We start from the raw sequence: 139,907 nt of genomic DNA on the forward strand, positions 1-139,907 counted from the left end.
GCTGGCATGATTTTTTTAAAGAGATAGTTGTTTTTATTACTGCTATAAACTGGGCAATAAGCACTTTAATGGATCATCTCAAGTCCTTACACCTCTGCAAGATAATCATTAATATTTCCTTTTTGCCAGGGAGTCGATGGGAATTAAATAGATTGAAGTCACTCTGCTAGTGAGTAACACTAGTCATTGCTGAAATCCAAATCTACCACACTTCAGTGTCTGTGATTTCCACAGAAGTGGAAAGCTGCCTAATTTAATGCTGGGCATGTTTTATTGCTAGTTACCAGTGTCACCACCATGGTAGGTGGTGGTTGATTCTATATGGACAAGGCACTAAAATTCCATTTCTCCTTCTGTCTCCTGTGCTAAGGATATGAGCATCCTCTGGTAGCCCTGGCCACAAGCGGATCTCTTCCATGGAGTTTGGAGGTGAAAAAAAAAGTGATAAGGATTTATTCAACTGGAAGTGAAAATTTTATTTATTGCTTTTTCTTACTATAAAAGTAATACATATGCATCATGCCATGATTTTTTTTTCTTTTTAAATGAGGCAATATATGTCTCGAAAGCAGCAAACAGGGGAGACGGTGGGACAAGGTGGAAGTCCATCCTTTATTCAGCTCATACTTAATGATGTCTTACCCTGGGTACTCACTGGGCTGACCAGACTCTGAACTGGAGTCACAGGGATACAGAGTCTGACCTCATTTGTCCCCTTGTAAACTGGACCAACAATTTCCAGGGAGCAGAGGGGAAAGGCAATAATTGTTTAGCGAAAAAGGACAACCCTGTAGCAAATGACTGAAATTTTCAGTTTGATGCAAAACAGAGAACTCAAAGTTAAGGGATGAAAAGGCTATTGTAGTCTATGAAGAAAATACGGCAGAAGCCGAATCTGGGCTCTTTTCCAGCTTATTGCACTTACACGCTACCTACACTCCTTGTGACCACGAGTCTTTATCTATCTGGTTTTTAAATGTCTCTCCACTGGTACAGGCTGTCAGCTCGCTTCATTTCACCACCCACTTCTCCCAATCTTAACCGCACCTCCCGGTTCATGCGGCATAGTGTGACCGACGAGGTTTCGTCTACGCAGCCCCAAACTGGGTTTCCGTCAGTGGATCACACATGTTTATTGGTTCTTTTGCAGAGAAAGCTTGTGAGCCGATTCTGCAGGCGGCGCAGGCCGGGCAGCTCCGCCCATCCCGAAGGAGTCGGTCCCGCGAGCCCAGGTGTGTGAGAGCCGAGCGGCGAGAGGGAGCCGCGTACTTTCCGCCCCGACCAGCTCAGCTTCGGCATTCCGCCATCCGCTGCGGTTGGGTGGAGACGCCGGCCCCGCCCACCCATGCAGTTCCGGTCACGTGCCAGCGCGCCACCCAATCAGCGCTCGGAACCTGCAGGCTCAAGATTCAAACTGCGGCGCGGCAGGCGCCGGGGGATCTGCGCCGGCCCGGCCGCAGCCTCGGTTTTGTGCGTGCCATGGAGCACCGCATCGTGGGGCCTGGGCCGTATCGGGCCACCAAGCTGGTAAGTCAGTGTGCGGGGCCCTGGGCGAAGCCTCTGGTGCCGGTCAGCCCACGGACAGCCCTCGTTTCTGCGGGACCGGAGGGGCCGCGGTGTGGAGGTGGGAGGTGGGCGCGTACCCACTGGGGTTGCGGGCTCCAGGTTAGCAGGGCTAACGGGGCCCTGAGCATCGCCATTCGGGGGTGGGTGCAGGTTCGTCCCCAAGACCATGGTGGGGTTCTTGGCCTGAAACGGCGCTCCGAAGCCCCGGCCGATCCCCTGCTTCTTTGTCCTCTGGAACCTGACGCCGGCGTCAGGCCAAAGATGCTGCCGGCAACCTAGGGCCACCCCACCCACGTACCGCTACCGTTTGCAGATCCCCTCAGGGCGAGTCTCCTTCCTCAGTGCCACTGCTTGACACTTGACGAAGTGTCTTTCTAACGGTGCCCAGGACGAAGGTGGACCGACCCCTGGAGTTTCTGTTTCTGTCAGAACCGACTCAACTGAGGGGTCAGCCGGGATGGGTGGTTGAAAGGGGCTTTGCAGAACCCGATGGCCCGGGGTGATGCCTTTTCTCAAGAGAAGGTAGGTTTTGGTATTCAGGGGTGCACTTGAGCTGCTTTAGGACCCGGAGCAAGTAACTTTACTGATTTCTATTACCATCTTGGTAAAGCTGGTAAGTTTTTGGAGGACTTTCTATGGATGGTAATTTGTGATGAGGGTACTTGACATCTCCGTCCATCAGCCATTTTTGGCCACATCTAACTTGGAATTGAGTCTTACTGCTTTATATACTACAAGGAATTTCCAGGAAAAGGTGAAAAGTAAGACTCAAACTCTAGCTCAGTTAGACTCATCTGTGGAAGAGGTGCGAACACTAGGAAATAGTACTATAAATAGGGTTTCCTTTTCTTTCAAGAGACAGTCACACTGTTGTTGTCCATTGGGTCAAGCCAGAGTTAAGAAGGCTACTTTCTGGAAAGAGAAGTGGTTGGGGCTGATCTTTACTTTTTTTTATTAGTCTCAGACCAGCTTGAGAATTAGATAAAAATTACTGAGCCTCTTCACAGAAAACCGCACTTGCCACATACTGATGAAATTTTGGAAATTATGACATTGTTCACTTGACTTAAACCAACAACCAAATATTTGCTTATGAGTCTCTGGGTCAGCAATCTGGACTGGACTTATGTTAGTGGTTCCTCTGAGCGTGTTCACTCATGTGTCACAATCCAGGTGACTTGACTAGGACTGGACCATGTAGCCTGGCCCCTTGACTTGTTCCTGGCTGTTAGCTGGGCCACGTATCTCTAACAGGTTAGCTCAGGCAGCTTTACACAGTAGTCTATGGTTCCAGCATAGCTAAATGGTGGTTTCTCCTTGTGACTTTTTGTTCAGACTTAATCGGCTAATGCAGGTAAATCAGCTAAGTGTAGATTTTAGAAACTCAACTCCGCTTCTTAATGGACAGGGTGGCAAAACTATGTTACTGAGGTGCATGTGAAGTGGATAGGAAGAATTACTGTATTGATCTTTGCAAACAATCTACTACAGATACCCAGAATGATTCATGTATTTAAAAAAATAACTCAAGAAATATAAATTTAGTGGCTGGGTGGTAATCCCAGCTCCTCTGGAGGTGGAGATAGGAGGATCCTGGTTCAAGGCCAGCTGGGGCAAAAAGCTGGTGAGACTCTATCTTAAAAACAACCTAGGTGTAGTGGCACATGCCATAATTCCTGCTACTTGGGAAGCAGAGGTAGAAGGATTGAGGTCTAAGGCTGGTCTGGTAAAAAACATGAGACCTTTTTTGAAAAACAAGCTAAAAAACATAAAAGGACTGGGGTGTGGCTCAAGTGGTAGAGTGCTTGCCTAGTAAGAGTGAGGGCCTGAGTTCAGTCTCCAGTACTGTCCTCCTTATCCCCCAGTAATAAATTACGATTTTCCTTTGGGCTAGCCTCTGAGAGATATGGAAGGTGGTAGCAGGAAAACATAGGGTTTTAAAAAATGGTGTTTTCAAAACTGCTTCTTCTCCACAAGTGGCTGTACTACCTAAATTATCAGGACCCTTGACAGGTTTGACTTTAGGGATGAAAATTGTGTCTTATCAGTGTCTTTCAAAAATGTTGACAGTAGTCCCTCATTATCTGTGGGGAATGTGTTATGAAACCCCCCCCTGCCCACAGTGGATGACTGAAGCTACAGATAGTATCAGGAGGTATATATAAACCTATATTAAAAAATATAGAAAAATATGTTTTTTGTACATACATGCCTTGATAAAGTTTAACTTATAAATTAGGTACAGTAGGAGATTAAGAGCAATAATAGCAAAATATAACAATTATAACAATATACTCTCATAAGATTATCAGCCATTACTACTATTGTACTTTGGAGCCATTATTAAGTAAAATAAAGATCACTTGAGCATGACTAGTGTGATACCTCACCAGTTGATCTGGTAACCTTGATGGCTACTAAATGACTAATGGGTGAGTAGCATATACAGTGTAGATACACTGGACAGGAATGGGTCACATCCCTGGTGAGATGGTGAGAGATTTTACTCAGAACTGCATGCAATCCAAAACTTAGGAATTGTTAATTTCAGGAGTTTTCTGTTATTCAGGCCAACATGGTTTACTATGGGTAACAGTATTTTGATAAAGGGAGACCACGGTATTCTTCTTTAGGAAGAGAAAATTGTGATCCTCCCCACAATTTATTCACAACAGTTGTGAGGAGAAACTGTGAGGCTCTGAATCTTGGCATGACTAGTCCTCATTCTGTCTTAGAATAAAAAATAAATGATGTCATAACTGGAACTGTTTTACAATATATTTGCAGGATTATATGAGATTGTTCTTTTCATGGATGTAGAGGGTCTATGTAGAGATGCTGCTAGATTCTAGGTCATGTTAAAATATTATCAGAGGGATTTAAAATCATGACGGTCGTGACTAGTCCTCCCTCTTTTTACTTGTCTGCCCTAGTCAGCCTTCCCTTGTCACCAGCATGCACTCCCCTCCTCCCAACATCACTTTCTCTTCAGGAAAAGCTTGGGAGCATCTATTGACATGTAAAGAGTATCTTATTTTTTTTGCAGTGTGGGGTTTTAATTCATGGTCCGTGGTCTACCACTTGAGCTACTCCTCTAGTCCTTTTTTGCTTTACTTTATTTTTCATATAGGTGCTACTGGTACTGGTTTGCTATGATCCTCCTACCTCTACTTCCTACCTAGCTGGGATTATAGGCATGTACCACCACACCAAGCTTGTTTTTTTGAGATAAGGTCTTGCTAACTTTTCTGGGCTGTCCTTACACTTTGATCTTCCCATCTTCCATTTCTATGAGTTGTGATTACAGGTGTGCACCACTATGCCTGCCCAAGAGGAGACCTTTATTTCCTCCTTTAATGGCTCACTATATTTTCTCGGCGTGTACAACTCCATTTTCTATAGCACTAAAGTCCTGTTTGAAATGAATTTTGTATGGCAAAAATCAAGTGACAGGCTCAATTCATGATGGATATGGAAGCTAATTAGCCACTTACTTATCATCACGGACATAGGCTTTCATTTCGTTGTTGTAACCCATGTATAAATAGTTCACAAATTTTTTTTTTAAGACATTTCCCAGGTTGGAGTCGTGATCCTCCTACCTCTATCTCCAAAGTAGCTGAGACTCCAGGTACATGCTATCATGCCAGACTAATAGTTCACTTTTTTTTCTTTTTGAGACAGAGTCTTATAATATATCCCAAGCTGGTCTTGAGTTTTCTATGTAGCCAAGGCTGTCCTCAAATAGTTCACTATTTTAAAGTAAGACGAAAGAAAATTCTTTTTCTGAAAACTGTTTAAATCTGTTGGTGTTGGCTCTTGCGCTGTGGTGTGCATCTGGAGTTGTAAGGACTCAGGAGGCTGAGTCAGGAGGATTGCACGAGCCCAGGAATTGGAGGCCAACTGGGCAACATAGTGAGATACCCTCTTAACAAAACAAAACAACTTACTGATCTTTTCTTTGAACTTATTCTGAATTGCTTATATGGCCTAAGGCAACTGGTAAAACTTAAAAAGACTTACTGTAGCTCTCAGACTTACTGAATCTGAGAGCCAGGCTGGCAAGGTGACATAGCTTGTGGCGAGTGTGGCAAGTATGGTATATGGCGAGTATGACTACATCTAGAGTTTGGTTGTTTAAAACTCCCAGGCCAGTCCTCTTTACAGCACCACTATTGCAATGTTTTTGATACTAGGAAGGAAGTATAATAAGGATACTGGAGCAAAAAAAAGGAAGCACATTTCAACACCAGATGTAGTATCGTATAGTTTGTCTAATCATGTTAGGAAAATGTTGTGCTGGATGAATTCTTTATTCCTCAGACTATGGGTCTGAAATTAGTTAAGTAGACAGTGGTTTTTAATTACAAAATAAATCCTTGACCCTTACATTTATTGCTTTAAATGTAATGTATCATGGAATAAATAATATTCTCAAGCTGTCTTGTTCTTTGCCAACATAGGGTTATTTTCTTTCTAAATGTAACTAAGAATGGTTTTATTGTTCAGTGATTATTTAGATTATTATTATTTAGATTGTGATGTCTTAATTCTTTTTCTTTCTCTATCCATTTGTCCTTTCTTCCTCCCTCCCTCCCTCCCTCCTTCCCTCCTTCTCTCCCTCCCTCCCTCCCTCCTTCCTTCCTTCTTTCCTTTTTTTTCCTGCAGCATTAGGGATTGAACCTAGGACCTTGCACACATGACCACTCTACCACATGAACCATGTTCCCAGTCCTTTTGTATGTATTTTGCTTTCAGATAGGGTCTCACTAACTTTGTACAGGCTGGCCTTAAACTTGGGATCCTCTTGCCTCACCTCCCAAGTAGGTGAGATTATAGGCTTGTACCACAATGCCTACTAATTCTTTTTGTTTTTGAGCATAGCCAAATAACCACTTGATTATATTTCGAAATAAGTAGGAGTAGAGGTCAAGGTCCTCTCTAGACTTTGAACATCTGAAGTGTTTAGTGGATTAACTGAGTGTAATCCGTAATGGTAAATGCCATTCAAAATCAAAATAAGTGAATTCAAAATTATAAAGAAAAGAAATGTAAGTCTTTAATAAGTATGTCTTGTTAGAAATTTTCTAATATGAAATGAAAGCTGGCTATCAATGGAATAGTTAGGGTCAATCAGATCCTTCTCCTGGAGACTGGGACAGAAAGGAAGATCATGAGTTCCAGGGCAGCTTGGGCTACATAACTAGATCCTATATCCAAAAAAAAAAAAAAAAAAAGAAAAATCCAATCAAAATGCTATTGGGTTATTTATTTGGTGTTGGGGATTGAACCCAGGTCCTTATAGCATGTTCTGTCACTGACCTACATCCCCAGACTGGCCCAGACTGGCCTTTTTATTTTTTTTCCAATGTGGGAATACAGTGAGTTAAAAATTCATAGAGCAGAGTAAAAGTGCAAGAACTGAGCAAAAAATAAAGCAAACCACAGGGGGTCTTGTTCTACCAAGATCTAAACATAGTATTAATGGTAATCACAGTAGCATAGTATTACACGGAAATAGACAGTAGCTCAATGGGATAGAAAAACCATTATTAGAAACAGAATGAAGAAAGATTATATGTAAGGTAATTTAATAGTATTTCAATTCAGTTAGAAAAGAATGACATTAGTTCTCCATTTAGAAGAAGACAAAGTTAAAGATTCCCTCTTTCATACCAGGAAAACAATTCTAGTTAAAGATTCAAATGTTAGGCAGGGTATTAGACTCATGTCTACAATTCCAGCTATTTGGGAGGTGTAGATTGGAAGAATTGTGGTTCTAGGCCAGCTGGGGCAAAATGTTAGTGAGACACCATCTCAACAAAGGATCTAGGCATGGTGTTACACATCTGTAATCCCATCTATGTAGAAGAAGTCTGAGGCCAGCCCCAGGAAAAAATGGGAGATCCTATCTGAAAAAAATAACTAAAGCAAAAAAGGGCTTAGGCGCATGGCTTAAGTGGTAGAGCATCTGCTTAGCAAGTGTGAGGCTGTGAGTTCAAACTCCAGTACTACCAACAAAACAAAATAGTCAAGTATTTGCAAAAGAAGCCTTCTAAAATGCTAAAGAAAATTTTGATAGATACTTTAATTACATTATGATAAACTTTCTTAATTAAAAGTATAAACCCTTAAGCCCTAGAAAAGAAGATATAGTGGTTTCCTTAAAACAACATCACCACCAACAAAATCATTGTGTAACTAGAGGTCACATAAACAAGTTGATAGACTAGGAGAAAATATTTCTAACATATGACAGTGGATTTATACTCCATACTTATTCATTCACTATGTATTATAGACATATATGTAACACACTGTTTTTGGTTGTGAGACTATGAAACTGAGCAAATATGATTAGCTTTCCTGAGTTTGCAGTTAACAGTCTATGTTAGATTTGAACATTTGTTAAAATTGACTAGTGAAAGAGAGTGAGAAAGAGAGAGAGAGAGAGAGAGAGAGAGAGAGAGAGAAAGAAAGAGAGAAACAACCCAATAGAAAAATGACAAGCCTTAGAAGAAATGAAAATGACAAAAGATGAAGACAGAAAAATGCAAAGAGAACATGGGTCTGTCATTTATTTCTTGTACATAGATTGGCTGAAATGCAAATAATGATAACATCTAATGCTGGCCAGAGTTCAAGGTATTAGGCTCATATGTTGTTGGTAGAAGTGTCAATTGCTAAAGCTGATTTAAACATATAATATCAAGAATAAGTAAATAAAGAGAAGCAATGGTATTTTAGTTGCACAACCAAACATTTTGTAATATTTATGAATCAACAAAAATCTTTGTTGTGGAACAACAAACTGGAAACTCCCCCTCCTATTTTTTCCCCACGATACTGGGGTTTGAACTCAGTGCTAGGCACTACCACTTGAGCCACAGACTTGGCCCTTTTCTCTCTCTCTCTCTTTTCTTTTTTTAGATTTGAGTTAGGGTCTTGCTATATAGTCCAGGCTAGACTCAACCTCATGGTCCTCCTGTCTTGGCCTCCTGAGTGCTGTGATTACAGAAATGCACCACCATGCCTGTCTGGAAACCGTTTGAATACTCACTGGTTAGAAAACGAAGTTATGGGGACATTTGTAAGAATGAATTAGATTTGCAGGTTCTGACACAGAATGATATAGATTAAGTACAAAAGCAAGTTGTAGGACAATGTATACAATATAATTGCTGTCATTTCATAAAAAGGAAGCAAACATCAGCAATAAGGACACATACATACAGGGAAAGTTCTATTTATATGTCTGTATGTTCAACAGCCATGCCGAATTGTAGAGAGACATGCAGCTTTTTTATATTTCTTTGGTAACAATGGGTATTATTACATCTGTAATTGAATTAACAAGTAGAAGAACTGTCAACCAGCCTGGGTCAATCACTAAGTATTTGGTCATATTTGGAAATATTGGGTCCCAGAGGGTCACGTCTTCATTGTGTTTATGTGATACACAAAGTGTTATGCGTTGAGTTTAGTTGATAGTGATTATGGTCATTAAGCCAACATAAAATAAATGAAAAGAAAATCTTTTCGTATTCCTCACTTCTGCCCCATCATATTTGATAGGGACTTTTGGGTGAAAAAGTTATGAGAAATGAAAGCTAGGTGTGAGCAGTGCAAAAAAAAAAAATCGATGATTTAAAAAAAGTGAAAATTATTTCACACTGTTACTATGGTTTGAATGTTACTCCCAAGTTCATATTGTGGAAATTTAATCTCCCTTTTCATGTTAATAGTATTTAGAGGTGGGGCCTTTGGGAGATACTTAGAAGTAGGCAAGTCATGAAGGCAGGGTAGGGGGCAGGGTAGGGGGCAGGGTGTGGATAATGGCATTAGTGGCTCTGTAAGAAGTGAGACCTAAGCTAGCATACTTGCTCTGTGTTGGCATGTGATGCTGTCCACCATATAGTGAGAAGACCCTCACCAGTTGTTGGCACCATGGTTTTAGATTTCCCAGCTTCCAGAACCATGAGCTGAATAAACCTCTATTCTTTTTTAAGTTTCCCAGTCTTAGATATTTTGTTATAGCAACAGAAAATGAACTAAGACATTATGTTAATGTTCATCTGTGCTTGGTATACCAAAATGACCACTCGGAGAGAAGTCTGTAGAATAGGATTCCACATCCTATTGTGTATTGCCAAATTGTATATTCTGCAAGGGACTTGATTTTGCCCCAAAGATTCTTTCTAGCTGTAGTGTAAATTGAATTTTATAATTTGTTTTAAGAGATTATTCTGAGAGTTTTATATATTATCCTTATATTTGAGGAACATTTCATCTTTTACAAAGGAATTTCATAGCTGTGATCTTATTTGACCCAAAATAATCTTGTGAGGTAAGTGGGTAGATGGGAAATTAAGTCAACGTTCATGGACTCTTTACAGGCTGTTTTTCCTATTCCTTATGTAGTTTTGACTGCCTCTCCCCACTTTTCATATATATATTCTCTTATCAATCTACTCACTTGGATTTTTGAGATGTAACCCATTGTAAGTTGAGAAACATCTGTACAGATTGGTTCTACTACTTATTGGCGCTATAGTTTGGAGTGGATTTTGCGGCTTGTGAAAAAAGGTTATTATGAGGAAAAGTTTAGAATATACTAGTCTATGGGGATCAAAACTGGCATAATTTATTCATATATTTTAGAAGAAATGACTAGGCAACAACCCATGATGGAATGGAACAATTCTGAGGGATGCCAGGAACTTAGGTTTTGGTACCCTGAGTGTCTATGGCATAGGACTGTGGAAAGGCTGTAGTTGGCTTTGCTCTCTTCCAGTATCTACTCCCTTTGCCCCTTCTTACTGGCTGGTAGGATGCTGAGTATGTCAATACCATGTCCATACAGGTTCCAGTATGAGCCTAATGAATAGCTTCCTTATTGCAGCTTTTCTGCTTTCTGATTTTCTGTCACTGATGTAACTTCATCCGTATATAAGGAGGAAGGAACTGAGTTGTCATGAAGTTATTTGAAAATGACATCTAAGAGAAACATCTGAATTTTGTCTTTACAGATGTCACGGGACATAGCTGCTCATGTGATGCCCGCAGTGGCATCTCGGGGTAGCACAAATCTGGATTTTGTTGATACTTACCAATCCTATGTAGATAGTAAAAGACAGGCAGAACTGGGATTTGAACTTGGGTCTGACCCCTTCCTCATGTTCTCCCATTCTTCAGGGATTGATTCTGTCTTGCTGAAGTGATCTAATGTTATTAGGTTCAAGGTCAGGATCATTGTGCTGTGAGCATTGCCAGCAGGGTATCACAGTGGGTCAATATACACCTGATCTGACAACAGTTTTTTCTAAAGACTCCTGAATAAAATATAAGCAATGGGACATTTATTCCCTGGGTTTGACTGGAACGGATCAAATCAGTATGTGGATACTGTTTCTTGGCAGGCTCATAATGCACAGCATATACCTCCCACTTATAATATTCATGATTTTCAAATTCTGAAATTTTAAATTTTCTGAGCTTCAGGGGCTTTTATATACAGAGTTCTGCAGAAAAACATTAAGTGTGCCAAAGCCATGTCTTTATCAGTATAGACTGGACTAAGCCCTGGTCAGTGGAGATTATCCAGGGTCTTCCCAGTATTCTTGCTTAGCTCTAATGGCCATGCCCACCCTGAAAGTCAATGCAGTAATGATGACATTATGGTGACTGAAGTTTATTTAGGCACCTACAACAGGACAGGCACTGCGATGGGCTTCATGGACAGTCTCTCCAGTCTTTGTAACAGTCTGATTAAGTGGGTAATACTGCTTTGCAGCTGGAGATGGGCAACAGTTTTGAGGCTTGCTGTACTGGTCAGTGGCAGTGCAGACTCAGAACTCAGTACCACTGGACCTCAGAGCCCAGGCTCTGCCTATTCAGTCTACTGTTTGCCTGAGGTGTCTGAAGATGCCACACACACCTAAACTTCTGTGTTCTTCCTGAAGTGCTTTGGAACCAGGAGATGGTTTAATATTAATGCCTGTAGCTATTCTCTCAAACAGCTTTCTTTTGGAAAATAAGGAAAAATACGCTTTTTGCTTTAAAAAGGCTTATGGGCTTAGTTTTAAACAGTTTATTTATTATTATGTTTTTCATTTATATAAAAAGCCATTAATAGGACAAGTTGCTGGCAATATCCTCAGTATTTTTTGAATGGATAATGATGAACTGTCTTGACAAGTTATATTTTCTTTAGATTTCTATAGATAGGTTCTATTTTCACTTCATTCATGATAAAGTGAACATTATATTCAGCTATTCTCAGTGTATGGTTCAGAGGCATGAACTGCCTTCACTGTTTTGCAGCCATCACACCATGCATTCTCCTGAGTTTTTCTTTGGGGCTTGAAGACTGCAAATAAACAATTTCCAAGGCTCCATCTGTTATTCCAACAGCTTTTAATTAAAAATATTTTTATTTATGTATTCACGTATTCATTCATCTAGTGGCGATAGGGATCTCACTCAAAGCCTCACACATTGTAGGCAAGTGCTTTACCATTGTGCTACATCCCCAGCCTTTGTGCAGCTTTTTAATGGAAGACTTGTATTCATTGCTTTAAATATTTGGGATGTGATAACTTTAAAAAACATCCACTGGTACTAAATGCCTTTGTCTCCTTTTTGCCTCAGTGGAATGAAACAGTGGAGCTTTTTCGTGCTAGGATGCCATTGCGGAGACATCGTTGTCGTTTCAAGAGTTATGAGTGCTGCTTCACGGCAGCCGAAGCTGTGGACTGGTTGCATGAGCTGCTGAGGTGCAGTCAGAACTTTGGCCCTGAAGTGACTCGCAAACAAACAGTTCAGCTGCTAAAAAAATTCCTGAAGAACCATGTTATTGAAGACATCAAGGGAAAGTGGGGTCAGGAAGACTTTGAAGACAACAGTCACTTATACAGGTAATGGCACCATGTTAGGCCTGAAGGGAAGGATGCAGGAAGGATGAATAGGTCTCTGGAAACTTGCTGATGTGAAAGAATTTGCCTTGCCCACTGTGATATGTTAAGTGGAAGACTGAAAGTGCTCTTAAAAGAAAACTTTGTGTTGGCCCCTCAGAACACCCTAGAGCAACTGTTTTCTTGCAATGATTTTTTTCAGCAAGGAGATTTTTTTTTTTTTCCATGCCTTTTGCTTGCTTCTAAGTCTGGCTGCAATAAGTTAGTACTTCCAGGGAATCTGAGGGGTGAAAAAGTACCTCTGGGTTTGACTTTGCTGAGCACTGTGGATTGGTGTATTCAGGGGCTTAGTGGCAAAGTGCATCTGATCTTTAAATAGCTCATATAAAGAATTGTGTGAGAATTCCCTAATATCTCTGTTTAAGCCTGATAATACAAGTCTGCTTCTCTCCAAATGTTTTTACTCATATTTCTTTGCTATTTTCTGTTGTGAACACTTACCACCACATAATCTGAGGGAAAGTGGAGGTCACTCTCCTTACACTTCTAGGCTGTTTTATTAATGGAGATGGAGGGGATCTATCTAAGATTCAGGTATGGGAGAAGTCTGAAGAGGAATGAAGTCACATAACTCCTGAAGAGGAACTGTTACTGCATAGGCATTCCAAAGTGCTAAGCACCTAAGAGGAATTAAAAGAAGAAATGGAGAAAACAGTCCCTTAATTTGCTTTCTTTTACTCTAATAGAGAAAAGAAGAATGTAATTACAATACATTTAGTGAGTGTGTGTGGGACACAAGGCTTTGAGTAGAGAAAACCTGGGCCTTTTATACCTAAAGCATTTTTTTTTTTAAATTACCCTCTTTTACTGGATGCTGAGGAGGCAGAGCAGGGGGGGAAGGGAGGAGACATGAACATAGAGGGCCTAGAACAGACATTGCTGTGCATTTATACTGAGACTTCCTGTGGCATTGCTTCATCACTCTCCAGTATCCAGATGTTGCAGTTGTCATCTGGGCACTTAGTTGTGTCTCCATTTGACAGTTATTTGTGGCTTTGCTGACCCAACTTTTAATTAGGAACCTGCATGGTCCCAGCCTGATCCGAGGCCTTAGTGCTTATTAGTATCAAGCAGTGGGAATTCTTGTGCTGGTTCCACATCCCACACTTCACAGGGGATTCTTAAGTGATTATTCTCTTGGGAGACTCTAATTGCCTGTACCCCTCAAGATTTAGCTAGAACGCTTCCGAAAGATTTTCTGGATGAGTAACTTCCAATCTGTTCTAGTGTGATCTTAAATTGGGGCTTTCTCATGAATCCCATGAGACTTCGTGAGTGTTCAGGAGAGTAAAGTAGGAGCATATTCCAGGAGCTGACCACCCAGCACTGACAAGTGGGATGCTTCATTCCAGTATTAAGACTTAATCACGTGTCTTCTTTAAAAAACAAACCAGAGCACACAAGGCAGACTATGTTCCTCGTTAAATACAGCCATCCCTCAGTATCCATGGGACAGTATTGGTTCCAACATCCTTCTATCCTCAACCCCATGGATCAAAAATACACAGATGTTCAGGTCCTTTGTAAGATGTATAGTCTTTGCATATCGCCTTCACACATCTTTCCCTATACTATAAATCGTCTCTGTATTACTTATAATACCTAATAAAATGTAAATGCTATGTAAGCAGTTGTTATACTACGTTGATTAGGAAATAATGACAAAAACAGTGTACATGTTCAGTATAGATACGAGTGCTGGAGAGACTGAGGATCTGTGGGAGGCTGCAGCAGGTTTGCCTACACATCACTTTATCCAGTGTAGTATTAGCATATAAGTTTTGCTTTTTGGAACTTTCTAGGTTTTTTTTTTTTGCTGTGTTTCCTTGAACTCCTAGGCTCAAGTGCTACTCCTCTGCATAGCTGTGACTACTGTAGCATGCCACCGCACTGGGAGTTTTTGATATTTTTGATCCACGTTTGGTTGAATCTGAGAACACAGACCTGTGGATATGAAGTGCCACCTATTATGATTTTTTTTCCCTTAGTTTCTGTAATTTGATACTTGTGAGTCATAAATGGAGCAGTATTTTCTATCCAAAATTTTACTATAGCTTTTTATTTTCCTGAGTGCTTGTGAGTCATAAATGGGGCAGTATTTTCTATGCAAAAATTTACTATAGCTTTTTCTTTTCCTGAGTGGAAGGTCTGTAAGCTAACTGCTGACTTTTGCCAATTATCTAGATTAATCAGGGATGAAGCCTACTTAGACATGTAAATCATTTGTGAAGGTGCCTGTGTCTTGCCTTGAGAACGAGCTAATGAGTGTGCAGCCAGCTGTTGAACACATGCAGGCTTCGTGACTGGTGCTCAAGACTGGCCTTACCTGCCAGTCCCCTGGGGAGAGCTCTATGGAGCTGCCCCACCACCATGTCTCAGCCACTTACCTCACATAAAGAGCACTACTGCCAACTTACCCTGAAGGCCAATGAGGAGAGTTTAAGCTAGAGGCAAGTTCTTAGATCTGAAAATAGCTGAGACTCTATGAGGTGACAAAATTCAGGAACATGCTTTGAAAGATCAAGTTTTGTGGAAGAGGAGACCTTAAGTAATGTTGAGAATGCTGGAAAGGACACAGTAGAAAGGACTTCTTGCTAGGAAGAAAGAGATTAGCATTCGAGAACATGTGTGATATTGCAGACTCCTCACATAATTTGCTATTTAATTCAATACCTGTAGATGTAGGTGGATAGTATCCACCTACTAACATCTCCAAAATCATCTGGTTAGTAGTGGAAGAGTCATGATTTAACTTGAGGTTCGTCTCTGAAACCTGTTTTCTTGTGGTATGCCAGGCTTTGTCAATTTCTACATGATGAGGTTACTTAGCTTAATAGATAAATTAGTGGTGAGTAAACACAGATAATAAACAAGAAATATTTAGTGTAGGAAGTACATATTTATATTTACAGATTTTCTGCAATGAATTACTATGTACTGTGTAATACATATTAAATGAAAGCTGTTGTTTTTAAGAAGTTCTCAAATAAAAGAGGTAAGGGAAATGTGGTATCCTGGGTCTGTGGAGGTGGGAAAAAAACTGTATGAAATATAAATGCTATGATTCTTTTGTTGTTGTTTTGATTTGCACAGCGGGGGATTGAACCTAGGGCCTTGCTTATGCTAAGCAAGTGCTGTACCACTGAGCTATACTGCCAGCCCTTGCTTACATTTTTTAAAGAGAGAAATCAGATATGTGTTGGATAATTTTAAAACAAAGATATGAGTAAAGCCCTTATTTGGAATGGGTCAGACATTATTTCTAGAATAAAAAGGAGTACAAATCATATTTGTTTTGTGAAGGCATTTAAATTTGTTAGTCATCTTTTTTTTATGAATAAATGAGTTAAGTAAGAAAAATAGAGTGAATTTAGTGTGTAAGAAGGTGAGCAATCTCCTGCTATCTGAATGTCTGTAAGAATAAGAGGAGGTGCTGCAGAGAAGTGCCCTGCACTATTGATTGAACCCTTCTTTCCTTAGCCGACACTGATGACGAGAAAGAGTTCTGGATTTGGTGCTGGTGAAGATGATTTTAGATTTCAATAATGGGCACTCATAGTTGGACCAGATAGTTGTTATCATTTGTCTTTAACAACCTCTCAACCCTAGACTTCTAATGGAAGTGGAGAACCAGTTATACTACCTTGTATTTTATGCAAAATTTCAAGACATGTGTGGTGTTACACACCTGTAAAATCCTAGTACTTGGGAAGCTGAGGTGGGAGGATTGCAAGTTCAAACCAGCCTGGCCTATATGGTGAGTTCTGTGTCAGCTATATAGTGAGACTCTATCTGAATCCATCCCCCCCAAGAAAAAAAATCATGGTGCTGAAGATGTAGTTCAGTGATGGTATGGTTGCCTACCATGATGTGTGAAGCCGCCCATTACACACACACACACACACACACACACACACACACACACACACACACACACACACAAAACAAAGAAAGCAGTTATGAGACAGTTCTACTTCCATGATCTCATTTGATTGTCATGAAGGGGGTAGACAAGGTGGGTATTTTATCCTCAGAGCACCAATTTTCTTTTTAAAATGTTTAAGCAAAGCACAGGAATGTCTGGTTAAAGAAATTTAATACTTATCATTGTGTCTGATCATCTGTATCAAATGATAATTATGTGGTATTAATGAAGGCTAATTAAATGGGTTCTATAAAAATGAAAGCACACATTATGATGATTGTTTGTTGTGGAGTATTTAGTAAGAAAAGTGTTTGGCTAGTTATAGATCTTTAGCAAGATGGGGTCTTGCTGGCCCTTGACTTGCTCTCATTACTGATCCTAACTCTGATGGGTAGCTGTAAGTGAGAAGGGCTCATGGTTTTAGATAGGGATTTGTTGGCTCAAGTGGTTGTGTTCCCCACTGTGTGGAGGACCTGCCTCTGTTTCTGTATTTCTTTTATCCTCTTTTTGCTTCTTTCTTCCTTCCTTTATGATATCCTTCTCATATTCCCATTTTTTTCCCTTTTCTTTTTTCTCTCACTTCAGATCTCCTTCTTTTTCTATTTTAATTCCTGTTCCCTCAGATATCCTATGTTCTTTTCCTTTTTTTTCTGATCTGTTTCCAAACTATCGCTTTTTTTTTTGAGAAAAGATCTAGCAGTGTAGCTTAGCTTGCAGTCCTTCTCAGTCCTTCTGCTTCCACCTCCTGAGCACTAAGATTATAGAGCTGTGTGCTACCACCTGTGACTCCACATTATTGATTTTAAATTGGAACTAAAGTTTGCTGTGTTAACTATTGCCAGATTCATTGAAAATGTTACTCTCACAATTCTTAGTTTAAATAGCAGGCGAATCATACTATCAAGTTAAAGACAAAGAAGTGAAGACTGTAGTACAGGTTGAATATCCCTAATCTGAACCAATGTGATGCTCAAAACATTTCAGAGCCTAGCACAGTGGTGAGTGCCTTCAGTACCAGCTACTTCACTGGCTATGGAGTCCTACTTGAATGCTCAAGTGATCTCTTGCCTCTGTTTCAAGAGTAGCTGGATTGACAGAATTAATATTGTTAATATGGGTATACTACCAAAAGCAATTTCCATCAAAATCCTAATGTCATTCACAGAAAATCTATCCTAAAATTCATATGGAAGTATAAAAGACTCAGAATAACAAAAGCAAGCCTGTGCAAAAAAAAAAAAAGGCTAAAAAATCCCGTGATACTTCCCTGGCAGAAGTATCACAACACCAGACTTCAAATTATATGCAGAGCAGTAGTAATAAAAAACACTGTACTGGCACAAAAACAGACATGAAGACCAATGGCACGGAATGGAAGACCCAGAAATAAACCCACACAGCAATAGCCATTTGATTTTTGACAAAAGAGTCAAAAGTCAACAAATGGTGATGGGAAAACTGCATATCACAAATAGAGCCTATCTCTCCCTGTACAAAAACCGGTTCCAAGTCTTAAAGGAAGACATACAACTTTGAAACTACTACAGGAAACTGTAGGGAAAATACTGGAAAATAGAGGAATAGGCAGGCAATTATTTTCTGACTAGCACTCCAGTTGCCCATGAATTCAGAACAAGAACTGACAAATGCTATTACATCAAATTAAAAAGCTTCTGCACACCAAAGGAAGCAATAACTCAAGTGAAGAGAACTCTTGGGATGGGAGAAAAATTTTGGTAGCTATTTATCAGGGTAAGGTTTAATATTCCTGAATATATAAAGAACTCAACAACAGCAACACCAAAGAACAAACAATCTTGTTAATAAATGGGCAACTGAATTGAATACAGTTCTCAGAAGGAAGAATTCAAATGTCTAAAATAAACAAAGAAATGTCTGACATCTTTAGCCATTAAGGAAATGCAAATCAAAATGATACTGAGATACCATCTCACTCTAGCCAGAATGGTTACCATCAAGGAAACAAACAATAACATATGCTGGTGAGGATGCAGGGAAAAAGGAACCTTCCACACACTGTTGGTAAGAATGTAAACTGTAACCACTATGGAAATCAGTATGGAGTCCTCAAAAAATGAAAAATATTCCTACCTTATGACCCTGAGATGCCATTCTTTGACATATATCTGAAGGAGTGTAAATCAACCTACAGGAGAGATAACTGTACACTCATAATTATAGTAGCGCTATTCACAATAGCCAAGCTTTGGAGTCAGCGTAGGTGCCCAGGAATTGATGCATGGATAAAAAAATGTGGGATATATCCACAATGGAGTATTAGTTAGCCATAGAAAAGAATGAAGTTACATCATTTGCAGGAAAATTGATGGAACTGGGAATCACAACGTTAAGTAAACCCATGCTCATAAAGCCAGATATTCGATGGTCCTGATGACTCAGAAGGTGGAGATTGGGAGGACCACAGTTTGAGAACAGCCTAGGTAAACTCTGAGACCCCATTTCAACCTACAAAAACTGGGTGTGGGGACACACGTATGTCATCCCAGCTACATGGGAAGCATAAGTAGGAAGACCACAGTCCACTCCAGCCAAGACATAAAAAGCAAGATGCTATTCAAAAAATAACTAAATCAAAAAGGACTGGGGACATGGCTCAAGTGATAGAATGTCCGCTGAGCAAATGCAAGGCTGAGTTCATACCCCAATTACACAACCCCCTCCCTGCCCCCAAAGACTCAAATATCAGATGTTTTCACTTGTATGCAGGTAGCATAATGAAACCTGCCAAATACTCTTTGAAAAAGGGGGAGGGGAAAGGTGTATAATAGAGGTGATGAACTTTTTCAAAGCACATTGTACACATCTATGGAATTAATCACAATGAAACCCCCTTGTATAATTAATGTATACTAATAAAATAAAGCTTTGCATTTCAGAGCATTTTGGATTTTGGTTTTCAGATTTCAGTGTTTTGGAGTAGGGATATTCATCCAGTAAAGTTTATGTAAATTAAATCTAAAATCTGGAAAACTCTGAAATCTGAAACATTTCTGGGCCTAAGCATTTTGAGCAATCTGAATTGGGGAATGGATACACACCTAGACCTGTGGAGCAGAACAGAGTCCAGAAACCAACATATGCTGATATGGCCAATTGATTTTTGACAAAGATATAAAATCAATTTAATGGAAAAAGGTTTGTCTTTTCAGTAAATGATTTCAGAACAGTTGGCTATCCAGCCGTGTGGATGAGTAAAAATGAATCTCAATCTGAATCTCATAATCTATGTAAAGTTTAATTCAAAATAGATCATAGATTTAAATGTAACATTATAAGATTCTTATAAAATCTGGAGAAAACTCTTTGTCCTGAAGTTAAGCTAAGAGTTCTTAAAACATGACCACAAAAACAACAATCATAAGAGAAAATTCATAATAATTGGACTTCATCAATATGAAAAAGTTTTTCTGTGAGACACTATTGAGAGGATAAGAAGACAAACTACAGATAGAAAATATTTGCAATCCTTATACATGACAAGGGACTGATGTCAAAAATTCATAAAGAATACATAAACCCATCAGTAATAGGACAATCCAGTTTAAAAATGAACAAAAGCTTGAACAGATACCTCAAATAAATACAGATTGCATACAGATGAGCACTCAAGATGTTTCATGGAACAAACCTTAGGGAAATGTAAATTAAAGCTGTTATGAGATGCCACATGTCTGTTATAATGGCTAAAATAGAAGTACTGTGGTATCAAGTGGTAGGGAGGAAGCAGAGCAGCTGGAATCTCATCCACTGAAGGCGAGAAATCTGGCTTGGTGGTCAGTTTGGGAAACAGTTGTGTATAGAGTTGATTAGTACATGGATTTATCCCTCGGTATTCCTGCTCTTGGATATTTACCCAAGAGCAATAAAAACTTGTAAGTGAATATTTATGGAAGCTTCATTAATAATTGCCAGTAACTGGAAACAACCTAACTATCATTTTGTTGAATGGTAACTTTTGTCTTTTGTACATCTATAAAATGCAGTACTGCTGGGTTGGGGAAGGTGTGACCCTATGAAGAAGGAGTGTTTGGGAAATAATGAAACTCTTTTTTTCTTTTAAAAGACAGAGTCTCCTATGTAGTCCAGGCTGATCTTGAAACTTGCAATTCTCCTACTTCAGCCTCCCGAGTGCTGGGATTACAGGCATGTACCATTGTGGCGGTAGTTATACAAATGTGTACATGTGTTATAATTGATAGGACTATATACCCCTACACAACCAATTTTTCTGTATGTTAATAAGCTGGAGATTTGAAAAGTTTCATTTGAATCTCTAGTGAAAGAACTCTGAATGTAGATTGTTTGAGGTATATGACCTTGCATTCAATTTTTGTGACTCTGGTAAAAATTCTTCCACCACTATTCTGTAGGTCTTTTGGAGGGATCTGTTGTAGTTACCTCACCTTCAAATTAATGGATGACTCACTCCCTCTAGTGGACATCTTTTTTTTTTTAATAGGAAAGCACAAAATGTATGATTTTTCTTTTGCTATTCCTCAACTTTTTTTAAACATTTAAAATTGATTTTCAGTATATATGAAAAAGAACAATAGAAATTATTCATCAAAGACTGTGTGTTGACATTGTAAGTTGTCTTGGTTCAGTTGGTGTTACCATTGGCACTTGGGTAATATCAGCACATCTTGACCAGGATGGACATTTCCTCAGGCTCTAGCCTTAAATGTCTGAGTTACTAAGGCAAGCAAGGTACTGAGTCTCCCTGGAGACTCAAGGAGTCCTTTTTATTTCTTAAATGAGCAGGAAGAAGAATTTTCCAATATTTAGTTGTTCAGTTGAATTTGGAATATAGCTGGGGATTGGAGGTACTGTCTTTTTCTGAAATTGTTGCATTTCATGAGCATTTGCTAGAGATTTCTTCACTTCAGCATCTGGCTTGCTTTTAGTGCTGGAAATAGTAATTTTAAGGAACACAAATAAATTCACCTGAGACAGTATCTTGTTGATGCTGACCTTTGGTTTTCTTTTTAGATACACTGTTATTTTAAACTGATACATAGTAGCACATATCTGTGGGGTACAAGTGACATCACAATACAGGTATAAATGTATAATGATCAGATCAGAGTAATTGGTACTTTTATCACCTCAGACATGTATCTTTTTTTTTTATTCTTTTTTTTAATTGGGAACATTCAAAATCCCCTCTCCTGTCTATTTTGAAATACTCAGTTAATTGTTGTCACCCATAGTTGCTGTACTGTGCTGTAGAATGTTAGAAGTGATTCTTCTATCCAGCTGTATTGTCTGTCCTTTCTCTACCCTGTGATTAGCTGGAGGAGTTCTTGTCTTTCTCGATATGTTTTTTTTCCCAAATAGAAAATGACAGGATGGATGGATTTGATCTTTTTTCTTTCTTCCTTTTTATTTTTTGTGGTACTGGGGTTTTAACCCAGGGCTTCATGCTCATGCACTCTATTATTGAGCTGTATCCCCAGCTGATGTACTAGATCTTTAAGGTCCTTTTAAATATATATATATTTGAGATTGTATATCACTATGTAGTCTTTGCTGGCCTCAAACTTGCTAAATAGCTCAAACTGGAGTTGAACTTGGAGTCTTCTACCTCAACATCCCCAGTGTTGGGATTACAGATGTGCATCTAGGCCAATGTCTCTCTCTCTCTCTCTCTCTCTCTCTCTCTCTCTCTCCCTCTCTCTCTTTCTCTCTTTCTCTTGATTCCAAATATTGAATATCTGTCTCATGGTTTCCATTCCAAAGCAAGGAAGGAAATGTAACATAATTATTTTTCTCTGTGATTTTGCAATCTCCACTGCTTGTTAAGAGTATACATATGATAAAAGATAAGTAGAGGAGTTGAGGCATATTTAATCAATTACAGAAAATAACCCATAGTAAACAGTTAATTAGAGTTGCTGCTACACTGGTAGTCCATGGATTAATGTATCTATTTAGTGTGGTCAGCATAGTAGTTTTAGTTATTAAACTTTATTCGATCTCACTTTTTAGGTTTTGTATATTTTGTGAAGGTAATGTTTTCACATGGGTCACATTTTACAAACTTTTAAAAGGTATGTACAATGAAAAGCTTTATTCCCATTTTTCTCCCAGCCACCCAGTTCCCTTCCCCAGAAGCACCTAATGTTATTAGCTTTATTATAGTATCTTAAAAAATTGTAATCCTGACAGCCAGGTGTGATGTATACTGTAGTCCCAGCCTCTCAGAAGGCTGTGGAAGGAGGATTGTTTGAGCCCAGGAGTTAAAAGGTCAGCTTAGGTAACATAGTGAAATCCTGTCTCAAAGAAAAGAAAAAGAAAAAAAAAAAAAAAAAGAAAACCTGAAAGGCTCCAGGTGGGGCACACTCCAGAGGCCAGTCTCTTCCATTTCCCTATACCATTACACCAGACTGTATTTCCTGGCCAATGTAGGAATTGCATCTGTGACCCAGTCAATATAGATGAAGTGCTTGGGACCTCTTGGAGGAGAGAGGAGGAAGAGGATGACTTCAACCTGGGTCCCAAGAATGGGGTAGGATCTGGATAATAAGAAGGGATGGGAAGGGAAAGAATATTTAAGGTGACAAGAATGGCAAGACCAAGGCTGTCAGTCAGAAACACATCAGTAAACTTTACTAGGAGAAGATGGAAGAGACTGACCTGGCTAGAGGAGAAGTCTTAGGAACTCAGAAGAATAAATTTGATGGAGTTTCTTAAATTTTTGACTTTAAAGTAAATTTTTATTTTATAAGGAAAAGCAGCCAAGGCTAGCGTTCTGAGTAGGGATGGGTGTCTGTGTTCTAGAATAGAAGTAATCTAACAGTAGTGTCAAAATAGACTATATGGCAGAACTGGTGAGGTGTTTAAGGTGTTGGCTGGATGAGAATGCTAGTGTGGAAGAAAGGGCCTCATTTTCTAGCCAAGTTCCAGGCTAGACCCATAACTGCTCTATATGTAGCTTTGTCTGAAATCTGACTTTAAAAAATTATTGTTTGTGTATTGTTCATTAATCTGAAAATGCTATTTTCATTTTGAATCTTTGTTAATGTTTAGCATTTCCTTATTCAGGCCTGGAATATACCCTTAGTTGTTTTCAAGCTAACAATCCATGTCTTTCAGTTCTTTAAACACATTGTAGTGCTTACTGGGTGTGTAAATCTTGTGATGGCTTTTTTTCTGTTTAATGTCTCAAGGGGTTTGGAGCTCTGAGTAGGGGGTGAATGTCACAAGGTCTCTGTTCTATACCTCCCACAAGGGTCAGGAATGAATGGAGCTCTGGGATACTGATGAAAAAATTATAGAGGAGATAATTAACATTTTTTTGCTGCCAAACATTCTAAACTTCCTTTCTGTTTTTTGGGAGTCCCTATTTGTGTGGGTCTTGGTGGGAGGTGAGGCCTGGTGTCCCCAGTGGAAGCCTAGATGGTGGGACACTCTGTCCTCCTACCCCTTGTAGGGAGAGTTGTAGGCATGTGGCCTACCCTTGGCTGTGTGGGTGTCCCTGTCTAGGACTGTGAATCTTGAATAGAAGATGCAAAGGGAAGGACAGAGCAGCTAGGGTGAAGGTGGTAGTTGAACAGCCACGCAGCACTGGGAGGGCTCTCTTAGCCTAGCAATTGCACACATCCCTTCACCCCCACCCCCACCCCTTCCTATGCTGCCAGGATACTCAAGAGGAAGTTCAGATCATTTTGTTCAAAGAGGCGGGGGAGGAAGAGGCCAAGAGATTGACCAGGTTATCAGCTAAGCCTGTTCCTACAAAAGTGGAAAGGAAGCCCCAAAAGGTAGTGGGGAAGGGTAAATCTTTCAACAAGGAAGTGAAAACAAAAAAGAAAAAGGGGAGCAAAGGGAAAATGAGCTGAAGTGGCTAACTAAGAAACTAAAGACAGAAAATGAAGAAACTAAAAACAAGGAGAGTGTGACCTCTGATGAAGCAGAAGAAAAGAAGCTGCATCAGACTAATCATGAGCCACATCTTCCATGTACAACCCAGAGAGATATTTTATCAACTGTTTTATAAATGCAAAATTTTTAGTAGTTCTCGAAACCTTTTTAAAAAGGAGAGAATTCCACTTCATCCCATTTGTGTGTGTGTGTGTATGTGTGTGGTACTGGGGTTTGAACTCAGGGCCTACATCTTGAGCTGTTCCAACAGCCCTTTTTTATGAAGGGTTTTTTTGATATAGGGTCTTGTGAACTGTTTGCCTGGGCTGGCTTCAAACTGCATTCCTCCTAATCTGTGCCTCCTGAGTAGCTAGGATTATAGGCATGAGCCACCCATGCATGGCTCATCCCACTTTTTAAGTGCAAATGATTTTCTTTTAAGAAGTGAAATCATTTGCTGGTTGTTTATTTTTTGGTACAGTCAGAAAATAGTGGAATATTGAATTATGGAGACTGGCTGTCTGGATTTAACATTCCATAGGTGGGATTAGTTTTATATCCTACAATATAAAAAATACTACAAGGCAATTTGGGTCATAATTGTGCACTTAATGTGTCTTGAATGCTTTAAATTCTAGTCATGTCTTGTTTCCTAGTAGAACTGTTTCCTAAAGAAAACCACTCCTTGATCTTTGCTGTCAGAATTGTGTGTACTCTGTAACATTTCTGGTCAAGGTAGTCTAATTTTCCTAATTTGTTATTGTGCTGTGAAAGATGGAAAACTTGAGTATGTGGTGTTTATGAAATTGTGAATTGGTAGAAGTTAAGTAGTTGATGATCAGTGTTAGAAGGTATTGGTTCACAATGTCCTCTGAAGGAAAATTTGTCTTCAAGTTTGAAGCTGGAATGTGACTGGAATAACTTTAAAAAAGAAACACAATACATGGCTTTAGACTTTTGGTACATGTATGATAAGTTGTATACAAATTGAGATGTCTGTATGCTGATCCTCAACACAATAAAATCTCAATTGTGAAAAAAAGAAAAGAAAGGAAAGACATCTTAGAGTTTCTTGTGACAGAGTTTCTTGTCCTATAGGAGCAAAGACAGAAGTGCACAGAGTCAGGGGCATCCATGGGATTTGGCTGTCTGAGGACCATTCTTAGGGCAGGGTCTCATTTGTGTTTCTGCTTTGTGTGCTGCGTGGCCTCTCCCCTTTTGTCAAAATTCTTTTTCTTCCCTCATCCAGGTTCTATGGCTCTCCTATTGATTTTGTGACTTACTTAATATTCTCGAATTCCTTTCTAGTTTAATTCTCCAGGATTGGTTTCTGTTGTTTACAACTGCAACTAAGAATTCAGATCGATGCCTGTTGAGTGAGCAACTTTTGGTGAGGAAATAGTGCAATGATTGTTCTGTCTGTGTGGACTGGACTGCTTGAAAGCAAAGCAATGAATCAGACTGGTATATAGCAATCAGGTATATGGAGAATCTTTGTAGCTGAGGATCCTCATAGGACCTGAGGCACAGAGATAGGTCTACCAAGAACAGATAGTAGGCCAGTATAACTGACCTGGGCTGAAAGACATACAGGGAGCTATTAAATCAGACTGACTCATGGTCACGCTATCATCTCCAGATGCAAAAGATGCATCTGGTGTTAGTAGGTAAGTTAACAGTATGTAGAAATAGTCCTGTGTCACAAAAGGTAACTCCTGATTATTGATATGCTTTTGTAACATCCCTTTTAAGATGCTTTGGTAATTAATTCATGTTAATTTCGAACCCATGATTTGTCTTTCTGTTCTTTCACTTGTGGCGTTTCATGTTCTCTTTATTTCTTCTCTTCATATTTATTTGTTTTATCCATTTGACTATCACCATCTTGCCCTTGAAATTTTCTTTTTCTTTGATCCTTACTCAGGTTTCTTTTCTATGATGCCAACTTCTTATCCATGAGCTCCATTAAATAGAGAATAGAGGTAGAATCCAGAAATATCAAAGAAGCAGCATGCTTCAATGCTCCCAGTTTAGACAGCAGAGAAAGCTCTGTTGGCCAGGGAAAGTAGACTGAACAAGAGTACTTGTCAGATAGTATTGATATAGAAATAAAATAATAAAGAATATAGGCATTAATCAGTTCTTATCAGGTAATGCCAAGTCATAACTTTGTGAAAAGAGTGGGAAGTTGCCTTGAGATGCAGGTTGTAAGATTAGTTCTATAAATGTTGCTCAAAGGTGGGGCATATCATTCTCCGTGAACGTGTGGAGTTGATAAGCTCGTAAACTAGGAATGGGAGAGGCCAGGCAGATGTTTCATGTGAGCCTCAGTAGACAAAGTCTATGTAAGCTTTTTTTTTTTTACAATTAGTATCCAGTCAGTATTTCATCAGTTGCTTGATTAACACCTATGTTCTGTATTTTGTTGACGCTATTTTGTGGTTTTGGGTCTCTGTTAATTAGATCCTCACATATGCTATTTTTCTCCCTTCCCCTGTTTTCTTCTCAATCTCTCTCAAAGCATTAGGGAGTGGCACTGTATGCTATACAGTGCCAAACACTTTAGATGTGTAACCCTATCTCTAGTAAAGTTAGGAAGACACACAGATAAATTAGAATCCATTGTTCAGAAGGCTGTAGTAAGAAGTGACTTCAGTGCTGTAGGAGCACTGAATAAGTCAGACAATGATTTGCTCTTCAGGTGACATTTGAGTGTGCCAGGTGAGGAAGGGAGAGAGAGCTCCATCAGTGTAGTGTAATCAAGGTGGAGGGAAGCAAGTAAACAGTAAGTTAGGTGTCACTACACAGGGAGTGTAGAATTTGCTTTTCTTTTTCATTGCTGGGGATCCAACATACGGCCTTGCCCATGCTAGGCAAGTGCTCTTCCACTGAGCTACACCCCCCAGCCAGAATTTGCTTTTTATCTCTGTGTCCCCATCACCTAGCACAATTCCTAATATTCACTGGGAAAGAAGTTCAAAGGTTAGTCAGTGAGGAGTGAGTTCCCTTTTTTTACTGTGTAACAAATAAGTAGTAATCACCCCACCGCCAATCCCTAGCTAGGGTGGCTCAGCCTTTCTCACATCATGTGAGCCTTAGATAAGTATACTGTGAGTTCAGTCATGGAAGGACTGTAATAAACACAGGGTTTAGAGTTCTAAGCCTAGCTCTCAGCTATTTGTATCCACATGATCTTACCCAAATAGCTTATACTTTCTGCTTACCAACTTTCCTGAGACTTGTAGTGTTCAATTAGAATGTGCCAGGTGTTGGTAATACAGCAGGGACCAGGTGGACATGTTCCTGCTGTCATCTGTGTAACAAACAAATAAATGCTGTTCTAGCTCTCTTTCCGTTAGACCAGTGCTCAGCAAATTTGTTCTGTAGAAGGCCAGAAATATCTGTGGGTCGTACAACCTCTGTTGGAACTGCTTAACTGTGGTTGGATGGTGAAAGCAGTCCATAAGCAATGTATAAATGTATTGGTATGGCTGTTTTCCAGTAGAAGTTTATTTAATAAAGCAAGTGGTGGGATGTGGCCTGCAGGCCATAGGTGCTAGATTCTAAGTTTCTTTTTTTCTTTTCTTCTTCTTTTTTTGTTTTTGTTTTTACTGAGCGTGAACTCAGCCTCATACTTGCTAGGCCAGGTGCTCTACTGCTTGAGCTACACCCCCAGCTAAACTCTTAAGTTTCTTGAGGGCAAAGTCTGTTACTGATTCTTGTATTTCTGCTACCTAGTAGTGTCTGAAACAGGGCAGACACTTACATTTCTTGCATTCATCTTAAGTCATTATATGTGGCTGAGTATAAATGAATAGAAGATTCTGATGGCTTAGGTTTTCTGAGTAGAGAGGGAGATGCCAAGATGGCTCTAGACATGTAAGAAGCTTAATGCCAAGGGTAGGGGCACCTGGAAAGATACCTGGGAAGGGAACAGGAGTTGATGGCATGGGCCTTCCCACTGTGATGCTAGTCTGACCTCAGTGAAAATAGGGAGGGAAAGAATTGGGACCACACAGTGCAGTTCTGAGAAAGTCTTGGCTAGGCTGGTAGAGAGTCCCCAAGCAAAGTTTGCTGCTAGAGGAATCCTGAATCATGTAGTAGGAATGATCTGGCTCCATTACTATGCTGTGCTTCCTGATAGGTCAGGAGTAGCCTGGAGAAATGAAAAGGTACAGCAACTGGGGGCTGTCAGCCTCTTGAAGGGAGACATGAGCCTGCACCTCTGTAGCCAGCACAGTCCCTTTCTTCTGCTGCACATAGATCCACTTCCCCATTTGTGCTTGTGGGGCTTTCTTCCTGATGGGATACTTAGAGGATGGAAATTACTAGGAAGACTACAGCTCCGGTCTCTGCAGTTTGTGCTTATCCCCTCCCTCCTGTCTTCATTGTGAGTTCCCTCACTCATCACCTTGGCAGACTTTGGGTGCCTTACCTGGTAGAGTGTGCCAGAAGTTTATTCCTGAGAATCTGGACCATTGATCATTATACACTTCTCAGTCTCATGTTTTTGCACTGGCCCATTTGTAGTTACAGTGGAAAAAGGAATTATGAAGAGGTGTCATGTAGTCATCCTGGGTGCACAGGTGTTCCCTCCCTGCCCCCACAATGTAAGCACAGGCCTCCCTCCTGATGACCAGGTTCGGTTATCCTTGCTGTGATAGTTATTACTCTTCTTGCCTGCTGTTCCCTGGCCATAAAGACTCCAGAGTGGCCCTGCTATGTCTCCTGTCAAGGGCGTATCCTTTTCTGTGACAGGGATACTAACTGCTGAGCCCAGAGTTGTGGGAATGGGAAGCACAGGTGTCTCAGAGAGTCACTGGGAGGGTCTGTGTTGCTTCCGTCTCTTGGCCCCTGGTATACTGTATTCTTCCTAGGGGATCACAGTACCCTTGAAAGTCCTCTGACTTAATTCACATGTTATTCTATTGCTCTGCATGCCCAATTTGTCTCCAATACAGCACTGTATTGATTACTGTAGGTTTATAATAAATCTTTAAATCAGGGAGTGTGAGTTCTCCACCTTTGTTCTTCATCAAGATTATTTTGGTTATTCCAGGTCTTTTGCCTTTATATACATATCTGTAATGTTTATTTCTATAAAAATTCCTGCTGGGATTTTGAATGTAATTATATGGAATCGGTTTGGGAAGATTTAACTTCTTAACAAAGCAGAGTCTTCCAAATCATGAACATGATATGTATCTTTCTACTATTCAGATTTTTAACCTCTCAGTAGTGTTTTGTGTTAAATTTTGAATTAGATTTTAGATTTAGATCTAAGCAGTTCATGTTCTTTGATGTTCCCACAAATGTTTGTAATTTCCCTAATAAATTGTGTACATTTCTTCTTTTCTTTCTTTCTTTTTTTTTGAGACAAGGTCTTGCTGGTCTCAAACTTGTGATCCTCTTGCCTCCCAGGTGCTGAAATTACAGGTGTGCATAGCCACGTCAACTTGCATTTCTTAAGACATAAATGTTTTATATATTTTTCTTCTGTTGCAAATGGAATTCACTTCTAAATAGTTATATTTAATCTAAAGTAGAAGTGTCTTTCACTCTTCTTTATTAAAAGTACTCATTAGATCCTTTACTCATAATGAAATGTTTATTCAGACAGGATAAGGAAACATTTCAGAGCTTGGAGTTCAAAGCCTTCTTTAGTTGGCAATTATTTTTCTAGCTTAACTTCCTATTTTCTTTTCCTCAAACACTATTGTTGATATACTATCAAAACAGTGTTATGTGCAGAGAAACTAAAGCAGATACTTTAAAGCAACTGAGGCCAATAGGAGAAGGGGACCAGGAACTAGAGAAAAGGTTAGTTCGAGAAGAATTAACCTAGAAGGTAACACACATGCACAGGAAATCAATGCGAGTCAACTCCCTGTATAGCTATCCTTATCTCAACTAGCAAAAACCCTTGTTCCTTCCTATTATTGCTTATACTCTCTCTTCAACAAAATTAGAGATAAGGGCAGAATAGTTTTTTTTCTGCCGGGTAGCGAGGGGTAAGAGGGGGGTAAGGGGGGAGGGTAAGGGAGGGGGCAGGGGAAGGGGCAGAAATAACCCAAACATTGTATGCACATATGAATAAAATAAAAATTATAAAAAGAAGTAGAAGAAAAAAAAGAAACAGTGTTATGAAATTTAATCATTAGCAGTTCTCCCTATTTAGGTGATATGATACCATATACCATTAGGTATGTTGAGTGGATTTAGCAGAGCACAGCTATAGCTTTGCCTAATGCATGTGTTTCTGAGAAACAATAGCCTCAGATAGATCAGTGCACAGAATAATTGATATCTGGCTAGCTTTTGTTGTCGTTGGGTTTTGTTTTTGGTTTTTGGTACAAAAGCTTTAGGTTACTGAGGCAGAGACAGGTTGACAAAAGCTTTTGATGTTGCAATTTTCTGCTCATCCTAAAGAAGAGTGTTAGCATATATTGTGGATATGATTTTAAGCCATTGTGAGATATTTATTTATCAGTCGGGTTTGCCAAGATTTAGAAACTGTTTTCCTAGAGGCCTAGAAGCCCTAAAATATTTTTATTAATTGATAAATAATGAAATTTAATTTGTTTCAAGTAAATTCAGCAAATGATAGTAGTTCTGATATGTACTTTCTTCAACCAGTATTTGGCAATGTAGGTGGCACTAGGAGTTCAGGGTTGCTTTGGGACAGGGTTATCTGTGGCTGATTACTTTTCTGCTGTTAATTTCTTAAGAGCAGAATTCTAGCTGATTTCAAAGAGTGGAATTCTAGATGATTTCAAAGGGTCTTTATAATTCTGAAGTTCACGATCATAATGTTAGAATTAAATTTACAATTATTTAAAGCAAAAGCAAAGGTAGTCCAGTAGAGGGAGCTCTGCCCTTTTTTTTAATAGCTTTAATTTCATTGAGAAATGTATCTTTCATACAAGAGCATATAGACTGTATCCAAGCAATGTTGATAATAACAATAAAGCAGATGTCTGTTATCTACAGTTTCGTCATCTTCTCTCTGAGGTCATCAGTATCGTGACATTGGTGTTACTCCACTTCCTCTGTTTTTGTAATCACTTATGCATATACTTTTAAACATTGTATTGTTTTTCTTTTTCAAGTATTTTCTGTTTTAAGCTTTTATATACAGCATATCAGAGCATGTGTTCTCTGATTTGTTCTTTTGTTTCTTGTTATTTTTGAGAATTACTCGTATTGATGTGTGTAATTGTAGCTCATTGAATTCTCATGGCTCTTTGTATTCTATTCTGGGTTGCTTCCAGCTTTTTTGCTACTATAAACACTGATGCCATGAAGATTTATAGACATGTTTCTTTTTGCATACAGAAGAATTGTTTTACCATACACAGTTACCTAGGAGTGCATTGCCTTTAGAGGAAATGTGCTTGCTCAACTTCTCTAAGTAATGACAAACCATTTTCCATTAAGAATATTCTAATTTTATTCCACTATAGAAACTATTTGATGTTGACTGACTTAAATTCTTTGCCAGTCTATTGTTTATGAAATGCTATCTCATTGTGATGTTATTTTGAATTTCCTTGATTACTGATAAGATCATCATTTTATATGTTTATTTGTTTTGTGTGTTTATATGCTTTTTCCATGTCTGGAAATGCTGGGTTCATGGCTTTTGCCTTTTTCTATAGAAATTTTCCTTATAGCTGCTTAGTAGTTTAAAAGATACATTCTGCATATTAATCTGTTGCCAGTTGTATGTATTACAAAGATCTCTCATTTTCTTTTTTTCTTTTGTGGTACTGGGGAAAACACTGGGCCTTGTTTATTCTAGGCAAGCAGCCTACTGCTGAGCTACACCCGAAGTCCTCATTTTTGTCTTTATTTGTGGCATCTTGATGGACAGAAAAGATATTAATTTTAGTATAATTGAATGTGTCAGTCTTTTTCTTTATGCTGTATGATTTTCTTAGCTAAAAAGAAATTACCTGAGGTCAGAAAGATATTGTCTTTTATTTCTTATGGATTCTTATATTCTGTAATGGTTTTACCCTTGATTTTTTTTTTTTTTTTTTTTTAGGGAAAGTAGTAGGATTTTTATTGTCAAAAAGATACAAATAAATAATTATTTTAATTCATTCTGTGAATGAGAGCTTGTTCTGGTTTTCTATTGTTGAGAAACAATGTACCTCAAACTTTACTGGCTTAAAGTAACTATTTTGTTTTGCTCATGGTTTTTTTGTCAAGAATTTAGACAAAGCTCAATTGGCAGTGCATTAGTCAGGGTAGAAAATTTTCTTGTAAGATAGCTTCTTTTCTTACAAGTGTAGTGCCTTGGCCTTTTCTCTCTTTGTACATGAGTGCTCATCCTCTAGAGCATCTCCCTGTAAACTGTGCTTCATGCAGCATGATGTTGTTAGGGTGGTGTCCACACTCACTCCGCAGCTGGCTGCTAAGAGGTTGTGTCCCAAGCATGACCATCCCCAAAACAAGTATTTCCAATAGACAAGAAGAAAAAACTGCCAAGAAGCCAAGTTCTATGCCTGTAACCACACAGCATCATTTCTGTTGTATTTTATTTATATAATGATCACATGGCCCCTCACCTTGTATGGGGCAGAGACATAATCTCCTGTTGACTAAGGAGTATCCAAGTTACTGGGGACAGGAAGAGCATAGGGGATGGGAAGAACATATGTGGTGAAGAGAGTATATGGGTTGGGAACAACTTATATGATGGGAAATACTATTGTGGACATCCTTGGAACATACAATCAGTCATAGTTTGCCTCTGGCTAGAGACAATATTCCTGTCATTTGCAAACTACGTTCACCCACTCCAATAAGACTGTTAAATTTTATACCATCATGACATCACATATAGTGACCACTGGTTCACAGCACTCTTGAAATGCAATTGGATCCACGTTTGCCATTGATTAGGACACAATTCTGTTTCCTGGGAGTGATTTCTAGTTGGCTCTGGGCTCTACCTCTTGCACTTCTGACTCAGCATTCTGAGTCGTTCTTCCTTTTCATGAGAAATAGATTGTGTTTGTAGTGGAGTAACTTTCTGCTTACAGAAGATTGAGAGTCTTGGCTGCTCATTTCATTTTGAAAAGTCCAAGTGGATATCATTTTCAGTTTTCATTTGACTGTACAAGTGGATGGTGATTCTGCTAGTACTATGTCTAAAGAATGTTGAACTTTCTTGTGAAAGCTGTTGTGGTTTGCGCCAACAGATGAAGTCACACAGATCTCTTTGAGACAGCTTCTTTTCTTTCTTGGGCTAGTTATAAGTTTGCTATGGTATAATACCCTTAAGATTCTTAGAAATGTATGACAAAATATAAAATATATTTGACATTTTCCCCCATATCTTATCACAGTGCTTCTAAAAACCCTCTAGAATTTCCTGAGTGATAGGAATGTCTTGTCATTCATAATGAACTCCTTTGAGAAATCCTGAGTTTATGTTAATGAAGTTACTTAGGGCAGGGCCCCTAGCCTCAGGATGGGGCCAATCTTCCAAAAGACCAAGTGATTGGAGGATTAGAGAGTGGGCACTTTCAGCCCCACCCATCAGTGCCTTGTCAGGTAGGGAAAGATGGGACTGAAGATCAAGCTCTTTCAAAATTTTTAAACAAGATTTGAGTCTTGGGCTGCTGAATTTGCAGTACCTGAAGTGTGGGGAGGTCAAGGCACCCAGACAGGGCATAGAAGCTTTTCACCCATTGCTCCCTCATACTGCATCCTGACCACCTCTTCATTTATCCCTTTGTATGAATCCTTCATAATATCCTTTATGATAAAACAGGTAAAAGAATTTCCCTGAGTTCTGTGAGCTGTTCTATTATTGACCCCATGGGGATGAGGTGGAGGTTGTTGTTGGAACCCTCCTTATATCCTGTTGGTCAGAAGTACAGGTCACACCCTGAAACCGTTAACTAACATCTAAAGTGGGGGGCAGTCTGTTGGGGGTAAGCCTGTAACCTATGGGATTAGATACTATCATTAGGTAGAGAGTGTCAGAATAGAAATGAATTGAACTATAGGACACTCTGTTGGTGTCAACTGAAGAATATCTTGGTGTGGGAGAAAAAACTCCCACATACCTGGTCACAGAAGTATTCTGTGTTGAATGAGAGAAGAGTAGGAAAGTAAACCAGAGCTGAGTAGAGAAAATGTTTTGTTTTCCCTTTTACAAAACTCTGTTAAAAAGTTTAAGTAAGACAGTCTATGAGCTATTGCCTTAAATCTTTATGAGGTATAGCAGAATTCTTGTAGCCACATACTAGTGACTACTCATGATTAGTATAATCATATTATACTAAGAATACTTTTGATTTGCTCTTTACATAAGTCATTTTATTTTATGAACCTTTACTGGAAGGAATTGGGGATGAAAAATAATTTTGTTTTATACTGGGGTCTCAACTAAGGACTTCACACTTGCTAGACTCTACTGTTTGAGCATGCCCCCAGCCTTAATAGTTTTGTTTTTGAATCATCTAGCCATGGCTTTTTGTATTTCTTCTAAATCTGCTTAAAAAACAAAACATAACAGTTCCTTTATTAGTCACCACAGCTAAAAGAAACCAGTTTGCACTTTTGCCATTCATCCTGGAAAATTCTTTAACCAGATTTACCTTTTCTGTTTTTTTATTTTTCTGCAGGTGACAGTTTTACTGAGATTTGTGCCACCATGTAGTATAAATCCTGCCTCCATCCTCTAATAACAACTCCCTTACTGCTCTAAAAGCCTCTCCTAAGAAGTTCTCCTGGGGCCCTTCAGACCTTTATTCACTGCCTCATCCCCATGCAAATGCCACATATTTTTCTCTTATAGTTATCTGATGCTGTTTAATTAAACCAGACCAAACTTAGTGGCTTAAAACAGCCAGTATAATTTTTGCATAATTGTGTGTGTTGGGAATTTGGAAGGACTTGGGAAGGCATCATCTGGAGCTACTAAGACTGGAGGGTCTGCCTCCAGGATGAATAAATCTGGAGCTTTGGTGCTCCTTGACTCAGTTTATTTCCATATAATATCTCATCTTCTAGGCCCTCTGTCTGTAACTTGGGCATCTCACAACATGGTGGTTTCAGGGAGTTAGCTGGTTTCTAAACAGGAGTTTTGCAAGAATGTGTCATAAGAAACCATGAGTTGTAAGAGGCAAAAAGAGAGTTCCAGTAAGAGCCAGTGCTTCTGCCATTTTATTTATTAAAGCAATTAGAGAGGTTCATAGTAGAGTAATAATATCACCATTTTGTCAATTGGTAGCCATTTTATCCTCAGGCCTCACTTCTTGAGAAATGGAACCACCCCCAATGACAGCCCTGCCCTTAACAGAAATTCCCATGCTCTAAGACAAGCTCCACCCCTAACAGACTGCCATGCATGCGTTAACTTCCTTAAGCTCCCTCTTCTATAAAAGCCACGCCTAGTCCAGAGTCTGTGCTGCGCCATATTTCCCTGGCCAGCCTGGCAGTTTGAGCCTGCCATTAAACTTTGCTCTTGGACTTGAGAGTTTTCTCATGAGCTTTCTTTGTGAGTGGCATTCAACATTTTGGTGGCGTGACTCGGATCCGGTACACTCGGGCACTACCTTGCTCTCCTGGCCTCCACCCCCATCCCGCTCCCCTTCTCTCCCTCTCTCTCTCTCTCTCTCTCTCTCTCTCTCTCTCTCTAAACTCCCATTCCCTTCCTCTGGAATCTGAGCTGCCTTATCAGAACCCCCGATCCTAGAAGACACCCTCACTGCTCATAGGGAATTTTCTCCGCACCAGTGCGCCTCCAATTGCCATCTACCACTGGCCAATCCTCCCTCATGGTGGGAGGATTTCTCAGTGAGTCCTCCTTGCATGCAGAGCCGTGATTTCACTTTCTCATTTCCTCGAAATCCTAGCGCTAGGTCTCGGCTCACTCTTGTCCCTGGGGACTGGGTCCCCTAGGACTGTGGGCCCCTGGTGACTGAGACGTCCCTCCTAGGAGTCCCACCCTTACTCTCTCCTGAGGAACTGGTATCTCGGGGATGCCCATCATATCCTCTCCTCAGTTCAGGCCTCACTATGGAGATTCCACCACCCCAAACTCCTCAGACTCCCCAATGGGATGTCTCCTGGCCAACCTTGGGCCCCTTTGCCTAATGCCTGATCTTAAGCCCAAAAGCTATGAAAAAATGCTCACCATCTCTAGCAATAAAGGAAATGCAAATTAAACCCACACACAGATTCCACCTCACCCCTGTTAGAATAGCCATCATTAGCAACACCACCAACAACAGGTGTTGGCGAGGATGCGGGGAAAAAGGAACCCTCTTACACTGCTGGTAGGAATGTAAACTAGTAAAACCACTCTGGAAAAACATTTGGAGGCTACTTAAAAAGCTAAACATTGATCTACCATCTGATCCAGCAATACCACTCTTGGGGATATACCCAAAAGACTGTGACACAGGTTACACCAGAGGCACCTGCACACCTATGTTTATTGCAGCACTATTCACAATAGCCAAGTTATGGAAACAGCCAAGATGCCCCACCACTGATGAATGGATTAAGAAAATGTGGTATCTATACACAATGGAATTTTATGCAGCCATGAAGAAGAACGAAATATGATCATTTGCTGGTAAATGGATGGAATTGGAGAACATCATTCTGAGTGAGGTTAGCCTGGCCCCAAAGACCAAAAATCATATGTTCTCCCTCATATGTGGACATTAGATCAAGGGCAAACACAACAAGGGGATTGGACTTTGAGCACATGATAAAAGCGAGAGCACACAAGGGAGTGGTGAGGATAAGTAAGACACCTAAAAAATTAGCTAGCATTTGTTGCCCTTAATGCAGAGGAACTAAAGCAGATACTTTAAAAGCAACTGAGGCCAATAGGAAAAGGGGACCAGGAACTAGAGAAAAGGTTAGATCAAAAAGAATTAACCTAGAAGGTAACACACACGCACAGGAAATTAATGTGAGTCAACTCCTTGTATAGCTATCCTTATCTTAACTAGCAAAAACCCTTGTTCCTTCCTATTATTGCTTATACTCTCTCTTCAACAAAATTAGAGATAAGAGCAAAATAGTTTCTGCTGGGTATTGAGGGGGTGGGGGGGAGTGGGTGGTAAGGGAGGGGGTGGGGGCAGGGGGGAGAAATGACCCAAGCGTTGTATGCACATATGAATAATAAAACAATGAAAAAAAAGACAAAGAAAACAAATTTCCAACACAAAAAGAAGAAATTAAAAAAAAAAAAAAGCCCAAAAGCACATTTTTCTTTGTAATCAGGCCTGGCCCCAGTATCTGTTAGACAGTGCCTCCAAATGGCCACTGAATGGCACTTTCGATCCAAATATTTTAAGGGATTTATACAATTTCTTTGAGCATGGTGGTGAATGGAAAGAAATACCCTATGCCCAATCCTTTTCCTATCTCCACACCAAACCTTCCCTCTGCACTTCCTGTTCTCCTTCACAGGTTCTATTAGCCTCTAAACCAGTCTCTAAATCAACCAAATCCTCTCCTGAACCTCCTCCTTCCCCATGTAAGCAGACTTCCTTGCACCGCTTGCCCTGCATGTCTCTTCCTATCTTTCTGAGGGACTTTCCCATCATGGTGTCAAGCCAGCCACTCCTTGACAACTCTGGCCTCAAGGCAATTCCAGCTCTGAGGGACTTCATGCTCCCTCCCTGTGGGCCGAGACCAATCCCGGAGTTTATTTGGGTACACCTCATGCTACATTGGGGGAGTCCTAATTGATTATGGCATCTGATGACTGCTTCTCTTTTCCCCCCTGTCTAATGCCCCTTCTGCCTGAGACAGTGACCTGAGAGTGGAGGTTTCATGTTGCTGAAAGTGTTCCCATACCAGTCAATGGGAGTGACCTAGAGGCACAGGTGATTGCTGATCCCTCAGGTGTGTGTCATGCCGCCAGGCTCTGCCTTCCCCTCCCTTATCTAAGATGTCAGGACATTCTTTTGTTCCCTCCATGGTCTCACCACGTGTCCTTTATCTCTGTCTGCCTTCCCTTCCCTAGGCTTACTGGGATCCTGGCCTCCCATGAAAAACCAGAAGCCTAGTAGTACCTTATGACTTAAGTTATTCCCACTAGTTTGTCAGCCCCCTTGGTCTAAAGCAACTTTTAATCAACTGCTAGGCACTGGTGAGGCAAAAGTGCCTACAAAATACTGTGGCTGCCACACTTGCCCTAACTCTGCCCCACAAGGGGAGGAGGTCAAATAACTATGAGCACTCATGCACAGGGTTGCCAACCCCTGGGCACTGCGGGAATGCCTGCCACAGCTAAGAGAATCCACAGAGAATACCCAACACACATCCTAGGCTGCCAACTGCACATGGCAGTGGCTGCGGCCTGCTGCCACTTCCCCTAGAATAAATGCGCACAGGCACACGTACACAGAAAAGGGGGAGGGGCAACAGTCCGCAGGATCAAGCCTAGGCTGACAGTCTTGCTTGTCCAAGGTGTATGTGGGGGGGGAGGCGGAGCCTTGCACAAGCCCTGCTCCTAGCCCCACCTCATGCCTCAGGCCCCTGGACCCACCCCTTGTAAGTCAATTCTTAGCTCAAGGTTATAGTCCCAGGAACAGCAAAATGGGTGTTACTGTGGTCTCTAAACTTCTCATTTTCATCTTTGAGACCACCCAGATTGGCTCCATAATTGCTATTTAGTTACTCAGGTGCTGTCCATTCTTTGTAAGCCACAGGATAAACCTGGGGAAGGAGGACCAAAAAAGCCCCTTTTCTTTTTTTTTTTTTAATTGTTTTATTATTCATATGTGCATACGACACTTGGGTCATTTCTCCCCCCTGCCCCCACCCCCTCCCTTACCACCCACTCCGCCCCCTCCCTCTCCCCCCAACCCCCTCAATACCTGGCAGAAACTATTTTGCCTTTATCTCTAATTTTGTTGAAGAGAGAGTATAAGCAATAATAGGAAGGAATGAGTGTTTTTGCTGGTTGAGATAAGGATAGCTATACAGGGAGTTGACTCACACTAATTTCCTGTGCGTGTGTGTTACCTTCTAGGTTAATTCTTTTTGATCTAACCTTTTCTCTAGTTCCTGGTCCTCTTTTCCTCTTGGCCTCAGTTGCTTTTAAAGTATCTGCTTTAGTTCCTCTGCATTAAGGGCAACAAATGCTAGCTAATTTTTTAGGTGTCTTACTTATCCTCACCCCTCCCTTGTGTGCTCTCGCTTTTATCATGTGCTCAAAGTCCAATCCCTTGTTGTGTTTGCCCTTGATCTAATGTCCACATATGAGGGAGAACATACGATTTTTGATCTTTGGGGCCAGGCTAACCTCACTCAGAATGTGTTCTCCAATTTCATCCATTTACCAGCAAATGGTAACATTTCATTCTTCTTCATGGCTGCATAAAATTCCATTGTGTATAGATACCACATTTTCTTAATCCATTCATCAGTGGTGGGGCATCTTGGCTGTTTGCATAACTTGAAAAAAGCCCCTTTTCTTTTTTTTTTTTCATTTTTCTTTTATTATTCATATGTGCATACAAGGCTTGGTTCATTTCTTCCCCCTGCCCCCACCCCCTCCCTTACCACCCACTCCACCCCCTCCCGCTCCCCCCACCTCAATACCCAGCAGAAACTATTTTGCCCTTATTTCTAATTTTGTTGTAGAGAGAGTATAAGCAATAATAGGAAGGAACAAGGGTTTTTGCTGGTTGAGATAAGGATAGCTATACAGGGCATTGACTCACATTGATTTCCTGTGCATGGGTGTTACCTTCTAGGTTAATTCTTTTTGATCTAACCTTTTCTCTAGTACCTGTTCCCCTTTTCCTATTGGCCTCAGTTGCTTTAAGGTATCTGCTTTAGTTTCTCTGCGTTAAGGGCAACAAATGCTAGCTAGTTTTTTAGGTGTCTTACCTATCCTCACCCCTCCCTTGTGTGCTCTTGCTTTTATCATGTGCTCATAGTCCAATCCCCTTGTTGTGTTTGCCCTTGATCTAATGTCCGCATATGAGGGAGAACATACGATTTTTGGTCTTTTGGGCCAGGCTAACCTCACTCAGAATGATGTTCTCCAATTTCATCCATTTACCAGTGAATGATAACATTTTGTTCTTCTTCATGGCTGCATAAAATTCCATTGTGTATAGATACCACATTTTCTTAATCCATTCGTCAGTGCTGGGGCATCTTGGCTGTTTCCATAACTTGGCTATTGTGAATAGTGCCGCAATAAACATGGATGTGCAGGTGCCTCTGGAGTAACAGTCTTTTGGGTATATCCCCAAGAGTGGTATTGCTGGATCAAATGGTAGATTGATGTCCAGCTTTTTAAGTAGCCTCCAAATTTTTTTCCAGAGTGGTTGTGCTAGTCTATATTCCCACCAACAGTGTAAGAGGGTTCCTAAAAAAGCCCCTTTTCAATGACAAGACCCACCCCTACTGCTCCACCCTGTGCCCTACCTTCTAAGCCACCTTAATATTCAGAACCTCCTAATGGGTGCTTCCCCCTTCAAAAGGTAATGGTAGGAAGAGGGCAAGTCTTATGTCCCCTTCCAGCTATCAGATCTAAGGGAAATTAAAAAAAAATCTGTACAGCTATACTGATGCCCAGACAAATACATTCAAGCCTTTATCTCTGTGATCCAAACCTTTGAGTTGGCATAAAAGGATATTATTCCTCTACTAGACCAGACTTTTTCCTTATTAGAAAAAGCAATGGGTTCTGGCCCAGGCCACTCAGGTTGTAAATGATTACCATTTACAATGAGCCCCAATACGAGTGGTGCTTAGAAATGAGGGAATAAATGTGCCTATACCTACAAGGGCACTGGCAGTCCCCTTGACAGATCCACACTAAAAGTGGCTGGTGATATGGCTCAAGCAGTAGAGTGCTGCTTTGGAGACATAAAGTCATAAGTTCAAGTCCCAGTATGGCCAAAGGAAAAAGAGAAAAATATTTGGGGATGAGGACATAGCTCAGTGGGAGAGTGTCTGCCCAGCATGTGCGAGGCCCTGGATTCAATTCCCCAGCATTGCTAAATAAAAAAAAAAAAAAGTGGTAAGGAAGATAAATGGCATTAATGTCACTTCAGCCATCTCATAGTGGAAGAAAGTAGTTTAACCTAGACCGGATCCCTCATTCTTCAAGTGAGGAAACTGAGGCCCAGAATGGTTCAGAGACCTGCTCTCCAGAGTGTTAGGTGTCAATGTAAAATAGCAACTTTGCTTTACAGCAACGCCCTGAAGAAAACCCTCTTACCTTTCTGCAGCATCTTAAGGATGCTATCAGAAAGCATACCACAGTGGACCCAGAGTCACAGGTGGGAGAGGTTCTCCTCAAAGATAAATTCTAACTCAGTGTGCCCCAGATATTTGTAAAAAAACTCAAAGTCCATGGCTGAAGTAAAAAAGTCATTGAACCAAGTAATACAGCTATGTATAGCTATGTCTGTATGTCTGTATGTCTGGGACCTTCCTAACAGGAGAGAAAAAGATAAGAGACACCATGGCCTCATTGCTGCTCTCAGAGAAGGCCCCACGTGACTGGGGCCTGTATCCTGAACTTGTTACCATGATGGACAAGAGGGGCATTCTGCAGAGAATGCTTAAGTGGGACAGCCGCACCCCCATCCAGAACCCTGCCCTCTCTGCAAAGGTAACCACTAGAGGTCTAAGTGCCCCCATCCCCAAATGGAAGGCAAGGTGCCACCTCCTATGGATTAATGGGTCCTGGCCTCCTGTCCGTGCTCCACTTCTTGGTATCAATGTTGAGCCTTGGGGTAGCCCTAGTGGCAGAAAAGCAAAAGGTCATTTTCTGGCTAGACAGTGGAGCTCATTTCTCTGTCTTACCTTTCTCTCTGGGTCCCCGGTCCAGTGACAAAAGTTATCATTTGGGGCAAATCTGGCCAGCCCCTAGAGTGCCAGTTTACCTGGCCTCTGGGCTGCTCTTGGGGAGACCTCCTCTTCTGTCACTCTTTCCTCATAGTTCCTGAAACTCCAGTGCCCCTGCTGGGACTGGACTTACTATCTCAACTAAAAGCTCAAATTCTCCTCCCCCCAGGCAGCTATCTCTGCCGCCCCCTCCTTCAGGAACAAATAGATTCCACAATTTGGACTGATGAAATGAGTGTAGGGTGAGCCTGGACAGCCCTCCCTATTCAAATAAAACTCAAAAATCCCTCACAGTTTCCACACCCAGAACAATATCCCCTCAAGCCTGAGGAAGATGAGGCCTCATGCCTATCATAAATTCCTAAAAAACCCAAAAAAACCAAGGGCTACTAATTAGTTGCTCCAGCCCCTATAATAAATTTTAAATTCTTATAAAAGTTAATTTTAAAATACACATCACAAAGTAAACAACTGGAAAGGATATAGATAGGTATTGAATGTATTTATTGAGAAGTTAAAGGAATGGTTTTTTGATGAGAAAGGATTTTGTAAAGAAGGGTTTGTCCTAAAGATTGTTTCAAATAGGAAGGATAAGGTCAAACCAAAATCAAATTCTCTAATATTGTTCTGCTCTGAGTAACATCTACAAAGAACTATTACAGAGAAAGATTTTATCAAAAAAATTATTTGTGTTTTCTGCTGATCTTGTCAAACTTTAAGTACTATAAATCAGAGTTCATTTATGTATTTGCTCATGTGTCTTAAATGTCCACCTTGTAACAGTGTTGTGTTTATACTTTACCTAAATATGGTGCAAACACTTACAAATTTATATAAAAAATGAGCTAGAGCTCTCTTTTATCCAAGAGTGTTACATTTAACCTAAATGCTGACAGTCAACCCCTGCCTCCTACAGCTCACCTACCTAGGTGGGTTCTTAAAGGGACAGACTCACTCCCTGAGTCATGAGGGAATTGACCCAATCCTCCATTTCATACTCCCCCATACCATAAAGCAGCTTAGAGCTTTCTTGGGAGTTACAGGATTTTGCAGAATCTGGATCCCTAGATATGCAGCCTTTAGCAGCCTTTATGCTCCTTCTAATATTCCTATTTGGGTCTTACATAATAAATGCTCTCAAGACTGTTTCCCCTTCCCCAATAAAGGTGCAAATCAAACCAGTTCACCTGAGAAAGCCTGTGAAGAAAAACCCACCACACTGGACCACCCCCCGAAGCCCTTCCTTCTTTAGCCCCTTTGAAATAATGTATGGCTGCCCATTTCTCTTAGGAAACTTGCCTCCAACAGACCCTGCTCCTCTGGCTGACTATATACCTTATCTTAACCTTCTCAGGGGACTTCTCAGAGAGCATGCAGACCAGATCCTACCCCACCCTATAACAATTTCTATTAAACCAGGGATCTTGTTCTCCTAAAGCATCCTCACAATGCCCACCACTGTCAAGTTCAATGGGATCCCCCAGTGGCAGCACCTTTCAAGGATAAAACATTGCCCACCAACTTCAGACTCTTCCACTACAGCAAAGGATGAGTACTCTTGCATACACTGGGCCCCACATGGCTATGCCTCTCCCACAAACTGTCTCCCTCTTCCACTCCTACATAAGTTTTTAGTCCTCATCTGGCTCTCAATTTTCTGCCACAGGTGGATTTAAAGCACTGGTGGGGCAGTGAGCCTAATTCTGGGAACATACATAATACTTACCTACTTCCTTCCCTTGGTTATATGATCTATTAGGTCTATAATAGAGGCTACTATAGAAGGAAAAACAGCTGCACATGTAATGATGCTACTCCAAAACCGACGAAGCTTTGACCTACTCACTGCAGAGAAGGGTGGTCTCTGCCTGTTTTTACAAGAAGAATGCTGCTTCTATGTTAATCAGTTTGGGGTAGTGAAAAATAAAATTAGACAACTCCAGGAGCAATTAGAAAAATGGAGAAGGGAGTTGGAGGACTCTTGGAATCCTCTAGGGAATAACATTTCACAGTGGTTGTCTTGGCTAATGCCCATCCTAATGCCTATTCTTAAGCTTTCTTCCTTGTATCATAAAAACAGTACAAAGATTTCTCTTAGACTGCATGTCTGCTGTTGCTAATCAAAAGTTTAACCAGTTGTACTGCCAGGGATATCAACCTCTCCAAAACCGTCCGGTGGACTGCTGTGAAGGCCCCTACCAGGAAGCCACAGGAGTCTGAGGATCTTACCCCATATAATGCCCCCTGCCAGCAGGAAGCAGCTGCCCCAATTCCCGATCCTCAGCCCCTACCCTCATCATTATCAAATTAAAAATTGGGGAATGATAGAGTAATAATGTTGCCATTTTGTGAATTGGTGCCCATCTTATCCTCAGGTCTCACTTCTTGAGAAATGGAGCCACCCCCAACAACAGCCCTGCCCTTAACAGAAATTCCCATGCTCTAAGACAAGCTCCACCCCTTATGGAGACTCCCACGCATGTGCTAACTTCCTTAAGCTCCCTCTTCTATAAAAGCCACGCCTAGCCCAGAGTCTGTGCTGCGCCATATTTCCCTGGCCAGCCTGGCAGTTTGAGCCTGCCATTAAACTTTGCTCTTGGATGTGAGACTTTTCTTGTAAGCTTTCTTTGTGAGTGGCGTTTTTCCTAACAGTTCATACAGACCCAAGAGGGTGGAGAAATTCACAATGTAGAAGTGTGTGTGATGGACTGTAAAGTTTTAAACACTTTTGGAATGTAAACATCTTTGGAAATAAGGCAGTCTGCCATAGGGATGCAATTTCATATTATTGTAAACAGATTATCAGTTGGTACAGTACTATTTATTGAACAGTCCATGTTTTCCCATTGATCTGTATTATCTACTCTATCATAAATTGTTTCTGTATATGAATGTGTATTTGTTTTAGATTCACTTTGTTTAGGCCCATGGATTCAAACTTGGGACAACTTGACAATGTCTGGAGAAAATTTTAGTTGTCACAAGTGTGTCAAGGGGTGCTACTAGTATCCAGTGAGTAGAGGCCAGGGTTGCTTGTAAACACTTTACAATGCCTGCCACACACACACAATAATGAACTATCTGGCTCCAGATACTACAGTGCGAAGATGAATTGCCATGGCTTGTGCTATGAGTTTGCCCTCCCATATTATCTTCATCAGTCTTAATATCTAGTAAAAGAGTCACCTCACCCTGTTTTTCTTCTTTAAGAATATCTTGATTATTTTCTCCTTTGCATTTTCATGTACATTTGAGGATCAGTTTATCATGATTTATGAAACTCTTTATATTGTTACTGGAATTTCATTATAACCGTAGATCTTCATGGGGAAAATTGACATTTTATGATATTGAATCTTCTTTACCAGCATGATGTATCTCTCAGTTTAGTTCTTCTTTAATGTCTTTCAATAAAACTTAAACTTCTTCTTAACAAAGCACTTATAAATCTTTTTTGCTTTTGAGACAGGCTGTCACTATGTAACCCATACTCAAACTCAAGATCTTCCTGGCTCTGCTCTCCAAATGCTGGGATTACAGGTGTGCATCACCAAATATGGCAAAGCATTCACAAATCTATGCAGGATGCTTTGCTGTCTTGGCCATTAGTTATGAGGCTTTTAGTAAGTTGTTTTCCTATCTTGGGCCTGATTTCTCCATGTGAAAATGGGACATTTGAACTAGATCAGCTCTAACAGGCTTTGTAGCCAGAGACTGCATAATTAAAATGTTAGGATTAAATAAACTTCTAAAGCACAAAATAAAAGTAGTCCACTGGAGGGAATTTTTCTGCATTTTGTCTCATGCAAGGTTGCCAGACTGCTGTGAAAATAGATACAGAGCACCTGCTAGAGGTAGCTGCAGTGTAACTCATGGCAAAAATCTCATCGTCTTTTGGTTGGGGATGGGAAAAGAGAGTCCTTGGTATCTCTTCAGTTACAGTGCTGTACATAAGACATTCTGCTTTTGTCTTTGGAAAAATATTCCTCACTTCTGGGTGAGGGTATACAGGAAACACATTTCTGAACCTAGATGGAAATTTATAGATCATCCAGTTTACTTCTTTCACTTGAAAAATGAGTAAGTAATGATTTAGAGAGGCTTCTACTTTCCAAAGAACACATAGCAGTTTGTGAGAGTGCCAAGTCTGGAACTCAGGTCCAAAAGATTTTAAACCATAGTTATGGTAATGGAGTTGGGGAAGAAAGAAGTGGGTATTGATTCTGGGAATTGTGTTTAATTTTTAATGGACTGAGAGGTGGGTAGTCTGTGAACTGGAATTATATGCAATATTATGTGTATATGTGACTGTGTGTATGTATATACATGTGAACTATAGTTTGCTGGAAGCAGAACCGTTGTGATTATTAGCTTCTAAGAAATCAGACTGAAGCAGCACATGGTGGCATAAGCCTGTAATCCTAGCATTCCAGAGGCTGAGGCAGAGGATCATGAATAGGGAGACCCTGTGGAGAGATTGAAGGGGTGGGAAGTGAGGGGGGGTGAGGAGGGAGAGAGAGAAGAGAAAAGAAAAGAAAATTAAAGAAATTGGATTGACTTCTGTAAGCCAGCCTTTACTTACAAAGTAGGATACCTTTGGGCTTTTAAAATTCATTTAATTTATATTTTGTACTCTCTTGGGAACACATACCTTGGTAACTTGATTATCATGAATCAAAGCTATCTTTCAGTTTATCCTTAACTTGATTTAATGATTTCCAGACCTCATCTTTTGCTTACTGACTCAAAACTGACTTTTAAAATAAAGTGCTCTTTTTTTTTATTTTTGAATGCTCTTTTCAGAGAAGGTGAAACTCACTTTTCTCTGTTAGTCATCTCTTTCAAGTCTCTCATGACTGTTCTTGAAATGTTTCTCCATAGTTCTTTTATTATTTCTGATACTCCTGATTCACCTTGGTGTAAGCTTTCCTTGAAAACTACAGACATTTAAAAAAAATCTTTGGTTCTGCCTTTGCTTTAAGACTAAGATGTTTAGTTATTTGAATTACTTTTCCCATGTATACACAAAATTTTAAGACTTTATTTTAATTTAGATCTCTAAGAATTCAAAGTAAAAGTCAACAACCTACTGATTTCTATGTCAGCAGTAAGACCCAGAGTTCTTGCAAAGGGCTTTTGTTTGTTTCTGGTTTGGTCTGAGGATGGAAACCAGCTCCTTGCACATGGTAGGCAAGCATTCTACCTCTGAGCTACACCTCCAGCCCTGCAATTCATTGAATGTATCCGTTTCTAAGGAGTTTACAGAAAAAGACTCTCTGAGAAAAATATATATTCAGCTTTTGCTCTTTATCAGATACTGTGTATTCCAATTGCAAGAGTTAGAATTTATGTAGGCTTTTATGCTGATATGCAAAAAGGCTAGGAACAGGGATGCAGAAAAGCAGAATGAGGACACTGGGCAGTTTTCTAGCTCTTTCAAGATGGATTTCTAGACTGGTGCTTCAGTCTCCATGTAAAGTGTTAGATATTCAAGGGAATATTTAATACTTATTAAATATTTTTATATTTAGAAATATTTATAAAATTGAGTATTAGGTCAGTGGTACAACACTTGCTTAGCTTGTACAAGGGCCTGGATTTGATCCCCAGCACTGAAAGAAGAAAAAAATAAAGTTAAAATTGGGCCATATGATTTTTGTGCTAATAAACTCTTCCTTAGCAAGTATTATTGAAGATTTCTCTGTTAGTGATTTCTGTTTGGAACTTATCTATAAATTTCAGCTGGAGTTATGAGGCAATAAGGATTTCACGCTGCATGAAATAAAGGTCCTCCCATCCTGTTAAGAACATCTTTAGGTGAACTTGCAGTTCCAGCTACTCAGGAGGATCACTTGAATCCAGGAGTTTGAGATCAGCCTGGGTAACATAGTGAGACTCTCATTTCAAAGAAAAAAATCAAATGAAAAGAGAACAAGTTTTATTCATTTGTTTTTTAAAATGTTGCACATATTTGACAACTGTTTGTTTTTTTTTTTCCTTAACTGTTACTTGATGGCCATAAAGAATGAATATTTAAAAAATTGTATTATTGTTGGGTATAGTTATCCTGTGTAATAATTTTATGACGTATGAGCTCGTTTATTATCTGAATTGTTAAAAAACAAAACAAAACAAAAAACCTTTGTCTCCTGCTGCTGAAATAATAGAATATTTCCTCTTGGCTTTTAGATTTCCTCCTTCCTCACCCTTGAAACCCTACCCGAAGAAGCCCCCATATCAAAAGGATGTTATTAAATTTCCAGAATGGAATGATCTTCCACCAAGCACTTCACAAGAGAACATCCCAGTGCGGCCGGTTGTGATGGTATGTGCTGTGACTAAAAGTCCGAGAGCCTATACCAATCCGGGAGGAGCATCTAGTATAGGCTTGGCCCAGTGCTTTCTGTTGGTCCCTTCTGTAAAACAGTGCCATGTCTATGGACAACCTTGAGACAAGTTAACAAAGATAGATTGCAGTTTATCATTCTTGCCCATTGACATTTTGATGGAATAAGTGTAGCTAATTTCACATGTTCAGTCAGATCAGATTTTTTTAAAACTCCCTTGTTATCCCTTTTCCTAACTGTTCTATAATTTACTCTTCTTCCTCTTTGTCTTCTGAACTTTGTTATAATTATTACCAGTGAGAGGGAGAAGGCACATTATGGAATGACCTCTTATATATATTGATATGACCAAGGGCGATTCTAGTCTTGGAAAACCTCAGGTCACCATGCGATAGACTACCTTTTTTTTTTTTTTTTTTTTGATTCCTGAGTGCTGGGATTCACCCTGCCTAGCTCAGAGAAAAACTTTAAGTACTTGCCTCATGCTTGCTAGGCAAGTGCTGTACCACTTCAGTCATGCCCCCAGTCCTTTTTGCTGTTTAGTGTGTTTTTCAGTTAGGATTTTGCACTTTTGTTCTGGCCAGCCTCAGACTGAGATCCTTCTACCTCTGCCTTCCAAGTAGCTGAGATTACAGGTGTGGCCCACCAAACCGTGACCATGGTAAGGATTTGAGCAACCTGCTTGTTACATATAACTACTAAAACTTGGGCTCTTATGGTTTCTGAGACTGTCCAAAACAAAAGTGGTGGAGCAGGAACTGTTTCTTCAGGGAAACCTTGATTCAGGGTTTAGAATGATGAGGTCAATAATCAGTAAATATGCAGTTCATCTTCCTTACAGAACTGTATTTCCTTCTCTTTGTGTTTCTTCCTCCAGCTTGCTTATTTTTTGTTTTTGTTTTGTCGTAGCTTGTCTCTTGCCTAGCCATTATATAAAATAAAGTAGAGATAATCCAATTATTGGTTGTATTTGCGGAAGAGCAAACACACATTGTAATGTGAGGGGTAAGAATGTGGACTCTAGAGCCAGACTGCTGGGTTTGAATCTTGGCTTCTCCACTAGCTATTCAAATTTGTTTCTCTGTTTCATCTGTTGTTTTGATGTCTAAGTTTTCTTATCAGTGAAAGTAAGATAATAGAACCTTTGGAGGTAGAGCTGCTGTGAGGATCAAGAGTTTGTAGCCAGCCATCGAGTACTAAGGATAGTACTTGGCACCCAGGCTGTCAGTAACTGTTAAGTGTTCTTGCTAGTATTTATTTCATAGAGTTATTTATAGGCACTGATGATACTATGGATATCATTATACTACTGCTAACATTTTTATTGTGTATTCTGTTTTTCTACCTGTGTTTCTGCCACAAAAAATGAAGTCATGCTGGGCTGTTTTATAGCTTATGTTCTTTACTTGGAACAGTGTGTAATGCTCACTTTTTTATGTTATTAAACATCTGACATCATTTTAGTGTCTGCATCATGTCTAACATAAAAGTAATATATTTTATTTGCCCAGTCCTTTACTGTTAGGTATGTATGGTACCTCCAGTTGTTCAGTACATAAACAATGTCCTAAGCAACACCTTTACAGATAAGTACTTGAATACATTCCCAAGTATTGTTTTACCCTTGAACGTGGATTTGCTAGGCAAAGGCAACAATCCATGTGCCTACCTTCAAAAACAAACTTCTAACTTAGATACTTAAAAATTCACACATCCATTTGGCCTTTGAATTTCTTTTCTTTAAAATAAAAATCAAAAACAAAGACTAAATAATAAAAAAAAGCTTTCCCATTCAAATTAATGGTTTTTCTATAATGTTACTTTTGCCAAAAAGTATTACAGAAACTTTGTGTAAATGATGTTCAGTATGCTTTTTAAGGGTCAAAATTCTTCTCTGTGATTACAAAAAGCATGTTTTATGACTTGTATGTGGTAGCCTAAATGTGAAACATGAGCTACTCTCCTATATTGAGGTAGTAGAGTTATGGGACTTGGGACACACTCTTTCTAAGCTCCCTAAGCTTTAGCTTTTTCCCCTGAAGAAAGGAGCAGACTCCTGTCAGCCATCCTTATTTGTCTTTGTAGGGCTCTACAAAGGACAAAATTTTAGGACATTTGCAAATGCCTAAAATTGGGCTATTTTCCAACATTATATTTATTTGGTGTTTGCTTATACAAAGTAGAGAATTCTTAAAAGTAAGAATTTTATTTTAAACAGCTGATCAATTTGGACTGTGTGATTTTGGATAGGTATTTCTTGACTTAATTTCAATTTGGTAGAATTTTATTTCACTGATTAGTTGGAATTCCCAGAAGAAATTATTAGCTGCATAATGTTATGCTTATTGCCTTGGTTCTTTTTTGTAATTCATGAATATTCATTTATAATATGACCCAGTCTTAAGAGTCATTCTTTACTTTTCTAAGATCCATGTACAGAAGTTAATCCTAATCATTATTTTAAATCAAATTACAAATAGCCAAATCAAAGACATTTCTCATAAACCATACTACTTTATATTGAAATATTTATTCTATTTATTCTTTCATTCCTTCTTCTTACTCTGCGCCTCCCCCCATTAGAATTCTGAGATGTGGTTTAAGCGTCACAGTATTGCTATTGGAGAGGTGCCGGCTTGCCGTCTCATCTACCGCCGACAGCTTACAGAGGCCAATGTGGAAGAAATATGGAAGTCTATGACATTATCATAGTATGTACATTTTATATTAATGAGAAATTTTAGGATTTTTTTTCTGTTTTGTCTTTTTACTACTCCCTGAATATTTAATTTTATGTTTAGAACATCTCAACTTTGCATAATTTGCACCTATGCTGCTTAGCAAACATAATTTAACTGGATTTTGGAAATTTTCTGTTATCACTTACGTGATACTTAAAAATAGGAGTTTCAAAGTTCTTAAACTTTCCTTCATTCCCTTTCCTTCCTTCTCCTCTTCTCTTCTTTTTTTTTTTTTTTGAGACAAAGTCTCACTTTGTAGTCTCACCTTGAACTCATGATCTTCCTATCTCAGTCACCCGAGTACTGAGATTGCAGGTATAAGACACTATACCCAGCTAAAAGCTATTAAACTTACAGTGAAATCTTAAGTTTAATTAGTTCAATGGAAAATTTGGTCTCAAATATTTGAGGTACTATAGGTATAAGTAACAATATTGCAACAATTTTTTTTAACCAAAGGTGTATTACTAGTAGTTTCTTACCATTGGATAAGTTAATTTTTATTTTTATAATATTTTTACTTATAAAATTATTTTCTTGGAATTCAGTGTTATATTATTAAATAATTTATATATGTTAATGGGAAAAGAATATTTTAATGGTTATTTTATCATGTTCCATTTCTAACCCTTTTGCCCACAAAGATTAGGTGAAGTACATGAAAATAGTGCATTTTAAAGTTTGATCTTTTGCTTGGCCAGGTTTTTAGGTAAATAATGATTTTTTTTTTAAAAAGTAATTAATTATCCTTTTAGTTTACAGAAAACCCTTGGCTTAGATTCCTTAGAAGAAGTTTTAGACATCAAACATGTCAACTCCAAGTTCATCATCCATAATGTATATAGTGTTAGCAAGCAGGGAGTTGTTATCCTTGATGACAAGTCAAGTAAGTACATAAACCATTTGTTGTTGATTGACCTAACACATTTGGCTACACAGATCCACCAGCTCCTATTTGACCCTTCCTAAGCCTTAAATAAGCTCACCCCATCATTATATATATGCTTCTCTCACTTTTTGATACTTTTTTTTAATGTCTTTTAACCAATTGTTTGGATTAAGAAAGTGTCATTCAAAAATGAGTATCCAGGAGTGAAAACCTCAATGAAATGCATCCAGAGGCTAGTTTTTTGTTAGCCCCACTGGTTTTTAAGTGGCTCTTATTCTCCTCAGGAAAATTCCTGAAATGTGAGAAGCTATGAGACCTAAGGGAGTGATTGAGTCATTCTGGAGTCTAATTGCATTTGCATTTCTGACTTACTTTTTCATGATGGAGTCTTTGTGTTATATTAACTAGGATAGTTTTGACTTGGGTAATGTTTTTCTTTTTAATAAGATAACTCTTTAAATGTTAACAGTCTTTTAATTTTCCTCTAAGCCAGTTTACAGATCAGGCAGAAAAAAGACATTTAGCAGCCTCCTAACCTGGTTTTTTTGGTTTTGTTTGGTGGTACAGGGTTTGAACTCAGGGCTTCATGCTTGCTAGGCAGGCATTCTACCACTTGAGCCACTCTACCAGCCTTGATTTTTGGCTTGGAAAATTATAGTCATGGTACCTATTATGGATCACAATCTGATTTTAAAACTTCTTTCCTATGGTAAAGGTCATACTAGAATTGTATGAGCTCTTTGTTATATTCTTTTAGTTTAAATCCTTGATGCCTAGAATTGGTTGGAAGTAAATGACCTTCCATGTGAGAAAACTGTGTAATACTTTTTGGGATTTTATAAACTATTATTAAATTCAGGACCAGAGGCTCCTGGGCAGCAGAGTGTACCAGAAGGAACTTGAGCTGTGTGAACAGGGAAGACATTTTTCTAGGCCGTCTCCTGACAGGAGCAGAGCCTGTCTTTGAAAATGGAAACACTTCCCCTCTCCCAGCCCCTATATCAGGAACAGAGGACAAGGGGAGGCAGAAATAGATTCATGGTTTAACATCAACATGTAACATTAAGTTCCATAGAATGAAAGGATATTGTAGCCTTTGAAATACATCTAAATCCTTCCACATTCTTTGGTTTGTACAGATTAATGCTTTTAGTTCAGTTAGATGATCAGATATCTTTTGTTAAGTTCTTCTGAAAAAAAGGGGATTTTTTACAAGACTCAGGTTGTTTAGATGTAACTCAATTCAACAAACACTTCTGCGAAGTGGAAGCATGAGTGCTGGCTTATCTAGTCAATGTCTGTGAGAAGGCTGAGAGGGAAGAAACTGTACCAAATTGTAACAATGTGACTACTATTATTTTAAGGCAGTCCTAATGCTAATAGTGTAGTATTAGTATTTCAGTGGAACTTCTTTGGCCTAAAACATTTTGCAAATGGTAACAGGCGAAATGATACTTATAAAATATGCTTTTTTTCCCGATTTGGGAATTGAACCTAAGCCCTCGCATGTGCTCTACACCTTAACTATATCCCCAACCCAGAATTTACCTTTAGCTGTTTGGTAAATTTGTTTCACAAATGAATTTGATGACTAATACTTTTGTTTCTTCCTTTCTATAATTCATAGTGCTAATTGATTTGTCTTTTGATTCTTTTTTTGTTCTGGAAAAAACATCCAATTTTTTTTTCTTTTTACTAAAATTTTAAAAGGTCCCTTATCCTTAGTGAAACCTGTAGGCATGATGTATATATATAAGTACATGTTTTAATGCTGCTGCCAAGGAAAGATTCCTGCCCTTTAAAAGTCCTGTACTTTTAAAATCAGTAGCATATTTCATATTACCTGGGCAAGTAATACATTCAAATAATAGCCAATATGTATATAACTCCTGGAGTTGCACAGAACTAAATAAAATATCTTTTTATTTTTATTTTTCCTGCAGAAGAACTTCCTCATTGGGTACTATCTGCTATGAAGTGTTTGGCAAATTGTAAGTGCTAATTATCTGCCAGTTCTTTTTTGAAATTAACAGAAATTAGTGCCCTGAATTAGAAAATATCTCTGCTCAGTGGTTTCACACCTGTGAGATTGGCTGTTAATTGTTTTGGGAGTACTGTGCTTTTAGTGATTAATTTGTGAGTTGTGAAAGGGCTGTTCTCATAGGTAAAATCATACTACAGGTAAAGTCTACATTAATTTTGATGGCTCATCATAGGAAAGAAAGGAATTAGTGATAGTGCATGTAACATAGTGACAGCTGCCTATTATCAGGTTATAGGTTTTTATTCCTACAACCTATGCTTTCATTCTTCTTTTTCCCTTTATTGTTGTGATGGGTGGGGGTACATTGTGGCATTTACACAGGTTCTTACAGTGTGTCAAATATATCATACATGAATTCACCTCCTCAAATATTCTTCTTCATCTCCCCCTCACACCCCACTGGTTTGTGGAGTAGTTTTAACAGGTATCATTTTTGCATTTACATACATGTGTATAGGAGAGGGGGTAGGAGGGTAAATATGGTACAGAAATATGTTTTTATTCTTAAAGCATGTATTAATATCCACTGTATTTACATCATCAGTTGTTCAGCAGATTCTGTTTCTTTCTGACTTTTCGTAGGGCAGTATTTTAATTGGGGACAGAAATATTTTAGAGGACTGATCCAACTGATATGCAGGATGGTTTGGAAGGAGAGGAAACAATAGCCTAGTTCAGGAATTTGGATGTAAGACGAGGGAGCCTGGACTAGAGTGGTTCTTGTGAGAACATTAATAGATACATGAAATCCGTCTCCCAAGCACATGGAATCCATTTCATTGGTTGTCATAGGCACTGTGAAGGAAGGAGTAGTTGTAGCATCTCAGTGCCAATACATTTTTCTGGTGATTTTCAGGAGGCTTAACCCAAGGAAGGAAATATAATGGCTAATGGACAATGCCAAACAAATGATTATAATGAGAATAGTTCTAGCCATTTTGGTTGACTGATATTGGTGAATATTTGATCTTAGAGGGGCTTTTGAGTCTCACAGATATCTCAGAAAAGTAGTTTCTTTTTTTATTTTTGGGCAGGACTAGCATGGCTAGAGATAGGTTTATAAATTCAGTAGAACCTGAATTATTGATTTAATTGGAGTATGTTTTGTTTGATTATAGGATGAAACTAGCTGTTCAGCTTAATGTGGGTGATCTTAGAGGTTCTATGTTGAAAATGATTATATACTATCATTCTGAATATGCATAGCAGCATTAGTTTTTGTGAAGCCCAAAGTTGTCCGAGCCTATTAAAATTTTCATTGGTTTTTGGTTTAATATTTTGGAAACTCTGAGATGTAGTGTGGTGTACTGTGATTTTAGCTTGAGGGAAGAGCTTTTTCTTCTTCCCGCTCAATCATTTGAAGTAATTTAAATTTAAATTATATCTTTGGCCAGAACTGGCAATGATGAGATAGAAGGTAAAAATGGAAAATTAAATTACCCATTTTCGAACTCCTGACGAACTAAAGATTTAGAAGTTGATCAGCTGGGACTGAACATAGGAGGCCAGTGTAAAACGTGTAAGATATAATATGCCATAAAGTATATTAAGGTATGTTAATGATGTTGAATTTTTCAATGATGACAAAATATAGTGAAGTATAATTTTCCCTCAACCAAAATGTGTATGTAAAGCCATAAAACTTCTGAAGAAAGGTAAGAATGACTGAATTATTTGTCAAGAGAGAGGGAAGGTGCAAGGCAAGGCTTACAATAATCTGCACATGTACTCCACAGGGAGTAGTCTATCAGGTGGAGAATGCTGGGAGTAGTGAACATGCCTCACATGTGTCATGTGTAGTGCTTTATGAATGGCTGGCATGTCCACAAAGATGTTCATTTTTGTATCAAAGGTTAAAGGGTGGGCAAAGACAAGATCGGACCTTGGATAGCTTTATACAGTCTCTAAGTTTTCCAAAATTCCCCTTGACCTTCAAAATTAACTTTGAGTCCATCAAAGTCTTGACCTGTTCTTTGTTCTTTTTTATCCTTAATGAGTCTGGATGCTCATTGCACTCACCTGAAAAGGAACAGAAAGTGTAGGCTGTATATGTATTTTGGAGGCCAATTGCCTCTTTTTCTATAGGCCTACTACTCACTTTTTATCTTCAAGGCTCATGTGCAGTTATTGTTGACCAAGTGCAGGTAGGCCTAGGTACTTTATTTGTTGACCACATTCATTCATGGCTGGCCACAGAATTAGGGATTGATGCTAGATAAATACAAAACCAGATTAACTGTTTTTTTTTTTTTCTTTTTGCATGTGGTTCTTAACTTGATCAAAAATGGAAACAAAAGTCAAAGCATTTCTTTTCCAGAATCTGTCAGGAAAAACATTTATAAAAATCTAGAATAAGGGGGAAATATTCAAAGAAATTGTCCTAGAAATGGGGCCTCCTTTTACCGGACTCAGAGTGCCCTGTTTTGGTTTTTTGTTGTTGTTTTGTTTTATTTTGTTTGTTCTTGCATTTTTTAACAAGGATGATGAAATGTTCACAAAGGCATATGACTGCTTAGAATGAACCACATACTTCTGGTAGGGACTAATTCTAGGCAATCTGTCTTGCTTGCTGGGACATATCAAATGAATTATTTCAGTTGACTGTATCAGGAGGAAGCAAGCAAACTGGTGATTCCTTTTGCTGCTGCTTGGTACCACACATACAGATATTTCCTAATTTTTGCCAGAAAATTGTTTTATAAGAAGAGGACAGAATGTGAAAGATGAGAGTTTTTAGAAAGACCAGAACAGGACATTTCATGGTGACCCAGTGGATTGAAATGTGAAGGTGCAGAATGAGTTACTCTTCTTTTTAGCTTGATGCTCTTTCCATAGTTCTACTGATTCTGTAGGAAGAATTTCCTTGAGTTTATCTTGGCTGCTACTTTTGTTTTTCTGATCATAGAGGTCTATTTGGGTACCATTGTTAAGTCTTCTGCTGGTCCCACGCTGTCCAGTGTGATTGCATATCTTTTTTTTCCCTCCCATAGTGCAATGGAAATAGATAGAAAAGTCTGGCTAAAACTATTCCTCATAGGACTACTCGCCATTTTCCTAAGACTCCACACGTCCTGTTTGTCAAATTGGTCATGAAAACCTGTGCTATGTGCATGAATTGTTGCTGCCATCTCTGTGGAGAACATTTTTTACTCCTTTTTGGTCCTAGATTCAAGTTGGTCTGTCTTGTCCTACTGCTAGCTTAGGATGTGGCTGAGGCCAGGCTGTTTCAGAATTCCTAAGATTGTTCCAACTTTGTAATATGACTCTGTTGGATAAGCTGTCTTTTGATGGTTGATTGTGTATCAGCAAGAGAGTTAACAGAATGAATTACCTAGACAAAATTTATAACATCCTTTTCATTTTATCTTTAAAGGAAAGTATTTAAAGTTTTCATCTGTCTGAAAAAGTGTAGTTAGAAGCAGAAATTATTTCACTCAACTCTATGACCGTAGGATTTTATAATACAACAATGATGAAAATCTGTAAAAACTGCTTTGTAGCTTGTCTATTACATACAAGAGCTAATTGTTACATTGGGCAACCTTGTCAAAATTAGGAAAACATTAATATTGCAAAAAAATTATTATTTATGTTTAATAAAAAGTGCCTTACAGAAGGACAAAAAAGAGTTGGTTTCTTTTAAAAGGGAAGTAGACCAGTACTTTTCCTCATTGTTTTATAATAGATTTTAATTAGACACAAGTATATTTATATAAGCAAAATGTATAATGTCAAATTTCCACATGAAAACTTTTCTGTATATCTTGACTCTGTATATTTCAATATCTGTACATACCACACATATGCATGAATTCTGTACTTAGAGGTAACTGTCCTATTAATGTTTTTCCTTTTTTTTTCTTTTTTAAAATAGGGCCCAACTGTTCAGATTTGAAGCAGCCTATGTACTTGGGATTTGAAAAAGATGTATTTAAAACTATAGCAGATTATTATGGTCACTTGAAAGAGCCGCTGCTTACATTTCATCTCTTTGATGCTTTTGTCAGTGTATTAGGTAAGTTGGAATATAATGAACACTGATGTTGAACTTTTTCTTTTTTCTTTATGCATATTCTAAATAAAAGCTGATAGTGTGCTTGGCTTAGCTGGATTCCTGCTCCATGAAGGAATAAAAGAAAACAGTTAAGCTCTACTTTGGGGACCAGGAGCAAAATGTTGTGTTTTGGATATGAAGTGTTTCTCCAAAAGGCTATGTGTTGAAGGCTTGGTCATCACGTGTAGATCCAATCATTGAGAAGTGATTAGATTATGAAGACTCTGACCTAATCAATGGATTAATCTATTTATGGATTCATAATTTGAATGGCAATATTGGGGGGTGGGCTGGTTGGAGGAGATGGGTCACCGGGGTGTGTCGTTGAAGGGTATCTTATCCCTGGTCTCTTCCTTTCTGTCTCTGCTTTCTGGCTGCCATAAGCTCTGGTCCAGTATCCCTCTCCACCATGATGCTTTGGCTTACCATAGGCTCACAGCCATGGGGCCAAACAACTGTGGACTGAAGCCTCTGAAACTGTGAACCAACATAAATCTTTTCTCCTTTCAAGATTTTTATGCCAGGCATTTTGTCACAGAGAGAAAAAGAATATCAAACAATATATACATATATAAAATTATTAAACCTCATTATATAAAACACCAGAAACTATAGGTTCTTAAATTTAGTGTAATCCCAATTTTAAAAGCAGAAATTATTTGGAAATTGACAAAGTAATAGTAAAGTTATTTGAAAGAATAAATATGCAAAATTGCCCAAATTCTAAAATGGAAGAACAACGAAGAGTTTTTTTGTTTATAATTAAAGCAGCAGGTATTTACACTAGATTAGAAAGTCCACAGTAGATAAAATGTATATAAATTTTTCCATTTAACAGAGATACTGTTTCAAACTAAAAATTGAGTTATGAAACCCAAAGGACTAGTAGTTTTTATTTCTTAAGAAAGAATAATGTGTTGTATATAATTTTTATGTAAAAAGATATAACTGTTGGTAGAGAGGAATATAAATTTGACATTTACTGTTCATGACTAGACTGTTATTCTATGTATGACTTCATGGTCAAGTGTAGGAAGTGCATTGTCATTTAGAAATTAGCTTCTTTTTATAGAAGAAACAGGTTTCATAGGACTATTTGTTATTTGAGACAATGTAAAATAAACATAGTAACTATCTTTTCTTAAAATTCATTTCTATTTCTCATGTAGAATTTACATTGTGAAAGAAACATGGTAGGAAGGAAAAATATTAACATTATTGCTTTTTTTTTTTCTCAGTACTGGGATTGAACCCAGAGCCTTGTACTTGTTAGGCAAGCACTTTACCACTTGAGCCATGCCCCCAGCCCCTTTTGCTTTTAGTTTATTTTTCAGATAGGGTCTCTCACTTTTGCCTGGGCTGGCCTCAGACTGTAATTCTCCTACCTCTATCTCCCTAGTAGCTGGGATTATAGCCGTACACCACCATATTCTAGCATCATTATTACCATTATTCTTTCTTTCTTCTTGGAAATCACATTTTCTTGTTGTTTGTTGTGATTGTTCAGTAAGTATTGTTTTCTTGTCAAACGTTTGCTCTAAAGACCAAATGATTGGTGAGTATCATCTTCCATTATGTAGATTTGTAGGGATTAGCATATTCTCGTATTTGAGCATTTTGAGGTTTAACAATCTTTTCCTTTCCCTTATTTTTACTTCTCTTATTTTCCTCTGCATCCCTTTTCTTCTGCTTTTCTATTATGCTTTCTTTTTGGAAAGTATGGATGCTGCCCTACTAGCCTAACAAAATGTCAGCAATATGTAATATAAGTTACCTGATCCCATAGCACAGTACTTTAGATTTAAGGTTTTGTAGGTTCTCTGATAATGACAAATACTTATGAATACGTGTCATGTACATGAGAGAGATTATTTTCAGATATACCACTATTGGGGACAAATGAAGGGCCGATTTGATCCATTATGAGTCTTGCGGCCACTGGATCTTCTTGGTATTTTGTTTCCATCTGACATTGACTGGGGCCTTATACACTGTGAATGTCATGTCTTACTACTGCTGTGAATGCTTGTGAACCCATCCAGTGGCTTTCTAGTAGCATCACTTACTGCCATTTATACCCTGCTATTAGAAGGGTTCTAAACAGTGGATTAAGTCACTTCTTAGCATTTCTTCTCATTTTCTGCTTTCATAATATTCTACAGTAAAGATATCTGATTGAAAACAAAAGGATTTGTTGGTCTTTTTTAAAAAAAAAAAACCACAAATTCCAATCTGAATCAGTTACGTTTTTAATATCACTGGTCTGTTCTATTATGATTATTCATTTTTTGTCTCAGATGAGGATTAAAGATGGCCATATTTCCAAATTAATGTAAGAGCCATTACCTTCTAAAATTTTCTTTTGGAAAGTTTAAGGTGGAGAAGGATGGGCAAACTGGGGAGTTTAGAGAAAGTATTTTAAAGTAAGTAATCAGTCTACTTTGTGTAGAAGCTAAAAATTCTGAAGCATTTTTAATGGAAGTGATTTTCATTTTAGGTAATGACCTTCTTTTGATGTTTCTTCCTTGGCTTATAGCATGGTAGAGCTTGATGTCACAGCTGTGCCCCAAGAGCAGTAGTCATTATTGATACATAAAGCAGGGCATCTTAATGTTCTTTTAAATAAAGAGAGGAGCCTGGTATGGTAGCATATGCTTCTAATCCCAGCACTTGGGAGGCCCAGGCAGGGGGTTCGTGAGTTGAAAGCCAGCCTGGGTTATATAACAAGACCCTGTCTCAAAATAATTAGCAAAAACAAAAAAACACCAAGGTGTATCTTTGTCACCACTGTCGCTGCCATGAATAGTGTTTGGGAGGCATACAAGGATGTGAAGCCAAGTAAGACTAGTGGTTTAATTGTTGGTTTGCTGAGAAGTTCCTCCAAGGGTATGGCTCTGGGTACCTGTGCCCTGACCTTTCCACATACCACCAGTAGTGTGTTCAGAAAGCAATAAAGGAGACAGAATGCCTATTGCAAGGACTGAACTTCATGGTCCATGGCAAAGATAAGCCTGAAAACTCTTCTTGACCTTACCTGTCACTTTGAAAATGAATACCTTGTATCAGAAAATTCAGAGTACTCTAGATTTTGTCAACTAAAACTGTAAATATTGAGATTAAATGAGTTCAGGAGGAAAGAATTTACTTCTTCTTTCTGGAGGCTTTCTTATCACTTGTAAAAACAGTGTGCTAAATTGAACAATTTCTTAGGATTATGGTTGCAATCCATGGCCTGGAACCAGCTTTGCAAATACCTTGTATATAAATAATGTTAAGCTAATCAAGATGATCAGAGTTGTCTGACCTCTTGACTTTTGCTGCAAAGGATATTAGGATACACTGTATGAGGTCACTGTTCATGAAAGCAGTTGGTTAGGACCTCTTTTTTTTTTTTTTTTCCTAAATAAGTTTTTCTAAAAACTTAAGCACAAGTTTCAGTCAATGTTTAGGAGCACAGTTTCTTTCTTTTTCTTTTTTTAAAATACATATAATAACAGTTAAGACTGTTGGTGGACTGGGTTAGCAAAGAGGAAGACAGCTTTTAATAGTTTCCTGCCTTCTTGAGAGGTATCTGATCAAGAAATGAAAGCTCAAGAATATTGACATAGGACCATTTCAGAGCTCTCAGGATGGTTCAGGAATACAATACTTGGAGTGGTTATGGAAGAATCTAAATTATAAAGATTTGCTGTTGCCAACTTTCAGCTTAAGTTAATGAGTTAAATCAATGCGCAGATCATCAAAAAAGCGAAATGTTGCATTTGGTTAAATAAGGGAAAAGTGCTTGCTTTAGTTTCCTTGTTTGCCTTCCCTGCCCTGTAATGTCTATAATCATGAAGATGGAATAATTGTAATGTTTAGTTTTTATCAGTCACCCTAGAATTCAGTACACTTTATGGAACATCTGTTTTCCTGTTATACTCATATCTGTCATATACAGAGAGCTTTATGTTTTATAATTTAAAGGTGAAGAAATAAAGATTTCTTTAAGCTAGGTAATATAAGTTTTATTTCCATAGTAGCCTATAGGAATATCTTCTTAAAGTAAATTTATATTGTACTAAAACAATGTAGGATCAGGTGAGCACTTACATACTATAGAATGTTATGTAATCCCCACAACTGCCCATCTTGAGGCTATACTAAGAAATACCTTGTAGCCTCTTGACCCTTACCACAAAACTGTCCCATTGAACACTGAGAATAAGCCAGCTCCAAGACAACCATGTTCTTTCATTGTAACTTGTGTAAGGAGGCTGCACATGCTACTGTAGAAATTCACCACTGCAGAGAACTTTTAGGAAAAAAATTACAATAAATATCTTTAGTAAAATTCTTAATTTTCAGTTTAGGTGAGAATACCAAACTGGTATTTTCTGGAGTGCATTTGACTTTATTTTTTCTTTTTTTGTCAGTACTGGGTTTGAGTTCAGGGTCTTGTGCTTGCTTGGCAAGTTCTCTATCATTTCAGCCATGCTCTAGTCCTTTTGCTTTTTAGTTTGTTTTTCAGATAGAATCTGGAGCTTTTTTGCCAGGGGTAGCCTTACACTGAAATCCTCCCTCTGCCTCTCAAGTTGCTGGGATTACAGGCACGTGCCACCACACCTAGCCTGTTTTTTGACTCTTGAATGTTGTAAATGACATGGAGTTGCATCTTTTCTTTGTGTGTGATACTGGGGGTTGAACTCAGGGCCTTGTGCTTGCTACCACATGGCACTCTACCACTTGAGCCACATCCCCAGCCCAAGTAGCATCCTTTACTCACACTGCACACACTCCCCTCCACCCCAGGGTCCATTGACTTGTGAAGCAAGTCCATGACTTTGGCATACTGTGGATAAAAGGAGGCAGATAAGAAGCAAAAGGCATGGGAGAGAGGTAGAGTGTTTTAGAAATTGAGTGACACATAGTAGGTGGTCTGAGGACCAAACTTGGCACATATAAATACATCTAGTTTGACCTGTGTGTTTTAAAAAAGAAATTTAATTAATTGCCAAATTTTAAGAAAATAGGATTCAGATATAAATTCATACTTAGAGCTTTTTTAGAGAAATTGGAAGACCTGGCAGGCCTGGCCTTGAAATTTTGGTGGCACAGCTGCTGCAGCTGTGTAATGAAGGCCTCGACTAGAACTCAGACATGAACTCCAGCTTGGCAAGTCTTTAGTATTCTCCATTGCTTCTCAGACTTGGGCCAAGTTCACTTGACTCCCTTCTCTTATTTATTACATTTGTCTGCTCCTGTAGCAGTTCAGTATGCAACTTCTAATTCATTTATTAATGGGCTTCATGGCTGAGATAATAGCTCTTTGCTGTTCCTTTCCTTCTAACTTAAATCAAGAAAACATCATTGGCACTCACTAAGCCATTTTCCACTGGATTATGAAACTCAATAGATTGCAATATCTTCCTGTGTTTTTTTAAACCTAAGATTAGTCTTTCCATCTTTTGTCTAAATGACTTTTAGAAGACCTTCTGGTGCAGCTCCATGCCATCTTTACCTTGTTACCTCTTTGTTCTAAATTCATAAATTTATCACAGAATTTTTATCCCACAGTAATTCCTCAGGGAAGGCAACTCTGTTTTACAGAGGGTGCCTAGTTGGTGTGGTTGGCTAGAGAAAGGCCTCTTGCCTGGTTAGCCCAAAGCCCTTGCTAGTGGTGCTATATGTTGTCAGAGCCAGGGACTTATGGCCAGAGCTTTTAAACATGCAGATGGGCCAAGTGAAGATGGTGAATCACCTCCAAATATAATGATTGCTGCTTTACCACGATTGTTGAAAAAGTAGAGTTAGGTACTTCTTAAAGGTAGAAATTTAGGAAAATGTCTAGGTAGTTTCTGGTTATAACTAAATGTACAAAATATGTCTGTGATCACTAAGACAATTGGCAAAACTTTGGAGGAAAAGTTTAAGACATTTTCTACACCAATTCAGCAGGATAAAGAATTAAATCTTTTAAAAAATGCAAATAAAGTACAGTTGATCTTTTTCTGGTATTTGGGTGGGTGAAGGATTTTCTAAGCACAAAAGCAAAAGAAGTTGTAAAAGTGTTATATTTCAGATTATTTATACAGAAAGTGTATCATCTTGTGCATGCATGAGTCTATGTCTACTTTTAAACAATTCCCCAAAGAGATCTGTTTGCTTTTCCTTAAAAATCTCTAGAGAAACAGTACCTGTTGTCTTTCTTTAACCAAGAAGTTCTTGCCAATTGATGTGGTCTGAATCCTTTTAGCTTAGTATAAGCCTTTTCCCTTTTTTATACTTGTTCTTAGTAAAAATGAAAATTTGTCATTTCTTCTGCTTTTTAAAGTTGTTTCAGTTTCTCAAAAACTGTACTTACCCCTTTTTGAGTTTTTTTTCTTATAGAATAGAAATGCCCCATTGGCCTTTCTGGGAACCAACATCTAGGCCCTCCTAAAAGTATTCATATTTTTTTTCTATTTTTTTTTATTTCTTTTTTTGAGCACTAATGAAGAATACCTTGCTTTTACTCAAATTAATAAAATTAGAAATGAAAAAGGGGAGGTTCATAACAAACATCAAGGAAATCCATAGAATCATAAGGGACTACTTTGAAAACCCATATTCAAATAAATTGGGAAATCTAGACGAAATGGACAAGCTTCTTGACACATGACCATCCAAAATTGAACCAAGAGTATAATAATCACCCGAACAGATCTATAACAAGGAATGAAATTAAAGCAGCAATAAAGAGTTTCCCAAAACAGAAAAGTCTAGGACCTGACAGATTCACTGCAGAATTCTACCAGACCTTTAAAGAAGAACTGATAAAAACACTTCTTAAACTTTTCCACAAAAATAGAAAGGGAAGAAACACTGCCATACTTATTCTATGAAGCTGGTATTACACTCATCCCAAAACCAGACAAGGACACAACAAAAAAGAATTACAGGCCAATCTCTTTAATGAACATAGGTGCAAAAATCCTCAATAAAACATTGGCAAACTGAATTCAATAGCATATCAAAAAGATCATACAACATTATCAAGTTGGTTTTATCCCAGGGATGCAGGGATGGTTTAACATATGCAAATCATTAAATGTAATACAGTATATTAACAGAAGCAAAGACAAAAACCACATGATCAACTCAATAGATGCAAAAAAAGCCTTTGACAAAATTCAACATCTCTTCATGATAAAAGCTCTGATGAAACTAGGGATAGAAGGAATGTACCTCAAAACAATAAAGGCTATATATGACAAGCCTATAGCCAACATCAACTAAGTGGGGAAAAACTGAAGCCATTTCCTGTAAAGTCAGGGACGAGACAAGGGTGTCTACTCTCTCCACTCTTACTCAATACACTCCTGGAATTCCTAGCTTAAACAATAAGACAGCAAGAAGAAATAAAAGGAATAAAAACTAGGAAGGAAGAAGTCAAACTATCCCTATTTAGAGATAACATGATCTTGTACCTAAAAGACCCAAAAAACTCCTCCTCCCTCAAATTCCTAGACATCATAAACAGCATCAGCAAAGTAGCAGGACACAAAATCAGTCCTCAAATATCAGTAGCCTTTCTATACACCAACATCGAACAGATTGAGAAAAAATATAGGAAAATGATCCCATTTACAATAGCCTTTAAAAAAAAACCCTAGGAATAAACTTAATTAAGGATGTGAAAGACCTCTATAAGGAAAACTATAAGCCATTGAAGAAAGAAATCAAAGAAGACTACAGAAGATGCAAAGATCTCCCATGCTCAATGATTGGCAGAATCAGTATTGTGAAAATGTGTATATCACCAAAAGCAATCTGCATGTTCAATCCAATTGAACATGGGGATCATCAAAATTCCAATGACATTCATCATAGAGATTGAAAAATCAACCCTTTTGAAAGCACAAAAGACTCTGAACAGCCAAGGTAATATTGAGCTAAAAGAGCAATGCTAGAGCTATCACAATACTTGACTTCAAATTATTACTACAGAGCCATAGCAATAAAACCAGCATGGTACTGAGACAAAAACATATGAGAACCAGTAGAACAAAATAGAAAACCTGGATATGAATCCATGCATCTATGCTGACCTGATTTTTGACAAAGGTGCCAAAAACATATGATGAGAAAATACAGCCTCTTCAACAAATGTTCCTGAGAAAATTGGATATCTGCATGCAGAAAACTGAAACTAGATCCATGTATTTCACCCTGTACAAGTATTAACTCAAAATGGATCAAGGACCTTAATATCAGACCTGAAACTTAGTGCAGGAAAGAACAGGGAATACACTGGAACTAAAAGGCATAAGCAATGACTTACTTAGTAACTAAGAGGAAGGGTTGACAAATGGGACTACATGAAATTAAAAAGTTTCTGCACAACAAAAGAAATGATACTTAAATTGAAGAGGCTGCCCACAGAATGGAAGCTTATCTTTGCCAGCTATACATTTGCTATATATATACAATATATAGGGAGATTAAAAAACTAAACTCCTCCCCAAATCAGTGACCCAATGAAGAAATGGGTAAATGAACTGAACAGAGCTTTGTCAAAGGAAGAAGTCCAAATGACCAAAAAAAAAAAAAAAAAAATCACACACAGGAAGAAGTGCTGAACATCCCTGGCCATAAAGGAAGTGCAAATCAAAACCACATTAAGAGTCCACCTTTCTCTTGTTAGAATGGCTACCATCAAGAACACAAACAGCAACAAATATTGGTGAGGATGTGGGGAAAAGGAACCCTCATACTATTATAACCTAATGGCTTCATCTCCTCTATGTTAGCCCCCTTCTTATGGTGATTTCAGTAGGTTGCATAGAAAGCACACCACCTGTATTCACCTTCTGAGCTTCCTTCTTCTACCCTTCCTCTCTTGTATGTGACCTCCCCTTAGCATGACTTGTTTTCATAATATGTCTATTAGGTCTATGTTACACATATGTGAGAGAACATGTGACTTTTTCACCTTCTGAACCTGGCAAACTTCACTTAAGATGTTCTCCAGTTACAGCCATTTACTTGCAAATAACAAGATTGCATTCTTCATGACTAAAATTCCATTGTGTATAAATGCCATATTTTCTTACTCCATTCTTCAGTAATGGGGCACCTTGGCTGTTTCCATAACTTGGCTGTTGTGAATAGTGCTGCAATAAACATGGGTGTGCAGGTGCCTCTGGAGTAACCTGAGTCACATTCCTTCAGGTATATCCCTAGGAGTGGTATTGCTGGATCATATGGTAGATTTTTGTTTAGTTTTTAAAGAAGCCTCCATATTGTATTCCAAAGTGGTTGTACCAATTTATATTCCCAGCAGGAGTGCATGAGGGTTCCCTTTTCCCCACATCCTTGCCAACATTTGTCGTTGGTGGTGTTTTTGATGGTAACTATTCTAACAGGGATGAAGTGGAATCTTAATGTGGTTTTGATTTGCATTTCCTTTATGGCCAGAGATGGTGAGCATTTTTTCATGTTTTTTTTACCATTTGGATTTCTTCCTTTGAAAATGTTGTTTAGTTCAGTTGTCCATTTCTTTATTGGTTCATTGATTTTGGGGGAGTTCAGTTTTTTGAGCTCCTTGTATATTCTGGTTATCAGTCCTTTTTGTGATGTGTAGCTGGTAAATATTCTTACACTCTGTGGGTGGTCTCTTCAGTTTAGAGACCATTTCTTTTGTTGTGCAGAAGCCTTTTAATTTTATGCAGTCCCCATTTGTCTATCTAGTCCCCATTTGTCAACTCTAGATGCTGAGTTGCTGTGAGGAAGTCCATGCCTATACTTACTGCTTCCAGTGTATTCCCTGCTCTTTCCTGTACTAACTTCAGAGTTTCAGGTCTGATGTTAAGGTTCTTGATACATTTTGAGTTGATACTAGTACAGAGTGATAAACATGGATCTAGTTTCAGCTTTTTGCAGACGAATAACCACTTTTCCCAGCAACATTTGTTGACGAGGCTGTCTTTTCTCCATCATATATTTTTGGCACCTTTGTCAAAATAAGGTGGGCATAGCTGTGTGGATTCATATCCAGGTCCTCTGTTCTGTTTCACTGGTCTTCATATCTGTTTTTGTACAAGTACCATGCTGTTTTTATTGCTAATGCTTTGTAATATAGTTTGAAATCGAGTATTGTGATACCTCCAGCATTGCTCTTTTTGCTGAGTATTGCCTTGGTTATTCACAGTCTCTTGTGTTTCCAAATGAACTTTAGGGTAGATTTTTCAATTTCTGTGATGAATGTCATTGGGATTTTGATGGGAATTACATTGAACATGTAGATTGCTTTTGGTAGTACAGCCATTTTTACTATGTTGATTTACCAAACCATAATCACGGGAGATCTTTCCACCTTCTGTAGTCTCCCTCAATCTCTTTCTTCAGGGGTTTGTAGTTATCCTTGTAGAGGTCATTCACATCCTTTAAGTTTACTCCTAGGTATTTGATTTTTTTTGAGGCTACTGTAAATGGAATAGTTTCCATGTATTCTTTCTCAATTTGTTCATTGTTGGTGTATAGAAAAGCTAATGATTTTTGTAAGTTGATTTTATATCCTGCCACCTTGCTTTAGCTGTTTATGGTGTCTAGGAGTTTTTGTGTAGAGTTTTTTGGGTCTTTAAGGTATAGGATCATGTCATCTGCAAATAGGGATATTTTGACAGTTTCTTTACCTATTTGTATTCCTTTTATTTCTTCTTCTTGCCTAATTGCTTTGGTTAGGAATTCTAAGACTATGTTGAATAGGAGTGGGTATAGTGGGCACCCTTGTCTCATTTCTGATTTTAGGGGGAATGGTTTCAGTTTTTCCCCATTAAGTATGATGTTGGCTGTAGGTTTTTCATATATAGCCTTTACAGTGTTGAGGTATGTTCCTCCTATTCCTAGTTTTCTTAGAGCTTCTATCATGAAATGGTGTTGAATCTTATCAAAGGATTACTCTACATCTATTGAAATGATCAAGTGGCTTTTGTCTTTGCTTTTATTAATGTGCTTTATTACACTTATTGATTTGCATATCTTGAACCATCCCTGCATCCCTGGGATGAAGCTGACTTGGTCATGGTGAATGATCTTTCTGATGTGTTGTTGGATTTGGTTTGCCATTATTTTATGGAGGATTTTTGCATTGATGTTCATTAAGGAGATTGGCCTGTTGTTCTCCTTTTTGGATGTGTCTTGTTTGGTTTTGGGATGAGTGTAATAGTGGCTTCATAAAATAAGTTAGGCAGTGTTCCTTCTTTTTCTATTTTGTGGAAAAGTTTAAGGAGAGTTTGTATTAGTTCTTTAAAGGTCTGATAGAATTAGGCAGAGAATTCATCAGGTCCTGGACTTTTCTTTTTTGGGAGACTCTTTATTGCTGCTTCAGTTTCATTTTGTGTTATAGATCTATTTAGGTGATTAATATCCTCTTGGTTCAATTTTGGATGGTCATAAGTATCTAGAAATTTGCCCATTTCTTCACGATTTTCAAATTTATTGGAATGTAGGTTCTCAAAGTAGTCTTTGATGATTCCCTGGATTTCTTTGGTGTTTGTGTTTTTTTTCCCCTTTTACATTTCTGATTCTACTAATTTGGGTTTTTTTCTCTCCTCATTTTAGTCAGGTTTGTCAGGCGTCTGTCAATCTTGTTTGGTTTTTCAAAGAACTAGCTTTTTGTTTCATTGATTCTTTATATTTTTGTTTGTTTGTTTGTTTCTATTTTATTGATTTCATCCCTTATTTTTATTATTTCTCTCCTTCTATTTGTCTTGGGATTTGCTTGTTCTTGTTTTTCTAGGAATTTGAGATGTAGCATTAGGTCATTGATTTGAGATCTTTCTGTCCTTTTAATATATGCACTCATGGCTCTTTCCTCTTAGGACTGCCTTTGCTGTGTCCCATAGGTTCTGGTAGGTCATGTTTTCATTTTCATTAACTTCTAGGAACCTTTTAATTTCCTCTTTTATTTATCAATGACCCATTGATCATTGAATAAAGTGTTCAGCTTCCAATTGTTTGCATATTTTCTGCTGTTGTTTTTGTTGTTGATTTCTAGTTTTAATGCATTGTGATCAGATAGAATGTAGGGGATTATCTCTGTTTTCTTGTATTTGCTGAAGCTTGCTTTGTTCCTTAAGATATGATCAGTTTTGGAGAAAGTTTCATGTGTGACTGAGAAGAATGTATATTGTGCAGATGTTGGATGAAATATTATGTAGACATCAGCTAGGTCCATTTGATCTATGATGTGATTTACTTCTAGAATTTCTTTATTGATTTTTTTGTTTGGATGACCTATGTATTGGTGATGGGGAGGGGTATTAAAGTCTCCCACTACCAATGTATTGGAGTCTGTATGTGCTTTTAAGTCCTTTAGGGTATGTTTGATGAAATTGGATGCGCTGAGATTGGGTGCATATAGGTTGGTAATTGTTATTTCCTTTTGGTGTATTTCCCATTTTATTAGTATGAAGTATCCTTCTTTATCTTGTTTGATCAATGTAAGTTTGAAGTCTACTTTGTCTAAGTATTGCTACTCCTGCCTGTTTTGGGGGGGACATTTGCTTGGTAAATCTTCTAGGCTTTCACCCTAAGCCAGTGTTTGTTTCTGTCAATGAGATGGGTGTACTGTAAACAACAGATTTTTGGATCTTCCTTTTTAATCCAGTTTGCCAAACACTGTCTTTTGTTGGGGTAGTTGAGTCCATTGGTATTCAGTGTTAATATTGACAGTTATGTGGTGATTTCTGCCATTTAGTTATTTTTGCTTTTTAAGGGTTTGATTGTGTGCAGCTGAATCAATGTTACTCTCTGATTCCTTGTCTTTTCTTCTCCTGTGGTTTGATACTGCCTGTCCTCTTGTGGTTTTGTTTGATTTAATTTTCTTTGTGCAGAATTCCTTGGAGAATATTTTGTAGTGGTGGCTTGGTGGTCATATATTGTTTTAGTTTCTGTTCATTGTGGAAGATTTTCACTGGTCCATCTATTTTGAATGATAGTTTTGTTGAGTAGAGTATCCTAGGGTTGAAGTTATTTTCATTCAGTTTCCAGAATACCTCACTCCATGCTCTTCTTGCTTTTAAGGTTTCAGTTGAGAAATCTGCTGTGATTTTGATGGGTTTACCTTTATATGTTATTTATTTTTTCTCTCTTCCAGTCTTCAATATTCTTTCTCTATTCTCTGTGCTTGCTATTTTAATGATACTATGTTGTGGGCAAGTTCTATTTTGGTCAAGTCTGTTTGGTGTCCTGGAGGTGTCCAGTATCTGAATGGGGAAAACTTTTTCTAGATTTGGGAAATTTTCTGTTATTATTTTATTTATATTATGGATCCATTTTGCTTGGACCTCTTCTCCTTGTTCAATACCCATGATTCTCAGTTTTGATCTTATGATGGAATTGGTGAGTTCTTGTACATTCCTTTTGCAGGTCTTGAGTTGTTTGACTAGCAGTTCTTCAGTTTTTCCTTTAATTTCTATTTTATCTTCAAGTTATGAGATTTTTGTCTTCCACTTGTTCTAGTCTGTGGGTATGGCCTTCCACTGTTTTTTGTGTTTCTGTTTGATTCTTTTTTCTGAGGTTTTCCATATCATGGGTCACTTCCTCTTTAGTATTTTCTACTTTCATCTGTAATTCATTTATCTCTCTATTTGTAGTATTCTCTGTTTCACTTTGGTGTTTATTTAGGGCTGCTATGAATTCATTTATTTGTTTCCATGTCTTCTTGTATTCCTTATCATTGGTGTCTTGAAATTTCTCGAGTGCATTTTGTATGTTTTGGTTAACTGTGTCTAATATCATCTCCATGAAATTCTCAGGGATTACTTTCAGGATTTCTTCTTTGAGGATGTTTTTGTGGGCATTGCTGGGTTCCTTGATGTTATTAATCTTTATTTTATTGGAGTCAGAAACTGGTATCTCATTTCTTCATTTCCCTCTGAATCCTGTATTAAGTTATTTTTTAGTGAGAGTGGTTTCCATCCCTTTTTCTTCTTCCCTTAGCTCCACTTGGTGCTGTGCAACTGTGTTCTTGATAGGCTAGTTGGTGGTTTTAGTCACCTGTTTTATTTCCCTTGATTTAATTTTTGTTTTGTGATTGTCTTGGATCTTAGCTTGGTTGGTGTGTTATTTCTGTCCCGGTCTGGGTGTAATTTAGTAATAACTATTTCACAGGTTTAATACCTGACCAGTAGTTTATATGTTATGTAGAAAACCCATTGGTGGTAATATCTATAAGCAGTCGGAGCTGGGGGGTTAACGTTTGTAAGGCTAGTTATAGTCATTTGGGATGTTGAATAGGGTGGCACTATGGGTGGGTGAATGGGGGAAGCAGTGTGGGGGCTGCTGGTTTTTGTGGTCCTTGTGTGTGATTGGGTGTATTTCTGTTGTTGTAGTGGAGGGTGCTTGTATCAGGGATTACAGGGGTTTGTGGTTATGTAAAGTTGGTATGGTAGGTTTTTCAGCAGGTGATGGCAGTGTGGGGGGTAGTCTGGTGACAGGTTGGGGGCGAATGGGAGGGGAAGGATAGGGCAGGAGGAGAGAGTGGGTGAGAAGGGGCAGAACGATTTGTTGGGAAGGTGGGCAATGGATTTTAGCTCAGGAGAAGAAGGGAGAGTGAAGGGGTTGAGAATAGGAATGAGAAGATGACGATGGTACAGTGGATAGTATAGAAAGAAAAAAGATAATAGGAATAGAAATAAAAATAGAAAACTCACAAGAACAAAACATACAAACAAAGTAGTCAATGGCAGGAAACAAACAAACAAACAAAAGCAAATAAATAAAAGAAAAACACCAGGTCAGGAACAATAGAATTTCAGTCTTCGTTTAAGTTCTGGAGTTACTGGCATATAAGCAGAAGCTCCCACATGGTCTCACCAGGTGAGTGGCTTATAAGTAGTGTTTTGCTCTTCTGTCTACCAGTTGAATTGAAATTGTGAGGTGAGGTAGCTTTGGCAGATCATGTAGGGTGGTCAGAGCTATTGATTTCCTCAGCTGATAGCTGTGTTACCCTTCAGCTGCAGCTTCTTGGTCAGCTCCTACCCCAGCAAGGTGGGGCAGTTCAAATTTGAATGCTGCCCTCAGCTTCAGGAGATCAGCTCTGTAGACCACTAATTGCCCTGCTTTGGAGGGGGTTTTTGCTGTGCTTGTTTACAGGATTTCCACAGTGGAGGTTCATTTCTTTGCCCTTCCACCTTTCTCTGGGTCAGGTTCAGTGTGGTGTCCCAAAAGCCCCCTCTACTCTCAGTGTGTTGTGATTGTTCACTGTTTGTTTTCAGTTTTGTGGGCCAGTTTGGCTTTGGGTATTGCTCACTGGCTCAGGAAATGAGCTCTGTGGTCTGCTACCTACCCTGCTTCTGGGAGTGGCTTATCGCCTGCCGTTCTCCACCTTCCTGCCTTTCCAGTGTTTGTTTACTGATTGTTCACGCTGAGATTAGCTCCTTGCCCCTTCCCCTTTCTCTGTTGCACTTTCAGTGTTCCTGCCCCCTGTGCTGTTGTGCTAGATTACAGTTCACTGTTTATTTAGGTTTTTTGGGGGGAGTGTCAGTCTGCCCAGAGGCTGTGCTAGTTTATCCCAGTGGTGGCTGGGGGATTTCTGAGTGATGCATGGTGCTCACCTGTTTGTTCTGTTGAATGTCTTGCAGGCAGGTTTGGAGCTGGCGGGGGCATCTGCAGCAGCTGGGTGGTGGCAGCCAGCCTTCCTGGCTGTGCAGTGGGTCGCTGTTGCAATTAAAGGCTGATTTGTGGGTCAGTCTTTGAATTTTTTCCTGCACCTAGTGTGATGGTGGTTATTATTTTGACTAGAGGCAGTCAGAGTTACCCAGATGTGGCTCCAACTTCTCAGGGAGATTTTGGAGTCATGGAGGTTAGGCTTTCTGCTTCTGTACCCTAGTCGCCACCTTGGATCTCCTCAGCTCCTTGATCTGTTGTACCCACGTGGCTAAATGACCCTGCATCTTTGGACCCTGTTTTTCTTTAATAAATGACAGTGATGCCTTCCTTATTTATATAGTCAAAAAACATTAAAGTTAAAGCACAAAGAGAAAAAAGACCAAACCAAACCAAAAAACCAACTCTTCCCCACCCCCAAACACTGCCTAGGACCTGTAGGACATTGTTAAGCAGTCTAAACACATGTAATTGGAACCTTTGAAGGAGGAGGAGGAGGGTAGAGTCTATCTCCACACCCCCTTTGGCTGCTTTTAAGATTCTATCTTTATTATTGGTTTTCAGTAATTTTATTTCAGTGTATCTTTATGTGGTTGTTTAAACAAAGAGGAATAGATACTAAAGCAATAAAGGTAAAATGGACTATTTAAGAATATATGTCAGCTGGGTGCACATCTGAATTCTCAGCATTTGGAAGGTGTAAGTAGGAAGATTTAACCTATCAGCCTGGGCCACATAGTGAGAGTCTATCTCAAAAAATCAAAACAAACAAACTAAAAAGCATACTTGTGGATGCACAAACTCTAAGATGGCCTCCAGTGGACTTCCTGGTCCTTTGCCCTTAAGTGTATTTCAGACCTGTGACTTGCTTCTAAGGAAGTGATGTGCACTAAAACAAATATCAATAGATGTAAAATGATTGAAATTGTGCAAGTTGTCTGACAAAAACAGTCCAGATGTCTTCACTGGTAAATTCTACAAACATTTAGGACAATATAATGCCAATTATACAAAAATCATTTCAGAAACAAGAGATGTGGAAATATTCCTTGTCATTTCATGAAGCCAGTTTTGTTATGATAATAAAAACAAAGAATTGCGAAAAGTAGCATAGCACAATTAAATCTGATAAAACCAAATTAAAAAATGCACCACCAAGTTATGGATTGAATGTAGCAGAATATAAAAAGGGCAATAGTACATCATGACCAAGTAGTCTTTATCTCAGGAAGGTAAGATTATAAAATCAGTAAATACAGGTCACCATGTTGATAGAATAAATGTAAAACCTATATGATCGTTTCAGTAATTTCAGAGAAAGTATGTGAAATATTCAATACCCATTAATGATAACAATGCTAAGTCTATGAGCATTGAAGGAAACTTCCTCAGCCTTATCAAAGGTACCTGAAACTTATGGCTAACATTTTTTCTTAATGGTGATGGATTGGATGCTTTTTCCTAACATCTGAAAAAGACAAAAAACTCCTCAATTTTATGCACTATATTACATAAGGTCAGCATTGGACATGAAAATAAAATAAAAGATTTGGATTGGAAGGAAGAATTAAAACTGTATTTACCAATGACTACATATGTAGAAAACCCTAAAGAATCTACTCCTCCCTCCAAAAAGACTCACTTGAACTAATAAGTCAACTTTGCAAGGAAGTGGGATACAAGGTCAATATACAGGAATCAATGGGAAAATTAAATAAAAATATTTCTAGTAGTATAAAAACATGCAATAGTTAGTAATGAATTTAACTGACAATGGAAACTTCTAAATGTTATTGAGAAAGACTAAAAATGAGTGAAATAACTAGAGACATGCAATATTCATGAACTGAAAGATGCAATATTGATGTCAGTTCTCAAAAATCAATATATAAATTTATTACAATATTGTTAAAAATCCAAGGACTTTTCTTTGAAAAAAATCCAATCTTATAAGTTCTATATGGTAATGCTGAACATCTAGAATAACAATGACAATTTTGAAAAGGCAGGAAAAAATGAGAACTTACATTCCTTGTTTTCAATACATTATAAAATCTTCCTAACAACTGTGCTATTAGTGTTTTAGTTGTAATATTGTAAAGTTTTGCTGTAAAGTACTTGATTTTAGCATGGTATTGACATAGGGATAGATTTTTAGATCTATGGAATATATAGAAAGAGATCTATATATCCATATTCAAGTGATCTTCAACAAAGACACCAAGAGAAAGAAACCAAACATCAATAAGTGATGTTAGAAGATTGGATATCCATATGGAAAAAAACATGAACTGTGTGCTTACTTCATACCACACTCAGATATTATGTTGGACTACATCATAGACTCAAGCATAACAAATAAAATCAAATCCCATCAGAAGAAAATATAGGAAAAGAATTTTTTTTTTAGAGGTATTGGGGTTCGAACTCAAGGCCTCATGCTTGCTAGGCAGGTGCTCTACCAGGTGAGCCACTCCACCAGCCCTTTTTTGTGTTGGGCATTTTCAAGCTAGAGTCTTGAAACTATTTGTTTGGGCTGGCTTCAAACCACAATCCTCCTGATCTCTGCCTCCTGAGTAGCTAGGATTACAAGTGTAAGTCACTGGTGCCTGGCCAGGAGAAAATTCTTACAACTTTGGATAGGCAAAGGTATCTTAGAATATAGAAAGCATAAACCATAAAATAAAAATTCAGTCAAATTGGCTTCATTAAAATTAGAAATGTCTTCTGTTTGAAATATACCATTAAGAAGTGCAGAAAAGGGGGTGCGGGAACTTGGTTTGTGTTGCTGCTGGAAAACTGGAGGTGGTCCTGCTGCAGCTACAGCTCTTCAGCTATCTGACAATGGTGGCTCATTTAGTTGAGCACCACAGTTCTTGAGTGAAGCTCCCCCAAAATACCAGCAAGGGTAGTGATAATGTCAATGGGAAGAGTGGGGAACTGGAACGTACCTTCCTCATGCTCCATCCACACTGGTGATGTGGGAAACATTCTTCTGGATACTCAGTCCAAGAGGCAGTTCTCACCATGACAGGTCTTGCCATAAGAAGATAGGCAGATCACATTTGATGTTGAGATGCTCACCAGCAGGAACTGTAGCTGTCTGTCAGAAAAAGTAGAATAAGAGAAGGAAGCCCAGGTTTTGAGAAAAGAGCAGGCTGAATATGGGAATGGTCTAGTGCACCTGAAAACATTTCACCCAAGAAGTTTAGAAACCCTAGAAGTGCTGAGTCTCCAAGGAAGAGATGTGGAGCCATGAGGAAAGGGGATAGTCTTTCTGATATGTTGTTGGATTCGGTTTGCCATTATTTTATTGAGGATTTTTGCATTATTTTATTGAGGAGATTGGCCTGTTGTTCTCCTTTCTGGATGTGTTTTGTCCAGTTTTGGGAGGAGTATCATACTGGCTTCATAGGATGAGTTAGGCAGTGTTCCTTCCCTTTCTACTTCATGGAAAAGTTTAAGGAATGTTTGTAGTAGATCTTCTTTAAAAGTCTGGTACAATTCATCTGAGAATCCGTCAGGTCCTGGACCTTTCTTTTTTGGGAGACTCTTTGTTGCTGCTTCAATTTCATTACATGTTATAGATCTGTTTAGGTGGTTAGTATCTTCTTGGTTTAGTTTTGGATGGTTGTAATTATCTAGAAATTTGTCCATTTCTTCATGATTTTCCAATTTATTGGAATATAGGTTCTCAAAGTAGTCTCTGATGAGTCCCTGGATTTCCATGGTGTTTGTTGTTATCTCCCCTTTTTCATTTCTGATTTTGCTAATTTGGGTCTTTTCCCTCCTCATTTTAGTCAGATTTGTCAGGGGCTTGTCAATCTTGTTTATTTTTTCAAAGAACTGTCTTTTTGTTTCATTGATTCTTTGGGATTTTTTGGTCTCTTATTTCATTAATTTTGACTCTCGTTTTTATTATTTCTTTCCTTCTGCTTGTTTTGGGTTTTGCTTGCTCTTGCTTTTCTAAGAGTTTGAGATGTAGCATTAGGTCGTTTATTTGAGATCTTTCCGTCTTCTTAATTAAACTGCCTTAGGACTGCCTTTGCAGTGTCCCATAGGTTCTGGTAGTGTTTTGATTTTCATTAGCTTCCAGGAACCTTTTTATATCCTCTCTTATTTCTGCTATGACCCACTGATTGCTGAGCAATGTATTATTCAGCCTCCAATTATTTGTGTGTTTTCTGCTGTCATTTGTGTTGTTGAGTTCTAGTTTTAATGCATTGTTATCAGATAGAATATGGGGGATTATTTCTATTTTCTTATATTTGCTGAGGTTTACTTTGTGTCCTAAGATATGATCTATTTTGGAGAAAGTTCCATGGGTTGCTGAGAAGAGTGTATATTGTGTTGTTGTTGGGTGAAATATTCTGTAGACATCAGTTAGGTCCACTTGATTTATGGTGTCATTTAGTTCTAGGATTTCTTTGTTGATTTTTTGTTTTGATGACATATCTATTGGTGATAGAGGGGTGTTAAAGTCTCCTGCTACCACTGTATTGAAGTCTATATGTGCTTTTAAGAAAGTAGACATTCTTATCTTGTTTCAGATCTTAGAGAAAAGCTTTTCAGCTTTTTAACTACTTAATATAAAATTTGCTATTGTCTTATTATAAATGCCCTGTATTATATTGAGTTTTGTTCCTTCTATACCTAATTTGTTCAGCCTTTTTATGCTGAAGGCATGTTGAGTTTTATCAAATGCCTTTTCTATATCTAGTGAGGTGATCAGATGGTTGTTGTCCCTCATTCTGTTGATGTATATATTCATTACTATGTTCTTAGTCTATGTGTGAGGGTTTGGTTAGTCTTAGCTGGGCTGCTCTAGGTTTCACGAGAAAGGGTGCTGTGAACATGTAATGTAGTTAATATCTGTCTAGTGGCAGGAAGGGGAGAATGACTGTACTTGTTTTGAATATTATCCCAGGTCAATGGTTAGTATTTTTTATGCTGATTTGTGAGTGACAAGTGATTATATTTCTCAGCATTGATTAAAAACAGCTGATAATTTTGAATTCTACTTTGTAATGGCATTATATGGCTTTTTTCACACTGATATTTTTTATTTTTTATTGACAAACAATTATATATTATTTATGGGATGCAACGTGATGTTTTAGTATATGTATTCATTGTAGACAGATAATTCAACCTATTCAATTGGCCAGGTATAGTTGAATATGTGAAAATATTTTACATAATTTTAATAATATATATTTTGTAAAAATGTGAACATAGAATCAAGTAGGCTACAGCTTTTAAAAGGTAAAAATTCTTTTTTGAATCAGGTTTGTTACAGAAAGAGAAAATGGCCATTGAAGCATTTCAGATCTGTTGCCTCCTCCTGCCTCCTGAAAACAGGAGAAAATTACAACTATTGATGAGGATGATGGCAAGGATTTGCTCAAACAAAGAGATGCCACCCCTGTGTGATGGCTTTGGCACCCGGACACTGGTAGGTTGCTTGTGAATATCTAACATGAGTTGAAACTCCACTGAACCAAGTTTGCTTGTCTCTGCCATCAGAGGAAGGTCCAAGGAAGCTTGTTTGAAGAGTCACCAGCTGTCCATCCAGACTGGTAATTGTGCTTTTGGTATAAGGGTCTTAAGGAGCATAATGGAAAGTAAAGAGTCAGTAAGTAGGAAAAAGACTCTAAGTGTAGTTAGTGATGCTGGCTATATCCTGTCTCACCACTCTTTAAGCTGATACTTATTGTCAACATAATGAATGACATGTGGACAGAGAGAAGCAAAAGGAAAACAACATTCCCTTCAACTCCAGGACAGTAAGAGAGATAGAGCATATACAAAAGATTAAAAAAGAGAGGAAGTATTGCGTGTGGTGGTGAACCTCTCAATAAACAAACAAAAAATGCATCTAAGGGTCCATGAATGATGTTTCTCAGTTTTGCTTAAAACAGGTGCTAATTTTGAATTGTACTTTTTAATGTCAGTATGTGGCTTTATTCACATTGGTATTTTTTTATTTTTAATTGACAAATAATTACTATTTATGGGTTATAATGTGATGTTTTGATATATGTAGTCATTGTAGAAAGATTAATTCAAGCTAATTAACATGTCTATCACCTCACTTGTTTTTGGTGGCGAGATCTTTAAAATCTACTCTTTTAGCAGTTTTGAAACATAGAACATATTATTTTTATTATTAACTATAATTAACTGTGCAATAGACCACTAAAACTTATTCTTCCTGTCTAACTGGAGCTTCATACCCTTTTACCAGCATTTCCTCTTTCTCTATTCTCGCCTTCCTGCCTCTGATAATTCTATCAGCATGTGTTTTTAAATAGTTTGTGTTTAGAATTTTCTTCCTAACAAAAGCTCTTCATTGTCCTCAAAAACATTGTGTCTACTCCCATAAGAAAATATGTGTAAATCTTTGTATACAATTTCAAGGCATTCTATGAAAATCATATTTTATGTTAATTGCACATTTTGTATTTCTGTTTACCATAAAATGAATCTCATCACTTAATGCACGTTTTCCACAGTGCCTTGTCTTTGTCCACAGGTGATTGTCAAATATATATTTGCCATCTAAAATCCTAGAGAAAATCAGTGAACTAGGAAAAGATATAATGGTGAGGCACATAAACTTATCAGGTTAAAAAAAAATCAGTAATGAAATTAGGATATTAGTTGACCAAATATCTATACAGAACTTTTGAACTTTAAAGTGCTGCATGATTCTAGTTCTGGTGATAGTAATTTTCAAAAGGTGTGTGTGTGTAAAATCTTGCATAAAAGGGTGGTTTAAAAAACTCCTCAGGCAAGCATCTCTCTTGCAAGTCTCTTTAAAGGGACAGTACACATTTTGTTCTTACTAGTTGATGAGACAGTCGGCCCATATGACATGCCCAGATGTGCCTAGGTGCCTGACAGGATATGCATGCACTCTGTGCCTTGGGCCATTTCTTACTTACTATTCACATTTGCTTTCTGCAAATTAGATTGCACTCAGTTCTAGAGGAAAAAAAGCAACTCATCTGCTTTTATTTACTCCCCCCCCTCAACCCTTTTTTAGCTGGTTCAGACATTTTCCCGGTGCATCTTATGTTCTAAGGATGAAGTAGACTTGGATGAGTTATTAGCTGCTAGGTTGGTGACATTTCTGATGGACAATTACCAGGAGATTCTGAAAGTCCCTTCAGCCCTACAGACCTCCATAGAGGAGCGTGTGGCTCATCTTCGAAGAGTTCAGGTAAAGAAGGGGATATTATCAGCTGTATAAAATTGGCAGTGGAAACTCACGTAAGTCTGCTAGGCGTGTAAGTCTTCTAGGAATATTTTGTTTACAGAATTCAATTTATCACATATAAACCTTCAATTAGTAATTGCTGTTGTTATTATCATCATCACTGTTGTTATCTCATCAATGTCAGTACTGGCAACATAGTGTTCCTATATATGTATATATATATATATATATATATATATAAATTTACTTAACTGATACTCTCCAGTCTCCAGTTGATATTTAGATTATCTCTATATTTCTCTCTGTTTTGCAAGTAATGTATTAGTAAATATCTTTATAGATAGATTTATTTCTTGGCTGATCCACAATTAGGTGCAGTATTGCTTGGTCAAGGGCCAAAACTATACATAGTGATAGCATATTGCCAAATTTCCTTTTAAACTGAGTCAGTGGTAAGAAACTGAGTATTTATTTCTTTTCATCTTTGTCTGCTGTGTGTGTCAACATAGATAGATACCCTTGACATTTTCATGAATGAAAAGTGTAATCTTACTGATGTTTAATCTTTTCCCCCCAATATTTATTAGGAACCAAGCTTTAAAAAAGTAAAAATGAAGAAATATGCCACTGAATTTCTGCAAGGACATGTTGTAGCAGTGGTTGTTGATCTGTGTGCCTCCTGGTTTATGTATTCACTTACACAGCCAAGGCATGTATTGTAGTAATTAGCCTGTGAGCCCTTTGCTCACACTTGAAGACCACAAGACTGAGATATGATTGATTTAGCTGCAAATAAACATGATCTTGTGAAGAGGCATTTCCATGGGCATGGAATAAAATCAGTAACTACTCAATCCTCCAATTACTTTTTCTGTCTTGGAAGTACTCAGGGGAATTGCCACCCAGTTGTTCATCTTAGTGCCCAGAGCCTATAGATCTCTGCTCCCTTGTAGGCCACTAACCCCATACATTATACCACATTTGAGCAGTGCTTCTCTGAAGATGTGCAGTGTTGCCGGGACTACTCCAGTGAATTGTTTTGGGGCATTGTCAGGGCTGAGCATGGGATAAATTGTGAGATCGGAATTTTTTGACACCAGCCTTCTATCTGCCTTGTCTGCAGCCCTGTTCTTGTACCCTTCAAGCTTGGGTGTCTAGTGTTTTTCTTATGCCTGAGGCTGGCCCTCACATTCTACCTAGGCCTCACCCTTTATCCTGGCCATTTTCTGTTTGTTTGTTTTTTTTCCTGCCGTTCTTAAAAAAAAGAAGTCCTTTCCCTTGTGGTTCCAGTCTGTCTCTGTAGGGTTATCTCTAATTGATAACCTGATACTGAGGCATGGAAAGTGCTTAATGAAATCACCCCTCTTGGCAACAGACTTATTTTTAGCTTTGGACTTTTTTGGGGGTAGGGGATCTTAAACCAAAGTTGTAAATTAAATAGTGAGAATTTTATCCATTACAGAAAGATAAGACTTTGCACTCTGAAAATAAGCTTTTTTAATGGGTGTTCATTTATTCAGAGGCATTGGTTTCCTTCTCCTCTTTTTCCTCCCACTTCCCTTTTGCCTGGGCAGTATCTGCACATTTGTTATTTTCACTTGATTCTTGCTAGGATGGGGAGATGGTTGTGTAGGAATGGTTCTGGTACCTCTCTCTATCTATGTAAAAGTGAGCTTTTATGCACTCCCAAGACTCTTCAGATGTGACAGGAGCCTGTCTAATTCATGGTATATGTTTAACATGTTATCTATGTTGAATTGTTTTAGTTAGTATGTTTAACTTATGTTTAAATTTCAGATCTTATTAAAAGGGGTATATGAATTTTTGTTTATTAAAATGAGTTTAAAAAGGTAAAAGATTTTGTTTATTAAAATGTTTTAAAAAGTTAAAACGGTAAAAATTAAATTTACAATTTTAAATCACATTTAAAATTGTAGCTTTAAATGATATTACTTTGAAATTATGGAGACATCTTTACTTTTCAATATTGTTTTCCCCAATCAAATTGAAGAATGATATTCCATTTTTATCAGGAGACATGCCTTATTTGATCTAAAGTAATTTTTGTCATTTTACCTCAGATAAAATACCCAGGAGCTGATATGGATATCACTTTATCTGCTCCTTCATTTTGCCGTCAAATTAGTCCTGAAGAATTTGAGTACCAAAGAGCATATGGCTCTCAAGAACCTCTGGCAGCCTTGTTGGAGGAAGTCATAACAGACACCAAACTCTCCAGCAAAGAGAAGAAGAAAAAGCTGAAGCAGGTACTAAGGCTTCAGAGTCATTTTTCTTCCTTCCTATTGCTTTTACATTGTTTCTTATGTTCCTCTTATTCTCTCTTTTAATGGACTTCATGCAAAGCTCATCTTCTGAGACACAGCAGGTTTAAAAGTATATTATTTGTTCATATAGCTTCACTGAGTTACACACTTGTAGTTAGTTTTCCAGATCTCTATTCTCCAGTGTAAGTCTTTTTACATTATTGAAGTCTTCGTTTACAGAGCCACTCTCTAATATCTCTCTTGTCATCATGCATCACATGATGTGAATCAGCAATGACTTCAATGCTAACAGTGAGGGCAGATGTCTTTTGAAAGTTAAATCAGATTGAATTCATAAAATGTAAACTGTCTAGAGTTTCGAAGCCTTTGGTTTTAGATAGCCAGTATCAAATTGGTTTCTAGCATCAGGCATCACTAAGTTTTTACTTCCTGTTATGTTAGGCAACACAGCTTAAGGGTTCAGAGAATAATCTTCAACTCAGAAAGGATGCATGTAGACCATTCTCAAAGACTGACTTGTGATCAGTGAATAGTATTTGTTTTTAAAGACTGAATCCTACTACATAACTGGGTTTTGGGCCACATAGCGTACCTAGGATTACACACAGAGCATATATATGGTTCTATTCATATTTTTTCATAGTAATTTTGAAGAAGAATTCAATGGTGAGGATCAAAGAAAGTATATTGCCTTCCCTTCAGCTTTTCATAAAGTAATATATACCAGAGTTTTCCCTTTTTCATTTGGGGCAAATCTGGCAAGGCTGAGTTGGAGAAGCAGAGATGGTAAAATGTAGTATATGTATGTATATTCTGTGTAGAATATAACTTATTTTCAAGTCAGAATGACTTGTGAATATTAAAGTAAAGTCTATTTATAGTTGGCAGTGGGAAAATTTTAAGAAATATGATTAAAAGGAGAACTCTATTTGAAGATTAGATCAAAGGAAAGATGAGTTAGATCTATAGACATTGGACCCCAGTAATCTAACAGAAATAAACAAAGCAGGGAAGTATGGAAAAAGAAACTCTTACATTAAAATTCACCCAATTTTCTTGACTCTTATATGTCTTTTTGACTGTTACTGGACTTCTTGTTTAGTTTCAGAAATCCTATCCCGAAGTCTACCAAGAACGGTTTCCTACACCAGAAAGTGAAGCACTTCTGTTTCCTGAAAAACCCAAACCGAAGCCACAGCTGCTCATGTGGGCACTGAAAAAGCCTTTCCAGCCATTTCAAAGAACTCGAAGTTTTCGGATGTGATGCCTCTACAGCAACAGAGCTTAGAGACCTCAGTGGTGGTGGTTGTTTTCAGTGAATGGTGGTGAACGAAAGAAAATCATAAAATAGAACTGAAATAGAGATACAGATTATCTGACTTTTAAAATGTTGAGCCATTGTCAGTATTTTTATAAAACTCAATGCTACTTTTAAAGTTGTACAAATCAATAAAAAGTACAAGTCAAACATATAATGGCAATTGTTAACAGTTTTAGAATTGTCACCAAATCTAAGGGTAAAGTTATTTTTATCTTTTTATTTGTCGTTTTGCATGTTTTTATAAAATAATTTGTGTACATCCTACTTACTGATGCCTTTGTTATAACCAAGTCTTAAGAGTAGTGTATGTACTTGAGCAAGAAAAAGACACTGGGTACTATTACTGTGATGCTATTGACTTAATAGCCAATTGTGATTTCTCCTGTGTAAATTCCAATTTTCATGGCTGCACAAATTTCTTAATGTCCTGTATTGTGATGGCTTTGTCTTTTGTTGCAAGTTTGTTGGATGCTCTGAGCAGATTTTATTAAATCTGGTTCTTTTATATGTATTAGCATTTTCCTGTAAGTGGAGTAGATTTTTGTTTGACTGCACTGGTATAATTTCAGTCTTAGCTAAAGATGGAAGGTTGCACTGGATAAATTGTTTGGTTCCCTTTACACTTGTAATTCTAAGTTAAATCTTTGTTGATTTTGTGAAAAAACATGAATGAGTTAAGTAAAACAAGACTATTTCCTTTATATTTTTCTCAGCTTCTTCATCCTTTTGAAAGTAAATGCAATGAAAATGAAAATGCAGTGAAAAAGATGTTTTTTATATCTTTGTTTGCATTTATTTACATCAGTTAGAGAGCATCCTTCAATGCCTTTGCTAACATTCTCACGTGAGTCATTTATTTCTATAATAAGATCTGAGGCTTGGCTTTTATAGTGGCCTTTGGAGGTAGCTTTATCAATTTGTTTTGCTTTGCTTTTTTTATTTTGCAAAATGATAGAGCATATGGATTATGGAGAATCTGGAAGGCTTCATCTGAGTGAGAAAAAGCTCAGAGCAATACCTGCTAATTGGCTTGTGATACTTTTTGCTCTTGAGATCTGCCCCTGTTCTTTTGTAACAGAATGCCTTCTATAGTTGGCAGAGATTTTGCTTATTTAAAAATGAACATCAATTTGCTACCCACCTTATATTCTAAATATGTAATGTAGAGGTGATTTTTAGACTTTCAGTGCTTATTCTTAGTCTTTGGCATTCTGTTTAGAGCAAAGAATAATTCTTCTTTCTGCTCTATTTGCCCTCCATGGTAGAGTTTATTTGCCCTCCATGATATTATTTTCCTTGTTTTTTGTTTGTTTGTTTTTTGGTGGTGCTGGGGTTTGAACTCAGGGCTTCACACTTGCTAGGCAGGTGCTCTACCACTTGAACCACTCCACCAGCCCTTTTTTGTATTGGTTATTTTAGAGATAGGAACTCACAAACTATTTGTCTGGGCTGGCTTTGAACTTCAACCTTCCTGATCTCTGACTCCTGCGTAGTTAGGATTACAGGTGTGAGCCACTGGTGACCTGCTGGAATCTCCTCTCTTATTCCTCTTCTTTGGAAGCATCTGTGATTGCTTTCTTTCTTTTATTTCTTTATGATTGCTTTTTAAAAAATGTGTAACATACTTACGGAAATATAAAAACATAATCACCATGTAAGTGTAAAATTGATGGTAGGAGATGTGATTTTCCAAAGTGGTTGTACCAAAGAACACTTCCATTATCAGTATATAAGAGTTAAACTTGCTATTGCCAGATTTTGGATTGTTCCAAATATGTGGGTATGTATGGTATCTGATTATGGTGTTACTAATATGGCTGAACCCTTTTTTCATTTGATTTGGGGCTTTTTCACTTGTGTACGTATTTTAATAGCTTGTTAACTATACACATATACATGCATTGTTCATATTTTGATTTGGATTGTATTGGATCTATAAGTCAATTTGGAGAGAATTGCTATCTTTACAATATTAAACCTTGCAGTTCGTGAGCATGGTTTACTCCATTTATTTAAAATACATGAGACTGAATTTAAAGTTTTCTTTAAAGGTTTATAAATCTTTTGATATATTTGCTCCTAAGTATTTGATACTTTAAAAAAGTTAGTATCAAAATTTTCAGATATACATATATCTATATATATTACATATAAAGAAAATAGTACCATTCCCTAGGTTCAATAGTTACCCTACTCAAATGGTTTGGTGTTTGATACTATTGTAAATGTTTTAAGTTTTTCTGTTTGTTGCTTGTACGTAGTATAAAACTGATTTTTCTGTCTAGTGACCTTGCTAGACTTTTTTATTAATTCTAAACAGTGTGACTTTTTTTGTTCAGTTTTCAACATTGACTACACATCAACAAACAATGACTGTTTTTGTGTTTGCTTTCCGTGGTAGACAGCATCTGAAATGTTCCTAGTGATCCGTACTTCCTGATATTTAATGCCCCGTGTAATCTCTTCCTTTGAGTCTGGATAAGGCCAAGTGGCATTTCTAACAAGCAGAAAATGGCAAAAGTAATGGCATATCAATTCTGAGCTAGATTCCAGAAGTTTCTCCCTGCTATCTTGCTTGTCCTTTGGTTCACTCTGAGGAAAGCCAGCTGTTAGGATGTGGGCTACCCTATGGAGGGGCCCATCAGTGAGGAAATGATGTTTCTGGCAAACAGCCAGTGAAGATACAAGGCCATCAACAGGTGTATGAGTGAACTTGGAAGTGGGTCCTCCATGTCCTTGAGGTTACTCCAAACCTACTTGGCACCTTGAATCACAACTTTTCGAAAAACTGAGTCAGAAGACTCAACTAAGCTGGATTTCAACACACTCAAACTATGATATAAAAAGCATTTGTTGTTTTAAGCCATTTTTGGGGGGGTGATTTGTAATGAAGTGATATATGCAGCATATTTTCCAGTAATCTTTTTGCCATTTCTCTCTCTTGTCTCATGGCCCTGACAATCTGCAGTACAATGCTTAATAGAAGTAGGGATAGCAGCCATCACTGTCTTCTTTCTGATTTCAGAGGAAAGCTTCTTAGCATATTTTACAGTATTTGTATATATGTTTTTATTGTGTTGACTGAAGTTATCTTTCATTCCTACATTTCCAAAACATTTTTGTTTACTTGTTTTAACCATAATTTGATGTTGAATCTTAAATACTATTTCTACATTCTTTGCATCCTTTAATTTATCATGGGCTATATTGCAATTATTGACTTCTAATATGAAACCAATATTGCATTCAGAGTTTGGGCTGGGCATGGGATAAATTTAAGTCATGATGTACTGTAATTTTAATATACATCCAGATTCTGTTGATAATATTTTGTGTGTATATATTTGTGTTTGTTGTTGCAGTACTAGGGTTTGAACTCAGGGCTTTGAGTTTCCTAGTTTTTTTTTTTTTTTTTTTTTAAAGACTTGATCTTGCTGTGTAGCTCAGATCTTGCTGTGTAGCTCAGGCTGGCCTGGAACTTGAGATCTTCCTGCCTTTATCTCTCAAGTGCTGGGATTACAGGCATGTACCATATCAGACCTAGTGTGTAATTCTTAAATCTTTTTCGTAAGCAAAATTGGCTGGAGTCTTCCTTTCTCTTTTTAACCTTGTTGGGTTCCTTATTATTTGTGATTTGGTTCTTATATGTATCCCAAAGGACCATATGATAAAGGTATGGAGGCCAAGCCTGTGGCACTATTGGGAAGTGGTGGAACTTTTAGAAGGTGGGGGCTTGCAGAAGGAAGTTAAGTTATTGGGGAATGTGCCCTTAAAAGGGATACAAGCTCCTGCCATAATGTACTATATTGCCACAGGCCCAACAAGCAGGGCCAGATGACAATAGAGTAAAACCTCTGGAACTATGAGCCAGAATAAATCTTTCCTCATTTAAGCTGATTTTTTTCTATGTCACAACCATAGAAAGCTAACAAGCACAAAGATTGTAATTGTGCTGGAAATTATTCCCTTTTTCTGTATAAAGTTGAAATTCTTTTTTTTCTTGAATCTTTGGTGGGACTTGGTGGTGAAGGCATATAAATGTTCTACTTAACATTTTGTCATTGATTTTTTAAACAAGTATACTGAAGTCAGAAAAATGGGTTTTGTAATTCCAATATTTGAAACTTCTTACATTGCTTAGGCTCAAGATTGGTAAATATTCTGTGTGCACTTGAAATAATATGAATTTTATAGTTATTGGGCAGTTTTTTTCTTTATAAAATATTATTTGCATTCCTATTTCATTTATATTTATGCTGAGAATTATATATTTTTGATGAAATTTATTATGAATTTTTAAAATCTTTTTTGTGTGTATGTGTGTGCATGGTACTGGGGATTGACTTGGCCTCTCCAGGATAGGTAAACACTCTACAACTAAGCTCTAGCCCCAGCCTGTACTTTTATATCTTTATAGTAACTGACCTGTTAGTCATTGTGAAGTGTCACTATTTTAGTAATGGATTTGTCTACAACTTTTCTGTCGTTTTATATATTTTTGATATATTCCTTTAAAGAACATAAAAAAGCCAATTATATAATCTTTAACTATAACATTTAAGAAATTTATATTTACTATAATTACTGTATATTTAGGTATATCTCTAGTCCTTACTGCTTTTTTTGTTTTTGGTCTGTATATTTATATATTTATTTTTATTGTGGCATTTACAAAATTTCTTAATACCAAATGTATTATAGTTGAATTCACCCTCTCCATCTTTCTCCTTTATCTCCTCCACACACACACCAATTCCTGGAGAAACAGTCTTACTATATTACCTCATGCAGGACTTAAACTTGTGATCCTCCTGCTTCAACTTCTCAAGTGCTGGGATTGCAGGTGTGAGCTACCATACCTGGCTTAGCTTACTGATTTTTAATCTCACAATACTTTATTATTTTATGTAGTCTTTATTAGGCTTATCCACACATTTCCCCACTTTTGCCCTTCATAATATACATTTTTGAGAATTTATTACTCCTAAAGGTTAGATGGGGTTTGTCTGAAAATATTTTATGTTGTCATTTTTTACTTTAAACACTTTTATTGTTAATTTATATGCCATAAGACAGACACAGAGAGGTCTCCTGTCCTCTTTTTGCTGTGTGAAGATACAGTGAAAAATTGGTTGTCAGAAGAGGGCCCTCTGCAGAGTTGTACTGTGTTGGCAACTTGATCTTGGATTTCTAGCCTCCAGGACTATAAGAAATCAGTTTCTGTTTTTTTAAGCAACTCGGTCTATGGTACTTTGTTATAGCAGCATGGATTGACTAATACAAGGCCTATAGAATTCTGGGTTGATAATTGTATTTCAGTATTTTATAGTTATCCCTTTGTTAGGTATTGTCCATTGTTGCTGTTGAGAAGTTATTTGCCATTCAATTGTCCTTCCTTTAAATATAGTGTGCACCCCCCCCTTTTTTTTTGTCTTTTCTCTGTGTGTGTGGTGGGAAGTTCACAGAGTTTTATCTCAGTGTGTACTTTTTGCTGTTTTTTGTTTTGGGAGGTATTCAGGTTTGAACTCAGGGACTTGTTCTTGCTAAGCAGACACTCTACCACTTGAGCCACACCTCCAGCCCTCAGTGTGTACTTTTTATTTTTTTTTTCAGTGTGTATTTTTATTTTTTAAGTAATTATCTGACTTGGTATTTGTTGGGCTTCTTGATCAGAAAACTGAATTTCTTTATCAGTTTGAATGTTGGCTTTATCAAATCTCTCCTATGCTTTTGAATCTTTAATTAGATCTGCCTCTTAATGTTTGTAGCTACCATAGTTCCTTCTGTGCTGCCACCTTTATAATTTCTTTGGACCTTTCTTCAATTTCGGCATTTTTCAGGTATGTCTAGCCTCCTGTTAAATTCATATATCCACTACTATGTTCATTTTGCTGTCCATTTTGCAGCTCAGGAAACTGAGGCTCAGTAAGGTAGGTAATCTTAGTAAGGTATTACTCACCTTATAAGGCACATAGTTGGCAGCCACAAAACACCGACTGATGGAAAAAAGGGCAGGCTCCTGACAAGTATGTTATATTATCTCTCACAAGCACCATTATATAGCACCACTTAGATACTTAAACCTGTATTTTTTAGCCTATACTTTTCAAAACTTCTTTTTGGCTTGTAGTGTTTTCATCGTGCTAACCAGATTTCCAAATTCATTTCCAGTTTTTTCTAGTCACTTCCTACAAATACATGCTGAAGATTTTTCATTGAGCGTCCCACAGAAAATATGCTACAACAGTAATGAAAGCAAAGACTTTCTTTGAAGCTCTATAGACAAGAGCTTTGGTTTTGGATATGATTTTAAAATTATTTTATGTATAATTGCTTTTAGTTATGATCAATAATAAATGTCACAGGGACTATCACTGCTCTGAAAGACTCTGATAAGGAATTTATCAAATGAATGTTCCATATAGAAAAATTTAAAAGAACACTGTAGCAGATTTTCAAGGCTGAGTACACTTGGTGTGAGTAAGGTGATGGCATTCATTCATTCATCATTCTAATTTCTCACACATCTTTGTGTTCCTGCATTAGCTTTCAGTGAAGTCATATCTGGGATCCTAACAAATTTAATAGACATATGAGTTGTGACCTAGCATTTGTGTTACCCAGGAGCTTCATTTGATTCCCATCTTTAGAAAAGAGGTTTTGCACATTTTTTAAAGGAAATTTATCTAAAAGAACATGTACTTGAGAAATGCTTTGTTCCCAGAAAAAGGAAAAAAATACTCCTTATATTTGAAAAGCCACAAAAAACATTTGTCATGATTAAAAGAGGAATCAGTTAAAATGGCTGCTTATTATATGAGTATTTTTGTAGTAAATCATCTTTATTTTTATCTTTCAGAATAAAAGCCTACTAGCATTAAAAACTTGGAGTAAACTAAGAGTGTTATCACCTAAATTCAGTATTCGGGAGAGGTTCTATTTATATCTGTCATAATATTTTGAATGAGACAAGGAAAATTCTAATTTTATGGTGCAATCATTTTTACAATTCCTTGTTTAAGATAACATGGCCCGCAAAAAGTATAACACCTTGACACCATTGCACATTGGGACTTCTAGGCAAACAGATTATCATAAAAGATAAGCACAATGATTCTTGGATCTTAAAGATCATGTGTACCCAAATGACTTGAATATTAGGATCTAAGACTAGTAAACAGAATTTGCTAATTTGGATCAATTTGGAAATTCATTTACGACTTAATTTTGTAGAATAAAGATGCTTCCTAGAATAGGTGGAGGATATATTAACAAGATATGAGTGCTTCTTATGGACTTCATGTTTCAGTGTCTAGTAACACTTTCCCTTCCAGTTTTGGGAAATAAAACAGACATGTTATTGGGACAATAGGGTCCTAACCCAATGGAAAAAAGGTCACTTTTGGTTCAGTGCATATGTATGTTGTTATATATTTAATAATCAAAGATTTTGTTTAACATCCCTTTGACAGGTTTTGCAAATTCTACTTCAGGAAATTGTTGAGTAAATTGTTTCATTTGAGAATCTAGAACAAATTATGTTCTCCATAAAGTGTTACCAACTGTACCTACTTCTGAAAAACAAACAAAATGTGTATTTGGTTAGGACTTCTCACTTTTTAGTCCTCTTCGGGACTCTCCTATCCTAACTGAGAAAATGTAGAACCATTTCTAGAGAACAGAAGGAAAGCTTTTCTCCTCTCTTGCAGCCACTACAAACTTTATGGATGGCTGCCAGCATTTCTCTAATAGTAATAAGGTAATCTTGAGGGGTATGTAATAGAATCTTCTCTATGTTTAGTAAAACAAAGCTTGCTTTAAAAAAAGACAGAGGACTAAAGATTACTTTCATGAGAAATAAGTAAGCTATAATATTTTAAATTGAAGTACTTTTCTTATTTTGATTGTTGTAGACTAATCCAATGGGAATGTAGAGGCCTTTTACTCACTTTTTCCACTAAGAACTCATGACCTTTGAAGGGTCCTGGCAACAAATCTTTCAGTGATAATTGGCTAAGACAGCAGAACTGTTTGTTTATCACGCAGGATAAAATGAAGTCTCTGACTTTCTGGGAGCCCATGATTCCAATTTATTTCTTGTTACTAATGTCTATATGTATCTCTTTTAATCGGGTGTACCTTTAGATTCAGAAGATACTGAAAATCAAACTATTAGATGTTTTGAAGATTAGAATCATGGTTGAAGCCACTTCACATGAGATCTTAAATCTTCTTGAGAGGCACATAGGAAATATAACAAATGACACCAGCCTTCTTGCCTGCCGATTCTAAATAATTTCTTAAATTAAACCTAGGTTTTTGTCCATATGCAAATTTGTTCTAAAGATTCTCTCTCTCTCTCTCTCTCTCTCTCTCTCTCTCTCTCTCTCTCTCTCTCTGTCTGTCTCTCCCTCTCCCTCTCCCTCTTTTCTTTTGAAATAGTATCTTGCTTTCTCATTATATTGTCCAGAGTGGTCTGAAGTTCATGCATTCAAGTGATCCTCCTGCTTCAGCCTCCCAAGTAACTGGGAGATTCTGACCTTTTAAAAGCTTTTTGGTACTTAGAAAACACTTTAGGACTTTTCTAAGTAGAATACACAGAGTCAAATGTGATTGGATTAAACTGCCTTAGTGTTCTAACTCTAAATCATTTGAGGCAGTAACGGTTAAAAGATAAACTGACATCATTTCTAGATTTCTTTCTATTGTTAAAATGCCAAGTATAATTAGACTCCATTGCTGCTTAAAGATGATGGAGATTTTGATTTCAGGAAGTTCCTTACTTTTACTTTTTTGCACCGAGCTGTCTTTGATGATGCATTAAGACCCTAAACAGTTTCTAGTGCAGCATACTCGACTTTTCACAAGTCATGATCTACCTAGCAAGGACCTTTGTTCCCAGCAGAGGTCAGTCTTGTGTTGGCAATTCTGATACTGTACAGGACAAACTAGGAATTTTCTTTAAAAGTCAAGTATACTTTACTTAGTAAGCTGTTAATTGTGGGAAATGAAACTTAAAAATCAGTCCTTTATAGTAACTAAAGTCACTAAGGGTAATTTTTTGGCTCCATTATATTTTTCCCTCAAAATCCCACACAGTTCTATGGGTAGTATACTAAATGCTCTTTAAAAGTGAGCTGTAATGAACAAAGTGGGTAGAAATGAACAATTACCTAAATGCAGCAGCAGATAATTTGAGATAAATGTCTGATTAGTAGATTTTAAAGTGGAAAAAATTGCACAATTCAGTTTGAGAAGAAAAACCGAGGTAGGATAATTGTGTGCAAGACAGCTCCTTGCCTTGGCTGTTTTGTCTGCAATATGATAAATCCTGTTTTAATCTCTAAACCAAGCATGATATAATAAATGCAGAGATGGCCATCTGGGAGAAAGCCTGTGTCTACAAATAATACCTTTGAAGTTGCTAGTGCCAACATACACTACACAGTCAAGCAAGCATAGCCCAGAAAGCATCCTGCAGGTTACTGAGATGAGACGTGACTTTGCTGTGGATAGCCAGTGCCATACAAGGAGCAGTGTGCCAGCAACAGTGGTTATGCCAGGGATGAACTGAAACAGACTTCCATCTTCTCCCTTTCACAGAAACATAAGTGAACAGTGTACTTCCTATGCAAAGACAGTCTCAAGGCAAGAGTCCTGGTTTGTTCTTTCCAACAAAAACCCCAAGTTCTTCGCAGTTAATTTATAGCACCCATATTGGTTAAACAAGGTTTGGATTTTTAACTTGTAACAGTGCCAGTAATAAGCTGGGCAAGTGACCTTGAGTGAGCCACAACCTCTGTAGGTTTTGGCTTTTTCTTCAGTAAAGTGAATTGGAATTTCGAGGCTACAAACTCCAATGTATTCCAGGTCAAGGAAGATAATAGAAATGGTACAAGTTGAAGGGCCAGGAGCAGAATGGAGCATGAGGGCATTTCAATAAAGTATTTGATACAGACAAAATATTAAATGCTCCATGCTGGCAAACATCCTACATGAAGAGGTAGAAAGACATGCAGATGTGAAAACTGAGGTTCAGACAGGTACCCAGTTACAAATGGCAAAACTTGAATTCTGGTCTATTCTCTGATGATCTGGAGCCCATTCTCCTTTAACACACTAAGTCCTGTCACTGACCGGTGAGGTGTGTAGGCTTGGTCCAAGCAAACCTACAAAACAGATTATTTTTCTTTGCCTTTCTTCCTCCCTCCCTCCCTCCCTCCCTCCCTCCCTTCCTTATTTCTGCTAATTTATGAGTATATATTAACTGTACACATTAATGGGATTTGCTATGGTATTCCCATACAGGTATGCATCATGTATTATTCATGTCCAAGCAACCATCTTCTGTCCTCTAACCCCATTCTCTCCTCCCCTCCCACCACTATCCCTGGCCCTTCTTCTACTTTTAAGGGTTTTTTTTTTTTTTTAAGTTTCCACTATAAGAGAAAACATATGACACTTGTCTTTCTGTGTCTGGCTTATTTTGCTTAACATGATGACTTCCGGTTCTATCCATTTTTCTGAAAATGACAGCCTATCGTACTTTTTATAGCTGAATAATACTCCTTTCTGTACATATTACATATTTTGTTTCCATTCATTTGTTGACTTACACTCAGGCTAATTCCTTACCTTGGCTATTGTCAATAGTGCTGCAATAATCATGGGCTTGCAGACATCTCTTTGGCATGCTCATTTCATTTCCTTTGGATACATACCCAGAAGTGAGATAACTAGCTTTATGGTGGGACTATTTTTAACTTTTTGAGTAAAACGCCATACTGATTTCCATAGTGGCTGTACTAGTTTAAATTCTTACACTGTATAAGAGTTTCGTTTTCTCCACATTCTCATTACCATTTCTCTTTTTTTTTCTTTATTCATTTATTCATATGTACATACATTGTTTAGGTAATTTCTCCCCCCTGTTCTTTGCCCCCTCCTTTTCACCCCACACCCCTCGCTTCCAGGCAGAACCCATTCTGCTGTTTTCTCCAATTTTGTTGAAGAGAAGACATAAGCAATAACAAGAAAGACAAAGCGTTTTTGCTAGTTGGGATAAAGATAGCTATACAGAGAGATTCCTAGCATTATTTCCATGCACATGTGTATTACAACATGAATTGATTCAATCTACCTGACCTCTTCACTGCTTCCCGGTCACCTTCCCATATTGACCTGTCATTTTAAGGTTACTGTATTAGCTCCCCTGCAGTAGGGACATCAAACACTTTCAAGTTTTGGTTTTCCTACCTATCCCCAGACCTCCCATATGTGCTCTCTCCTTAGCGTGTGACCCAAGTCCAACCACATTGCTGTATTTGCCCTAGATCTAAAGTCCTCATATGAGGGAAAACATACGCATTTTGGTCTTCTGAGCCTGGCTAACCTTGCTCAGGATGATGTTCTCGAGTGCATCCATTTCCTTGCGAATGGTAAGATTTCATTCGTCATGGCTGAGTAAAATTCCATTGTGTATAAGTACCACATTTTCTTAATCCATTCGTCAGTAGTGGGGCATCTTGGCTGTTTCCATAACTTGGCTATTGTGAATAGCATTCCAATAAACATGGGTATGCAAGTGTCTCTGGAGTAACCTGTGTTGCATTCCTTTGGGTATATCCCCAGGAGTGGGATTGCTGGATCATATGGCAGATCTAGGTTTAGTTTTTTTAAGAAGCCTCCATATTGTTTCCCAGAGTGGTTGCACTAGCTTTCATTCCTACCAGCAGTATACGAGAGTTCCTTTCCCCCTACATCCTTGCCAAAAGCTGCTGTTAGTGGTGTTTTTGATGATGGCTATTTTACCAGGGGTGAGGTGGAATCTTAGTGTGGTTTTGATTTGCATTTCCTTTATGGCCAGAGATGGTGAGCATTTTTTCATGTGGCTTTTGGCCATTTGAATTTCTTCTTTTGAAAAAGTTCTGCTTAGTCCATTTGCACATTTCTGTATTCTGTTCCACTGGTCTTCATGTCTGTTTTTGTGCAGGTACTATGCTGTTTTTATTGCTTTTGTTTTGTAATATATATGTTATATACATATATTTTATAACATATTATATTTTTGTAATATATTATATATTTATATGTTATTTATATTTTATTATACATTTTACTTATGTTATATATTTATATATATTTTATAAAATATATATTAAAAATTTATTTTTGTAAGTTGCTTTTGCATCCTGCCACCTTGCTGTAGCTGATTATGGTGTCTAGGAGTTTTGGGGTAGAGTTTTTTTAGGTCTTTAAGATATAGGATCATGTCTACTGCAAGTAGGATATTTTGACCATTTCTTTACCTATTTGTATTCCTTTTATTTCTTCTTGCCTTATTTCTCTGGCTAGGAATTCCAGGACTATGTTGAATAGGAGTGGGGATAGTGGGCACCCTTGTCTCATTCCTGATTTTAGGGGAAATGTTATCAATTTTTCTCCATTAAGTATGATGTTGGCTATAGGTTTGTCATATATAGCCTTTACAATGTTGAGGTACATTCCTCCTATTCTAGTTTTCTTAGAGCTTCTATAATGAAGAGGTGTTGGATCTTATCAAAGGCTTTTTCTGCATTTATTGAGGTGATCAAGTGGTTTTTGTCTTTGCTTCTATTAATGTGCTGTACTACATTTATAGATTTGCATATGTTGAACCACCCCTGCATCCCTGGGATGAAGCTGACTTGGTTGTGGTGAATGATCTTTCTGATATGATGGATTCGGTTTGCCATTATTTTATTGAGGATTTTTGCATTGATGTTCATTAAGGAGATTGGCCTGTTGTTCTCCTTTTTGGAGCTGTCTTGTCTGGTTTTGGGATGAGTGTTTTAGTGGCTTCATAGAATGAGTTAGGCAGTGTTCCTTCCCTTTCTATTTTGTGGAAAAGTTCAAGGAGGGTTGGTATTAGTTCTTCTTTAAAGGTCTGATAGAATTCAGCAGAGAATTCATCAGGTCCTGGACTTTTCTTTTTTGGGAGACGCTTTATTGCTGCTTCAATTTCATTTTGTATTATAGATCTATTCAGGTGATTAATGTCCTCTTGGTTCAATTTTGGATGATCATAAGTATCCAGAAATTTGTCCATTTTTTCAAGATTTTCAAATTTATTAGAATATAAGTTCTCAATGTAGTCTCTGATGATTTCCTGGATTTCCATGGTGTTTGTTGTTATCTCCCCTTTTGTATTTCTGATTTTACTTATTTGGGTTTTTTCTTTCCTCATTTTAGTCAGGTTTGCTAGGGGTCTGTCGATCTTATTTACTTTTTCAAAGAACCAACTTTTTGTTTCATTGATTCTTTGTATGGTTTTTTGTTTGTTTGTTTCTATTTCATTGATTTCAATCCATATTTTTTTATTTCTCTCCTTCTGCTTGTTTTGGGATTTGCTTGTTCTTGTTTTTCTGGGAGTTTGAGATGTTGCATTAGGTCATTGATTTGAGATCTTTCTGTCCTTTTAATATATGCACTCATGGCTATAAACTTTCCTCTTAGGATTCCCTTTGCTCTGTCCCGTAGGTTCCAGTAAGTTGTATTTTCATTTTCATTAACTTCTAGGAACCTTTTAATTTCTTCTTTTATTTAATCAATGACCCATTGATCACTGAGCAATGTTTTGCTCAGCTTCCAATTGTTTGCATGTTTTCTACTGTTGTTTTTGTTGTTGATTTCTAGTTTTAATGCATTGTGATCAGATAGAATGCATGGGATTATTTCTATTTTCCTGTATTTGCTGAGACTTGCTTTGTGCCCTAAGATATGATCAACTTTGGAGAAGGTTCCATGAGCTGCTGAGAAGAATGTATATTGTGCAGAAGTTGGATGAAATATTCTGTAGACATCAGCTAGGTCCTTTTGATCTATGGTGTAATTTAGTGCTAGAGTTTCTTTATTGATTTTTTTGTTTGGATGACCTATCTATTGGTGATGGGGGGGTATTAAAGTCTCCCACTTCCACTGTATTGGAGTCTATATATGCTTTTAGGTCCTTCAGAGTATGCTTGATGAAATTGGGTGCACTGTTGTTGGGTGCATATTCTGTTATTATTTTGTTGAATATATTATGAATCCCTTTGCATGTACCTCTTCTTCTTCAATGCCCATGATTCTCAGGTTTGGTCTTTTGATGGAGTCAGTGAATTCTTGCATATTCCTTTCGCAAGTCTTGAGTTGTTTGAGTAATAACTCTTCATTTTTTGCTTAATTTCCATTTTATCTTCAAGTTCTGAGATTCTGTCTTCTGCCTATTCTAGTCTGCTGGAGTGGCCTTCCCTTGTGTTTTGTATTTCTATTTCATTCTTTTTTCTGAGGTTTTCCATATCATGGATCACTTCCTTGTTAATATTGTCTATTTTTGTCTTTAATTCATTTATCTCTCCATTTATAGTGTTCCCTGTTTCACTTTGGTGTTTATTTAGGGCCCCTATGAGTTCATTTATTTATTTCTGTGTCTTCTCAGATTCTTTATTTTTGGTGTGTTGACATTTCTTGAGTGTCTCTTGTATGTTTTGGTTAACCATGTTTAGTAACATCTCCATGAAATTCTCAGTGATTTCTTGCAGGATTTCTTCTTTGAGAATGTTGGTGTGGGCATCGTTGGGTTCCTTGGCGTCATTTATCTTTGTTTTATTGGAGTCTGGAGCTGGGCATCCATTTTCTTATTTTCACTCTGAATCCTGTATTAAATTATTTTGGGAGGGAGAATGGTTTCCATCCCTTTCTCATCTTCCCATCACTCCACTTGGTACTGTGCAACTATGTTCTTGATAGACTAGTTGGTGGTTTTAGTCACCTGTTTTCTTTCCCTCTGTTTAATCTTGTTTTGTGGCTGTATTGGGTTTGTAGATATTTGTGTGTGTGCTATTTCTGTCCCTGTTCTGGGTGTAATTTAGTATTAACTAATTCACAGTAATAAAGCTAAAATAAATAAATAAATAAATAACCCAAAGAAATCAATGGGGATAGATGAAAAAACAAACACAAACAAACAAGAAAACAAACAAAAGCAACAAAAAAATTCCAGGTTCAGGAACAATAGAATTTCAGACTTAGTTTAAGTTCTGGTGTTACTCCTCCAGCATCCAGTCTTGGTATTGGTATTAAAGCCAAAGCTCTGTTGTAGTCTCATCAGGTGGTTGGGTAGTGGGTTTTTTTTGTTTTTTTTTTTCTCTCTTTTGGTGGCAGCTGCTTGGTCAGCTCCTCCTTCAGTGGGGTGTGGCAGTTTAAGTTTGAGTGTTGTCCTCAGGTTCTGGAATCAGCTCTGTAGTCCACCAGCTGTCCTGCTTTGGGGTTGGGTTTTCACTGTGCTTATTTACTGGGGGCTTGTTTCTTTACCTTGTCCCCTTTCTCTGGGGCAAGGTCAGTGATCTGTCATCCAGCCCCCTGCTGTCAGTGTATTGTGATGATTTACTGTTTGTTTTTCAATTTTGCCATGCCATTTGACTTTGGATGTTGCTCACTGGCTCAGGAGATGAGCTTTGTGGACTGCTACCTGCCCTATTTTAGGCAGTGGCTTATCACCTGCCCGCTTACAGCACTCCTGCCTTTCCAACCTTTGTTTACTGAAAGTTCACTAGGAGACCAGCTCCTTGCTCCTCCCCCCTTCTCCTGTGCACTTTCAGAGTTCGTGCCCCCTCTGCTGTGTGCTAGTTTTCAGTTTGTTGTTTATTATTCAGGTTTTTTTTTTGCTGGGGTGTCTGTCTGCCCAGGGGGCTATGCTAGTTTATCGTAGGGGTGGCTGGGAGAATACCACATGATGCTTGGTGCTCACCTGTTTGGTCTGCTGAATGTCTCCCACGCAGGAGGGCAGTGGCAGCTCTCCTGATTTCTCAGTGTAACATGGCATAGAGAAGCTTCCTATGGTCTAGGGGTTCAGGATGTTGAAGTTTTGATTCTCCTTGGTGCTTTATTTCTGCCAAATGTGGCTTCAGTGTCTCAGCAAGCTTTTTGATTCACCGAGCTCACACTGTCTGCTTCTGCTCTCTAGTCACCATCTTGGATCCTCCAGCAATTTGCATTTGTCGTTCTTGTGCAATAATAACCGTTCTAACTGGGGTGTGATGGAGTTTCATTATAGTTTCAATTTGCATTTTCTTGATGGCTAATGGAATTGAGGATTTTTCAATATACTTATTGTATTTCTTTTGAGAAGCTACCTATTCAGATCATTTTCCCATTTTTAAATTGGATTAATTTTTTTTTGTTTAACCTTTTTGAGTTCATTATACATTCTGGATGTTAATCCTCTGTCAGATGAATATCTGACAAATATTTTCCCCCATTCTGTAGGCTGTTTCTTTGCTCTGTTTATTGTTTCCTTTGCTGTAATCCATATATCAATTCTTGCCTTTGTTTCCTGTGCTTTTGGAGTCCTATGCAGGGAATCATTGCCTGTGCCAATATCTTGAAGAGTTTCCTCTACTTGTTACAGAACTTTAGGTCTTCCTTTAAGGTTTTTGGTTCATTTTGAGTTGATTTTTGTACAGGGTGAGAAATAAAAGTTTCAATCATCTTCATGAAGATATTTGGTTTTCCCAGTGCCATTTGTTAAAGAGGCTCCTTTCTCCAATGTATGTTTTTGGTCCCTTTGTGGAGAATCAGTTGGTAGTAGATGCATAAATTATTTCTGGGCCCTCTATTCTGTCCTATGTCTGTTTTTATTCCAATTCCATGGTTTTGTTGCCATGGTTCTGTATATGTCTTGAAATCATTTAATGTGATGCCTCCAGCTTTGCTGTTTTTTGCTCAAGATTGCTTTGGCTATTTAGGATCCTTTATGATTTTGTATGAATTTTATGTTCTGTGAAGAAGGTTATTAATATTTTTATAGTTCTGTGAAGGTTATTAATATTTTGATGGTGATTATATTATATTTGTAGATCACTTGAGTAACATTTCATCTGAGATCAGGAATAAGATCTCAGAGGAAATGTCCATTCTCACCACTCTCATAGGCAAAAGAAAGAAATAAAAGGTATTGAAGTAGGAAACAAGGAAGTCAAATTATCCCTCTTTGCAGATTATCTGATCATATAAATAAAGAAACCTAAAGTCCTCCAAAAGACTATTAGAATTGATAAATTCAGTAAGGGAGCAAGATAAGAAGTCAACATACAAAAATCAGTAACTTTTGTATACATTAATAATGAGTGCATTGAGAAATTAGGAAAGTAATTCCATTCACAGTAACCACACACAACACAGAAAAATACCTGGGAATAAATCTAACTAGGTATGTGAAAGATCTCCACAATGAAAATTGTAAAACACAAGAAAGAACCTGAGAAAGACACTAAGAGGTAGACCTCCCACATTCATGGGTTGAAAGAATTAATATTGTTAAAATGTTCATACTGCACCTTCTTTCTTTTTGCTGTCCCTTTCTTTTCACCTCTACCTCCTCATTTTTTTCTCATGCATTTTTTGAATGTCAGTTTTGTCTGAGAAACTTTTAGAAGCTAGTAAAACAGTCCAGTGCAGTACCACATGGTATTGCTCTCTTGCTTCTGTGTCAGTGTTATGAAATAGACATCTGTCCTCTACAGAACTTATCCAAAGTGTATGATGTTTGTTTGTTTGTTTTATTTTATTTATTTTTTAAATTAATTTTTTATTGTTGTGCTTGGTGGGGGTACATTGTGCATTTACAAAAGTTCTTACAATATATCAAATATATCATACTTTACTTCACCCTCTCACTATTCTCCTTTATCACCCCCATTACTGGAACAGTTTCAACAGGTATCATTTTTCCATTTACATAAATGTATACACAGTATTTGCACCTGTAAGAATAGTTAGTTCTCCAAATAGTTAGAGTCCTTTCATTAATTCAATTTGTTATAGAGCCTTAATATGCTAAGCTGAAGGCTGGACAGTGTGGGAGGAAGAAAGACAGCTCTAACTCTGCAGGTGCCTCAGCCCAGTGAGGAAAGCAAACATGCCTACATGTAACTATGGACAACAAAATCTGTGCCACAGACCTCTGTGGAGTGCAGGAGAAAGAAAGCAGAGAGGGGAAATTTTTCTAGGATAGTTGGAGGGATAGAGAAAGGTGTCACGGAAAGGCTAGTATTTATTTCAAGCCCTGAAGAATGTGTCTTTCAGGGTGAAAGGTAGTGTAATAGCATCTTCTCAGAGACAATAACAAGTATTAAGGCTCTGATGACAAGGACAAATGATTTTTCCATTCCACATTGTGCAGGGAATACTAATACTTTAAAATCTGACAAGGCTTTAAAGAAGTAAGTAATAAGGGATTTCATGAACTGAGGCAGGAAGGGCACTTTTTAAGTACTATGCAGGGAATCATTGCCTATGCCAATACTTGAAGAGTTTCCTCTATGTGTTACAGAACTTTAGGTCTTCCACTAAAATTTTTGGTTCATTTTGAGTTGATTTTTGTACAGGGTGAGAAATAAAAAAAAAGTTTCAATCATCGTCATGAAGATAATTGGTTTTTCCAGTACCATTTGTTAAAGAAGCTGTCCTTTCTGGACTCTTTCAAACAACATCCCCAAGATGGCCTCCTTTTCTGTATAGTCTAGCCCATTCTATCCAAGACTCAGTGCTTTTTGGAACTTTGGATCCTTTTTAGGTTGCTGCTCTATCCTATTCTTTTCCCCCAAGTTTTCCCAGGACATACCCATGTTCCTTTGTACCAGTGTGCTTCTAATGCTTGCAATGCATTGCTGGTGTTGTTGAATCTGCCTTGTGCTTTATCTCAAAAGGCTGATCCTTTTATTGTTGGTTTCTATTTTTTCTATCAACAGCCTCATATTCCATGCCTCTGGGTTTGTACTGTTCCATTTCATAACACTTAATGAATGTTAGAACTGGCTCTGCAAATGCATTGCCTTAGCTTGTTGCCTGCAGTAAGATGCTTTTAATATTTTCTCCACATGTGAACTCAGTGATTTCCTTTAGTTTTTCTTTAATTTCCATGTGGTTAATCCCCTACTACTGCAGGGAACCTGAATATATATAGTCTTTTCCCTTTCACTCTGTCTTCAATAATTTGCTTTTCGCACTAAGTGAACACATCCATCACAATAAATGTTCCTTTCCTCATTTGTGTTGTCTTGCATTTATATAAATCAGACTCCCATCTTATATCATTATTAATGTTCATGGTAATTTTCAGGAGCTTGGAAAACTGGGCATTAGAGTCAGCACACAGCTTCAAGTTGTCCCATTAGATTGAATGACTAATGTCACAATGCCTATTTTAAAGTTTTATCATTAAGACCAAGATTTTGTGTAGTTTTCTTTTAAATGACTCAATATAAAATGAGAATATTGAATAAATGTCTCTAAATTATTCCCCATTTCATTAAAATGTTCTTGACTTGATAGCCCTTATATGCACTGAAAGATGTAAACTAAACTCATTACCAGTATTGTATATTTTTATAACCAGAAGTCCAAGTTTTTTAATTTGTCTAACCCCTAATGGAAGACTGAATTGTAACTGGTTAATATTGGTCATACTTGGATGCTGTTGCCTTCTGGTAACTAAATTTATTTCAATAAAGTCTATAAAGGTGGCATTGTAAAATTCATATTTTATGATTAATTTATATTCTTTTAATATGTAATTTTTTCTCTGCCTCTATGCATGTCATCAGTTTGTAGGCAGGGAAGGAAGTTCTTGGCAGGAGTTTTGTTACTCTTCTTTAGGCAAAAAAAAAAAAAAAGAGTCTAGAGATCATGAAACTTTTTATAGCTTGTGGAAGGTTTCTCAGAAAAGTTTTCAGCAATAATTCTGTGTGCTTCTAAGAACCCCTGGAACCAGCCATTCTGCTGCAAGACATGGTCCTATTACTAACAATTTGGATATTTGGATTGCTCAGCAGTCTTTTCAGGTATTACTGAACTTTTCACAATTCTACTTGCATATGGTTTTTCATTACTTACCTGAACTACTTGACTATTGTGACATTTTTCTACAGTAAACTCTGGAAGTTAGAAATGCATATACATATATCAAACATATATATAATCCCAGAAGCTCTTACTTCAAGTTTTCAGTTTATGGCTTTTTGGTATTTCCAATATAATTTAAAACAATCAGTTAATTTTTTGGGGGGGTCTTCTGTATTTCCATATTTCATTTATTCTAAGATAGACCTTTTTCATCAACGTTTCAATTTCCCTGAAACTAGGATGCATCTTTCAGTTGAGAATGTATCATTTAATTGCCAGCTGTTTTTCTTTTTTGATGGCACAAGAGTTAATAGCATCCTAAGTTTTATAAAATATGGCATTTTATTTTTATTTCCTAAGGATAGATAATAGAATGTGGTGTATGGTGTCAGTGACTTTGTTTATGAAGTGAGCAAGCATACGTGAGTATTCTCTGAGCTTGCTGCTTCTCAGTCACAATCTTTTCTATGTATGTTTACCTTCCAACTTATTAATTTATTTATTCATTCATTCTCTTTAATTAGTAGGAGTTGAATATTTGATAGAAGGTAAAAGCTTTTGAAATATGCACTCTCCTCTCTTGAGTTTTTATGTAAACAACATCATATCTTGTGGAGAGTGGATTATGAGAAGCCTGTGAGAGTTGGACGTGGGCAGGCCAAGATGCAGCTCAACTGCTTCTAGGATGTTTATCTGTCGGCCAAGATTGGCACAGCCCAGGCCACAGAGGAGGAAGATGCAGAACAGCTGCTTCTCCTAAATTGTTTTAGTTTAGAGAAGCAAGAACTCAGGTTTCTCCTGTTACAATGTCATGCCCCTCCCTGAGAACCACTGCTCCACCCTGTTTACCACTCAGTGTAAAAGACTCACTGAAGGAGGATGCAAAGTTTTTGCTTTGAGGCTTTTGCTGTTAGCTTTTGGCTTTTTGGTGTGGGAGGCTTTTGGAAGGGAAGATTGCTGGAGGAAGATTGTTGAATGGGGAAAATGAATTAAAAGGAGGATTGCTGAAGGGAAAAAAATTGCTGAAGGTGCATTGTTAAAAGGGAATTGCTAGCAAGCCTGAGGGCCAAGACTTTACGAAAACTAAAGAGAGAACATGGGACAGTGCAAGTCTGCACTGAGAACTTTATACATAGGCTTTAGAAAAGCCTTAGAAAAGCTAAGCTAAAGAGAAGCTACAGAGAACATGGGACAGTGCAAATCTAAGGACTGAGACTTTAAGGGTTATGCATATGCAGTTTTTAGGTATGGCTGTTGTTGTTTGCAAGTCTGACTACCAAAGCTTTAAGAAAGCTAAAGAGAAAACATGGGACAGTGTGAGTCTAAGGAAAGAGGTTTTAAAAAATAGTGAAGCAAGGTTTTATAGAATTGTAAAGGAGTAAGGCCTTAAAAATAAAGATAGAGATAAGAAGCAGAGTAAATGAAGAGAATAATAGAGAAAAGAAGCAATGAGGGTTGTGAGTCTCTACCTGAGCACCCAACACACATGGCCCCAACTCTCTATCCTGTGTCTTTCTGCATCTCCAGTTGCCTCCAGTTAGACCCTGTTATGTTCAGTAAACACCAGGAGTGAGAGAAAGCTTGCTCCAACAAGGGAGCGGGAGAAAAAAATCACTCCAATACCTGGTCTGGCTTAGCATCTTTCTGTAGTAGGGGATGCAGGAATAGGAAATTATGGGAATAGGAGTGGGCTTAAGACTTTTATAATGTACGTTGAAAGGAACAGAGTCTATGTTCAGCTTTTTTGTTACCCCAGTCTGTTTTTAATTTTATTTTTGAATTATCATATGTTAATAATACTGGGGATTTTCATGGTGGTAATTCTGCATGAGTTCAGTATACATTGAACAAATTCACCCCCCTACTATAATCCCATTCTTCATCGTCCTCCTCCCCCCCTTTTCAAGCAGCATTTAATGGGTTTCATTATGCTGTTCATAGAAGTAGTACACTTCCATCCTATTAACCCCTTAGTAACCCTAGTTTGTTTTAATAGTGCCGGCAGAATGGAAAGCTTGATTTTTGTCAAGAGAAAGAATACTTTACATTTCTATAAAGCTCAGAAATTTGTAAAAGAAAAATTTGTAGAAATTCTTTCAGGTCCTAGAGAGTTTGATCCCTTTAGGAAGGCATTGAATTAGACCCTTTTGGTGCCATTGGATAAGGGACCTGCCTTTTCCTTATGGCTCTTGATTTCCTCCTTCTTCAGGCTCTGCCTCAAAAGGGGGGCAATCTAGAAACATCAGGAAAGGTAGGGAGAAGTTCAAGAGAATTTAAGCTAGTGGTCTACTCCTTTGTCCAAAAGTAGAGAGACTAAGGAGCTAGTTCTAGATCAATTTCAGTCTTTGGCTGTGGGCCAGGCCCCATGTAGTGAGAGAGAAATGACTGGAGAAAGCTAGAATGATTTAGACTGAGTCTGTGCTCCTGATTCTTCCATGCCTAGATGTTACCTAAGCCTCAGAGATGCAGTGAGGCCTGGTGGGTCATAAACACCCACAAGAGCAAAGAGACTAGGGCAGAGGCCAAGGTCAGTTTTCTAGTAGTGGTTGCTCCATTTTCCATCAAAACCAAGTGTGACCAGTTTACACATTGTGACCAGTTTTGGAAACTGACCAGCCTGCAGAATACAATGATGATCCAGAGAACATCTTTTGAATCTGAGTCCTGTTTCTTACCTTCTCTTCCAAAGAGAATAAAGCAAGGCAGTTCAGTGTACCTGGATGCCATCCTTGGAAGGAGAAGGGATTAGTGAAAGAACTCAGAAACATCAGTGTACCAATATGGGTCCAATCAAGAGACAGAAAACACACAGCAATTTGGGAATTTTGTGTGTGTGTATATGTACGTGTACATGTGCGTGCTAGGGGATGGAACCCAGAGTCTTGCACATGGTAGGCAGGTGCTCTACCACTGAGCTACATCCCCAGTACCACAGTGATTTGGGCAGGGAAAGTTTAATATGTGATGAGACAATTATAAGATGCAAGCAAGAAAATACTTTATGATATCGTAAGATTAAAAGAGAGAACTCAAAGAACAACACACTTCAAAGAGGGCCCCTCCCTGAAACTGAGGTTCAGACCTTATTGGAAGATGTGAGGCACCAATCACGGGACATTAGAGGAGTTCCTTGGCTTGCCCATGCCAGAGCTGGTTGGCAGTTGCAGGATGAGCAGGAAGAATTCTCCGGAGTGAGATGGGCACAGATGAGTTACAGTTGGTTACTGGGAGAGCAGGCAGGCAGGGGGAGTAGGGTTGCTGGTGGCAGTTCTCTGAGGGGTGGTAGTTTGCAGGTGAGCCCCAACCACTGAAAGTGTGTGATACCAATGCAAGCAAAAGGCTTGCAGTATGCAGTGTACAGATGGTGAGGGTGTGGGAAGGTGGCTAGCAGGTCAGGCTGGGCTGACACCTTTAGAGGCCTTACACCCACACCACTGAGGCTACTGTGTAGTGTAGTCAGAAACAGCGGGACAGCCTCTCCTCCTGGAGTGCCACTATTGTACCTTGTACTGATAGTCAAATATCATCAACACTGCAAAAGAGAAATGCTGAGCTGAATCTCATGAATTATCATAGAGAATATATTGAAGGGTGAATTTTGAACAGAGTCAATAAGCTGATAACTGGCACAAGCAGATCATCTAAAAGATACTCTGTTAATGGACTGCTAATTAACAGACTTGTTGGGCTAACCAATGCTGACTATATCCTTCATAAAACTATTTACAAATTCATGCCCACCATGTGGCGTTGATTCATAGATAGGTAACTGCCCTTGAACATATCATTGCACTTAATCTTCTACACCATTTAATAATTTTATTTATTCCCAGATATGTTTATACTAGTTGTCCTAGGTATCTATACTTGTTTGTATTACTTGCATTAGTTTTCTAATTCATGATAAATTATCTGAAAACAGTGGTTTTAAACAACAGTGAATGTTTAAAACAGTTTCTGTGCTTTGGGATCCTGATCAGTTTAATCTGGGTAGTTCTATTTTGGGGGTTTACTAGAGGTTGCAGTTAACTTACTGTTTGGTTCTGCAGTCTTCTGAGGGTTTGATTATGGCTGAAGAAGTGACTCATTTGTGAGGTCGACAAGCTGATGGAGGCTGTCAGCAAGAGGTATCAGTTTCTTGCTGTTGGTGATATTTCCAAAAATGGGCTGAGTTCCCTTATGACATGATAGTTGGTTTACCCCAAAGTAAGTGACCAGAGAGAGAATAAGACCAAATTCAATGCTTTTTATAACAGTCTCAGACACTGTCATTTCTGATAGCCTGTTGGTTATACAGTGAACACAATTCAGTGTTAGTTCAAAGGCGTTAATACCAGGAGAGGGTCATCTTGGAAGCTGGCTACTACACTAGTTACACCTGTAACTGTTACACAAAATTTAACCAAATATGAGACTAAGACAAAGGTAAGAGATTAGGGACATTTTGTAAAAATTCTGCAGTCAGGTAACTTTGCAAATGACATGAACTTTTTATTCCACTTTAAAGAAATTAATTGGTGATGCAAAAAGTTTCAGATTAGCAGCTTCCTTGAGAGTTAGGAAAGGAAAAACAAAAACAAAAACAAAAGCAAAAAAACAAAACCCTACCCTGGCCTGATACCATGTACTGAGCACGAGTCAGGACAAATCACTGTGCTGTTCTAAAAGGTAATGAGAGTAATGGCAACTGTTGAGAGAGAACATTTGACTGAAGAACAGCCTACAGTATTACATCATAAGATATTATCCACAAGAAATGATTTTTAAAAGAAGAGCATAGATATGAGATTGAATTTTAAAATTTGTAGCTCTGAGGCATATTTTATGAAAAGTTGGTACTCATACGCATAAGCTAATATGAACTGAAAATTCATCAAGCATTTGCTTCCTTTTTTAGCTTAACTTTAGTAAATCTTTGCATTGATTTTTGGCTGCTGCATAGGGAGACCCTCCTTCGGGTGATTTGAGAGCACAATTCATCAATACACATCTCTTATTTATCTTTTATTGGCAGCAGGACTGACACCTCATGTTGATGCTGCTTCCTTTTTGTCATTTTATATCCAAAACCTCTTCTGTAATAGCCACACCGAAGGCCTGCAAATCCTGAAGCAGCAGTGGACAGTTTAACTATGTACAGTTCATTGTCCTGGCCATAGCTCAAGCTCAGCTCTTCTGCAGGGAGCGTAGTTCTTCCCAGCCAGGGGTGACCACCACCAATTATGAATCTGTATCAGGGAGTCATACGGCTACTTCCATCAAGCACAAAAACCAAGAAACAAGTTTTTTAAAACATCACAGTAATGTCTACAGAATGCAGCTAGAATGCAAAGCTGCTTTTCATTATTGATAAATCAATAAATACTAAAGATTTTAGAAATAATTTTTTTATCAAAAATCAATTTGGATGGATTCTGAAATTTTTGTCTGTAGTGACACATGCTACTTAACAAATTACCTTAAGACTTAGTGGTTTAAAACAATAACAATTAATAAATATAATTATTTCTCATGTGTTCTGTGGGTCAGGAATTTAGACAGAGCACAATGAGAATGGTTGGTTGTTTTTCTACCATATCTGGGGCCTCTTCTGGGTAGCGTGATAGACTGTGAGTGACATGTGGCTGGAATCTGGAGTGATCTGGAGGAATCTTTATTCAGACATATGGCAGTCGGTTCTGAGTCTCTGTGTGCTAGAGTACTTGCACACAGCTTCTCCACGTGGTCTCTGTTTTGGTGCCAACTTGGGCTTCTTTATAGCATAGTGGCTGCCTTCCAAGAATAATTATCTCTGAGAGAACAAGAAGAAAGCCACAGGGCTATTCAGGATCTTACCTTTGGAAGTCACATAGTTTAAATTCCTCCATAGACTCAGCCTTGCTCAGATTCAAGAGGAGGGACCATACACCCAACTTTTCATAGGAGGTGATATCAAGGAAGGTCTTGCAGGATGGAAATAATATTGTGGACATCTCAAACTATGCAATCTATGAATACACACACACACAGGATAATTCCACTTCCAGACTCTGTGAGCCTTTGATATGGAAGCCTGTAAAAGCTACACTTTTACTGTAGAATGTAATGAGAAATGTTTAACTTCACTTTGGGCTATAAGGACATGAATCTCTTAGAATTGAGAATTTTTTCACTGAAAAGTCATTATTTACAGTGCAGTACTGGAATAAAATGTGTTAAGAAGAAGATATCCAAAATTTAGAAATAGCCATGTTGGAGAAATGTGTAATAGATCCAGCTATGGGTTATTAATTCTTTTGGGCTATTAATTTTCATTTAACTCATTAGATGCTATTGATATGGGCATTTATAACTTTGTAGGTAGGTGATGACTTATAGAAAACTAACTGTGAGGCAAATAAAGTCTGTACAGCAGGGGTAGGGGAACCTGAGGTCACAATTAATGTAGGCCATTTATTAGTTTTTAAATGTCATTTCAGCAATCTTGTTTTCAAGATTGCTCCTCTACTCCTTTGACTCATCTTTTCTATCTTGATAGCTCCCATGATAATGAGTTAGATAAATCTTTCATACATGCTGACTTTATATTTGTATGACAGTCAGGCTTTTAACTTTTTGAAAATTATAGTTTGACAAATGCAAACCCTAGATATCCATGTACTAAAACTTGAAGGAAATGATGGCCCATAGATGCTAATACTGCAAAACTGGAGCTGAAAAACTATGGCCCATGGCCATAATTTACATATACTATATGTAGGTTATAATAAAACTTGATTATGTCTCATGGCACTACTATGGTAGAATTGAATAGTTGTGACTATCATCACATGTCCTATAAGGGCTAAAATATTCACTATCTGGTCCTTTACAAAAACATTATTGCTGACTCTTACTATACAAAATCCTGAATTTTAAAACTATTCATGAATATTATTTATTAATCACTTTCAGACAATTGAAGCTATTATTGATTCATCAGAAGACATAAAATAATGTAATATTTAGGCTGCGGATGTAGCTCAGTGTGGAGCACTTGCCTAGCATGCTCAAGGCCCTGGTTTCAATCCCACACCACAAAATAATAGTAATAATAAAATAATAATAATATATTTAGTTTGATGATTTACTGGAAAACAAAATTGTGAATAATGCATAAATCACATATACTCTAAATTAAATGGATTTACCTCAATTTGAAAAGAGGTGAAATGAAAAGATAGAATCAAATACATAACCAAAAGTGGCCAAAAAGCCCTAAATTTGATCATATATTGAACACCAGACAGAATAAACAATCAACAGTGTTTCTAATAATAAAAAATAGAATGACTATCGTGTGAAAAATCTTACATCTTTAACCACTTACAAAGACCCCTTTTATTAAATATATGTACATTAAATGACAATGATTGTTCATTTTAACATTTAAAATGACATAAATGGCAATGCTTATAGTAGATATATGTATTTTATGATTCTTCACCCATCTTTAAATCAAATATCAGTCTTGGTTTCGTCAGAGAGAAGGCATCTGGTATACATAAATTTTGTAATTGACAAATGCCAGTTTTCTTATTGCCAGGCAGGACATAGAGGTTTGTTAGGAAAATTAGATCAATTATCATAAATAAATTTGCTTTTCCTTCCTTTTCCCCTACTGCCATCTCAATGTAGGGTAAATGAATTTGCTACCTCAAAGCTACATATGCATCAGGCCAAATGACCACTACATGCTTCATGTATTAGGGAGCAGGGAGTGCCTCTTCAGTCCCCTCTTCCCTTGGTTAATACCTCTTTAACCATGGTTGCGATGGTTGAACAACTGTGCATATACAAAAACTATTGAATTGTCCAGTTCGTTTATGCATAATTGGATGAGTTGTATGGTAAATGAAATATTATAATGTAGCTGATATAAAAAATAAAATCACAGGAAGAAAACAATGTAGTGCCCAGTTCATGACATAGAACTAAAATGGAACATATATGTTCAGCACCATTATGTTCTAGACATGTGCAAATGGATACACAAGAGTATGAAATGCGAATGTGCATGGCAATCTAAAACAAACTAATTCAAAGATGTGCTTCTTTTAATGAATATAAAAATGCTATTTCATGGTAGTGTGTTTACTTATGTAGGTCTACTGTTAGGCCAAAGTTTCCTTCTTATTATTATCAAAGTGTAGAGAATACAATTTTAGGCAGAACAAAGCAAAGTTGTATTTTCTAGGTTAAAGTAATTTAATTATGGATCTATAAGTACAGTTTTTTCTTATGAATTATAAAATATTCCTAGAGCCACAAGGAGATCCTGTTATGCCGGGGCTCATATAAGCTAGGCAGTAATGAGACTGATTTTAACTTATAAATGAATAAATATTCAAATTAATTCCATTCTTTTAAAGAGGAAGACTAATTAATACACTCAGCTAAACAATGTTTACATTGTTCAAAACATTTTTTGGCACCATTTGTCTATTTCAGGCAAGAAAACTAATGTTGAGTAGTTTATTTACATCTTCATGTGAGAGAGAGAGTATATGTGTCCATGTAGAGTATTAAAATTTGCATCATCACTTATTTTCAAATTCTTATTTGCTTCAAAATTCAAATTTACCATCAAAGGGAAAAATTCACCACTATTAAGAATATTCCAAAGATTAGGCTGAACAGGTCTCACAGAACTGGCTGGAAGACTAAGACTGAGGAGTGAGGCTCATGAAGTTGGCAGAGATCTTGGCAGTGGAGGACACAGTCGTGGTCCCTCCATAAAGCAATCTGGCTAAGGATGTCCCTACCAGCATAGCCACCATCAGATGTTTCTCCTCACTGGTACTGATTGGCAGTGGAGTCTTGGATCACTTCCTTTAGATGCTATCTTCTCAGACAAGGGCATTGTCTGCAGCCAAGCTATGACACCAGTGGGTGGGAATATGTGCATCCTTTAGGAGGTGGAACAGGATTTCCTGCTAAAGGAAATTTATTGACATTAAATCTTATTGATATTGTATACATCTTTGAATTCCTGTATTACTTTAAATGAGCACACAATACACTTATCATTTATAAAGTACAATACGGAATGACTGTTCAAAAAAAAGATTTTTTTCTTTCAAGTGTCAAAGGCGCCATGATATCAGAAAGACATTTGAGAAGGCTATACCTCAGTTCACTGCTCCAGGGTCTCCTGGCAGAGGGGAAAGAGTCTAACCTGTTGGAAAATTCCACTTAAAGGTACATTAGCCTATACCCAGTATGCATTTGTGGGAGAAATCAAGGAGAAAGGAACAGCAGGAAAATGCGCACCTCTTCTTTTCCCCCTCATAAACATTGTTGTCTGATTTGGAAAGACAAAACTACACTTTTTAAAATTAAAAGGCAAAAAACAAAACAGTTGGGAAGGCAAATGTTCTGCTCTATTTTGCTAAGAGACCTGATGTTCCTAAACTCGCAAGGAACTTCAGGCTGTCAACACTACTGCTGTACAGTGAACTTGGGGAAACATTTTTCTTCATTTTCTTCTCAACACAGAGGCAGGAATAAAGCATGGGAAAACAGTGTTGAGCAAATATAGTCATCGTCGCCTTGGGATAATGGTGATAAAGTGCTTATGAATCTTAATTTCATTCTATCAAGTCATTTTCAAATCGGCTATCCTTGAAACAGTGGCTCACGGCTCCCTTGTTCATTCCTATTTTCCTGTTAATATACTCTTTGGGGGGCAGGGCGGGTCCACCCAGGAGAATGATCAAATGCAAAGGCAGTATATCTTGGTGTTGTAAGCTCATTAAATTTCTTGTCACTCCTTGCTGAATGCTGGGAAGTGCTGATTTTGATCCATTTTTGCAGTGTAGAACTTCTGTGAGAGCCCCACAAGTTCCTTCTTTGATAATTAGTCTCCTGCTTTAGTCTAAGCCATTAAAAACTCAGCATAAATTGCCAACCCTTGTGGATGTGCTGAGCCCTGAGCCACGTGAGCTTCCATAGGTGCTACTGCAGGTAAAATTTTGAGCTGCTTCTGAAGTCTTGTCAACCTACCTTAGGGCAGAAGCTCTCAACTCCCTCCTGCATTAGAATTACCCAGAGGGCTTGTTGAAACACAGGTGTCTGGGTTGTACCTCAAGACCGTCTGACTCAGTAGGTCTGAGGCAGAGCCTGGGAATTTGCATGTCTTACAGTTCCCAGTGATGTGGTTTGGATCTGACATGTTACCCAAAAGATTATGTACTGAATATTTGGTCCCCAGTGCAGTAGTGTTGAGGGAGAGGTGTTGGAAGGTGACTGGATCACTGACATTGACTTCATGAATGGATTAATCTACTTATGGATCCAAAACTTAATGAGCTGTTAGGAGGTAGTGAAAACTTTGGGAGGTGGGCCCTAGTTGGAGGAAGTGGGTCATTGCAGTGTCCCCTCAAAGGGTAATTTTTTTTTTATTATTCATATGTGCATACAAGGCTTGCGTCATTTTTCTCCCCTGCCTCCACCCCCTCCTTTACCACCCACTCCGCCCACTCCCTCTCCCCCCCAACCCCCTCAATACCCAGCAGAAACTATTTTGCCCTTATTTCTAATTTTGTTGAAGAGAGAGTATAAGCAATAATAGGAAGGAACAAGGGTTTTTGCTGGTTGAGATAAGGATAGCTATACAGGGCATTGACTCACATTAATTTCCTGTGCGTGTGTGTTACCTTCTAGGTTAATTCTTTTTGATCTAACCTTTTCTCTAGTTCCTGGTCCCCTTTTCCTATTGGCCTCAGTTGCTTTTAAGGTATCTGCTTTAGTTTCTCTGCGTTAAGGGCAACAAATGCTAACTAATTTTTTAGGTGTCTTACCTATCCTCACTCCTCCCTTGTGTGCTAAGGCTTTTATCATGTACTCAAAGTCCAATCCCATTGTTGTGTTTGCCCTTGATCTAATGTTCAAAGGGTAAATTTTATTCTCAGTGTCTCTCTCTGTCTCTCTCTCTCTGTCTCTCTCTCTCTGTGTGTGTGTCTGCCGTAATGTTTTACCTCACTATAATCTCAGAAACAAAAGCTGAATTACCTTGGACTGAAACCTCTGAAACTATGAGCCAAAATAAATCTTTCCTCCTTGAAGTTGTTTTATTTCAGTTATTTTGTCACAGCAATGGAAAAGTGACTAACACACCAGGTGACACTGGTGCTTCTGGTCCTAAAGGTGCTCTGCTTTAGACAGCTGTCCCCGAGATTTACAGCTTAAATGGGTATGTAAGCACCTTAGGAAAAATGGGGGGCAGTAAATTATGAATTAATATTTGTTAAGTCTCACAGGGTGCATAGTATTACGTGCAGGGTTTGGGGAGTATTTCAAGTAAGTGCATGTAACTCTTGCCACACAGAATCTTATTAGTAACTATAAGACATGGTTTGTTTTCCAAGGAATTTTAATAATCCCATTGAGGATATTGATTTAACAAAATCCTTCCTTTTATATAAAATATAAATCAAATAGTTTCTTGTTGAATATAGAAATGAATTATTATTTCACATAAGTGGCAAGCAACCATTTTAGTAATTTCCTTCCTATAATTTGAGAAAGTGTTATTTTAAAATAGAAAACATGTGAGTTTCAAAAAACGTTACAAATATGTTGCAATTATAAGAATGAATTCACAATTGAAGTCCATGTGTAAAAGCATACTTTGTTTATATTTTAGGTCCCCTCTTCTATAAATGGTCAGAGTTGTTTTTATTAAGATCTTGTACTTCAGGGATCTTAGGGCCAGATGAATACTATGTGTAGCCATTAGAGTAAGGCCTAGGAGCTTGGCTTAGGGAGTAAAATATCTCTGAGTTTGTATCTCACAGCTCTGTTTTTTAGGAACATTATTTATCCTCTGTGAAGAGCCAGTGTTAGGCCTTGTTGACCTCTGTTGTAAATTTGTTTCTATTTTTTAAAATTTGTGTCTTTATTTCCTTTATTCTGTTTTCTTTGACTTTGTGAAATAAATGCTTAGATCATTGTTTATCAGAATTTTGCCTTTTCTAATACATGTATATAAGGCTATAAATCTTAGCACAGCTTTTATAGCCTTGACTGAGTTTTTATGTGATTATTTTTTTATAAGTCAGTTTGAAATGTGTTCTATTTCTCTCAAGATTTTTGAAACTATGGGTTATATAAAAGTATATTTCTTACTTTTTGAACATATATGGGTATGTAATATCTTTGAGTTTGCATTTTTGCTTCCTTTCTTCCTTTCTTCCTTCCTCCCTCCCTCTCTCCTTTCTCCTTTCCTCTTTTCCCCTTCCCCTCCCTCCTTCCCTCCCTCCTTCCATCCCTTCTTCCTTCCTTCCCTCCCTCCCTCCCTTCCTCTCTTCCTTCCTTCCTTCCTTCCTTCCTGGTGCTAAGGACTGAACCAGAGATTGTACATGCTAGGCAAGTGTTCTATCACTGAAGCTAGACTCACTTTAAATTCTTTGTCTTTAAAATATATTAGAATTTTTGAGAGAACTAAATGAGCTAATGTAACTAGAATGCTTGGACAATGTCTATCAGTTATTGCTTAATAATAGTAGCTATTGCTATCTTTTCACCTTTGATCGAAGGATCCAAAGTAGAAAGATAGCTTACCTTTCTGTTCAGTGGTTTCGGTTGGGAAAAAAGTCCAATTTCTTTCTACAACATTTATGAAGCACCCTTAAGTTTGTACTTTGCCTGTTTACCTTATGAACTTTTCTGATTTATGTATTTAACTGCTCTTTTTAAGACTCACTTTCTTGCTGATATAGCAGGTTAGCAAAGGCCATGGTAAAGTTTGATTATAGTTTTTATTTAATTCTTTTAAGATTAATTATATTCTAAAGTTTAAAATATACATCGTTTTAAAATTAAGACGAACTATACTCTATGTGTATGTTGAATGTAGATTCTTTTAATTCACAAAACTGATAAAATTAACATTGTATCTTAACACTGTTGTGCCTCATTTAAAACATGAGAAATTGTATTTCTTGAGGAAACACAGTGCTTCCATTCAAAAGGTTTATGGAATGTTCACATGGATGAGGAATCCAAATGGCTCTGAGTAGTTTCAGACACTTTTCTTTTCTTTCTTTATTTATTTTATTATTCATATGTGCATACAATGCTTGGGTCATTTCTCCCCCCTGCCTCCACCCCCTCCCTTACCACCCACCCCACCCCTTTCCTCTCCCCCCCACCCCCTCGATACCTGGCAGAAACTATTTTGCCCTTATCTCTAATTTTGTTGGAGAGAGACTATAAGCAATAATAGGAAGGAACAAGGGTTTTTGCTGATTGAGATGAGGATAGCTATACAGGGAGTTGACTCACATTGATTTCCTGTGCGTGTGTGTTATCTTCTAGGTTAATTCTTCTTGATCTAACCTTTTCTCTAGTCCCTGGTCTCCTTTTCCTATTGGCCTCAGTTGCTTTTAAGGTATCTGCTTTAGTTTCTCTGCATTAAGGGCAACAAATGCTACCTAGTTTTTTAGGTGTCTTACCTATCCTCACCTCTCCCTTGTGTGCTCTCGCTTTTATCATGGGCTCAAAGTCCAATCCCCTTGTTGTGTTTGCCCTTGATCTAATGTCTACATATGAGGGAGAACATACGACTTTTCGTCTTTTGGGCCAGGCTAACCTCACTCAGAATGATGTTCTCCAATTCCATCCATTTACCAGCGAATGATAACATTTCGTTCTTCTTCATGGCTGCATAATATTCCATTGTGTATAGGTACCACATTTTCTTGATCCATTCATCAGTAGTGGGGCATCTTGGCTGTTTCCATAACTTGGCTATCATGAATAGTGCTGCAATAAACATGGGTGTGCAGGTGCCTCTGGAGTAACCTGTGTCACAGTCTTTTGGGTATATCCCCAAGAGTGGTATTGCTGGATCAAATGGTAGATCAATGTTTAGCTTTTTAAGGAGCCTCCAAATTTTTTTCCAGAGTGGTTGGACTAGTTTACATTCCCACCAGCAGTGTAAGAGGGTTCCTTTTTCCCCGCATCCTCGCCAACACCTGTTGTTGGTGGGGTTGCTGATGATGGCTATTCTAACAGGGGTGAGGTGGAATCTTAGCATGGTTTTAATTTGCATTTCCTTTATTGCTAGAGATGGTGAGCATTTTTTCATGTGTTTTTTGGCCATTTGAATTTCTTCTTTTGAGAAAGTTCTGTTTAGTTCACTGCCCATTTCTTTATTGGTTCATTAGTTTTGGGAGAATTTAGTTTTTTAAGTTCCCTATATATTCTGGTTATCAGTCCTTCGTCTGATGTGTAGCTGGCAAATATTTTCTCCCACTCTGTGGGTGTTCTCTTCAGTTTAGAGACCATTTCTTTTGATGAGCAGAAGCTTTTTAGTTTTATGAATCTTCAGGACTTTTCTCATCTACAGTGTTCCTAAAGCCAAAGGAGTCAGAGGACAGGGTGTAGATTTGTCCTAGCAGAGCAACTGTAAGGACTTTGACCAGTACAACTTCACTCAGATATTTTGGGGAAGATCTTAGTAGAGTAACCTATTTTTCAAAGAGTTTTTCTAAAACCAGGTTTTCTCAAAATGTTTAAATTGTCACTAGGACAAACAATTGCCCAAGTGGTTGTCATGTAGAGCCAGTTGAGGGCCACCCTTATATGGATGCAGGGCATTTCATTTTCCCCTCTTGCACTTTCTTGCCAGCCTTTCCCAAAGCAACTCTAACCCACATGATCATGATAACAGCAATTGCTTTTTATTCTACACTTAGAGGTGAGGCTTAAATTGCAGAAATACCTGGAAGTTCCTCAAGGAGCTAAACATAGAATTACCATATGAACTGGTAATTTTACTCCTCGTTATCCTCCCAAATTGGAAACAGATATTCAAACAAAAACCTGTACACTCAGTGTTCACAACAGCATTATTCGCTAGAGCCAAAAGGTGGAAACAATTCAAAGGCAGCTGGCAGAAGCTTCAAAATATCAGAACTCCTCTTGTATTATAAAAGAAGCTAAAAACTGATGTTCAAAATCATGAAGATAAGCTATATAGTACATAAAAATGGAAACAGAAGACAGCTTTTTATGAGAAACAAATATCCCTCTAATAGGACATGAAAAAGCAGATAGATGAAAATGCCAGTAAAGAAAAACTTAATTTGTATAGTCAACAGAGGGGCATAAGGTCAACAAAAGTTGAATTTCTAGCAAGTCATGTATTTTGATAAGTACTGTCATCTTTTGTTATGACTAGCTATGATGAGATTTAGTCATTCGACAATTTTAATTACTTCTTTGGAATCATGACCCCTAATATTTACTGAGACTCAAGCAGAACATACAATGGACAAAAGAGATGCTTCTTAATGAGATATTTCAGAGAAAAAAATTCATTGTCATATGAATTTTTCTAGTTGAAGGCAACCAGAGAGTATTCAGCTAAAATTGTTAAGGATAAAGTATTCTAGAAATGTGTCAAACAGCTAATTAACAAAATATTTTATTTTTTCTAGATTTTTTTAAGTGTTTGTGTTTTGTTTTGTTCTTGATACTGGACTTTGAAGTCAGGGCCTTGTGCTTACTAGGCAGGTGCTCTACCACTTGAGCCATGTCCCCAGATCCTGCCCTCTACCTCTTTGTTTTAGTTTTTAAATTATTTTTCAGATAAGGTCTTGCATTTTTGCCTGGGGCCAGCCTTGGACCACACTCCTATAGCTTTCTGCATGGCTGGGGTCACGGGCGTATGCCACTGTACCTGGCCTTAACATTTGTGGTCTTTATTATATTTTTGTTGTAATTTTTCGCTTAAAATATTTACTTTATATCTACTATTCAATATCTATATCTAATAGAATTGAATATACTTTACCTATATCAAATATACTATATACTTTTATATTAATTTTATAGTAGTTTATTTATGTAAACTACACATTTAGATTTATAATTTTATTCAATTAATTTACATTTTATATTACTCAGATAAAGGTTAAGTCTCTGGTTTCCTTGGTTTTTTGTGGGAAGATTTTAATTCACTGACCCTCTGACCATTTCACATATCTAATAAAATAAATCGGGTGAAATTTAAGGGAATGAAATTAAAATTTTAAAACCTTGCATAACATCTAACTTACAATTCATTCAAGTAAACAGAAATTGCTTAAGCAATTTTCAAAGCTTGATAAAATGTCATCGCCATGATTTAAATGTGAGATTAGCTAATGTAAGTAGCAATTAGAATTAGATTTAGCTTGTATATTTGGAGTTATGATGGAAAACTCCCAAGGGGACTCTTACTGCACACCAAAAGAAATATGGGAAAGAAAGAAGAATTGCCTTTTCCCACATTGTTCCTGAGGTGCAATGCTTTGCAAGATCTTCAAAGAGTAGATGAGTAATATGAAAGAAAATTGTATAAAGGATTTAATTATTTCAAAATTGCCTATTTTTCCCAACTAGGAATAACTATAGAAGCCTTTAGTAGAACAAACAAACAAAAAGAGTTCTTACTATTCTTAGGAAAATGGCAATAAATACAGTTCATAACTATATAATAAATAAGTTTATAACCTCACCCAAAGGTCCGTATTCTAAGAGTCTGCTCTTGTTTGACTCCCAACTAGTCTCTGATTTGCTATTTGTCCAGTTCCCTAAAGAATGGTGGCACTGGTGGCTGTGAGGGACTATACTTCTGGGTGTATTTGATGGCTATCGAGGCCATCGACTTCATGTTTAGCATTGAAAGTTTATTCCCACTTGCAGAATTTGCTCAGATTTCACCCATGTTTACCTTTAATCCTACCACTGGTAACATTCTCATTTTACCAGTAAGGACAAAGGCCCAGAGAGATGATGGTACTTCCCAAAGCTCTGGCCTCCATTTACAGACACAGAACCAGGACAGCCCTTGGCACTTCCTACCCCACTTTCCTGCTTATTATCTCCCACGAGCTTGTCTTTACCATTGATTTGGAATTCTCAGCATTAAATCACATTCTACAAGTAATTCCTTGCAGGCAGGCTAATGTAAGAGTTAGCCTAATACAGGACAGCTGAGAAAAATTGTTCGCAGTCCTCTCAGGTGTTTCTAAAACAATTTTTATTAAAAGCAAATAAAATGAAATGGAAATGAGTAATCAGAAAAAATTAAAATAAGGATTTTGTGACTCATTGGGCTGAAGTCTTCGTTTTATTTTAGCATCACTTGGAAATACTGCATGAACTGTAGAGGCAGAATTAAAACAACTTTTAAAAGCCAATTTTAGAAAACAGATTTATGGAAACATAATCCATATACATTTAAGTCTATTCAAGTGTACAGTTTACTCACTTCAGTATATTCATAGCATTATACAAATATCACCATTTGTGTAATGAACACATTCATCACCTTAAAAGAAACCTCATATCCCTTAGTAGCATTCTCCATTCTTGCTCTGCTTCTTTTTCCCCCTTCTGCAATTCTTTGCCTCCAGCCTTAGGCAATCACTAGTCAATCTTCTTTCTGTATAACATGTCTGTTCTTGACATTTCCTATAAAGGGAAGCATACAATATGTGGTCTTTTGTGACTGGCTCTGGTTTCTTTCACTTAGCGTAATGCTTTCAAGGTTTGTCTAGGATGAGGCATTTATGAGTGCATCATTCCCTTTTATGGCTGAATAACATTCCATTGCATGCATAACACATTTTATTTATCCATTCACCACTTGATGTATTTTGGGTGGTTTCCACTTTTTGGCCATGAGTAATGCTGCTATAAATATTTATGAAGAAGTTTTTGTGTGGCTATGTTTTTACTTCTCTTGTGTATAGATATCAAAGTAGAATTTCTGGGTCTTAGGGATAACTGTATGTTTAACAATTCGAAGAACTGTCAGACTATTTTCCAGTCTCACCAGCCAGGCATGAGAGTTCCAATTTCTCTATATCCTTGTAAAGGGCAAATTTTACAATACAATTAAACAAGCCATTATTTATTGAGCATCTCCTTTGTGAAAGGTACTGTTAAAGGTGCTATAATTTGTTAATACTATCAATTCACTTATGGAGCAAATTAGAACTTTCTAAAAAGGGTTCTTTCCTGAGGGGGCCTGTATCAGTCAGTATCCAGAGAGGAGACAAGCCACATCAGTAATTTGAGCAGGGAAAACTTAATAGAAAGAATCACTAACTAGTAAGATATGATTAGATGCAAAAGAGGCAAATTGAATACAAGGGACTAGATTTCTCCATTAGTTGGGAAGGACGGTTTTGAGGACAATAACTACCGTGGCTTTCGGTGGTTTGAGGAAACCTCAAACATGAAAACTTATGATGAAACATCTGTGATATCATGTTGTTATAGCTTTCATTGCCCCACTCTGTGGGGTTGCAGTCCTCCTTTAGTTTGCTGTTGTTGAACCAAGAATGAAGGAATATGCGTATTTCTACAGAAATTATAATTATGATTATACAGTGCTAGGGATTGAACCCGGGCCTTCCACATGCTAGGCAAGTGTTCTACCAGTTAGCTACATCTCCAGGCCCAGAAATTATGATTCTATGAAAGGTTTTAAGGAACCAAGAAGGCTGGGGATCTTTCAGAGTACAAAGTGATTTTGGAATGTAAAGAATTCCTTTGGATTGAGTTCTATTAGAAGTTTGTCACTAGCAAACTGTGAAACATGAATTTATGGACTAAAGAATAGTTTCTCTTCATACACAATTAACAAATACCATGGACAGTAGAAAATTAAGAAGAAGAAAAGAGAACAACCACAAGCATGGTACGTAGATGGAGCCACTCTGCCTGGAGCTGAGGGAGAACATCCAAGCAAGGAAGAAACATGGTAAGGCTGAGGTTCAGGCCTCATTGGAGAGGGAGAGTCTGTGGCTCATTAGAAAATGAAGTTCTTTGAGGTGCCACAGGCCAGCGCAGTGAAAAGGAAAGCCCCTACTAGGATTCCAACAAAACGGGCTGGATGGTGGCTACCATTGTGTCTCAGTCAGGCAGCTCACTAGGAAATAAATCCTGCCAGGTGCTGGTGAAACTCACTGGACAGGTGTGGGTCTCTCACATACCACTGGGGCATGCTATAGGAGTAAGGATAATCAGGAAGAATCCAGAAGGAACATTCCTTCCTTGGATCTACCTTGTAGAGTCTCTCTTGCACTCTTTTTTTTTTTAATTTTTATTGTTTTATTATTCATATGTGCATACAATGCTTGGGTCATTTCTCCCCCCTGCCTCCACCCCCTCCCTTACCACCCACTCTGCCTCTTCCCTCTTCTCCCCACCCCCTTGATACCCTGCAGAAACTATTTTGCCCTTATCTCTAATTTTGTTGAAGAGAGAGTATAAGCAATAATAGGAAGGACCAAGGGTTTTTGCTGGTTGAGATAAGGATAGCTATACAGGGCATTGACTCACATTGATTTCCTGTGCATGTGTGTTGCCTTCTAGGTTAATTCTTTTTGATCTAACCTTTTCTCTAGTTCCTGTTCCCCTTCTTCTATTGGCCTCAGTTGTTTTTAAGGTATCTGCTTTAGTTTCTCTGCGTTGAGGGCAACAAATGCTAACTAACTTTTTAGGTGTCTTACCTATCCTCACCCCTCCCTTGTGTGCTCTTGCTTTTATCATGTGCTCAAAGTCCAATCCCCTTGTTGTGTTTGCCCTTGATCTAATGTCCACATATGAGGGCGAACATATGATTTTTGGTCTTTTGGGCCAGGCTAACCTCACTCAGAATGATGTTCTCCAATTCCATCCATTTACCAGCAAATGATAACATTTCGTTCTTCTTTATGGCTGCATAAAATTCCATTGTGTATAGACTAAACGTAACATTTCACCAGCTGACAAAGGATCCAGATTAACATCAAAGAGCAGGGCAGAGAAGGGTGCAGAAGACACTGAGAGGTGACATGTTGATAACTGGGAAGGCCAATTCCTTTGGCTACTGAGCTTCCACAAGTATGGATTTACTCACATTTGTACTTTTGTATAACACAAATCCCACATTATTTTTAATAAGAGTGTAGAGTTCTCCTTTCTTCCTCTCAAATGAGGAGACACACAGTTTCAAGAGTCATTATAACCTCAACTGGCTTTCACTACCTCTCCTCAAATTCAATCACAGTCCAGCTGAATATCTCTGTTCTAAAGGCTAAACAATTTATATTCAACAACTTACATATAAAATAAGAATCAGAAGGAGAGAGTAAAAAAAGAAAATCAATAACATATGTAAATATACTCATGTATATTACCTGTGAAGAGGGAATATACAAAAATCACTAAAGTTCTCATTTCTCTATTTGATCAGGAGGCCTTAGTTACCTTTGGCTACCTTCTTCTGCCTGTTCCATGTTTCCTTTGTTTTTAACTCTTCAGGGTTCTTTCTACAGCTGGTAGAATGACCCAAACCTTCATTTTTAAGGGGTCTGAATCTTCAATAATAGTGCCTTTTTTTTCTTAAAAATATTCCTGTAGTTTTCCATTAACTTTTACTGTTGGGACTCACAAAGGAACAATTGCATTTCAGACATGGTAGTCCTGGTCACCACTGTGTAGAGGAAAACCATGTCTCCTAGGTTCTCAGGATCAATCATTGGAGCTAATAGTTACTCTTTCATCTGTCTGTTGTTGCAGTGATGTATTAGTCTAAAATGGCCGGGTAGCATTCTCTTCATACAATTCAATAACCGTGGTTATTATGCGGTGCTGGGGATTGAACCATAACTCATGGTTATGACCATTGGTAGAAGCATTGACTCCTTGAAAAGTTAGAGCTCAAATTTTCTGAGGTGGGAAACAAAAATTCTGTAAATTGATTGTTACTTATACAACAAGAAGAGGCATTCTCACTTTTGCCCTTTGATTTCCAAATCTGTGTATTATGGCTATGGGAGAGATAGTAGCATGATTAAAGGCATATATTTCACCCTTCAGCTACATCCTCATTGGGGCAGGTGTGATGGCACACAGCTGACATTCCAGCACTGAAGTAATAGAGGCAGAGGATGGCTAGTTTGAAGCCAGCTTGGGCTACATGGTGGGCCAGCCTGAACTCTGTGTGTGTGTGTGTGTGTGTGTTAGTCTCATCTTTTCAGAGCTATGTCTCTCAGTTGATAACTGAGTCATCCATAAGGCGTTTCAGTCTGACTGCTTTTGGTAGGATATATGATGAAAATCAGTAAATAGTTGAGCCTAAGTCCATTGTTCTTTTTTTTTTTTTTTTTTTTGCTGTGAAATCAATCGCTTGCTCAGAAGGAACTCTGTGTGGATGCCACTGCTGTAGTCTAAAGGCTTGTATTTGTGTTCTCCCAAGATTCATACATTGTAACTAATCATCAAGATGATAGTATTAGGCAGTGGGGACCATGGGAAATAATTAGGTCATGAAGGTGGGGCCTTCATGAATGGGATTAGTGCCCTGACAAAAGGACTCATCTGCTGTTTCCACCATGGGAGGACACAGTTAGAGGGCACTGTCTATACAAAATAAGCCTTCACCAGACAGCAAATCTGCCAGTGGCTTTATTGACTTCTCAGCCTCCAGAACTGTGAGAAATAAATGCTTTTTTTTTTCTTTTTTAAAAATAAGCTACCTAGTTTATGGTATTTTGTTATTGCAGTCTAAATGTCCTAAGAGAACCGTGATGATGAATAAGTTATTCTTTGAGTCCCTGGATAGTGGTTCTGGCAGAATCATTATGGGCAGAAGGGCTAATTCATTCCACCCAGAGAGTATATCCAGTATAGTGAGGAGAAATCTCTATTCTCCATACTGGAAGAAGTCCAATGAACTCAAACTGCTACCAGGTGGGTGGCTGGTGCTGCTAGTAAATTGTGCCATGCCAGGGTCTCAGTGTTGGTCTCTGCTGTTAGTAGATTAGAAAATCAGCAGTAGTGGTAGCCAGGTCCCCTTAGTAAGGAGCAGTCTATCTTTTTATCCTCTATCCTGACACCCTGGCCACTTCGCACATGTGTCCACTGAGTAAGCACTGAGGTGGATGGGAAAAGAATCTGACTGAAGTCCAGAAGGCATGGTTTTGAAGATTTTTAAGAGCCTCTTTGTGTAGTCGGAAGTATTTCCATGCAACACTGTTGTCCTCACACTAAGCTCATTCTGAGACATCCATTTGCATACCTCTTGTTCATTATGGCAGCTCAAGCCAGGTGTTTGGTCAACCTGGAGTCTATTAAACCCTATTTTCAGATCACCATCACATCCTGCTATTTTTTAGTTGTGTCTAGTTTTTCTTTGGTGGTTAATTGCTCCTCCCCCTTTCATGGCTTTTTTCTCTTTGGAATCTCATCATTCCATTGAAATCAGGGATCTTATCTCAATGGCAGCAACTTTCATGGTCTTACGTGGCCTACAAAGTGAGCAACCACTGGGTACAGGTGTTCCACCCAGCAATCTATCAATCCCTTAATGAAAGGAATAAAAGTGGGTCCTTTAGGGGTATATATTTGAGAGATAGGTGTGCAGGTTGTGTATAATTCTCCTGCAACATTCCTACCTTTCTAAACTTTTGTATGCCCTGGTGCTTCAGCCTCATTAAACATAGGACCCTGTTGAGACAAAGTTTTAGTCAACCACAGAAGGCGTGAGAGTCGCTTTAGGATGAATAAGCTAACACATTAAATACAGAATCTCCAGTGGATATAACCATATCAACAAATAAAGCCCACTCTAATGTCATGTTCCAGTCTTCTATTCTTATTCTAATACCCCTAGGCTCTACTTCCACACGTAGTCCACAGCTTTCTGCTAACATAGTTACCAAAATCTTGGAGATTCTTTTCTCAAGTAAGTAATTTTCTTTTGTGTGGTAATGAATATCTGACTCTTTGGAGCATGGTGAGAATGAACCCTATTTGCAGGTCAAGTGTAGTGTGGATGTGGGGGAGCTTGAGGAAAACAAATATCTCCCCTCCAAGCCAACTCCCATGATGTCATCATAGGGTTTTCTAGCACAGACAAGCCAGTCTCCTTAGACAAAGGGAGAAAACTACTCCCACTGGTGAGGAAGATGCAGTGACTTGGGGTTCTGAGACTGTCAGTTTAATTTAAATACAACCAGATGGCCTCACACCACATTTTAGGGTTCCATTCTTTCCAAATCTGTGTTTCACTTTCATGTGAGGATCTCAGAAATGTTGTAAACTAAATAGATGTTGAAAATTTAGCCACCCACACTTAAATTTTGACTTTGATTTTTAGCAGTATAGGCTCTGTGGCTATAATAAATAAGAGAGCCTCTTTGAACTGTCAGAGGCATGGTCTGGTTCTCTGTCTAGAGCGGAGTTAAAGGACGTGAGCTTGTCTTTTTCTTCCTGCTGGTGTTCACAGGCATTCAGGGAAATCTATCTATCCCATGGTCCTTGTAGTCGTCATTACTGCCACCATGGTCAAATGCAGTGGCCACAAGGACTCTCCTAAGAGTCCTTGTGGCCTCTTGCAAAAGGAAATTCATCACATTCAATCACAGGTGGCAGCCTAATTAATCCTGATGCCAGTGCATGCTATGGATTACTAATATTCTGTGCTGGTTAGTTTTCTGTGTTAGTTTGGCAGGCTGCAGTGCCCCATGATTTCTATCAAATGCTAATCTAGGTGTTTCCTAGAAGGCATTTTGTAGATGTGTTTAGTATCCACAATCAGTTGACCTTGAGTAATGTAGATTACCCTGGATGTTGTGGGTGGGTCTCACTCAATCATTTGAAGGACTTGTCTTAACTCACCTGTGTTTCTAGCCTGCCTTATGGGTTTCAGACTCAAGATGGCAACTTCAACACTTGTCTAAGTTTACATCCTGCTGGCCAGCTCTACAAATGTCAAACTTTCTTCCTGTCCACAATTGTATAAGCCAATCCTTCGTCCACTTCCCCGCACATACTATATTCATATACAAATATAGATCCCATTGACTTTCTTTCTCTGGAGAACCCTGATTGATACACATCCTGTTTTCCCTGGGAAGGAGCAAACACTGCTTGAGTTCAAGGGAAAAAACTAAAATAATCCAATACTTCCACATTTCAGAGATACCAATTCTTTATCAGTCAGAATCTAGAAAACACACCTAGCATATGACCAGGGAAACTGTAATATATAGAGAAAAGATGATTAACTAAGAAAAGATGATTAATTAAAAAAAAGGGTGGGGGTAAGACAGAACTCTTAAAAATACAGGATGAGCAGATGTAGGGAGTAGCTACAATTTTGAAGAACTAATTTGGAAGACCCCCCCACGCCACACACACACACACACACACACACACACACACACACACCCTTAGATTACAAATTCTTCAAAGACCTCTGTCTACTGGATGGCGATGGCAGAGAAGTTTGCTGAGTTCTGGGGACCAGGGCTGAGAGCAGATTGCCTCTTGTGCTGGTGAAAGCTGCTGGAGCAGCCACTAGGTGTCTGGGCAGCAGGGTGGTAAGGAGTCTGCCTGCTAAAGAGGGCCATGCTCAGAGCAGGTCCACTTCCTGGTGAAAGTCCTCGCATGGTGGGTGGCTTTGTATGTCTCACACATTCCTGTGGCCATGCCATAAAAGCCAGAGAGAAATCCCATAGGTCTGGCCAACTTTCTGCCTCAATTTACCCTTCCCTTAACACAATGAACAGAGCTGAAACTTAGGGTGAATACAAGAAAAAAATGAAACAAAAATAATATCTCACATTTCCCTTTCACTTATTGACAAACAATGATAGATCCTAAAATAGCCACTCATTTGAAAGTTTACCAAGCAATTAAGTTCTAGCAATTATAAATTATATGTTTATTACAGAATGCATTACATGTAGTACATTATAAATCTCATATTCTGTGGTATGAGTAGACATTGTAACCACTTCCTTTTAAGCATTTTCTCTTGAACTTTGGTCGTTTGAATTGGATTCAGAATAGAGAACAAGCACAACTCTTAAAAAAGTCAGACATGCTAGATCTTTTTCTTAGCTCCCAAGGAAAAAGTATACACAACATAAAACACCCATTAGAACTTAGAGGTTAAGAATGTACTTTCTGTAATTTATGTTAAAAAAATCCCCATATAATCTTGTAGATTCTGAATGAGTTATGGTCATTTGGAAATGACAGCAGAGCAGACTAAAGAATTTAGACACAAAGAAGAAAAAAAGAACATTGCTTAAGTTCAGCAGAATCTTTTCTCAGGTTCAAATTTTGTTTTTTCTTCCCTTTTCCTTTTTGGCAGTACTGGAGTTTGAACCCAGTACCTCATTACTTGTTAGGCAGGCACTCTACCAGTTGAGCCACACCTCCAGCCCTTTTTGCTTTTGTTGTTTTTCAGATAATGCCTCACCCTTTTTGCCTGAATTGACCTCAAATTTCCCTCCTGATCCTTACCTCTGGAGTCGTTGGGATTCACAGGCATGTATCACCACACTTGACTCCTGAAGTCTAACTTTCTGAGTAATTTATTTGAAAAATCTTAAAACATCATGCAGGAAGATTTTCAGAATATGCAAAATTATTCTAAATTCACTCAGTCAATCTGGTTTTAATGTGTCAAATTTGGACAGGTCAAGAAAGTTATGAATATGGAAACAAGAGGGAATAAAGTAAGCTTGTGTGAACATGACTGCTTCCCATTAAACAAAGATGATAATTTATGTTATTTTGAGAATTGTGGAGTGGGAGAAGCAGATCAACCTTTCCTGCCACTGAAATAGAGTTCTCCTGGCTCCACATCTCCCTCATTACTTGTCCCTAATTCTTTACAAAAGAAAAAAAAATATCTTTTCTACATTTTGTCTGGAATAATTTCATAGTGGTGTTTACCAAGTCTTTAAGCCTGGATGTGGTAAGCAGTGAAGACAGCTTATTCTGTGGTGGCACAGAATGCTTGAAAAATAACTGTCTTTTTGACTCTTTTTCTCTATGTTCATCCCTCACCCTCACCAGTTGGGAGTAGCTAAAAGGTTTTGTGCAGAAGCTTGAGTTTTTCTGGCCCCAGGAGAAAGTTAAGAGGCTTTTGTTTCATAGATCTTTTGCTTTTGGAACAGTTGCGCTGGATTAACAAGAAGGTGGGACTCACAAATTGAAGGGGAAAACTTGAACTGTGGAGAATGTTGGAGAGCTGTGACCCCTGGAGGTTAGGCTGTGGGCTGAGCATGTAACACTGTGGCCTTCCGTGGTGAGGCAAAGACTCCAGTGGAGTCAGCTCCTCTGTGAACAACAGTCATCCAGCATAGGATAAACCACTTGGAAAATGTAATTCAATATCCTGAGATCACCATAGACCAAGAGTCAGACTAGCAGCCCATTCCCAACTAGATTTCACAAGCCTCAGTGTTCTTGTGTTGGCGGGTGGGGAAGACGATGGCTTGGAAGAGAGTTCATCCTGTTGGAATTAGATTTGAAAAAGTAGAGAAATAAGGAAAGTCATGTACCTGCAGGCTGTGGAACAAATCCATACTTGATAAATTTGTTTCAAAAGACGGATAAATAGGTCATAGATCCTGCTCTCTCCCTTTATCTACTTACTCATCTACATGGGATGGTATGATCAGTCCAGGGTAAGACCATTTCACGTTCTCTTTGTGGCCAAGAAGACTAAGTTCTATACAGTAGCTGGGTGAAATTAACAATAGAACACAAGAAACATTTCTGGATTGACTACTGTATGCTGGGTACTATGTGAGGGGGAGTTTTGGTCTCTGCCCTTGAGGAAGTAAGAGCAATCCAAAAGAACATATAAATTAAATCCATAAACCATTAATGATGTCAAAGAAAGGTTTATATGATGGGCGTAGGCAGAGATAGGGCTGGGCAGTCCACTTCTAGCACTGTAAAAGAGACATGTTTCGGTTCAAAGAATTGGAAGGAAATAGAAACATTATTTTTGTTCATCTGCAGGGTGAGTTTCCCCATGATGAAGCATGTTTATGCTTAAAATGAGCAGTGTAGTAGCAATAAATCTGCATGATTGTTCATTATAAAGGTCTGGAGAGTTACGTACAGATGAAGCTGGTACTCCAAGGCTCATGGAGTTTGTCAGCCTATTAGGAAAAAATCTGAAGAACATTACTTGGAGAAAAATATATAAATGTCCTCAGAATTTTTCTTTTGGTGGCACTGGGGTTTGAACTCAGGGTCTCACACTTAGGCAGGCACTCTACCACTTTACTCCACCAGCTATAAATGTCCTTCAGAAGAAGGTGGAATCTGAAATCCCGAGGTCCCCTTTATGGAAATCAGATGTGTAGTTCTGATGCAGACTCAGTTGATCCTGGCTGAGATCTCTGAGCTAGAGATCTAGCTATCTTTCCAAGGAAGATAGTAGGAAATAACTCTGATTATCTTAACAGGAAAGAAAAACTGCTCTTCAAGTCACATCAAACCTTTATCTCTCTTCTTTGGATCAAAGTGATCAAGTTTTGAATTAGTCAGAGATGCTTTTCTGAAAGGTTTGCTAATGAATGGATTCATTTTGGTAGAAGTCCAGGCATAAGAAGCACAGATAGACAGACTAATTGACCAGATGTAAAACAGGGACTACAGCGTTTAAGAATCATCTTGGGATGTCATTCCAATTAACATAGGCCAAGTGCACAACAGAAGGGGCTCATGCAATGCACCCCGTGTAGATGATAGAACTCTGGAAAGCTTAAGGCAGGAAGTGTGCAAGAGGGGAAGGACATTGGGAAGAGCCTGGTCTTGTCCAAGTGCTGCTCTGGCTACTCAGAGAACCTGGGAAAATCACTTTCTGAGCTTTCATTTCATTAGCCCCTTCTTCATGTCCTAAGAGTTTTAAAACTTGAAAGAAGTCACATATTAAATGGTACCAGGTAGCCATTGTCCTATGCTAAATTGTAGGTAAAATTTGTGCATATTTCCCTGCCACCCAGAAGTTTGATTATTCATTGAGGGAGAGTTAGTGAAAGGGCAAAAGGGAGCACTTAAAGGAGTCTATGACATTTCTCAGCCAGAAGATGGAGAAGCTCACCTAAAATCTCTGTCATCAGGTGTGTGTGGGTGGGTGTTAGAGTGACTGGTGTGGAGAGAAGATGCTGTCCCAGACCAGGTAAGGGAGTTCCTGTCATTTCTTCTTAGGGGGACTAAGAATGATACCTTTCTTCACATGGTTATTTTCTCTCATTCTTCAACAGTCATAAACTGGGCCATATTTTTGTGAAAAAAAAGAAAAATAAGTGAAAATGATTCATGGAATATTTTGCAGCAAGACACTCCTCAGAACTAGTTACTATTTTTAGAAAAAGAGGGAAAGAGAACCTGCCAGCAGAAAGGATTAAAGATGCACAAATTGTCTTGGGAGAAAAGAGGCTGTTATTCTGTCATATCCACATACACAGTTTTGTTATAAAGATAATTGAAAATTCAAGTCTTTCAAAACTACAATACGTGGATACTGAAAGAAAATTCTGAATTTCTGTTCCATCCAAGTTGTCCCTACTGAGGTCAGAGAACAAAGAAGGATAGGTTGAAAGTAAAATGAATGATGAAAAATTTTCAATTAGGGAGTCATCAGCTATGTCACTTAGGATAGGATTGACCACTGGATTGAGCACTGTGAAGGATAATACAAACTTTTCCTGTGGTTGGAGTGAGTTCAAAAGAGAACAGGGATGGTAGAGTGGATCAAGTGGTAGAGCGCCTGTCTAGTAAGACTGAAGCCCTGAGTTCAAACCCCAGTACCAAAAAAAGAGAACAGAGTAAAAAGGGGAGTCACTAAGTGAAGACAACCCTTTAAAGGAGGTTTCTTGGCCATTTGTAATTAACCCAGTGAATTGAGAAGCAGACTTTTATGACCAGGGAATGGCTTTGTTTGAGAACTAGGTGTAATGGCTTTTGAGGCTGTGCAAATTGAGTATTTCTTATCTGAAATATGTGGGGCCAGAGTGTTTAGGATTTGGGATTTTGGAATACTTGCATATACATAAAGAGATATCTTGGGGATGTGACCCAAACCTAAACACAAAATTCATTTATGTTTCATGTATCTTCTGTACACATCCTGAAGTTAATTTTATACAATGTTTTGGTGTGTTTTTATTTTGACTATCCATCACCTGTAACATGAAGTCAAGTGTGGAATTTACCACTTGTAGCATCATGGAATTTTTAGATTTTGGAGTAGTTCAGATTCTGGGCTTTTGGATTTAGGATTGTGAACCTATAGAGAGTGAGGGTTACTTGTGATATAATCATTCAGGAAAAGGATTTCCTCGTAATTGCTTTTAAAAAATTTAAATGACATATAGTGAAATTGTACATATTTCTGGGGTGCAGTATGATATTTCAATACTTGAATACAGTGCGTGCCCATCATTTCAAACCTTGATGTTTCTTTGTGTTGGGTGTACCTCTCATTTCTCATAAAATGCATCATGGACTACAGTGCAAAGTGATCTATTGAAAATTCTTCCCTCCACTCACTTGAATCCTACATGTATTGGGTACATAAGATGTGTTTTTTGACTTGATTTGGTGCAAGACAGGATCCTACAGAGAGAACAGTTGGGTCTTACAACATCACTTCCCTTGAAGTTCTATGATTAGCTTCCTGAGAGATTCGTGGAAGGTCTGGTAATAGCTCTGTCTTCTTACCTGCTGTGTGGTGAACCTTGTACCTTGGGACAAATTGGCTCACAGGATGGGGGTAGGAGAGATGAAATCATTGCTTTGCTTCAGTGTCTGTGTTCCCGAGAGGACTTTCACAGCAAGGAAGTCTGTATTTTTAGATTAGCATGTTCTGTTTCAATGTTGTGAACATTCATTTTAAACCTACTATATTTAGTGAAGGTTTAATTACCCAAGTAGAGAAACTAGTTTTAAACCATCACCTTTCATTCCTGGCTCATCAAAACAATTCCCCAACCCCCAGCTGAGAATGGCAATTTCAGTTACACCTGGTAAGGGCAGTGGGTGAGAGAAATTCCACTGCTTGACTGCAGAGTGAGCACAAGAAGAAGGAAAAAACATCTTCAGCATCCTCCCACATCTGTTCTAGCCCCTCCTTCTCTCCCAGGGACCTGGCTCTTGCAACCTGACCTCTGTGGGCTGGGGTTGATGGGAGTGATGTAACTGTCCCCATGTCTATGAGGTGTGTCTTCTCATTCCACACAGAAAAAATCATGTTCATATTTTCCAAAATAGCACACAGGAAACAGAATCTCCTTTTGCCCCTTACAGGTATGCAAAATGTTGGGAAATTATAGTCTGAGTGATACAGTTTCCTGGATGTTTTGGTGATGCCTTTTTCTCTTATTTACTCCCTCACTTCTGATAGGGCCTCTTCCAAAGCCATGCCTAGGGACAACCAAGAATACTGGGATTTGAACTCAGGGCCTGGAGTTGCTAGTCAGGCACTCTACCACTTGAGTCATGCCCTCCCCCACCCTTAACTCTCCTAGGGACAATCAAGTTGGGTCAGTCAGCCTGCACTAGTATGATGCAGGTGTGGGTGGGTCTGCTAGTGGAAGAAAAGGGAAGTGCTAAGAGTTAAGTATTTTAATAGTAAAAATACTATTGGCAGAAATATAATAATGTACACACTCATTTTCTCATTCAGCAAATGTTTATTGATTTGCTGTGGGACAACCATGGAACCTGGCACTAGATTAGCTGGGGGAAGACATGCAAGAATGGAAAAGAATCAACCTAGTAAGTGCACCATCACAGAGTGAGCTCAGAAGAAAAGGAATAAATATTTCATGTGTAACAAAGGCCTGTAATGTTATTGGATGAGTGGTGCTTGAGCTGAGATCCGCAGTGGTACTGCCAAAATTTTCTGTGCGTATGAATCAAATAGGGGTCTTGTGAAAATCCAGATTCTTATTCTGAGTCTGGGGTCAGGGAAGGGCCTGAGATTCTGGCATCTCTAACCAGCTCTCATGTGAGGTTGATTCTGGACTACACTGTACCAACTGATTCTGAAGGGCAAGGATAACATGAAGCCAGGAGTCTGGGGACAAGAAATTTATCTGGAGGCAGAGGCAGGCCAGCATATACATAGCTGACACATAGCCTCTATGTTGCTCTTCTGATCGCCAACCACTGAGGCAGAGATAAAGTAATGTGCTCCCTTGACAAGATACGCATTCCCCTGGGGAGCCATTTCCCTCCTTTAAGACTGCTTTTTATGTTTACTTTAAAGTTCATGTGACCTCAGTAAATATGGGGCTTCTACTTAAAAGGGCAGACTAAAGATATTTCTTCATCTTAGTATTTGCAAGAAAAAGTGAGGCGGTGGGGGGAGTGGGGGGGAATATGAATTGCACCTTTGACAATACTCAAAGACTAACTCTCAAGAAACAATGTCTAGAAAGGGCTCCCAATGCAGTAAAGATCAAACACGGGTGAAGAAAGACTCCCAGAGGGAATACTTAGTGTATATCTCACACAAAGCTTGTGGGGACCAGTTCTTAAAGTATACAGCACTCTGAGGGCAAAATCTCTTCTTTGGAAACAGATATACATGTGGGGTACTGAACATCATTAGGCTGCATTTGACATCACAGAAAAGTGGGGGATGAACTACAAATGTAGACATGCTTGGTCTGTCTCTGAGTGAGGCAGGGTGGGGAAGGGAGGCTCACTGTATTGCTCTGTAGTTGCCCATGTGTGTTGGCAGAGAGAAGCAACAACTGAAATATGCACACATATATTCCTGCCTTATGAGTTTCTACTGGAGCCAGGAGCTCTTTTATGTCTGATTAATATTCTGTTGTAGGTATATACCATATTTTGTTTATCCATTCATCTGTTGTTGGATACTTGAGTTACTTCTATGTCTTGGCTATTCTGAATAATGGTGCAACATATTTATTTTTAAAAGAGAGAAAGTAGAAGTAGATCAAATTTTTTTAAAAAATAAAGAAATTAACATAGGTAGAGGAAATTAAAGGTAATTAAAGGAGGCGTATTTGTTCAACTGTATGGAAATAAACTAAAAAATCTGTATAACTTAGTTTCTAGAAAAGATAACATTCCGGTGGTGGTCCTAGGAGACTCTGAAAATCTAATGAGGTGAGTTATAAAAGGAAAAGGAGAAGAGCCCTTTGAAAGGACTCTTTCCCCCAAACCACCAGCTACAGATGTTTTACCAGATGAGCTCTTCAAAACCTTAATGAATCAGTCACTTCAGTGACCTTTAAACTTGTATGAAAAGAAGAAAAGCCTGTAATTTCTTTTAATGCAGTGAAGATTGCATTGGTGTCAAAGTATACTGTAGTACTACAACAACAACAACAAAACAGAAAGAAAGAAAAATAAACCAATGTGTCTTAGAACTATCAATGCAAAGATCTTCAATAAAATATTAGCAAGCCAATTCCAGGGTGACTATAAAAGAATAATGCAACAGGACCAAGTGAATGTTAGTCAGGAAAGGAAGGACAGTTCAATATTAGGGTGTTTACTAATATAGTTTACCATAGTAATGTATCAAAACAGTAAAACCACACATTCACACCTGTGGTGCTGAAAATGTTTGTTACAAAAGTAAAGTCCATTATAGGCTATGGAAAAACACCTCATAAAGTAGAACTAAATTTATAACATCTTAATAAAATATGTCTTACCTCAAAAGTCATCTCATGCTTAATGGCAAACAATGGTAGTATTCACATTAAATTAGAAAAAGGATGCTACTATCATATTACTCAACATCTTGAAGTGCTAGCCAACTTTTTAAGTAAGAAAAAGAAACATGAGATGTACAAATAGGAAAGGGGGAGATAATAATCAGATTTTCAAATAATATAACTGCCTGTAAAACTAAGGAAAATTAATAGAGAGATCACTGCCAACACTAATAAGCAAGATAATTGAATGGTGTAGCTAGATACAAAAATCAATAGCCTTAATACATATAAACAACAGTTGGTGCCAGAATACAATGCAGGAAAGGACTACATGCCAGAGAAGCTGATTTTAAGACTTGTATGGAAAAATAAAGGATTCAGAATAGCCAGGAAAAATCTTCAATCAGAATAGTCATGACAAGCACGAATGCTCTGATAAACACATTTGATGATTTCAGATTCTTATAGCGTTGAGGTACTGGTGCACAGAGCTACATCAGTGGAATAGAAGAGGAAGTTCATTTCTTTTTCGGATCACAATGAAAAAAGTTTGAAAATCACTCTCCTATGTATGTTGGATGCAAAGTTTTCATAAGATACCTGCACATCTATAATTGAATATGCACAGAACAGCTTTGGAATTACTCAAGAAACTCTAACCATTATTGGGTGGATAGAAGATGGAAGAGGGAAGCAGTGTTTTATATCACTATATTTTCATGTATAACTTTTTAATTTTGTACTATTTGTGGTATTATCTCTTCAGAAAAGCAAGTATTTTGCCCTTACAAATTTAACATAAGATATGAAGAAGGTAAAACAAAACAAAGCCCTGAGGATGGGTATGGAATGATTTGCTTGGATCACTATAAGCAAGGGATGAGAATTACTTATCTGTTTCAGTTTGGAAGTGCCCACGGTCGGCATACATACAGAAGACTTCAACGATTCATATTAGAGTGGACCCACAGACATCAGCTTTCAATCATTTCCAAAGTTTTTGCCCCTCTGGCTTTTCATTTCTTCATTCATTGTCCACTGGGAAGGCCAGGTGTGGCTTGGATATGGGGGTTTAGCCATCTCCCACTCCATCAGTTCCACTCAGCAGCTGAAGGTGATTTTTCTTTCTTTCTTTCTTTCTTTTTTTTTTTTTTTTTTATAAAATCCAAGAAGCTTCCCGATAAAGACAATCTGTATTAGCAAAGACAGCTGTAAGGAAATTCCCTTACAGGAGGTAGTGTTCACCATCATTAGTCGTCAGGGAACTGCAGGTCTAAACCAAGAGACAGCATCTTAACACCTAGCAACAAAAAGATAAGCAATAACAAATGTTGGCAAAGATATGGAGAAAATGGAACCCTGTGTGCTGTTGATGAGAAGCTATATTGGTGAAGCCACCATGAAAAGCAGTGTGCTGATTCCAAAGAAATAAAAAAATCAAATTATATTAGCCAGCAATTCCTTTTATGAATATACACACAAAGGAAATGAAACCACCACTTCATAGTAACATCTGTGCCCCCATGTTCATCACAGAATTATTCACAATAGTCAAAATATGGAAATTTATGTCTGTCAATGGATGAATGCATAAAGAAATTGTGATATAGATGTATGTTCAGACATATATATAATAATAATGTATATTTTATTACCATCCCATAAAAAAGAAATCTTGTCACTTGTGTCAGGGTGGATGGATCTAGAGGAAGTTATGCTAAGTGAAATAAGCCAGACACAGGAAGAAAAAAACTGCATGATCACACTTGTATATGGAATATAAACAAAACAAATTAAACCCCAAATTCAAATACATAGAGACAGAGTAGAAAGGTTGTTGCCTGGGGTGGGAGGAGTAAGGGAAAAGGGAAGATGGAACTCAAAGAGCATAAATTTTCAGTTGCATAAAATAAATCTAGAGATCCAATTTACAGCATGGAGACTATAGTTAATAGTATTGTATTTTATATTAGAAATTCACCAAGAAAGTATATTTTATGTACTTTGACCACACACACACACCCACACCCACCCCCTCCACACACAGAGCAACTTTGTGTGAGATGTCAATTTACTTCACTGTAGTCATCATTTCACTGTGTATATCAAAACATGTACATTTTAAATATATATAATAAAACAAAAAAGATAAGATAAAGATAAAATACCCCTAACCCGTCTCTCTTCAAGGTAGATTCCTGCTCCAACCCCTTCATATTACGGAAATTCTAAAGCGCCCCTACCCCACACCTGGCCTGATTCCCATGTCTTCAAGAGCAAAGGGATGTCCTCTTTTCTGCTGAGAAAACACTGTTTTATTGGTCAGCATGTGCAATATCACAAGTATATTTAACTTCAGTTTCAGATGGCAACTCAAACACAGGCATGTTTATATTGCCCTTTACAAGTATTCCCATTGGCAAAGACTTTGACACAGAACAGGGGAAATGGCCAAACAGAATAAATTCCAATCCTGAAGTTCTTTTTTCATCTGATCCCTTTGGGAAAAGGCTATGAAATCTAAGGTTGGTGGCTGAGTGTTGAAGGGTCATTGTCAAATATTTGCTGGGAAACCACCAAGAATGGCAGGTCTGTAGCAGGTGAATATGCTCATGGTTGTACCGGGAAGGGGGAAGGGGTGCAGGATGAGGGCTCTGTGGGAAAAATGTCCTGCCACAAATCCCTTGAATTGAAACCTAAG

General features: G+C 38.0%; 1 protein-coding gene and 1 pseudogene across 1 annotated transcript; both read left to right on the plus strand.

The window, feature by feature from the left end:
- Positions 1-1,413: 1,413 nt before the first annotated feature.
- On the plus strand, positions 1,414-86,818 carry Depdc1b (DEP domain containing 1B). The gene is made up of 11 exons (XM_074077449.1): positions 1,414-1,527; positions 12,217-12,482; positions 48,415-48,550; positions 51,156-51,283; positions 52,069-52,199; positions 54,146-54,193; positions 58,121-58,261; positions 79,222-79,388; positions 80,982-81,158; positions 83,237-83,422; positions 84,543-86,818. The coding sequence occupies exons 1-11, from the start codon at positions 1,480-1,482 to the stop codon at positions 84,702-84,704; spliced, it is 1,590 nt and encodes a 529-aa protein (XP_073933550.1). The 5' UTR covers positions 1,414-1,479; the 3' UTR covers positions 84,705-86,818.
- LOC109702324 (TP53-regulated inhibitor of apoptosis 1 pseudogene) lies at positions 61,099-61,725 on the plus strand (annotated as a pseudogene).
- Positions 86,819-139,907: the final 53,089 nt, after the last annotated feature.

This window comes from Castor canadensis, chromosome 6 (genome assembly GCF_047511655.1).
Source record: "Castor canadensis chromosome 6, mCasCan1.hap1v2, whole genome shotgun sequence".
Classification (NCBI taxonomy): domain Eukaryota; kingdom Metazoa; phylum Chordata; class Mammalia; order Rodentia; family Castoridae; genus Castor; species Castor canadensis.

Excerpts from the sequence above, each read along its gene's own strand:
- Depdc1b (XM_074077449.1), top strand. The coding sequence starts at position 1,480 with ATGGAGCACCGCATCGTGGGGCCTGGGCCGTATCGGGCCACCAAGCTG. Across the intron at positions 48,551-51,155 it reads CAGTGCGGCCGGTTGTGATG|AATTCTGAGATGTGGTTTAA; the intron begins GTATGTGCTGTG and ends TCCCCCCATTAG. Across the intron at positions 52,200-54,145 it reads TATCCTTGATGACAAGTCAA|AAGAACTTCCTCATTGGGTA; the intron begins GTAAGTACATAA and ends TTTTTCCTGCAG.